The sequence below is a fragment of the Mustela nivalis genome (assembly GCF_964662115.1).
Source record: "Mustela nivalis genome assembly, chromosome: 6".
In the NCBI taxonomy this organism is placed as follows: Eukaryota; Metazoa; Chordata; class Mammalia; order Carnivora; family Mustelidae; genus Mustela; species Mustela nivalis.
This window is the reverse complement of record NC_139025.1, coordinates 43,859,089-44,003,267: the sequence shown is the minus strand read 5'-3', so window position 1 is coordinate 44,003,267 and position 144,179 is coordinate 43,859,089. Positions and strand designations below refer to the sequence as shown.

The following is a 144,179-nucleotide window of genomic DNA, read 5'->3' as shown; positions in this document are numbered from 1 at the left end:
GTGAACATAGGGACGCATATATCTTTTTGAATTCGTTTTCATATTCTTTGGATAAAACCTCATTAGTGGAATAGCTGGATCATACAGTTCTATTTGGAATTTTTTAGAGAATATCCACAGTTTTCCACAGTGACTACACCAGTTTACAATCCCACCAATGGTCTCCAAGTGTTTCTTTTTCTCTAAATCTTCTCCAACATTCGTTATTTCTTATCTTTTTGATAATACCCATTTGAATAGGTGAGAGGTGATAATTCATTATGGTTTTTAAAAAAAGATTTTATTTCTTTATTTGACACAGAAGAAAGTGAGCACAAGTGGGCAGAGAGGCAAGGCAGAGGCAGAGAGAGAAGCAGACTCCCTGATGAGCAAGGACCCCGATGTGGGACTCGATCCCAGAACCCTGGGATCATGACCTGAGCTGAAGGCAGACACTTAATGGACTAAGCCACCCAGGCACCCCCTTTGTTGCGGTTTTGATTTGCATTTCCCTAATCATCAGCGATGTTGAACATCTCTTCTCGAGCACGTTGGCCATCTGTAGGTCTTTTTTCCTTTTCTTTCTTGTTTTGTTTTGATTTGTGTTTGTCTTGTTTTGTTTTTCCCCATGCCCAAGTGCAGCTGACTCACCTCTCTTGTATATCTTCTTTGGAAAAATATCTATTCAGATCTTCTGTCCATTTTTTTAGTCAGTTATTTGGTTTTGGTTGCTGTATTGATTCATTTTGATAGTATTCCTCTACATTGAAAGTTACTCAGTAGTTTTAATTTCCTGAGAAGTTAATGATTCTAAGAATTTTGCCTATTAAGCGGTTAATTATTTCTAAATCATCACTAAAGCACATTTAGAGAGCTCCATAAAAATATAGCCAAGTAAGAGAGTGCATGAAATGATGCAACATTAACATTTCAACACACGAAAAAAATGCTCAGAAGAACAAGTTAAAACCATAAGGAAACACCACTAAATACTACTAGAATGACTAAAATCAGGAACACTGATAATACCAAGGGGTGACAGGGAGGTGGAGAAATTGGAGTTCATATACAAAGGCAATGTGAAATGGTATAGCCACTTTGGAAGCAGCTTGAGCATTTCTTCTTTTTTTCCCTTTCTTTTTATTTTCAGAGGCATGAGCCAGAGAGATAGAGAGGGAAAGAGAGTATCTTAGGCAGAGTTTAATCTCACAACCCAGAGATCATAACCTGAACCAAAATCAAGAGTCAGACACTTTTTTTTTAAGATTTTTATCTGTCTATCATCTGTCTGTCTATCTATCTATCTATCAGAATGAGAGAAAGAGAGAGAGAACACAGTGGGGGGTGGGGCGCAGGTGGCACATGGTGGGGGGCAGGCTCCTGCTGAGGAAGTGGGACGTGTTCACTGAACCCTGGAGTCATGACCTGAGCTGAAGGTAGATGCTTAACCAGTTATTAAGCCACCCAGGTGTTCCAAGAGTTGGACACTTAACCAACTAAGCCACCCAGGTGCCCTGCAGTTTGACCACTTCTAAACTTGAACATACACCACTATTTGACTCAGCAATCCCACTTTTATGTATTTACCCAAAAGAAATGAAAATCTATGTTCCCACAAAAACCTTTATGCAAATATTTATAGCAGCTTTATTCATGTCCCAAACTGGGCATGACCCAAATGTCCTCCAGTGTAACCAGATAAGTACTTTGTGGCATAGCCATATGTGGGAAGCTGAATAATGGCATGCCCGAGGATATCCATGTCCTAAAACCTGGAACCTCTGAATGTTCCCTCATATGGCAAAAAGAGAGCAGATATGATCAAGTATCTTGAGACGGGGGGAATCCACGTGCATCCTCGTAAGAGAAATGTGAAGGGAGGTTCGACTCCAGATTGACACAAGAGGGGTCACAGCAACCATAAAGCTGGAGATTGGAGTGATGTGGCCATAGAGAAAGTTTTCTGGCCACCACCTAGAGCCAGAAAAAGCCAGGAAGGACTACTTCCCTGAAGCGTCCAAAGGCCCTGCCACCCCCTTGATTCAGGCCCAGTGATACTGATTTCAGACTTCTGGCCTCCAGAGCTATGAGAGAGTACATTGTCTTAAGCCATCAAGTCTGTGGGAGTTTGTTACAGCAGCCATAAGAAACTAATACCCCATACAATGCATTACTACTTAGTGATAACAAGGAATGAGCTATTGATCACACAATGTATATTGTGTGTATATCACACAATGTGAATAAGTGTCAAATGCATTATGCTCAGTGAAAGAAACCATTCAGAAGGCTCTATGATGTATTTATATAACGTTCTTTTTTTTTTTTTTAAGATTTTATTTATTTATCAGAGAGAGAGAGGGGGAGAGAGCGAGCACAGGCAGACAGAATGGCAGGCAGAGGCAGAGGGAGAAGCAGGCTCCCCGCTGAGCAAGGAGCCCGATGTGGGACTCGATCCCAGGACACTGGGATCATGACCCGAGCCGAAGGCAGCTGCTCAACCAACTGAGCCACCCAGGCGTCCCATTTATATAACGTTCTTGAAAAGGCAAAACTAGAGGGACTGAGAAAAGCTCAGTAGTTGTCAGGGGTTGGGAGGGGTCGATTGTAAAGGAACCACATAAGGGAGTTTTTTGGGATTATGGAACTGCTCTGAATCTTGACTGTGGTGGTGGTTATGTACTCTATTTGTCAAAACTCATAGAACTGTATACTGAAGGGGGTAAAGTTTACTGTGCGTAAATTCTAAAATAAAATTTAAAAAAGAATTCAAGCTTCAGCAGCTGGGAAAAATGTCAAAGTGCTAATTTTAAAGATCACATAACACGAGTCCCTATCCTAAGAGGCATTGGTTTTCAGCTCAGACCTCAATCAGAAAACTTCCCTTTCCACTAAAGGAGAACTTAACCCTTTGGTAGTTGGCAGTATGGGAACACAAGATCGGAACTGAGAGCATATTCTTTAGGTGACTGACCAGAGAATGCAGGGAATTCATTCTAGCGGGAGAAGAAGCTTCTCAGCTGGGAGAATAGAGAGAAGTAGCATTCCTAGGTAATAGAGGTCTGCATCTGTATGGCATATTGTAGGGAATGAACTCCTTCAAGAAGGGTCCTTCAGGTGAATTTTAAATAACCACAGCAAAGAAAGACTGAGTTTTTCTGCAAAAGGCCCAAGATACAAGAAAGTGACAACCTACTGTTGATCTGAGTGGTTCAAGACAGAAGGGGCACAGTGATATGGAGCTGGGGCAACACAGGGGCGCCTGGGAACTTCTGTCGGATAAGAGAATCCCTTCAGCTCATGCCATGATCCCAGGGCCCTGGGATTGAGTCCCACATCAGTGTCCCTGCTCAGTGGGGAGTCTGCTTCTCACTCTGCCTGCTGCTCCCCCTGCTCATGCTCTCTCTCTTACTCTGTCAAATAAATAAGTAGAAGTTAAAAAAAAAAAAAAAAAAAGGAAAGAACTGGGGCAGTACAAAATGAAAAGTCAGACCGGAGCAGACTCTTCTCCGTGCTGTGATCCTTGCTAAGGGTTTCCATTCAGCGGGGAACTGGGTGTCTATAGTCAGTCTCCTCCTTGACACCCTGGTAAGGGGCAAGTGTGTTTATGCTGGAGGGCAGTGTGCTCCTTCCTGAGCTGGTTCCATCATCGTCAACCATTCTTCCCTTGCTCTCACAAAGGTTCAAGTTGAAGCTCCCTTGGGGCACCTGGGTGGCTTAGGCAGTGAAGCGTCTGCCTTTGACTCAGGTCATGATCCCAGAGTCCTGGGATCCAGTCCTGCATCCGGCCCCCTGCTCGGCAGGGAGTCTGCTTCTCCCTCCCCCTCTGCCTGCCTCTCTGCCTGCTTGTTTTCTCTCTCTCTCTCTGACAAATAAGTAAAATCTTAAAAAATGAATAAATTTGAAGCTCCCTTTTAGGTATGGTTGCCCATAAAGAGTTATTAATGAGAAGCAAGAAAATGGGGGAGTTTTGAAATATTGTAAATACTCCCTCTCTGGCCTCTGGGGTCCAAAAACTTAAGCTGTATAAAACACAGCATCTTGTTATTCAGTCAATGACATGACTGTGGACACGCAATGCAGACAGAATAGGGCAGCGGAGAGGTCTAGGGGGGCAACAGTGCCATTTCATTCTATCTTGGTCTCTGCTGAAGCTTGCTATCACCTGGTGGCAGTTTATTGACGTTGCCAGAAATAATTCTGGGGCCTGTGGCTGGCTGAGTCTTCCAGGACAGCAGGAAAGATTCCAGGAATCTCGGCTGGTTGGCAATTGTCTTGATGGCCTGCTCTGGAGGGACTGAGCCAAGAATATACTGTACCCCCAGGGAGTCACTTTCAACCTCTGTACTTCTTAAGGCTGGAACTGTCTGCCATTTCCCTGCCTGACCTAGCCTTCATTCCCATATTTCTCTGCAGAAGATAAGAATTTTAATTGGTCCCTGTTTGGGAAACAAGTTTCGAAGGATTATGGAAGCCAATTGGCAATTGCATTATGTTTGAATTCATCTCATTGCGGGATGTGTTATCATTGTTCTGTTTTATTTTACAGTAAACGGGATTAATTCATTATATTTGACAGCAACTAGAAAGCTGGCCAATTATCTGTTAAGCCAGTCCTAGTTGGTGAAGAAAAAAATGCTGTTATCTTAAAATGAGGTGAACCTAAGCCTGCTTGCTCTCAGATGCCTTCCTCAAACTTCTGCTCTGCCGGCCTATTTCTTAGGTCCTTGTATCAGTGAGATTCCAGCGGAGTTTGGCCAACGGGAAGCAGAATAATGATCCTCTAAAGATATCCACTCTTTAATTCCCAGAACCTGTGAAAGTGTTAAAATGTGACATGGCAAAAGGGGCTTTGTAGATGTGATTAGGATTATGGACCTGAAATAGGGAGATTGTCGTGAATTATCCAAGTGGACTCACTCTAACCATATGAGCCCGTAAAAAGAGAACCTTTTCTTACTGGGAACGAGAGAAATGAGTCAGAAGGGGAAGTCTGTGAGATCGAAGCATGAGAATGACTTGATCTGCCATTGCTGGCTTTGAAGACAGTGGAAGAGGGCCACGAAAAGGAATGTCGGCAGCCTCTAGAGATTAAGAATCACCCCTGTTTGACATCCAGCAAAGAAATAGGGACCTCAATCCTATACCCACATGGAGTTGAATTCTGCCAATAACATGACTGAGCATGGAATCAGATTCTTCTTCAGAACTTCCAGAATCAACTGCAGCCCTGCGTGCCCCTTTACTTCAGCCTTGTGAGATTAAACAGAAGACCCAGATTAAATAGAAGAACCACACTTCCTTGAACTTCCTTGGACCTACAGAACTGAGGCCCCTGGGTTCTGTAATATCAGTTCTTCCTATTGTCCCTCCGACCTGAAAGTCCTAAGACCTTTGTGCTGCTGCAAATATTGGGGGTAACTTATATTTCTTGCTGGTCTTCTCAGTTTCCTCCATCTCCTGGGTTACCAGTTCACCCGTAGTGAGTTCCATCTGCTTTAAATACTTCGAGTGGTTTCAGTGTCCTGATTTGACTCTGTATGACAAGTATAGGATAATTCAGCTTTTTGGTAGTGACTGGAAGGGAGGGTACAATCATGTATTCATTCATTCAACAAACATGCACTGAGAATCTATACTATGTATATCAGTGGTGAGCAGGGAAGACAAGGTCCTTGACTTCAGTGATTTTGACACTGCAGTCCAGCAGACAGAGTTTTAATTAGTAACAAAAGTAAAGCATTAGCGTTGTGACAAAAACAAGTATCTATAAGAACATAAAATGAGGAGTCCTTAAACTGACCTAGGAACTAGGGAAGGATTCTATAAAGAAGAGATATTTAATGAGAAGATTGCATAAGATTCTCCAGAAAGTATGAGCAATAAAGTTGGGAAAAGGGTTTGCTGAAGAACAGGAGTGAAATAGCTCCATGTTATTCTGCTGGAAATTTAATCAACAAAAAACTATTGGAAATAATAAGCAATTACAGCAAAGTGTCAGGGTACAAAGTTAATATACAAAAGTCAATTGTTTTCCTATATATGAACAAGAAACAATATCATCTGGAAAATAAAATATGTTATCATTTATGTAAGCACCCCCAAAAATGAAATACTCAGGTATAAATCTAACAAAATTTGTATAAAATATTTATGAGGAAAACTACAGAATTAATGAAAAATATCAAAGAAGAACTAAATAAATGGAAATATTTCATGTTCATGGGTAGGAAAACTCAATATTGTCAAGAGGTCAATTCTTCCCAACTTGATCCACAGATTCAGTGCAATTCCAATAAAAATCCCAGCAAGTTGTTCATGGATATAGACAAGCTAATCGTAAAGTTTATATGTAGAGACAAAAGAGCCAGAATAGACAACACAATATTGGAAGTGAACAAAAATGGAGGACTGAAACTGCCCAACTTCAAGATTTATGATAAAGCTATCATAGTAATTATGATAAAGCTATAGTAATCAAGATAGTATGTTGTTAAAAGAATAGACAAATAGATGAATGGAACAGGAGAGCCCAGTAACAGGACCACATAAATATAATCAACTGATCTTTGCCAAAGGAGCAAAGGCAATATAATGGAGCAAAGTTATTCTTTTCAACATGCTAGAACAGCTAGACACATACATGCAAAAAAAAAAAAAAAAGAATCTAGACACAGACCTTATATCCTTTACAAAATTAACACTAAATGTAAAATGCAAAGCACAAGAAAAGATGTCCACTGTATGCCATAAGAGAATTGGACACTGAAACGAATATGAATACATACTGATGACCATGGCCCAAATGCAAAACACTGGTGACACTAAATGCTGGTGAGGATGTGGAGCAGTGGGAATTCCTATTCATTACTGGTAGGGATGCAAAATAATAGAAACACTTTGGGAGACAGGTTGGCAGTTTTACAAAACTAAACATTCTTTTACGATCCAATGATCACACTCCTTGGTATTCACCCAAATGAATCAAACACTTCTGTCTACACAAAAACCTGCACATGGGTGTTTATAGCAGTTTTACTCATAATTGCCCAAACTTGGAAGCCATCAAGGTAGATAAATAAACTGGTACATATAGACAATGAGATATTATTCAGTGTTGAAAAGAAATGAGCTGTCGAGCCATGAAGAGTGATGGAGGAAAAGTAAATGTATATTACTAAGCGAAAGAAGACACTCGGAAAGACTACATAATGTATGATTCCAACTATATGACATTCTGGAAAATGCAAAACTATGGAGACAGTAATACGATTAGTGGTCACCAAGGATTAGTGGTGGGTGGGAGGGTTAAATAGGCCAAGCACAGAGGATTTTTAGGGCGGTGAAACTATTTTGTATGATATCACAATGGTAGATACATTTCATCATACATTTGTCAAAACCCATAAAATGCACAAAACCAAGAGTGAATGTAATGTAGACTCGTAGAAACCTAAACTATAAACTTTGAATTAAAATAACATGTCTGTGTAGATTCATCACTTGAAAAAATGTGTCACTGAGGAGAAGGTTGTTGAGAATGGGGCAGTTTGTGCATAGGTGGGGGGGGGGCAGGAGGTATATGGAAATTCTCTGTACTTTTGCTCAATTTTGTTGTGAACCTAAAGAAAACTACTCTAAAAAATAAAGTTTATTAATTTAAAAGATCCTCTTTTTATTTTATTTTATTTGCTATTTTAGTGAAGAGCCAGGGTTAAGTCCACTCTTTGACAGTTAGCTTTCTTGGCCAGTCTACCTGCTCTCAGAGCAATTCATTCTGGAACCACAGTGTTGTTTGACCTTATTTGACTGGATACCAGAGCAGGTGTCTTAAGCGGCATCTTTTTCACGCATTTTTGAGACGTGCATAAAGTGAAAAATGATTTTTTTTTGCTAAATCAAGTAGATAATATAGCCAACAGGTACCCTTATCAATTTAACACAGGATTGTGAATCCAACAATTCAACTTCTAATAACTTATTTTGAGAAAATAATCATTTAAAGAAATTCAACACAGGACAACCCTCTCGGGTTCCCTCCCTCCTCGGGAGCTTTGTACTATATCTATGCTATCGCTCAGTAAACCTTGTTTTGCTGCTCACCATTCTGTCTGGTCTACCTCTTCATTCTTTGAAGTGGTGTGACCAAGAACCACAGGCACCGACAGAGAGAAAATCCTGGAACACCCATGCTTTAATAAAACCATCATTTTGCACCTAAATAAATAAATTAATAAGGAAGTCCAACATAGCATTGTTTAGAATAGTAAAAATAAAATGCAATTTAAATATTTACCAGTGGAGAATCAGTTATAAAAACAAAGGTCATACGTGCTTTTTAATAGTGAAAAATGTTGATGCAGATCTATATTTATTGACAGGGAAAGATGCCCACAGCATTTATTGCAAGAAAGTAGCAGGTTATAAAACCATATGCATATCTGTGTGTGTTCCCACACAGTATCCCTAGATAGTAGGTTTTGGAACGTATGCCAGTTATCAATTTATTGCTTTTCTGCTTCACATTCATACTTCATTCCTCATTCTGCAAAAATGGCAATGAGCCCCTGTATATTTTCCTTTGCCAGCAGATACATATGTTAAACTTTACCGGTATAGGGAGCTTGCTTTGTGGACAGAAGGGAGTCTCCTCCCTTGTTCCAGTGTACTGCATTGGCAGGCTCCTGTCTGCAGAAAATTCCCCAACATACATACCCAATCTCTCCAGTGGTTTTGCAATTGAATGCTTCTGGACAGACTCCTCCCTCTGATTAGCTCTCCCCAGCACCCTAGAGAGTAGATTTTGAGCCAGTTTGGACCACACAGCAACACAGTAACTTCCCTGCTAACCCAGGTTGACCACAACCTGCCCAACAAATCCTCTCCTCTGCTCTTGGTGGAGAGGGTTCTTGGACCCTCTATCTCAGGTCTTGGGGTTGGGGCTGCCCCTCATATCTACCCTTCTTATATTCTTTAGAGCTCTGTTTCCTACTGGCTGACTCCTTATTACTCCAATCCCCTGCCATAATTAATAATTCTTTATATTAAACTTTCCCCATTCAAAAAAAAAAAAAAAGAAAGAAAGAAAAAGAAAAAGCCAGAACACAAAAAGCAAACCCTAGATAAAATTACCTGCAACTGTACTCTTTCTGTGATAACTACCATTTACACCTTGATGTATACACTCTAAACCTTTTCTCTGGTACGAATGTGTATGCATGTATTATATGTGTATGTATATACTTATAAAATACATATCTCTGTGTCCATATATAGTATTTAAAACAAAAGGTAAAGCACCATTGTACGGGTTATTTTATAAACTTTTCTTTTTTGTGTGACATTTTCTGTATCAATATTGACAATGGTTCCATTGGGATATCTATCTATCTATCTATATACCTTAAATTTGTTAAAATTTCCCCCTTGTCTGGGACATTTAAGCTCCTTTCCATATTATATTACAAATGATGCTCCAATGAACAACTTCGTTTCAGATATCTCTTGTTTATTCCACCAGATCCACTTTCTACTTTTTTCCATCCTTTTCTCAGCTCTGCTCTCCTTCAGGGAGTAAATTAACTGGTTCCTTTGCCCTCTGGTTTCCAGTGTGGTTCAGCCAACACAAGGTCCTGCAGGATATTGGAGACAAGGACAAGACTGAAATCAGGGTATTAGTCCCTGGCTCCCCCCTTCTGAGGTCTCCTAGAGCTGGCTTTGCTCCTCGACTGAAGGTCACTGTTCTCAACATGGCCAATCCTTTCTTCCCCTTTCTCAGAACCAATCCTTCCCTTGTCCTTTTTCCTCTGCACCTCCTCGGCCCTGGGTACCTGCACCATCCCCTGTGGTTTTCCTACAGCCCCTCCATTTCTTGGTAAATGAACCCCATGTGAATTACCCTGGTTTGAGTGTGCCAGGTGTTCTCTTCCTAATATAGCCTTTAAGCCTAAATCTTTGTGTATGTCTTTCATTATATTCTTCAAGTAAATTTCTAGATGGAGAATTTTCTAGGACATTGAGAATACCTGTTTGTTTTTTGTGTTTTTTTCCTGCAAAAAAGCTTTATTTCGATTTGGTGTGTGGTTTGGGAGAGGGCTCCAGGGTGGTTAAAAAGCTGCCTAGTGGCTGCAGGGAGAGACTGGGGCAGAAGCCCTGGCATCATGGGGTGGCCAGAGAGGCCCCTTAAAGGCTGCTGGGCTTCAGGGTTGTGCTTGAGGGTGAGTCTTTGGACGAGATCCTAACCTAGCTCAGCTGGGGGCAGCTAAGCTGCGGAGACGAGTCAGGTGGTCCCCATCTTCTTGATGCATTTCAATTCTTCACCCAGGAAGTGGTTCTCCAGAAAGTCAGAAAGATGGGGGTCTGCGCAGGCAGAACTCAGGGCATGAAGCTCCAGAAACCAGTTCTTCTCCAGGACCAAGGTGGCTTCCATGGCATCCAGGGCTTTATCCCCACTCCAATTGGGAAGGTTTCTGCATGTCTTGGACGAGGAGGGCATGGTCACTGCACTGGTTTGGCATCTTCCAGAGATGTTCAGCACCCTCCAGCTTCTCCTCAGCCAGCTTGAGGAAGAAGGGGCCCACGTCCTCCACAGTTACATCCTCATGGTTGAAATAGGAGCCCAGAGAAAGGTAGGTGTAGGAGGCTGGCAGAGGCATGTTGACCAGCCAGCTCATGGTGGTGGCCTCCATATGAATGGAATAATTCTAATGAATCTGGGAGCTCATAGTTGATCCATAATAAGGAGCTAAGCTCAAAATAGGGTGCTGGCTGGTCCCAGAGGCAGAGGTTGGCCAAGATGATGGCTCCCAAGGTTGTGACTGGAGGAAAGTTTGGAGGTTGGTTGAAGACTGGTAGAAGGGATGTCCCAGGGTTGTTCCAACCAAACATTGTTGAGGCAAAAGACAGATCCCTGGGACCTCCCAGAACACTGCCTGAGTAAATCTGTTTTTAAGCTGTGTGAAACATGTTTTGGTGTTCAGTTTAGTTAGAGTGTTTATAATCTTGGTGGTGTAAGAGGTCACCTTCTAAAAAATGTAATCTAACCTCTGGGTTCAACAAGATGGGAATATACCTAAAGATTTTATAAGGATAAAGAAATTGGCAAGGAATGCAGCCCACCATTTACCCTGGTCTCTGAGAAGTTCTAGAGATCCCTAAATATTTCTGAGCTTTTAAATAAGCCCATTTTGTGAAGGAGCTATTACTAGGATCCAACTAGAAAGTGAACTAAAGAATGAAATCTAATCAGTTGATGCTGGTTTACTGAGTAGAATAATAAGCCTTCCACATGTTAGCTATTATCTGGGCTTCTGAGAACTCATTCATCCAATTTCTAACACAGGTGACCAAAATTTGTCTTCATGTTTCAACGTGAGACCCAATTCTCATGATGATGATTTCTTATACCTGAGCCCTTCAAGATAATTTAAAACAGGTGTGGCAGATATGACTGTTTAAAAAACTCAAAGCCCAAGAAATACTCCATCTTTTACAGGGTGAACCCTATGAAACTGATGTTTTGTGAGTTAAAAATTGTCAAATATCAGCAAAGTCCTTTTCTCTAAATCAATTTAATTCTGTTTTGTGCCTTTGTCTTGCCAAACTGGATAGAAAGATAACCTTAGATGTTTGCAGGACTCCTCTCTACCAACTCTTCATCTACCCCTTCCTTTCTCCAACCTCCTCTCCTGCTTGAAAATATGTCATACTTTCTGGGTGAATAGGGAGTCGGGGGGAGGAGGAGGAGAGCAACTGTTCAAGTCAATGCTATATCTTCCATGGTCTCTGTCTGCCTCTGTTCTTCCTAGGCTATTCTGGGAGCATGGGAATCGAGAAGCTGCCTAGGGATCTGTCTGGCTGGGAAAACTGGTCAGCAGTTTCTTCTCTGAGGTCTTACTGTTCCCATAGTTGCAGAGCTGTAAGTAAAAAGGGGTTTCCAGATGATCATGCCGAGGCTTACCACAAAGGAAATGGATCACTGTCCACAGTCCCTGGAACATCATAGGTACTCAGTAAATATTGATTGAAAGAATAAATAAATGATCTGAAGTTGCCAACCTAAGCAGATGAAGCAGAGTGAGCAGAAAAAGAGCAACAGCAAATGCTTACAGGACTCTTCATGTGACCGGCATTGTTCCAGTCGCTTTGCATAAATTAACTCCGTTCTTTTTTTCTTTTTTTTTTTTTAAGATTTTTTTAAAAAAATCATTTATTTGACAGAGATCACAAGTAGGCAGAGAGGCAGGCACAGAGAGTAGGGGGAAAGCAGGCTCCCTACTGAGCAGAGAGCCTGATGCTGGGCTCCATCCCACGACCCTGGGATCATGACCTGAGCGGAAGGCAGAGGCTTAACCCACTGAGCTACCCAGGCGCCCCAAATTAACTCTGTTCTTGCAATGACCCCAAGACTAAGGTAACTGAGTAGAACTAAAGCATTTTCTCAAGTGTGTGGCCAAAAGCCCTATCTGCTTAAGTTCTAATCCACGCTGTCCCCCAAGCCTGGAATCACAGATGCATTCTAACTTTGGAGAGAAGGAGGTAGGCTTTCGATGTCCTTGGGTGTTTCATTGAGCTTCAACACAGTTTTTGCTAAGGGACATTTCTCTATGATATGATCACTAACAAAGCCCGTACAACCTCCGGCTTGCAGCAGCCGGCTGGCACTCCCCTCTGGCACACTTCGCAGGACCGGTCATGTGAGAGAGACCGCTAACAGCAACAATTGCTGGGTGATGAATGGCTAGAAGTAGGGCAGCTCAAAGCATGACGGAGACAAGGAATGCAATCGGGAAGTGCTGACCTGGGACTTGAAGTGGGGTAAGTTGAGCCGTGATGGATGGAGGGCGACAGCTGTGCGAACAGCATGCTGGCACACACCAGCCGAGAAGCGCTGCTTCATTTGAACTGAAACAGGCAGCTTGAGAGGCAAGCAGTGACCAAAGCCACAAACCAAAATACAAACCTTTCATTAATCTTTCCAGCCACACTCACACTTTTGGGTAGTGTTGTTCAGCATCATCCTTCAATATGATTAAAAAAACCACCACCACCAACAACAACAAAACCCCAAAACAACCATGATGCAGAACAATGGGCCTGGGGCCATGCACTATGGGACTTTTGAGGGAAGAACAGGCAGAAGGGGCTTCGAGCTGATATCTAATGAGCCGATCTCCAAACAAAGGCTTCTGTTTGATTTTTGGAATGACAGTTCTAGAATGCACTGAGCTGTTTGTGCATGAGAGCAGAGTATGGATGGTTCCCTTTTTTTCACACCTCAAAGTCAAGGGCTCCCTCTGTTATTTCTCCCCTTCCCCACTGTGGTCCTACCTCTTGGATCTCATCCCAGGTCAGAGATCTGGGTGTATGGGGTCACAGGGGACTCCACCAACAAGAACATGATGACCCTGAGCAGTTAGTGTAAGGTTGGGTCCATGATGTAGGCGCCATATTGTTCTGGATGCACTTGCACCACTTACAAGGAGAAGACCCTTCATGTGTCTGTTGTGACTTTTCAATAAGGCCTCAAATAAGACTTAAAATTGTTGTTTAAAAATTGATCCTCTCTTTTGGGGCATTGGGCACCCTGCTCGGTGGGAAGTCTGCTTTTCCCTTTCTCTCTACCCCTCCTCACTGCTTGTGCTCTCTCTCTCTCTTTCTTTCTCTCTCTCAAATAAATAAACTCTCTAGAAAAAAATTAACCTCCCTTCAGATACATGGTTTGCAAATATTTTCTCCCATTTTGTAGGTTGTCTTTTCAGTCTGTTGATTGCTTCCTTTGCTGTGCAGAAGCTTTTCAGTTTGATGTAGTCCTACTTGTCAATTTCTGCTCTTGCTGCCTGTGCTTTTGGTATGGTATCCAAGAAGTCATTACCAAGGCCAATGTCAAGGAGCTTTTCTCTTATACTTTTCCCTAGAAGTTTTACAGTTTCACATCTTAAATTTAAGTCTTTAACCCTCTTTGGGGGCAGGGAGAGTGGGGTTGGAAGAGGGATGGAGGAAAAAGGAGAGCAAATCTTAAGCAGGAACCATGCCCAGTGTGGAGCCTAACATGGAGCTTGATATCATGACATTAGCCAAAATCAAGAGCTGGGCACTTAATGGACTGAGCCACCCAGGCACCCCAAGTCTTTAACCTGTTTTGAGTTGATTTTAGTGTATGTTGTAAAGTAGGGACCCAATTTCATTTTTTTGCACATGAATGTCCAGTTTTCTCAGCACCATTTACTGAAAAGATTGTCTTTTTTCTCTTGTGTATTCTCAGCACTATTGTAAAAGATCAATTGATCATATATGTGTGGGTTTGTTTTAGGGCTTTCTATTCCATTCCATTGGTCTATATGTCTGTCTTTATGCCAGTATAATACTGTTTTAATTATTATAACCTTGTAATATGTTTTGAAATCAGGAAGGGTTTGTGTTTTTGTTTTTTTTTTTTTTAAAGATTTTATTTATCTGAGAGAAGGACAGAGCACAAGCAGGGGAAGGGGCAGAGAGAGATGGAGAAGCAGACTCCCTGCTGAGCATGGGGCTCAATCCCGGGACCTTTGAGATCATGATCTGAACTGAAGATAGCTGCTTACCTGACTGAGCCATCCAGGCACTCTGAAATTGAGAAGTATGAATATCTTCATTTTTGTTCTTCTTTCTCAAGATTACTTTGACTAATTTGTGTCTTTTGTGGTTCCCTATGAATTTTAGGATTATTTCCTCTATTTCAGTAAAGAAAAAGTCATTGAATTTTGATGGGGATAGCATTGACTCTGTAGATCTCTTTGGAAAATACAAACTTTTTTGGGTACAAATGTTTTTAGAATATTAAGACTTCTGAAAATAGAACTCAACAGTAAAAACAAAACAAAACAAAACCCCAAAACCATGAATAATCTACATTAAAATGCACAAAGGCCTTAAACAGACATTTCTCCAAAGAACATATACAAATGGCCAACAGGTATATAAAAAGGTACCCAGGGCTCCTGGCTGGCTCAGTGGGTAAAGTATGCAACTCTTGATCTCAGGGTCATGAGTTCAAACCCCATATTGGGTGTAGAGCTTAGTTAAAAAAAAAGATGATTAACATCAATAATTATTAGGGAATGCAAATCAAAACACAAAGAGATAACACTTCATATCCGTGAATAGCTATAATAAAATAGGATATCTGTCATCTTTTAGAGTTGTAGGAGTTCTTTACCTAAATATAAATACTTGGTTGGATACGTGTATTGCAAGTTTTTCCCCCAGCTTTACCCTGCATTTCCTTCTTTTAGTGGTGTTTTTTGTCTAAGAGAAAGTCCTAATTTTAATTAAATACAACTTTTTTTGTTTCATACTTATACTTTTTTTTCTTATTTTATATTTTATACCTTAAGATTATGAAGATATTCTCCTAGGTTTTCCTGAAAAACATTATTTTACTTTTCATATCTAGGGCTACAATCCATTTCAAATTAATTTTTGTGCATCTCATGTGAAAGAGGCTTCACCTTCCCCTTGTCCGATTGATCCACTGCTATTTACTGAAAGGCCAGAATGCATAAATTTAAACTATGAATATAATGTGAGGAATGGAAGGCAGCGGTGTCCCAACATTAGAGAACGGAAGGGAGTGCCACAAGGAGCAGTATGTTTAGGAATGAGTAAATAGGTCCGCTTGAGGTGGGTATCTAACTTTAACATCCATGGTATTACCTGGTAAAAACACTGATTCCCCCGCCCCCACCCCCCTTCAATCAGGTCTAATGTAGATCACAAGTAATTTGTGGACTGTACTTTTGAGAAATGTTGGTAAAAGCATGCAGGTGCTGTACATCTGTCTTTTTCAGATCATGCCGATATAATTACTTTTAAAACTTTATGGAGTTCCCGAGTGTCCATTTATAACCCATTCCGTGGTATAGAAGTCAGACTCACAAATCTCTTTGAAATAAGCTTTCCTCTATCTTGGACTCTGTAAAACCGCTGTGGGACCGACCATGACCTTAGATCCTTAGAAGCCTTGTTGCTGCAACAAAGAAAGTCTGTGAGACACATTCTTAAAATCCTTAGAAGCCTTTCTGTCTGTCTGCAGGATCTATGAGGCACTGCCTTAAGTCTCCCTGACTTCTAAATAAAGGATCTTACGGCTGTATCCTAGACTTGGTCTCTGCTCTGGAGCCCTTTGAGAATAGTTTGCCACTTACAGTACACTCCTACAGCTTGATGAGACCAGATTAACGACAGGATTTATGCGAAGAAATAGGGACAGAGTTGAGGGATCATTCAAACCAGAAGCTGTTGTATAATGCTTCAGCTCCTGACTTGAACTCCTTTTAAACCAAACATTTTTTCTTTTTTTTCCTTTTTTTAAGATTTATTTAAGTGAGAGAAAGTGAGAGTGTGTGCACACGTGCATGAGCAGGGGGAGGAGCAGAGGGAGAAGCAGAGGGAGAAGCTGACACCCCGCTAAGCAGGGAGGCCGAATTAGGATTTGATCCCAGGACCCTGTAATCATGATCTGAGCCCAAGGCAGATAGTCAACCGACTGAGCCACCCAAGTGCCCAAAACAATTTTTTTCTTTCAGAGATATCCATTATTTCTCTTTTCCCAATATTAAATAACTTTTCACAAAAGTATTTATAGATTGGGGGGGCATTATTCATGCTTGGATCTGGGTTTTTTACCAATCTTGACATTGTATCCTCTACTGTCCGACTAGGAGCTGAAAGGAGTTTGGTGCTGTTGACCCTCCTGCTCTTGTCATCTTGGTTTCTTTCAACCTCCTGCACCAGCGGGAATTCAGATCTCCCATAACAGTCTCAATGCACTCAAAGTGAGGAAATAAAGTAATAAAAGAATGAGTTTTAAAGTCAAAGAAGGAAAAACATGGTTTAAAAAAATCCCTTTCTGAGGCTTTTAGTTAACTGTAGGAATCTCCTTTCTTTCCTGGCAATTTCATAGCAAGTAGATTCTAATAAATCCTTGCATGAGCTTTTAAGAATGATGACTACATCTTGGTCAGTGTTTAAATTCAGTTCGTTGTTTCTGCATATTCTGCTCTTCTTTATTGTTGTCATTGAACTATTAGAACTGATTCGTAAGAACATAATACAGAACTAATGATCTATTTACCCATTATTTGGTGGAGAGTAGCACCAATGGAGGTTTTGTGGGAGGCTATTGTTTTACCTTAGTTTTTGCTGACCTGAAATGAATTACATCTTAAGATTGAGTTCTACTCTGTGATTGGTGCTGTAAGGCAAGTCCATTTGCAAACAGATCTTTTGACAATCACTGATGTCATTACTCAGGCACAATAGAAAATGAGACTGATGTGCAATACTTAGAAGACTAGGGTCCCTCATCAACAAACCCTCATTGAGTTGTGATTTTTGATGAGATGCTAAAAAACACTGAGCTTTTTCTAGGTTTTGAAAGTCAGAGCTCACAATCATTTTACATGCAAAAAATAGGTTACTCACTGGATTAAATGTATAAGTATAATTTTTGGTCGCTTAAGGAAATGAACGTTTTGTGAATGTGACAAATCACTAAAACAAAAATAAAGAAATTTAAATAACAGAAAATTGTAAATGAACACAAAAGTCTTGGGGGATGAGATGATTTCTGTGGTTTTTTCTAGATCTAACATAAATTTTCCATAGTCCTGAAAAATTAGATCAATGAGAATTCACAAAAAAAGATAAAGATCAAAGTATTACATCCATGCCCTAGAAAATATGGGAAAATATGAGTGAAGAGCATAACTGAGCTGAAGCACCTGACTTCCAAGACTTTCTCTTCAACTTGCCAAGAAAGCATAACTCTGTCCTCAGAAACATGTAAGCCACAGAAGATAATTCTGAGAAGTGAGCAAAAGGAAGGGTAAGCCAATATTCCTATCAAACATTTCTCCCTGGGAGGCAAAATAAGTTTTGGTGTCATCAAAGATATATTTTGGGGACACCAGGGTGGCTCAGTCAGTTAAATGTCCAACTATTGATCTCAGGTCAGAGCTTGATCTCAGGGTCGTGAGTTCAAGCCCCATGTTTGGCTCCATGCTGAGTACAGAGCCTACTTTAAAAAAATATATCAATAAAAGGATATAATTTGGGTGGGTAGTGATGGATTTAGTCTGATATAAACCAGATCCACTCTAAAGCAATTTTACTGAATGCCTTAAATGTATCAAGTTAGTTGGGTAAACATCTGCCCCAGTTTGCCTAGGACCATGGGGTTTTTCAGGATGGGAGGCTTTGAGTGATAAAACCGGGAAAACCTCAGGCTGTTTTGCACAAGTTGGTCACCATAGTTATGAGAACTAAGCAGAGGTCAGATACCCTTGGTACAGATCCATCACTAGAGTCAGTAGAGTATAGCCCTTCTCTTGTTCAGTGGCTTGAGAAAACACAAAATGGCCAGATGGAAGCCTCAATTTCCAGTTCAAACTGAGTCACGTTGGGTCTCCTGGGAGAAACCTTCCTCCTTTGGGAACTAAGACTTCTAAATCTGAAGAGAGCAGAAGCAAAACTTTGTAAGTAGATGCTACTCTCCTGTCTTCCCCGTCGTTTCTGCACCTATATAATCTATGGGGGAAAAAGCCATACATTTTGGTAGCTGACTCAGAGTATATATTACACTTCCAGAAAGAGCACGTTCATGTTGCGAGGTATCATCTTTGTCTCTCATTTGTCACCAAAACAGGGTCTTTGATAGCCATTCCAACCATTCGGTAATGTCAGCTATTTCTAGTAAATCCCTTGGGTCTTAGTCCATTGCTTTACTCTTTTTGTTGCGAAATGAGGTCTTTTGTCAGAACAATATTGTCTGGGATTCTGGGACAGTGAATAGGCATTCACTGAATACACAGATGGTGATAATGGCAGAAGTGTTGCCTGCAGGGAAGCAAATCCACATCTAGAATGAGTATCTATTCTAGTGAGGGCCAATCACTGCTTCCTTCATGATGGAAGGTGTTTAAGAAAAATCAGCCTGCTATCTGATGGCTGCTGTTCCACCCATGGTATGGTGCTGTGTACCAGGGTTCCATGTAGGTTTCTACTGGTTGGTAGGTTGGGCACTTAGCAGTGGTGGTAGCTAGATTAGTCTTGGCGAGAAGTCTCCATGCTTGAAACCTTGCATAATCTCCATCCCTGCTAACTGTGTCCATTTTATTTATGGGCTCATTTAACAAATTGCAGGTTGGGCAAGGAAAGAGTTGGTATACCTATAGTTATGGCTCCTCTTGCTCCTTTGATTATAAATAATAGCAATCTTATGCCCTTGATGAACATTGACATGGAAAAGAAATGTCCTTACATTTTATGTCGATTATTAAGTAGACATATCCACATGCCTCTCTCCCAAACCTTGTTATCAGTTCTTCAATCTTGCACCTTCTAGGTCACTAACCTTCACCCATGAATCTGTGTAGACCTAAATACATAAGCATCTCTCCTTCAGGCAAAGTGCACACCAAATGTATGGCTTGATTTCCTGTCCACTCGGAAGATTTATCTTTCCTATCATCCTTCAGGGCCACCCTTGAATGGGGTTATGATTCTGCAACAGTTGACTTTCAGCTGGTGCTCACATATCGTGTAGTTGCATCTCTAAGCCAGACTCAAATTTTTTGCTTCCTCGATCAAGTGGAATTTCATATGAGACTATAGGTGTGAATGAAGCAGAGGTGGCACTGGAGTAGACAGCACGTTTGTGTAACTCATTTGTGCTTTCAGAAACTGCTCAAGCTAGATCTTACATAAGCCATATGTAAGATCTAGCTTGATGATGAACATCCTTTCCCTCACCCAAAATGGGTTGATGGGTTGGATTACATCTAATTTATAATGGGCAGCTCAGGTTACCTGGTCACTTGGTGTCATTTCATGGTCGGGTACTTGAACTTGATTAGGGCACAGTGGCATTCAGTATGTCCCAAAACCTAGATGTCTGCACTCTGATTCTTCTGTTGAGACTTACCAGAGGCTATCTACAGTTTTCTCATCTTCTGCGGATGACAATGCCTCCAGCATTATTGAATCTGCTGAGTCATAAGGTTCAACTGATGATAGGGCACAAAAGCCCTGGATGGAGTTCTTTCTTGTCCTCAGCCCCACTTGAAGTTAGCAAACTAAATCATTCAGTAAATTAGAGTAGCAGACCCAGATGTGATATCTATCACCCTCAGAGTCCAAAGTTACTCAGGACGGCTATTTTTTAGGTATCAACTTGACTAAGCCACAGTATCCAAATATTTGGTCAAATATTATTCTAGGTGATTCTATGAAAATAGTTTTTAGATGGAATTAACATACAAATCAGCAGATTTGGGGTAAAGCTAATTGTCCTTCATAAAGTGGCTAGCCTCACCTAACCAGCTAAAGGTCTTACTGGAAAAAGCCTGACCTCCCTGGGAGAATAGGAGTCCTCCCAGTAGCCTACTTTGGAACTTGAACTGCAACATTGGCTCTTCTCTGAGTCCTCATCCTGCCTGCTCACCCATAATATTTTGGACTTGCCAGTTTCTAGAACTACAGAAGTTAAGGAATCATGAATTCCTTAAATCTCTCTCTCTCTTTCTCTTTCTCAATATATATTATAACCTATTGGTTCTATTTCTCTGGAGAATGTGAACTAATAGAGTTGCCTCTTCCATAGGGCAGGGGTTGCAAAAATGTACCAACTTGGTTCTCTCTCGGGAATACAGATTATACTGTAATCCAAGGGAGGAACTGCAAAATGAGAAAACAAAGGGACCAGGCTGGAACCCTGAGGGACAGCAAAAGGAAAGGGACAGAGAAGAGAAACTCAAAAGGAGACTGAGAAGGAGCTTCAGGCTACAGAGAAGAAGAGGCAAAAGAGCTATGTTGGTATGGTCCCTGAAGTCAAGTAAAGAGCATTTCCAGAAGTAATCAGTGGTGTCAAGTGACAAAGAGAGGTTAGCAGGGGAGGGATCATTGATGAGAAGTGTTTCAGAAACCAGTTGTGGTCACAGGTTGCTGTAGTATAAGGAGTAAGTGAATGAATAGTGAGAATAGAGTCAAGTAAGTTGTCTCTTAACCAAGCAATCAACCAACCAATAAAAAACCTGGCATTGGAAGAAATGGGGTAGTCTAGAGTTTGAAGGAATGTCTCTTCTCCCTCCATTTGAGTGGAGAGAGCCCTGAATGCATGAATGGCTGACAGAGAGGGAAAGAGTGAAGAAACAGACAGAAAGGGTATTGCTGATTAAGTAAGGTCTCTGAGGAGGCCAGGAGAGCTGACATTCAGAGTTCTGTGTATGAGTCAGCATCCAGAGGAATTATTCTACAGCCTTCACAGGATGATTATTTATAATGGAGTTTGAAATCTGTTTACCTTGTCTCATAAGTACAAAGTTTCCCAAAAAGGGGCACCTCAATGGCTCAGTTGGTTAAGTGTCTGCCTTTGGCTCAGGTCATGATCCTGGGGTCCTGCGATGGAGTCCTGCGTTGGTCTCCCTGTTCAGTGGGGAGTCTGCTTCCCCCACTCTCTCCCTGCCTCTTCCCTCTGAGCACGGGACACTTGGACACTTAAATGACTGTGCCACCCAGGTGCCCCTGGCAACAAAAATTTTTAGATGTACATTTTATATTTAAATACCTAACGTGATGCTATACATGTTGCAAATATTGCTTATTTTGTTTGATTTGATCTGGCCTCAACAGGTCACACTCTTAAGAATTATTTGAGTAGGAGTGGTGATGGTTTATGCTGAAATGTCCATGTTCTCTTGCCTGAGTCCTCAGGCCATGGTTCATCTTTGCAACATGGCTGGTTAGGATAACACTTGTAGACAATAGTGTGAAAGAGAGTTTTGTTTAGTTTTTGTCGTTGTTGTGTTGTGTTGTGTTTTGTTTTGTTTAATGTGACACTAAGCAGCCTGTGTGTTGACCACTTTTTTTCTTTAGGCCTTATTAAATAGCTAATACTAATGAACAGGTGAAACCTACCAAACAAGTGACCCTTGTCATGGGAAGACTCAAGAATGAAAAGTTAATCTTCTTTGACCTTGAGCATTATTTAGATCTCTGATTAGTAAAAGTGTAGCATTGGCTATTAGGGTGCCATGAAAATGTTAAGAGAGGACCCCAAAGATGAGGCGAGAACTGAAAAGTAAGACGGGTAGTAACTGGATTAGAGAAAGGAGAACACTGTGAGGGTCATTTTCCTAAAGTCTTCAAGTACTTACAAAGAAATGTATCAGAAGATACAAAAAAAGGTTTAAAACCACACTGACTTTGGTCCTTACATTTTTGTGTTTTCTGCAAATTTTCTATTAATAAACATATGTTTCTTTTGGATTTTTTTCTTCAGTGTTTTATTGTGGAAAAATTTCAAATGTACAGAAAAGTTGAAAAACAGTGTAATATACACCTGCATGCCTACCTCTTAGACTCAACAGTTGTTGACATTTCCCCATATTTCCTTTATCTATATATAATTTTGGGGAATCATTTGAAAGTATGTTATAGACATCATGATTTTTCATCTAAATACTTCAACAGGTGTTTCTGAAAAATAAAGGGATCAGATATGTTTATTTATTGCCATCACATATATTGCTACGCACCAGAAAATTAGCAGTCATCCTCTAGTATTATCCAATACTCATTCCATATTCAAATAACCCCAATTTGTACCCCAAATGTCTTTCATAACATTCTTTGCATGATGATCCAATCAAGGGTAACTTATCACATTTCTTTGTTCTGTCTCTTTAATATGTAGCAGTCCTGCCAGCTTCCTGAGTTAAAGTCAGAAAGAATAGATGATAAAAAACAGAACGTTATCTAAAATTTTTGCATATGTTACTTCATTTGGTATTTATAATCCTGCTTATGATAAAAATGTGCACAGATTTTTAAAAATGGCAAAAATTTTAAAATGTTACCTCTGGTAACTCTATGGCTGTATAGGTAATAAACTTATTTATTTATTTACTTATTTTGCTTCTTTCTATTTGTTTTTCTTTGCCAAGTGTATTTTAACAATGAATGTGTAATTAAAAAGGTGTCCAAGATGGAGGTTAGACGAACAGAAGGATTACATTGGGGAGGGGGGGTTTACTAAACATTTTAACTGTGAAGTCAATGTTTGAGGAAGAATGTTGAATTGTACATAACTTTTTTTTTTTTTTTTTTTTTTTTTTAGGGAAAAGAACCATTTCTGCCTAATGGGTAGAGGTAGGAGTGGTTTGGCCTGAGGTGAAAGGAGAGATGTCAGCTCTCTCTTTTTTAACACTGTTCAAGCAGTTTATCCACTAGCCTACTGGCATGTCAGGGTTAGAGTGGAAGAAGCTTGGATTTGGGAATTTCAGATTCAGCTCTGCCACTAATGAGCCATTTGACCTAAGCAGGTTACTTGACTTCTGGAGACTGCTTTCTCAACCGTAAAATGGGTATAATTATGTCTCACTCAACTGTTGTTAGAATTAGCAATTTTAAGCAGTATATAAAAAGTAGCTGATATCATATTTATACTTCAGATATAATTTAGTTTAAACAACACATGGTTTAATATTCATATTGAGTAAGAATCTGCCATAAGGTGGTTAGTCTATAATAACATTATTACCATCTTATTTCAGAATATTTAAAAATACATAATCTCAGGGCACCTGGCTGGCTCAATTAGTAGAGCATGTGACTCTTGATCTTGGAGATGTGAGTTCAAGCCCCATGTTGGGTGTAGAGATTACTTTAAACACACACACACACAATCTCATTTAATTCTCACACTAATGCTTAAAGCTAAGTACTCTTATCTGCTGTAATCATGGAGGAAAGTGAAACTCTGAGAAGTAAAGTGACTTGTCCAAAGTCACACAGCTAGGAAGGAGCACAACTAGGGGGCAAAACCAGGTTCTGTGATTACAAATTCAATTATTTAACAGAAGTCCTTATAAAATCATGGAGTCAGGTATCAAAGAGGCTTTAAATTTAAAGGTCGTTTCTTCCAGTTACTATGTATACTAAGACAAAGTGTATGTTTTCAATACTGAATTCATTTTTCTTTCTTTTTTTCAAAATTTAAATTCAATTAGCCAATATATAGTACATCACTGGTTTCAGAGATAGTGTTCAGCAACTGTGTTGCGTAGAACACCCAGTGCTCATCATATCATGTGTCCTTCTTAATGCATATCACCCAATTATCCCATTTCCCCACCCAATTCCTCTTTAACAACCCTCAGTTTGTTTCCCATAGCTAAAAGTCTCTCATAGTTTGTCTCCTACTCTGATTTCTTCCCACTCAGTTTTCCCTCCCTTTCCTTGTAGTCTTCTGCACTGTATCTTATATTCCACATGAGTGAAACCATATGATAACTGTCTTTCTCCAATTGACTTATTTCCCTTAGCAAAATACCCTCAAGTTCTATCCACACAGATGTAAATGGTAAGTATTCATCTTTTCTGATGGTTGAGTAATATTCCATTGTATACATATTTACACGACCTCTTCTTTATCCATTCATCTGTTGATGGACATCTTGTCCCCTTTCATAGTGTGGCTATTGTGAACATTGCTGCTATGAACATTGGGGTGCAGGTACCCCTTTGTTTCACTACATCTGTATCTTTGGGGTAAATACCCAGTAGTGCAATTGCTGGGTTGTAAGGGCGCTCTATTTTTAACTTCTTGAGGAACCTAAATACTCTTTTCCAGAATGGCTGTACCAGCTTGCATTCCCACCAACAGCATAAGAGGGTTCCCTTTCTCCACCAACTTTTGTTGTTTTCTATCTTGTTAATTTTAGCCATTCTGACTGATGTAAGATGGTACTTCATTGTGGTTTTGATTTGTATTTCACAGATGACAAGTGATGTTGAGCATTTTATCATGTGTCTGTTAACCATTTGTATGTTTTTTTTTTTTTTTTTCCCCCTTGGAGAAGTGTCTGTTCATGTCTTCTGCTCATTTCTTGACTGGATTATTTGATTTTTGGGTGTTGAGTTTGATAAGTTCTTTACAGATCTTGGATACTAGCCCTTTATCTGAGTTGTCATTTGCAAATATCTTCTCCCATTCTGTAGGTTGCCTTTTAGTCTTGTTGACTGCTTCCTTTGCTGTGCAGAAGATTTTATCTTGATGAAGTCCAAATAGTTCATTTTTGCTTTTGTTTCCTTTGCCTTTAGAGACATGTTTAGCAAGAAGTTGCTGTGGCTGAGGTCAAAGAGGTTGCTGCCTTTGTTCTCCTCTAAGATTTTGATGGATTCCTGTCACACATTTAAGTCTTTGATTCATTTTGAGTTTATCGTTGTGTTTGGTATAAGAGAATGGTCCAGTTTCATTCTTCTGCAAGTGGCTGGCCAATTTTCCCAGAAGGATTTATTGAAGAAACTGTTCTTTTCCCATTTCAATACTGAATTCTGTTAGAGTTTACAGGACAGTGGCTGATAGCCATTTTCGAATTGCTGATTTAGTTGAATGTTGTATGTGTGCTCCTTATTTATGCTAATGACAGAAAAGACATCTTGAGTAAGTGAAACCTACATATAAATGAAAACTTAGGTTTTAAATGTTTGTGTACCTAAAGGTTTATACTTTGGAAGTTAACATAGTACAGTGGCACACGCATGGAATTGGAGTCTGGGTTTAGATGCTGGTTTTTAAGTTCTGTGCCCTTAAGCTAGTTATCCAGTGTAAGCCTAGTACTATACTATAGGGTGGCTTTGGTAATTGTGTGAACTAGTGTACAATAAACACTTGCACTGTGCATAGATACAATCAGTACTGGTTTGTCTTTCCTCATTTAATCTACAAGTTTTCGATCCTTGGACAAGACTTTGAAGATGGGAGACATGAAGGTGGTTTCGATAATATGAAATTATGCTATCAAGTAGCTTTATATCACTACCCAATCCTGCCCATGTTTCCCTTGAAGACTTCCCCCAGTGAAGTCTTGGGGTTGTATGGGTAACGTTGGAAATCCTTTCTGCTTATATGAGACTCTCGTATTTCTTGAAGCTATTTAGAAGTGGAAGAAAGATTGTTCTGCTTATCTATTATTGATTAACAAACCACTTAAAAATCATAAAAATTACATGGGGGCAGAAATTCACTTGGGGCTTGGCTGGATGGATTATTCTCCTCCACGTGGTATTGAGGACCCCTTGGTGGTATTTAACTTATGGCCTGGGTGATCTGGGGTTCTAGAAGGCTTCGTTCATATATCTGGCACAGTGGTAGGTACAGTTAGAAGGCTAGGCCCAGGTGGGTCCTCCCCCCCACCCCCCACTCCCATGTAGTCTCAGAACCTCTCCACATGGTCTCTCCAGCAAGGTAGTTGGACTTCTCCCATAGTAGCTCAGGGTTCTAAGATCAATGGTTCCAAGGGACAGGAAGTGGAGCTGCCTGTCTCTTACAGTCTGGGCCCAGAACTTGGGATATTTACTTCTAACGTATCCTATTAGTCACAGCAGTCACAGAGCCCTCCCACATTCAAGAGTAGGGGACACAGACCCTACCTCTTTGTGCAAAGATTGGTAACAATTTGTCATGAAAGCACTTGAATACCATATGCTTGAAGCAACTACATGTCAAAGGGGGCACAGTTCAGATTCAAATAAGCACAGTTATGTGCCAGATACTTTGTTGGAATAGCTGATTACTTGTAGATCAGCTCCTGCAGATGTTCCCAAGTGCTTCCGCATTCCATTACTTGGGAAGAGAAGTATACCTGGAATCTGCCCTTTACTTTCAGTTCTGTGAATCGCTTCATTATACTTTAACCTCACATTCCTGATCTGGTGGAGATGTAATCCTTTACTCGCATATTACTCAGATCTCTACATAACTCACCACTTCTGGGAAATCTTCCCTGGATAAAACAGGAATAGCCAGCTCCTTCTCTCTCCACTGGAGAGATGTGTACTGTGTCTTTAAAACTTTTCCAAAATTCAGAACAAAGAGAATTATTATTGGGAGGCACGCTCCAGTAAATTGCACTTTGTTAAATTAAAAAAAGAGACACACACACACACACACACACACACACACACACAGAGTCCTCTTAGGTAACAGTGTTACACTTCAAAATTTTCAATTTAATTTATTTCTTAGTTGTTACAATTAGAGATACCTCAGATGCTAATAATCCTTTTTAGCAGGTTAGTTGCTCTCTCAGTAGCTTTGGAAGGTAGTAAGCAGCAACCAAAATTAATTATGTTTTAAGTTAATTATACGTGCTAATTATAGTTAATTGTACTATATTTCAAAACTTAGAGGATATGTCTTAGTTCTTAATAGAGTTTACCATGCATAACAGTTCTAGTTAGTGTTTTTGTTAAGATGAGAATAAATAGGAAGCTTATAAAAATGAAGCAACTAATCACTCTCCTTTTAAGTCAAAGTTCAATCACCCAGAAAAACCTAAATAGCTGACACATTTATGCTTCTTTGTTTCAGACTGCAGAGTACAAAAATAAGTGTACTTTGATTGTAAAACTTAGTGTATTTAGGGTAAACATGTCCCCAAACTCCTCTTATTGTCTTATGTATAAATGTACTTAAATATTACTGTCTCTAAAATGACACTGAGGTTTTACTCTAGTCAGGAAAATTATAGAAATTTTTATTCTAGCCTAGAACGTGCTTTAGTACTAACCTAAGGGAATTAGGTGGCTATTTGTAAGCTAATAAAGAGTCCTTAAACTCCATTATACAAATGATGCACTGCCCCCTTTGTATTGGGTCTAATGGCTTCCCTCTTCAATAGAGCTGGATCCTTAGGCACACACTCTGGAGACATCCAATGGTTTAGAGGTAGATTGCTTTGGGGGCACTGGAGCAGCTGAGGGACTGAATTACACTACTGAGAAAGGAAAAAGGAGGACAGTTCTGGAGTTAAAATAAGACAGAATTCATCTTTGGAGGACATAGTGGCTGCAGACTGGCAGAATTTTCAACATCTCAGGCTGTGAGATGAAAACACATAATTTTGTGAAATTATTTCACATTAAATTAATTAATTAAATTAATAAATTATTATTTTACATAATTATGTGAAGACACATAATTTTCAGTTTTCATTTGTATTTTGGGGGTGCTCTAGAAAGCTTAGACAAAAATAATTAAATTCAAATGTCAAGTGCATTTTTAGCCAGCCCATTTACAGGAGATTCTCTGTTGGTGTAGGAACTGTTCTGATGTTCATTCCTTGAAGACTGCTGCTATTCCCTCCAGGTCAGGATGTAGGGGGAGGAGTTAGTGAAGAGTCCCTAATTTTACTTATCTCAGTCCCCATCTTCAAATGATTGAAAGCGTTTCAATCATTTTGAGTTTCCATAACGTTTGAGGAGAGCTTGGGGTGTTTGTGTGTGTTCTGGGCAGTGCCTGGCATTTTGCAAGGGACTGATGAGCAATCAGTAATGATAATCAGCACCTCTCCTTTGCCAGTAGACCTGGAAGATCGCTGCTATCCTCTCAGCAAAGAGCGAACTAATAAGCAGGGATTCGGGCCAACCTCTTCTTTCCGTTGCAGCTTCTTGTTATTTACTCTGGCTTAATGAATGGCCACCAGCTGGCAGACACAACAGCTTCATAATATTTGCATACAATTTGTTTGGGTCGGTTTTTCATTTCTCTCTCCGCTTGAAGCTGGGGTTACCCAGAGGAGAATTCAGGCAAACTCTGGAGACGGAGGAGAAGAAGATTTCGTTTTCTAGTGATTTCTGGGAGGAAATTCAGGACGGGCAGGGTGAAATCGGGTACCATTTGGTTAAGGTTTAAAAAAAAAAAAAAAAATCATCCAGTGTGGGGGCCAGGTGGTTCTTCAGTGGGAGGGCCACGCAAGACGAAACCAGCTTTGGCGAAACGGGGGAGAGGGAAAGAGAACGAGAGCAGGGCTAATGAATGAAGGGGATTCCGCTGAGCCTCCAAACCCTGTGCTCCCACCCCCCACCTAGCTGCGGGACATTGCCTCGGGAGGAAAGCCCCGGAATCCCGAACCAGCCTCACGCAGAGGCTTACGGGAGCCCCCGGACGTGCGCGCGGAGGTCGAGGCGGCGGGCGCCTGTCCCTTTAAGGGGCCGGTCTCCGGGCACCGCCGGCCCAGACGCCGGGACGTGCCGGGGGCCGCCCCGCCCCGAAGCTGCCCGTTTCCTGCCGGGCGGCGCGACGGCACCTGAGCAACTGCGGTGGCGGCGGCGCCTCAGAGCGGGCGGCCCGGGCTGTAGTGCCCGTGCCGCCGCGTCTTCCCGGTCTCTTTTCCCGGCTGCGCAGAGTAAGGGTAAGCAGGCCGCGCCGGGCCTGGCGCCGGTCGCGGGGACCGCGGGGACCGCAGGGGGGGAGGGTTGTGCCAGCCGCGGTGTCCCAGGGCGGGCGGGAGGGCTGCGCCGGACGGGGGGCGCGGCCCCGGGGCCCGGACGCCGCCCGCTGCTTGCCTCTGCTCGCCGGTAGGCCTCGGGCGCCGGGTCGCCGCGGCGGGGCTCCCTCCAGAGCCGGGCCGCCGCGGCGGGAGAGTTCCGAGGGACCGCTTGGCCTCGCCGGGCCGCTAAGGGCCCGACCCCGGCTCCGCGGCAGCGCTGGCGGGCGCGGAGTCTCCTGGGGACGTCTCCCGGTGAGAGGTTGGCCAGAGAGGGCCCTGGGGTGACCGAGGCGCCTATTTTTAGCCGGGCCTGAGGGCCCCCAGGAGGAAGGCGGATTACCGCGTCCTCGGCCGGTGGACAGAGGGAGCCCGTCTCCGGCGGCGTCCCTGGGCCGGAGCTGGGCCATGCTTACGCCATGCTGGAATTTCAGTTCTCGCTGTCCCTCCGGATACTTAGGGAACCGGCGCTGGCCCCCTTCCCAGTGCTCCCTCCCACCGCCGTGTGCGTCTCCCCGGGTCGCGGTCGGGGGCGGTTGGGGCTAGGAGAGCGGCCTGAGGGGAGTTTGGAAAATGTGGACCGCCCTCCAGCCGGGGGAAGTTATCCCTTCCTCTCCCCAAGGGGTGTGTCTTCCTTAGCGATTCCCCCTCCCCCTTTCGGTTTCCAACAATGAGATTTTTGGCGTTGGGGAGCTCCGCCGAAAATCAAACCGGCCCCCTAGAAAAGGCGTTCGGTAATCAGACACCTGGTGTGGGATGTGCAGCCCCGCACACACGTTTGTCGTGAAGGAGTGTGTGTGCACCAGAGACGGGGAGCTCCCAGCACGGGGAGCGGCATCCTAACCTCGTCCAGCAGCAGCTTGATTAGGTTCAAGAGCGGGCTGTTTAATTTTAGACATTCCTTCTCCCGGGAGGAAGGAGGAATCGAAATTCGTATTTGGGCCTGTATCAGAGAAGGATTCCATAGCAGACATGTGCATATGCACTGTCTAAAGAGCTGACTGTTTAAAGTTGTGGGGTTTTTTTTTTGAGATGCTTTGTGGAAAGTCCTGAAGATTTTAGACACCCGTGCCTTGCTATAGATAAATACCTTGGGATGTACGAAACACTTTGAATTGAGTAGGAATTGATTTAAAGTTTGAGTTCTTGCTAAATTAGGTTGCACTGGTGCTACCTCACCTAGCCGGCATCTCCAGGTTGGCTAAAACGGTTGCTAACAAGATTGGGATGATCTTCCCAATAATAACAGAGTACTCTGGTAGACCTGCTTTGCTGTAGACTTTGGTATTTACTGTGTTCTCTCATAAACAAGCTCCCCCCTTCGCCCTTTGTCTTAGGATCTAACAAGAAGTAGCTGGGCTTATTGGTAGGTTCTAAGAAAAACATTAATTTCCCTCCGTAACATTGAATTAGAAATGAGTTTTCTAATTTTGCAGCATGAGCAGTCATAACAGTATCTGTCAGGTGTGCTTGGAGAATGAGGTGTTCTGTTTACCTTTCTGAGACTCCTACTGAAACTTAAAAGATAAGAAAGCATAATGAAAATTTTTCGTAAATGTGTTAAGCACTTTAAAATTATAAAGGATATCAAATATTATTTAACCTTTTCTTGATGACTCAGGGTCAGCAATATGGAGAACCATTTATGATTTTGTTCCCAATTTAGTTTTTTTTTGTATTTTTCCTTAACATCAGTGTCTCTTCTCCTTGATGATGTGTTTTCTTGGATCTTTCACTCCAAGTCTTCTTCCAGTTTGTAGGCCTTAATCTCCTTTGAGTAGGGAAAACATTTTAATAATTAGATGTTAAATAACAGTCAATATGGCTTTTTTAAAGGGCCTAATAAGTGAAGGCTTTTTTGAAGGACTGAAGGACTCATGTTAAAATTGTTACTGTTATTGAAGTAAAAATTGAATTTTACCTGAAAAGATACGGAAAGATGTATATTTAATTGAATGTTTATTCTAATTTTTGTATTGCAAAGAAAGTTTTAATCTAAAAGATCTCTAATGTTTCCAGGAAGGTTTTGGGTTTTTTAGGGATCTGATCTCTAATGTGTAATAAAGAAGTGAAGAGAAATCATGTTTTGCAGGAACATCAAAATATTTGAGGATGACAGCATCTTATAAGCTGCTTGTTCTTGTACTGTTTATGTTTTTAATTACATTGAAGGTAAATCCAGAGTATACTTAGAGGTTAGAAGCAAGTAACTGGTTTTTTATAAATGACATTGATTACTCTTATGCATAACTAGAGTTGGGTTTTACTGCTTTCTCTTCCAGTTTTTGTGAACATGACTTTGGATGTTCTGATCTTAAAAATGTAGTTCATGTGCAAATCAAAGGGAAAACATTGGTTTAGGTAAGAGTGTAAGCTACTTTTTCTATAAACAATTAAACGGGAAAAACTTAAGTACTGTGAATTAAGGAGTTTGATGAACTTAACTTGCTGTAGCTGAGCTGTAGAAAAAGAAATGATAATTTGTAATTGTTTGCATGCCAGGCTGTTCACTTGCTGTTTAAATATTTTTGGATCTTTGAGAGAGAGAGCAAACCATTTAGGCTTCCCCCTCACCCCATTGGCTTTAACGTTGGAAGGATAGGCAAAATGTACTTTTAGTACTAAACCTAGTTTTAGTAGAGACTCTGCTAGGAGATAGAGTATTCCTAGGCATTTTTTTAAGAAATGTTCCACTCCTTTCGAAAAAGTTGTGATGTAGTATTTTATGTATCATCTTTACCACAGGTGGATTAAGAACTTTTAGCTTAAATCTGGTTTCAGCAAAGTGATTTGTACACTAAGTAGAACCCAAGTTAATTTGTTTATACTCTCCCCTCCTTCCAGGACATTGCTTTTTGGGTTTCTCTCCTAGTAATTGCTTTGCTCTTTCTGCCTTATGATTCATCCTCTACTCTTGAAGTAGAAGTGCTCAGTCCTTGGTTCACTTTTCTTTTTATACTCCCTTGGTGATCTCATTCAATGTCATGGCTGATGGCTTCCATATTTATATCTCCAGCCCAGGCTTTCCTTTTGTACTCCAGACAACCTGTTCTGCTTTTCCACTTGTAGGTGAAGTAGTCAACTCAAAGCTAACTTCCATTATTCCCTTTAAAACTCCTATGGTGCAGTCTATGCCATCTCATTTGATGGCAGCTCTACCCAATATTCAGGCAAAAGAAAAGTTGCGAGTCATTCCTGACTAATCTCTTTTTTATCCTTTACACTTGGCATTCTTGACTTTGTGTTATCTTGGAAATATATCCAGAATCTGGTCACTTCTTACCACCTGTATTGCTTGCTAAGTTGGTCCCCGCCATCTTATCGTTAGCCTCGAGTTTGGCGATTAGCCTCCTGACTGGCGTTCCTGCTTCTTCCCTAGCTCCCTTAGTCTTTTTCAAGCAGATCCAATCACTTCTCAAAACACTGCAGTGACTTTTCATTTGCGGAATAAAGGCCAAAGTCCCTATAGCCCGCAGTGCCTTATAGAATCTCCTCTTCCATATCCTTTACCTCTCAAGTTAGCTACTGCTCTGGCCCCTACTTATTTCTTTCCAGCCCTGTTTGCTGTCTTAAGGCCTTTAAATTGACTGTTGTCCCTCCTTGGATCATTTTTTCCTAAGATTTCAGCATGGCCAACTCTCTCGTCTCCTTCAAATCTTTATTCTTCACATATTTTTCAAAAGGTCTATCTTACTGCTTTATTTAAAGCTGCACTCCCTTGGGATGCCTGGGTGACTCAGTCGGTTAAGCGCTCAGCTCTTGGTTTTGGCTCAGGTCCTCATTTCAGGGTGGTGATGCAGCCCCGTAGTGGGGCTCTGAGCTCAGTTGGGGAGTGTGCTGGAGATTCCCTCTCCCTTTCTTTCTCAAATAAATAAATAAATGAGTCTTAACAAAAAAATAAAGCTGCACTCCCCTACTTAATGAGTCTTGTATGCAGCTCTGTTTTCTCCATGGCACTTGCACCTTCCAACATACTATATAGTTTCGTTGTTAATCGTGTTCATTGTCTCTCCTCTCTGCCATACATACTGTATATACTGTAATGTAACCTTTATGAAGACAGGGTGTTTTGTCTGTTTTGTTTATTGATGGATCCTAAGGGTCTCGGATTTATTAAATAAGATATATTAAATATTTATTTAATAAATAAATATTTATTATTATTTGGATTTATTAAATCCAAAGTAAAGATTTATTAAATATCTGTTCATTGTAAGTGAATTAAATCCTTATCCTGCAGTTTCTTTCTGTGATGGATTCATTCTTGAACACATGGAGTTTTCAGTTTGCTCCTTACGCAGGAACAGAGAACAGAAGAAAAGTGGCAAGAGCCTTTGGGAACCCCTTGTTGGAGGTAGAGATGTTAGAGTGCTAAGATCTTCTGGACCTTCCCTGTGCGATTAGGACCATTGGTTAGGTGACTTAAAAAGTTGGTTGAAGCAAGAACTCATATCTATATGTACCTTAAGTGTTTTGTTTTAACTCAAAACATTTATTTTTGTCTTTTTATTTGGATCAGTCTCTGAGTAAGGGTTACTGATCTTTTTTCTGTAAATTATACCCTGGAAGCATTGCCTATGGTTTCTAGTATTGGTTTCTTTATTTTTTTTTAAAGATTTTATTTATTTATTTGACAGAGAGAGATCACAAGTAGACAGAGAGAGGAGGAAACAGGCTCCCTGCTGAGCAGAGAGCCCCATGCGGGACTCTGAGATCATGACCTGAGCCGAAGGCAGCGGCTTAACCCACTGAGCCATCCAGGCGCCCCTCTAGTATTGGTTTCTTTAAAATGGAGTGAAAATCTAGGCTCTGGGAAACATTCCAAGTTAAAAATCACTCTAGATTTTCCTTTCATTAAGGCCTTCCAAAGGATGTAACTTAGTTTTTATAGAAATAACAGCTTCTGTTTTTAATCTTCTATTTAATGAATTTATAGAAATAAATGAGTATATAGGAGAGTAGACTGCTCTCCAGAAACATTTAGCTTTCCGTAGATATTAGCTCTTGTGTTTTTACCAAGGGGAGAAATGTCATTTTCTGCAATGGAAGAGATCCTTGAAGATAGCTTCCATATTGAAAAGGTTTTGTTGTGGTATAGGATCCTAGCTGCCTACCATTACTTGAGGAAAATGTCCTTTATCCACATTTCTTTATTTTGACTGGTTAGTAATATTTATGATTAGTTATCAGAACTTATATGATTTTCAGTAATTGGCTATCAAGAGACCTGATATACTACATTCTTACTGGAAAATGTGGGGCAATTATTACTTATTTTTGCTCATGAGTCATTTAAGTTGCCAGGGAAACAGTCTGGCCTGGTGTAATAAGCTGGAAGTCAGTACTTAGGAGACCTACACGTCTTAAACTTTAATAACTCCTAGGTTTAATGCAATTTTCTTTTTTCTCAGTACTTTATATAATGTTTGGTGTAATGGAAAAAGCATGGTAGGGAGTCTGAAGAGCTTAAGTTTGGTCTTGCTAGTTAGTACCACTTACTGTATGTGTGAACTTACTATCTTTAACCTGCCTAAGGCTCATTTGCCTTGCTTGTATTATCTTACTAGTTGCTACATAAGAGATAGCTAATTATTAGAGTACTGTAAGTCTCTGTGAACACTTTCTGTACAGTACCATATTTAATCCTTCTGAACAGTTTTATGAGATTATTACTATTGGGTGGAAACTAGGGAGACAGGTTAAATAATTTGTCCAAAGAGCAGCAAGAGGAGGAACCTGAATGTGAACTGAGGTATTCTGACCCTAGAGTCTGTCCTCACTCATTGAGCTGTTTTGTAAGTATGCTTTCTAAAAATAGAAAGCAGGAAGGAAAAGGAAGGAAGGAAGTGCCTGGTTGCCTCAGTTGGTGGAGTGTGGTCCATCATCGGTGGAGTTCAAGTCCCACAATGGGTGTAGAGATGTCTTAAAAATAGGGGTGCCTCCATGGGGCTTCCTGCTCAGCTAAGCAGGGAGCCCACTTCTTTCTCTCCCTCTGCTGCTCCATTTGTGTTCTCTCTCTCTTACATTCTCTGTCAAGTGAATAAATAAAATCTTAAAAAAAAATAAAAATAAGGCACTGTCCATGTGCAATTATCTGTTAGGTGTTAGAAAACTACATTAATGTTACACAGATTTTTTTTCTCCCAGAGTTAGAGGATTGGCTCTTAATGTTAGTGACTTAAATTTGAGAACTTGAAATTTTTTAAGTGGAGGAAATAGAAAAAGCAACTTTAAACCAAATGCCTTAAAATGTTTTATGTAGAAAATACATAGACTATGATTGTTCTGGATCCTAAGAAATTTTTTTAGTTTTAATTCTTTTGACTGTGTATTATGAGTTACTGCCATGTGATCTTGTAGGCATCGCTGAGTGGCTATATCAGAAAGGCCCAACCCTTACCACCCTGCCTAAAATACTCTATTCCTTGTCCCAGCCTTATTTTTCTTCATTGATCAGTTACTACCAACCATTATAGTATATGCTTATTTATATTGCTTGATAGCTGTCTCACCTATAAGAATATAGCGCTACAAAGTGGGAACTTTGTCATTTACCATTGAACTCTATCTCTGGTGGGTGGTGGTCAGTTCAATGAGTGAATTGCTTGATTGAACGTGATGAGGACTCACTGAGCCTTCTGCTTATCATTTGTGCCATTCTTCTCTGCTAGCAAGGCTAGTTGATTGATATGAAATCCCATGTAAAATGAAACCTCCAGAATAAGGGTTTTAGGGTTACTCTTGGGAGCGGAATGGAAAGCTTTTAATACACGAATTTTAGCAAAAATGTATCTGTGCCTAGTACCAGTTAACTTTGTTGATCATTAATGTGTTTTGAGTAAAATGTGTACATAATTTAGTGATTACATGTGTTTAGATCTAGTTGTCTTTGAAATAAACTAGAACAAGCTAAACTGTACACTGAAAGCTCCCAAGTGTTCTGAGTGCTATGTTGCTGAACATTTAGGATGTTTCCTTACTTTCTAAATATCTACACACAGGTTGAATTCATTTATGTTGCTTCTGACCTGTACTTAGTTTATTGGAAAGTCATGTTTATTTGAAATGTGCTCTAATTCTTTTTATAGTTTTCTTAATCTGAATGAGGTTGACTGACAGTTACGATTTCTGTGATGTGAATTTCTCATATCATTTGGTACTCTTCATTTCTAGATACAGTTTTCATGTACTGTGGTATATAAAACGTGGCTGGTACACTGTTCTGATGGAAGTAATTTCTTTCAGTTTGACCTAGATGTTAACTGTAATTTAAGGTTGAATTGGATCCTTTGTAAAAGTGTCTTAGTTCTTTTGTTCCTTTGGTAGTTGCAGGTGGGGGAGAGTCCAAAAAATTACATTTAGTTTTAACCTGAACTGAGTCTTTCTGAATTGGAAATTTTTGGAGTACTTTTCAGGTAAAATACACACTTAAGATTAGCCTTGGAATTTTATGTAAAATATAACCCATGCATTTACCTTGTTTAATAGGGGTAAGGGAGAAAAAAAAAAAACCTTATAAATATAAAATAACTATAAAATGGGCAAGGCTGCATTCTTGTCTGCTTGTCTGGCATTATTTATCTGGCATGAATTGAATAATTATATTCCATATTCTTTCAGTTTTATTTAAGCAAAACATCCCAGCAGCATTTCAAATAACATACTTTTTTTTTTTTTTAAGATTTTATTTTTTTAAGTAATCTCTATACCCAACATGGGGCTTGAACTCGAAACCCTGAGATAGAATCAATCACTCCACTGACTGAGCCAGCGAGGTGCCCCTAAAATAACATTACTTTGGTATAAGGAGTTTTAGTTACTACTTTGGGTTGCTATATTTGATTTCTTAAGGTAGCTTTTTGGTAGGTCAAGAAAACCCTAGGTATTTTTGGTAAAGATTTTAGAAATTTCTTTATATTTTGAAGTATTTGCTTTTATTTTGGGGCATGGAGGATTTGTTTCAAAGTGTAACTTTCTAGAGGTATTTAGTGCTGTCGTAATTATATTGTATACATTTAAGAAGGGGGGAAGTATATACCTGTTTGTTAGTTTTAAACTTACGTTGACCTTTTTGTTCTTGTCATCTTTTTATTTTGTTGAAAGTTAAAACAAATATTGAGGGGTGCCTGGGTGGTTCAGTCAGTTGAGTGCCTGCCTCCGGCTCAGGTCATGATCCTAGGGTCCAGGATCAAGCCCCATATCAGGCTCTCTTCTCAGCGAGGAGTCCTTCTCTTCACCTCCCTTCCCTACCATTCCCCTGCTTGTGCGGGCTTGCTTGCTCTCAAATAAAACAAATACTGAATGATTCGGATGTACAAGAGAATATAGAATGTGTCTGTGCAATTTAAAGATAAAATACAAAAGAAGTGACCTTGTACCAAATACCTGTGTACCTTTCATTCAACTTTATTTAAAAAAATTTTTCTTTTATAAGATATATGTAAGATACAGAGTAAGGATACAGTGAACAGCCTTGTACCTAATACGCGGTTCAGGAACATTATCCTAACTTTTGATTCCTTTTGGTGCTTTTCTGCCCCAGAAGTAACCATTTATATTTGCTTTTTTTTCTTTTTGTAGTTTTGCCACATATATTTTTATACTTTTATACCTAAAATATTTTTTTCTGTTTTGTATTTGAACTTTTTGTTTTGTTTTTGAAATTTATGAAAGAGATCCTTCTGTATGGTGAGTTTATTTGCAATTTTCTTTTTACTCTCGGCTTTACGGTCCTGATATCCTTCCACTGTGTTATATAGCTCTAAATCATTCACTTCCACTGCTTGCATGGAATTTCATTGTGTGAATATTTTTCACTTAATTACCTGTTCATGGGCATTTCAATTGTTTCCACTTTTCTTTTGCTGTTTTAAAAAATGATGCTGTGAACACCCTGCATAGGTTTTTTGGTACACTTGCCTACATAAATGTCTCTAGGATAGTGTTTTATTTATTTCTTATTTTTTAAAATTTTTTTCCCAGGATAGTGTTTTGAAAAACCTTTTTGTTACTACTTACTGTAATAAATTTTACATCGTGAGACTCAGTACGCTATCAGATGTGCCACATCTGTAACGAAAAGTGTTCAAGAAAAAGTACCTATGTGATGCTAGTCCATTTCATTAAAAATAAGAATATTGATTAAGACCCACTAAGTTGATTTTTGCTACCCACTAATGAGCTGAAATTTGCAGTTTAAGCATATTGTTTTGGAGCACCTGTTTACACTAGGAATGAGATTGCTGAACTGTTGGAGGGGGTGCATTTTCAGCTTTATTAGGTACCACCAAAATGTTTTCCAGTGTCGTTGTACCAGTTTATTTTTTCCCCTCACTAATATATACATGTGTTGGCTCATGTTCTTGCCTATACTTGATAATTGGCAAATGCTAAAGTTAGAAACCCTAATGAAATGATAGCTTATAGTTTTTGCATTTCTGCTTCCTGAGAAGAAACCTTTTTTCTAATGTTTGCTGGCTATTTTTTCCCCCTTCTCTCGGTATGGCTGTTTATTTTTCTGTTGGGATGTTTTTGTTTTTGATAGGAGTTCTGTATATGTTCTGAATATTCATTCTTTGCTAATAAGTATCACAAATGCCTTCTCCTACTTCGTGTCTCATACTTTTTTTTTCTTTGCCTTATATATTATCTTAGTAAACGTTCAGAATTTTAATTTAGTTTAATTTATTAGTATTTTCCATTTACAATTTATACTTTGTGTCTTAAGAAATCCTTCTCTACTTCAAGGTTATAAAGATATTCTTACACATCCTTTTATGTTGCCTTTCACAATTCTTTGCTTGGAATTGAGTTTTGTTCTCTTTTAATGCTACTGTTTTCTTTTCTCTAAAATTTTATTGCTCAGCATTTGTTTGGTTTTTTTTAAGGCTAAAATGCGTGAATTTACTAGATACTTTGAAGTAAGTCTTTGAGGTACTAGTTTTTATGCAGTGTCCACAGCTTGCTTTCATAGGGTCGTAATTATGTAAGAATGTTCAAGTATGGATAGAGTTTAAAGTATAGGTAACTTTGAAGTCTACATTCCCATGCGACTTTATAAGAGATTTGAAAACATTTTAGTGATGCCAGTGTTTGCATGTGGTTTCCTTAAGTTACAGACATTGTTGTGAAGCAGTCTGGTTAATTATTTCCTTAAGTAGCAGCAATTTGTGCTTGATATTTTGCAGTTTCACCACAGTGCATTGTAAGTGTGGACAAACTTCTTTATATCCAACTAGTACTGAGAGTAATTACATATACTGTGAGGAATCTGATCTTCAAGTTAGGAAAATTCTCAGCTCTTTAAATATGGCTTCTGTTATTTTCATTTCTCTTTTGAAAGACCTAAGTTGGGGTCTTAATTGTTATTTCGTTTTTTTTTCCTTTATTTTTCTATGCCACATAATTTAGTACTTTGTAGCAATTACCAATACCTCTCTATTGAGTGTAGACTATCTTCTCTGTTGAGTCTCTATGCTAGTATCTACAGTTTTCTTGGATTTGGAGTTGTTTTTTCATACATACCTGTCTATTTGAGTTCCTTCTGGTTTTCTATAATCTTTTGGCTACTTTAAAGGAGTCTCTTATCTCTCTGACATCTTCAACATGTTCAAATTTAAAAATCTTTGTGAAGACTATTTTGTAAAGCTAGTACCATTTGGTGTTAATTTTTTTATTAGGCACCCCACCCGTCATTAAATTTCTTCTGTGGTTTGAAATTTTGGTTTGTTAGGCTTATTTTGAGTGGAGAGTTTTTAAAACTTTTTTTTTCCATCAGTGCTAACCCCCTTTACCCCTCTTTCCAAGTTATTTAGTTTCTACGAGGTCCACTGCCTCTAGATGCAGTTAAAAAAAATAGGCAAAGTGGATAGATGTTTTTAATATGCAATCATGTACTAAGAAGGAGATGGTTATATATATTGCTCTTACTAAAAGAATGAAGTCTAAAAAAAATGATGACTACTTACGGGGAAAGAAGCATAGTGTAGAAAAGCACAAGGGTATATTCTATGCTTTGAATTTTCCTTTTTCTGAAGACTTGACTTTGGAGCCGTTTAAATATTTTATATAATTATTAAACAAAAATCTAAAAATCTGTAAAAGTCAAAAGTAAAATGAAACCACTGAATCTTTCTTGTATTTGCTTGCTGGATGCCAGAGTGAACTATGCCACATGACTTTAAAACATGGTACTTGACTGTAAGTCCTAGTTAGAATATACTCTAGGAAGAGATTGGAGGAGGGATGACAAAAAAAAAAAAAAAAAAAGAAAAAAGAAAAACAAATCTTCAACTATTATAATCATAATTTTGGTAGTAATGTGTACATTGTTGTTCCAGTACTGAGTAATGTGTGCATTGTGGGCTAAATGAAATGAGCAATTACATTGATATTACTGAAAATGGATTTTTAACATTGTTGAAAACTGATGTAGTGTTAAGGTCAGTGAAATTAAGTAAAAAAATCCCATAGTACTATATTTGAATGAAAGGATCTGTATGAGTCATGCAATTATTTACCTTATTAAAGATGTGTACATTTTCTGGCCCCAAAGACCTAGAAACAAAGATCAAACCCAATAGCAAAAAACACTCCTGCTGCTTATATTGTGGTCTTCAAGTACCTCTCTCAATAAAAGTAAACTAGTGTTTAGAATGGGCATTTTTTTTTCTAAGGCAGGAATTGTATGAGATGAACCTACAAATTAATGATTAATTTCTGTTACAATATTACTACAAGTTTAGAAACAACACATTTATTATACAATACACATTCAAAACAAGACACATTATTATACTATGGTTTCTGTGGGTCAGAAGTTGCTTAACTGGGTCCTCTGCTTAATTGGGTCTACAGTGTTTCACAGAGCTGCTATTATTGTGTTCACCAAGGCTGGGACCCCACCTGAAGGTTAGCTGGGGGAAGATCTGCTTCCAAGTTCATGTGGTTGTTGACAGCTTTCAGATTCTTGAAGATTGCCCAAGTAAAAGCCTCACTTTGTTGCTGGTTGTTGTCTAGGGAGCTGTTGTTACCTCCTTGCCATATGGCCCTCTCCATAGGCAGCTTACAACATGGCAGCTTGCTTTTCAAAGCCATTAAGGGAGAGAACGCGTGTCCTAGTAACATGGGTTACAGTCTTAGGTAGTGTAATCATGTATATGTAAGGTGACTGAGATCATGTCACTTTTGCCCTACTTTATTAATCAGAAGCAAGACATAGGTCTCCTGCACACATAACAGGAGGAGATTGCACAAGGGTGAGAACACCATGAGGCAGGGGCCGTGGGGAACTCTAGAGTCTGTTTGCCACAGCCTAGAACCTATCCGAAGCAACAGAGAGGCCGCAAACTATGATGGTAGTATCAAAACAACCCAGGAGCCATCCTGAATAATATCTCATTGGCCAGAAAGGGTGGGAATTTGAACATCAATGATAGTAATTAGTGATTCGAGACCAATCAAATGTCTAACCTGTGAATTCAAGATACTAAAAAACATTTTAAAAAACCCCTTTAATTAGTTGCTATTGGGCCAGCTTATTATTTTGACAACTGGTACATAAAAAAATAAACATTTGTCCTACTCATATGATTTATGTCTCAGGGTAACCAAATAGAGCAGGAGAGAAATTTCTATGGATGTATTCTACCTAATCAAGAAAGAATAATGGAATACCACCATTTTGTATCTCTTAATAATGTCTAGGCAAAGATCATCAATGGCTGCTATTGTCACTACAAAGGGGGAGACATCTGGACATTAGATACATACTTTATGTATGTATGTATGTATGTATTTTTATGCCATAATCATACACTCAAGTCATAATCCTGAATCTGACATAGCCTTTATTATTATTATTTTTTTAAAGATTTATTTATTTGAGGCAGAGAAGAGAAGGAGCAGAGAGAGAAACTTAAACAGACTCATGCTGAGCACAGAACCAGATGTAGGGCTTGATCTTACAACCCTGAGATAGGGACTTGAGCCGAAATCAAGAGTTGTCTCTTAACCAGCTGTGCCACGGAAGTGCCCCCTGATATATATATATTTAAGTGTATATTAATATATATGTGTGTATACACACACACACACACTCTTAAATGTGTATTCTATCTAGATTTTATTGCCCTTCTAGAATTGGAAGGTTCTAATCTTTCAATAGTTTTTGAAAATTCTCAGTTATTATCTCATCAAATACTACCTTTCTTGATTCTTTTCTCTCCTTGAATTCCCGTTTGACCTTCTTGACCTTTTCACATTCTTTCCTTTGTGTCTATTAGTTTTTCTTTCATGTTTTCTCTAATGTATTCTTTTGTGTCACATTATTAGTTTTGATGAGATCTTTCTGTTTTATTATTCTTTAGTTATCATTATCAGTCTGTTTAGTTTTAAAAGTCTGTGTATCTGTATGTATACATATTTAAGGATGCTCATACACAATTTCTTCTGTTCTTTCTAATCTTTTTGGTCTTAAGAGTTTTCTTTCTTGTATGTGATTTCTTTTGTGCTTCTAACAAATGAAAGTTTTTGTTTTTTTTTTTAATACTCTCTCACATTATTCTGTTTGGAATTCTTGGAGGTATAATCCCTGTTTTGTAAGTTCACTTTCTGGAGGAATGTAAATACTGTACGGTGTAGGCTCGACAGGGTAGAAGAAATTTTTTCCCAGCGGATTTCAGGACGTTGGCACCATTTTTGTGTTATTTTTGATTGAAGGGGTGGGAGTGTTCTGGATTGGCAGAGACTGTGGATGCAAATCTCAGAATCCATGGTTATAAAAATCTTTATGAAAACTTTCTGTTAGCTTTTGAATGGTAGGAAAAGTGGGACAAACTTTCCTTTTTCTTGTGTAAATATGGGAATTTCTTCCTCTTAATTAGCCTTTGCTGACTGTGGAACCCTCGAAAGTCTCAATTTTAGTACCTAATTTCCACTTCCCCAAGTGCAGTTCATTGTCTTCTGTCTTTGCTGCAAATGGCCATTAACACTTTCATTTCCTATTTGATTTTCCCCCTTCCTTAGGAGTTCCCTTAAATACCAGAAGACGTGCCTGTTTTAGAGCAAAACAATTCTTGTTATATTTAATTGGAAGAGTGTTCAGTCATAGTGCTACACATGGATTCCTCAATTTGGTTTTTAAGTCATAAATAAACTCGTAATTTAAAAACAATTAAGTTTAGGGCTCCTGAGTGGCTCAGTGGGTTAAGCCGTTGCTTTCGGCTCAAGTCATGATCTCAGGGTCCTGGGATCGAGTACCGCATCGGGGCTCTCTGCTCAGCAGGGAGCCTGCTTCCTCTCTCTCTCTCTCTGCCTGCCTCTCCATCTACTTGTGATCTCTCTTTGTCAAATAGATAAATAAAATCTTTAAAAAAAAATTAAGTTAAAATTATGTTATAAAACTAATGTATGCATGATGGGAAAATATAAACATTCTGAAGGATAAAAAGTGAAAAGTTACCAAAAAAAGTATCCAGAAATCACCATAGAGTTAATGGTTTCTGATGTTTCCTAGGGGTTTTCTAAGCATGTATGAGCATGACTCTGTCACGTGAAAGGTAATTTTCTCTCTATACTGCTCTGCAACTTTTTATGTGTGTTTGACTTATGTGCAATATTTCTTTCAATGTCTTACCATATTACATGTGAAACTCTATTACAGGCTTATTTAGTCATTTCCCTAATGCTGGACATACAGTTCTTTTTGGTTTTCACAGAGTTACATTGCTAAGTGAGCACTGTTGGGTATGTCTTTGTACTTGTGTGATTAGATCTATATAATATGGATGTCTGGTGGCTTTTCTGGAGTAGGAATTTTTTTCTGTCAAAGAGTATGCACTATTTTTATACTTAATGATTTCCCCAAATTTCTCTCCAAGGAGATTACACTATTTATAATTAAAAGCTAAATGAGAATATTGGTTTTCATACTCCCTCTTTATGTCTGATATTTTAGGCAGCTTTATCAGGATATAACACACAATAAACTGCAAATATTTAAAGTGCACAATATGATAAATTTTGATGTGTAAAATTTGATGTGTACATAGAAACCACTACAGTCATGATAATGAACATATATGCATCACCTCCAAAATATTCCTTGTACCCCTTTGTACCTCATTTTCACATTCTCTTGCCCTGCCAGTTTAAGTAGAAATTTGCATTTCTTTAAATTGACTGAGGTTGCATTTAAAAAAAAAATACATTTATTGTATATATTTGTTTTCCCTTGAGAACCTTCTTAACATGTCCTTTGGGTTTATCTTTTTCTCACATTTTAAGTGATACTTGTAAGTTAGGGCAGTCAGACCTTGGTCATTTTTTTGTGATTAGTCACTTTTCTTTTGCCGTAAAAATCTTTAATTTTTCTAGTCAGCTTTCTCAGTCTTTTCCTTTATGGCGCTTGGTTTTACTTGAGACACAGAAAAGCCTTTTTCAAAACAGGATTATTTAAAATGCAAAGAAATACACTTCTGTCTTCTAGTTATGGTTTAATTTTTTATCCTTTAAAATTTTGATCCATATATTATTGAGGTGTGGGGGGCTTATTTTCCTATGAAAATGGCTGTCATTTGTGTTAGTACTGCTTATTAAATCTATTTTTTATGTATTGATTTGAAATGGCCTGTCAATTATATACTAAAGTTTTCATATGTATTTGGTCTATTTCTTCTGTGTTTATTTGGCTGTTCTTGGGCAAGTTTTAAAAATTCTTGTTTCCTACTAAGTGAAGCTTTTTCAGTAGCTCCCTCAGTCTTTTTGGATAGTATTTGACATTCTTGTCTCATCATTTGCATTTCATGTTTGGTTTGTGAAATGATGTTTTTTTTTAGTATTATGCCTTTCCTGGGAACAGGCAAGAATAAATATAACATTTTATCATTTTAGTATTTTCATTGTTGAGTGACCTAAAGTGATGAACAAAACAGGCTGATAAAATAACTCTTAGATGCAACTTTTTAACACTCTAATCAGGCTTTCCTAAGGGATGACAGGTTTTGAAGTAGATTTTCTGTTTGCTGGTAAATTGAATTAATACCAGACATTAGAACTACTTTTTGGTGGTGGATTGCACCTGTTTCGTGATGTTAGGCAGGAGTAGGACCTTGGGAGGAGGTTATAGGGAGATAAAATTTTGGATCAAAACCAAGAAAAATGTTCTAACAACTTTCTAAGGCTATAAAAGGGGCTTATGGGAAGTGCTCGTCCTAGGTTTTCAAGCAGAGACTCACTGACCATTCAGGTGGGTCCAATCTTTGAATGGCTAATTGGATTGGATGGCTCTCTCTAACCTAAAAGTCTAGTGAAAAGGTAAAGGTAGGGTTCCTAGGTGGCTCAGTTGGTTAAGCAACTGCCTTCAGCTCAGGTCATGATCTCGGAGGACATCAGGCTCCCAGCTCCATGGGGAGTTTGCTTCTCCCTCTGACCTTCTCCTCTCTCATGTTCTCTCTCAGTGACTCTTTCTCAAATAAATAAATAAAATTAAAAAAAAAAAAAAGAAAAGGTAAAGGTAAATCAAGATTATAGATGTTAAGGGAAGGAAGTCTTCTGTATATGGTATAGCTATTTTACAATTATATTACTGATGTGAATTTTATGTCCTAATGTTCATTTTTGAGCAGTTTTGATGATTTATGTTCATGTCTTTGGAAACTATGTATTGATTTGAAATACTGAGTATTTAGGGGTGTCTGGGTGGCTCAGGTAGTTGAATGTCTGATTCTCAATCTCAGCTCAAGTTTTGATCTTGGGGTTATGAGTTCAAGCCCTGCATTGAGTTCCATGCTGGACATGGAACCTATTTGAAATACTGTGTGTTTAAAGTGTGCTGTTGGTATTAAAGTTTTTGATTAGTTTTATTATCAGAAGTTAGATTTCTTTACAGAATAAACTTTTAACAAGATTACCACTTATGGAGGTTTTATGCAATGGTATTTCCTGAGAAAATGGACTAGTTTGGGCTTGATGGTTAAACAGAAGTCTGAAAGATACTGGTTTAACGTTCAGCACCTACCAGCTATGCAGATCCTTTTTAATTTCTTGAAGAAGCTGTTCAGACTGATTTATCTATTCTTGTATTTTTTTTTTTAAAGATTTTATTTATTTATTTGACAGAGAGAAGTCACAAGTAGACAGAGAGGCAGGCAGAGAGAGAGAGAGGAGGAAGCAGACTCCCTGCTGAGCAGAGAGCCCGATGTGGGACTCGATCCCAGGACCCTGAGATCATGACCGGAGCCGAAGGCAGCGGCTTAATCCACTGAGCCACCCAGGCGCCCCTATTCTTGTATTTTTTTAAAAAAAGTAAGCTTGGCTAAAAGAAAATATAGAAGCTTCATTATGTATTGTGACATAATATCAAATGGAGAAATTAAATTTTATTACTCATCTCTGGCATTAGTTGAATTTGTTTCAGATTGGAGTAGCAGTGCCTTAGAATGGGTATTGCTTCAAATAAGTTAAGAGGTGTGTTAATAAGGTATGAGTCACAGAAATAACTGTGTGTTACAGTTTAAAAGAAGAAATTACACCACAGCTTTGAGATTTCAGTGTAGTCTATAAAGTTAATTTTAGAAAAGCTGTTGTAAATGGAATTCCCATGTCAGGCAATTCAGTGTTTCATTTACTAGATTATATTTTAGTAACTTTGAAATCTTTTCATCTTATTTTAAAAGATGAATTTATAGTTTTATTGTGGATTCTGGGGCCATTATGCTTTTGGTGTAGCAACTGACTAGAGAATGGAAATTTAGATGAGTTTTTATATTTTGACAGCCAGTGGCTAATGGCTTCGGTTTTTCTCATTGGTGTCTTTTTCTTATTGATATGTAGAATCAAGTGGTTTTTTTTTTTTTTTTAAAGACTTATTTATTTATTTATTTATTTGACAGAGAAGTCACAAGTAGGCAGAGGCAGGCAGAGAGAGGGGGGGGAAGCAGGCTCCTTGCTGAGCAGGGAGCCGGATGTGAGGCTTGATCTCAGGACCCTGAGGTCATGACTGAGCCAAAGGCAGAGGCTTAACCCGCTGAGCCACCCAGGCACCCCTAGAATCAAGTTTTAAAAAATTATTACTGCAGGTACAATACAGTTGTGAACTTTTAACCATACACAACTGTACAGAATAAGGTGAGTCTTTTATTTCTTGTGTTTTTTTAGTACTTTATACATTTTCTTAATGTTTAAAAATTTAATCTGGTGTCTTCCTTTGATGTAAATGATGCAGCCTTTATTGACTTGGAATAACATACAGTAAACTAAATATTTATCTATTTGGTTCCATCTTAGATTTGGATTCTGTTATTGTCCTTTTATCTGTACCACACTGCAATAGCCTGTTGCCTCCCTTTGTTAGACTGTTTCCTATGTCATAGAATTCTGTTAATGTGTACATGGAAAGTACTCTAGGATTTTAGGAGAAGGGAGACTAGCTGTAGGAATGGTACTTGAGCTGTAGGAGTAGAACTACATGGAGGTTCGGGTTTGGTTTTTATGGTCTGATTTATTGTACTATATGCTTAACTTCCTCAGCAAGAGCACGAATTCATTTAAAGTCAGCAGATCAGTTTGTGAACACTGCTAAAGCATCCTGCATTTTCCATTCACATTTTTAAATTTAACTGGACAGTCAAATAATTTACCAAGAATAAAAAATTAACAATATAATTGTTAATTATAATTGTTAACTGAAAACAGTGTTTTCAGTGGGACTTCCAGTACCATCATTTTTATCCTTACTCTGGACTAATAACTGTTCCCCATTTCATTAAGAAAATGGCAGCATTGTGGAAGAGTGTTTCCACAAACTTCTGTACCATATCTATCGCCTTGCCTGTGTAGGTGCCTATGGACTCTTCATTCCTTCTGTTTTTACACAAGTTTATGCTTCCATCTAAGACCACTCTCTCTGCTTGTACACCAAACCCTATTCTTGCCCTTTGAAAACATTGCCCTTCATTCTCCTGCAAGACCAATCTTCGCTTTCTACTGGATCATCTTTGTCAGTATATTAACGTCCTGTAATTTCTTTCTTCTATTTTTAAAAATCAAACTCTCAAGCTCATATTTCCTTCTAGCTTCCATTCCATTTCTATAATCTCTTCATAGAAATTCTTCCGAAGAGTTGTGTCTACACCTGCTGGCATCCTCACTTTTGAATTCATTTCAGTCAGGTTTTCATCACAACTACTGCTTTAGCCAAAATCAACACTGAAGTCTCTGTTCCTAAATCCAATAGTCACTTTCTAGATTTCATTGTACTTTATTAAAGATGCCATTTGGTAAATTTAATCCATCTCTCCTTCTTCATACACCATTCATTTAGCCACCAGGGTAGCATGATCTTGATTTTTGTTAATTGACTTTAGGTATAATTCATGTGCTGATTACTCCTAAATTTGTATCTCCAGCTTGCATGTCTCACCTGTCACCCACTTTTGTTTAGCTGTCTCCTAGACATCTCCACCTGTTTAAAACCTATCTCCTGATCTTCAACCCCAATCTTGTCCTTTCCACATTTCCTTCATCTCAGTAAAGGGCAGTTCTGTTGTTTTGGTGTTGTCTAAAATCTTTGGAGTTGACTTTTTTTTTTTTTTTTTGCTGATTCTCTCATACCCCACAGTTTAGTCCTCAGCAAATCATCTTGTCTTTACCTTCAAAATGTATATAATTTAACAACTTCTTATTAATAGTCCCCATGCCACCAACTTGCCTAGCTAGACATGAAGAGTGTGTTAATCTCCTCCATCACTTTCACTATGTTCTAAGAGTTGCCTTTTCCCTGTTTGTTGTTCCACCTAAGTGTCCCTGTCTGCATTAACTTAATTTACTCTCATCAGATCTCTTTGGCCTAGCGAAATAGTAATTTTATTTTTTTAAAAGATTTTATTTATTTCTTTGACAGAGAGATCACAAGTAGGCAGAGGGGCAGGCAGAAGGAGAAGGAAAAGCAGGCTCCCTGCGGAGCAGAGAGCCCGATGCAGGGCTCAATCCCAGGACCTTGAGATCATGACCTGAGCTGAAGGTAGAGGCTTAACCCCCTGAGCCACCCAGGTGCCCCGAAATAGTAATTTTAATTGGCTTCCTTGTATCTATGTTTTATGTATCCATTGGATTTTAAATTTTATATTTTTATTTGTAAATGTTCTGATTGACTCATATCTACCCAGTTAACTTTTGGTAGTTTCAGTTCTTTTCTTATTTTCCCAATTCCCTCTTACTTGTGTATGTTGTAATCTATTGGTTCCAGTATCTTAAATTTTTAGGGATCTAATTCCTTACTTTGTTTTTGTTGCCTATTGCTCATGGTGGCTTATCTTGTGTTCTGTCATTTTGGATTGTGAACTCTTACTTGGATGACAGTCTTTGGGTATCTTGAGGAGCCTAGCTTGAGAGAGCATTCCACCAGAGAGGGTGTGTGCATTTATTTCTGGCCACAGGCACTGTGGGCACCACCATCTTGGGACCACTTAAATTTTTTGGCTTCATAGTCCAAGATATGTGGGTTTTTTGACCTTAAGAGCTTTGTAAGAAAAGACCCCTGGAGCCAGGGCAGAAGGGGACCGAAAGTCAAGACTCTCTTTCATTTTAATGCTTTATTCTACTGCTATTCATTGGTCTTAATTTATTTTGGCTTAGGATATATTTGGACTGTAACGTGCAGACTGTATTTGAAGGTTAGCAACAACACAATGCCTACTCTTAAATTTTAGCAAGAAGAGTTCGGAAAAATTATAGATACTTCTGTTGTGGAATGAAAATCTGATTAAATACTTACCCACCAATAATAGACTTTTTATCACTGTACTTTCCATAAACCATTTTTCATAAAAAAATTAACTTGTTCATTTAAAAAACGTAAGATGTTATTATGGGTTTAAAGGAAGGGAGACATGGTATGAGTAGTGGCATGTTTGGAATGCAGATGATTTAGATTCAGTGCAACCAGGTTACAGATCTCTTTTTTGCTTATGAACAGTATTTTTATAAAGAACCTGTAGTAAGAGCTTTTAGTTTAGGCTTCATAGTTACTTACAGAATTATAGCTATGTTATATACTGAATAAAGCTCCTATAAGCTACTTTGAGTGTCTGTATATATTTTAAAGGTATGTTCATTTAGTTGTCCAGATAGTATTGATTTATATAGGAATTTTAATGAAATTTAGTATTCCTAGATTGAGAACTATCTTTCCCTCAATTGATTGCTTTTTTACGAATGTGCCTGCTTACTACTATGTTTGGTGTATATCAATGGGAAAAAATGGACTTTGAATTTCTTTGGATTTTAGTCTAAATGTTGTTGTTGTTTTCCCAGTAATTCTTTGAGTCATCCCAGTTAACACAATTTTATCAACTTACGAGCAGAATTGATAAAAAAAAAATTTTTTTTGGATACCCTTTGTTTTAAATCTTTTTAGGTTAAAGAAAATGATGGCAGAAACAAGAGTAACTGAAATGCTATGGTGTTAAGAAAGTAGAATTTAAAATCTAATATTTACTTGAAATTCAGTAGTATACTGATCAAATTCTTTTCGTTTTCCCTCCTTATAACATGTAACCAATTCCTTTTTATTTGTGCTTACTTAAACCTTTAAGAGTATAATGTGCATTCAAGATGGTTACTTAAATTTCTGTTTTAATGTAGAAGGATTTAAAACTTGAACACTTATGCGGGGGTTAGAGGCAATCAAAAACCCACATTTAACTTGACTGCTTCAAAACTTAACTACTAATAGCCTATTGTTGACTGGGAGTCTTCCTAATGACAGTTAACATGTTTTATGTAATCTACGATTATATACTGTATTCCTACAGTTAAAGTAAGCTACAGAAAATAAAATATTAAGATAATCATAAGGAAGAGAAAATACATTTATAGCACTGTTGTATTTATCAATAATGAAAGTTTATGTATTGAAAAAAGCTCTCATAATCTGTGTAGTTCAAACCTGTGGTGTTCAAGCGTCATCTGTACATTAAATATATCTGTAATCTTACTCTAAAAAGTGATTCTCATTTTTCAGTATAATATCTGGTTATATCTATATAATTGTGCTCAACATAATTTTTAGCTTTTTTGTTAGTGTAATATATTTTGCTGCATTACACTGTCTTAATTATTTTTAAATGGTGTGATTTTTAAAGATTTATTTTAGAGATAGTGAAGGCAGGAACACTAGGGGAAGGGGCAGAGAGAGAGGGAGAATCTCAAGCTGATGCTTCACTGAGCTCTGAGCCAGGCTTGATCTTACCACCCTGAGGTCATGACCTGAGCAAAAACAAGAATCTATCTATGTTCAAGGGACTGTACCACCCAGGCATCCAAATGGTGTGATGTTTTAAATGCCTGATGTTTCTGTAGATGTCCTACACTTAGATAGTTTTGTTGCTTTACCATTATAAACAGTGAATCTTTTATTATGTATATAGTTTTATCCTTTTTGATTTTAAGTGATTTGGTTGAAATTATAATAATTTTTCCTCAATTTTATTTTTTTATAATTTAAAATGTTAGGTTTTACATTATTAATACAAAAAGAATGTTAAGTCTTCTGAAAAGTTTACAAGGTTTAACTGAGTAACGGAGTTCAATTTTTGTATGAACAAATTAAGTTATAAGGACTGGTAAATGGAATCTTAAAATTATTTGATTACCATTCATAATATATATTCAGATGAAACGGAATTTTAAATATTGTTTCTCTGTTCTGATGACCTAAAAAAATATTCTAAAATTCTAAGACCTTTATTGGTAGGGCAGGGATGAAAACTCTCATCTCTTATTTTAGAGCAGGATTTTAAGCGTGGGATTCCTGTATACTCTTTAAGGAGGCCAGAAACCTTTTGTACACCTTAGCATATTAGACTTTTTTTTTAAGACTTTATTTATTTTTCAGAGAGAGAGAGCAGTAGAGAGAGCAAGCACAAGCAGGGGGAGTAGTAGGCAGAGGGAGAAGCAAGCTCCTCATTGGGCAAGGAGCCTGATGTGGGACTTGATCCCAGGACCATGGGACCATGGGACCATGACCTGAGCCGAAGGCAGATGCTTAACGACTGACCAGGCATCTCTGCATTTTGAGGAAGTGGACTGGTCTTTCTTCAGTTTTTTTTTGGAGGATTTTAGTCTAAATAAAATATTAAGGCACTGGTATGGAATACCTTTTGAGAAGAGTTTGAGCTACATTTCTTATGATCCAATGGATATCTCATTCCTGTCTACCATTGACTGTTAATTACATTCAGGTTAGAATCTGTTAAGGCTTAAGGAATGATTAGGTTTGAAGTTCATTAATATTACAAAGGGAATAGTGAGGAGAAATTATTGACGCTGGTGAATTTTGCTGTCATCTCAAAACCCGAGTTGCCATTTGTCTCTGTGTTTTATGAACTCAACAAACATTACATTGAGTTGCATATTGTGGACTGAGAAAATTTTAGCAACTTGATTCCTGTCACCCTGAGCTAAATTAACTTTGTCTTAACTTCTCCTGCCCCTTCCTTTTATTTTTCCATTGTATTCCCCTGCCCCCACTTTTGCTCTTCTTTGTATTTCTCTGGATTTCATTCCCAGTTGCTTTTTGCCTCTTTTCTCTCCTTAAATTACTTTTTTTTTTTTTTAAAGATTTATTTATTTGAGAGCATGTGTGTGCTTGCACTTGAGGGGGGGATAGTGAGGGAGGGAATCTCATGCAAGTTCCTGCTGAGCTGCTTGATCTCATGACCCTGACTGAGCTGAATCCAAGAGTTAGATGCCCAACTGGCTGAGTCACCCAGGTGCCCCTCTCCTTATATTACTCTTCTACCTGTGTATGTAATGTGAAGTTTCTTATTTTGATTTTCATTTGTTTATTATGGATATTGTAGTACTTATTTGCCAGTTTTAAAATAGGGAAAGAATTAAACATTTTTATGGATTTCCTTTAAACAAAGTATAAAACTAAAATGTTAAGGCAGGTGAGACTACAGCCATGATTCTGGCACAACTCTTTAAAAAAAATCATCTTTTTATATCCTATTGTTCATGAAATGTCTTGATTGTACAAGTAAAATTACGGTTTTTGACACTTTAGCTTTATTAAATTGAATTTGACAAAACTTATTTTTAAGTATTTACAGTTTTTTTAAAAGGTTTTATTTATTTGACAGAGACTCTTTGAGAGAGGGAATACAAGCAAGGGTTATGGGAGAGAGAAGCAGGCTTCCTGCTAAGCAGGGATCCCTATGTGGGACTCAATCCCAGAACCCTGGGATCATGACCTGAGCCCAAGGCAAATGCTTTAACAACTGAGCCACCCAGGCTCCAAGTATTTACAGTTTTAATAGCAGTGTTTTATTGAGTTGATATTTGAACCCATTTTGATGTTGGATATTTTATATTTTTTTCAGTTTTTCATATTATGTGTAATTCTTGCTGTGAATATCTTTATCTGTGCTTTTCCTTACAAATGTCTTGGATTATCAGGATTATTGGATTAAAGAAACTCAAGCATTTTCTTGACTTTAAATTTGTCTCGGTGTTCTTGTTAGGCTCTTATAGATGTGGAAAGCAAGTTCAAGAGAAGGTGAATTGAAATTGGTAAAGGGAATCTCCTGAAAATCCAAAGATGGGAATCATGATTCTTCCAGGCTTATATGGGACTTGGAAAAGGAAATGAGAAAATCGTCAGAACATTTTGAGGAATGTGTGTTTCAGAGTTCTTGTGGTCTTATGGCTTCTCTTTTCCCTGAACATTTGCTTCTTACTTGGCTTGCTTTCCTAAGACCTTGGCTGCACATGGCTGCGGTTTGTTGTTCATCAAGATCTGACTTTGATCTGACCCCTTAGATCTGACCCCTTAGATCTGACCGTCTATGGCTGCTGCTAAGTGCCTTTGTGTCTTTTCTTCCCCAAGTTAAAAATCTGGGTATTGACTTGTTGTTTTGTCCATTTTCTTCCCCCAAATCCCCAGCTAAGTTGGATAGGCTATGGGTAGCCTATGGATGGTAAGGTTAAAACAAACAAAAAACCAGAAATAGAACGTGGTCTTTGCTCCTTGAAAGCATTTCTGGTTGACTAGTAACACTTAACAGACATAGTAAAATATGTCTAATCAATTAAAAATCTGGAGAGTTCATGAATTATCAAGGAAGAACAATTCTGTTTAGTTTCTTTTAGTATTTTGTTAGTGTGTGATTCCTGTTCCACTTCAACTTGTTAAAACCTTGTCTAAGTAAGTCTAGGGTTGTGTTAATACCATTAAAAATTGCTTATGGAAGTATGAAGTGTTAACAAATGCTATTTGATTAGATTTTATTTTAGATTTATTTATTTGACAGAACTTGCAAACAGAGGGAAAAGCAGGGTCCCCACTGAGCAAGGGGCCCGATTTGGGACTTAATCCCAGGACCCTGAGATCCTGACCTGAGCCAAAGGCAGGCTCAGGCTTAACCAGCTGAGCCACTCAGGTGTCCCTGCAAATGCTGTTTTAATCATAAAGATCAAGAGTGTGCCTAATAAACAACTCTGTTTTCAGGTTCCAACTCGAAAAAGTATACCCCACATTTTAAAATGAGATATAAGCAAGTTGAAAGACTTAAATAATTTGCTTAAGTTTATTGTTATCAATAAAAGATTTCTAGGTCTATCTTGGCAGTTAAGAGACCACTGTGAATAGCTTTATTTTATCTTGGAAAATTCAAGTCCTATTAAAATCATTCTGGTGGTCTTAAAATCATTAAACTCAGATTTATTCAGTTTGTAAAGCTGATGTTTTCAAAGGTCTAAAATAATTCTCAGAATGATTCCTCTGTTCAGGTAGAATTTTGTTTCTTTAACCTTTACCTCTTTTTGAGACTTCAGTGGATAATTTAAAAACTTAAATTCTCAGATTCATTTATACATTAAAAGCACAAAAGTTGAATTTAACCAGCTTTATCTTAAGCATGTCTTCAGGCTTAATTTTATCTGCATTCAATACCTTGCCTTTTTTCACAATAAGTTTGGTAAGAGTTACAAGATTACAAACCATATTTATGTGGCTTACACATATTTATAGGAATAAGGATATCTAGAGTCTAAACATCAGAATCAGTCTTACTTTGGGGTTTAATTTTAGCTGTAACCACCCTTCAGATGAGGGATTATAGTGCTTATATTCAAGGCAGATCTAGATAACCACAGCATTACCTTTATTTTCTGTAACTATTGGGTTAATCTAAAAGTAGGACTTACTCTGTTGATTAGGCAAGGCCTCTTTTATTTAGCATTTGGGAAAGTTTATGACGGCCAGCTTTTTTTTGCAGTATGTACTTTGTTTGTAGTAAGGAATATCATGAAAAAAAAAAAAGAGAAAACCATCTAATTTGTAATTTATTTTAATACCAAATGATAAAACCCAATATTTTGATTTTGTCTTTATTATAATTCCGTATTTGTGATGTATCCCATTATATCATGAGGCTGTTAGTCCCTGAAATTAAGGTGCTAGGAGTTTGTGAATGGGTTTAAATCTCTAAGTGAAGGAATGAACTGCCCCCCCCCCAACCTGGGATCGAGTCCCCTCCCTGCTCGGCAGGGAGCCTGCTTCCTCCTCTCTCTCTCTGCCTGCCTCTCTGCCTACTTGTGATCTCTCTCTGTCAAATAAATAAATAAAATCTTAAAAAAAAATCATTAAAAAAGTATGGTACTATTAATGAATACTCTGTTTCAGTAATAGTTGATGCCTCTATTTCCACATATAGTTGCATTAACTAATGTCTAATAAAAGGAAAAAAGGTAAATAGTAATAAAACATCAAAAGTTGATATTTGGGGGAAAAAAGTAATGAATGTCTAGGTTCTTTTCCTCCCATGAGGATCTTTTCACATGATTTAAAAATAGCAGGATGTGTTACACTCTTTAGTTATTGCCACACATTTTTTTTTTCATAGTGTATTTGAATTGTAGATGGCAAAACAAGAGTATGATTTAAGCGATTAACCTGTTTAGATTGTATATCAGATTAGATATGAAATACTATTTAAAAGAGCAGAAATTTTGCATGCTTAATTTTTACAATACTGACTCAAGGTTGTTTTTTTCTCCCCACATTTAGGTTTTACAGGATCACATTAACAAAAGCACCATGGAGTTTTATGAGTCAACATATTTTATTGTCCTTATTCCTTCAGTAGTTATTACAGTAATTTTCCTCTTCTTCTGGCTTTTCATGAAAGAAACATTATATGATGAAGTTCTTGCAAAGCAGAAAAGAGAACTAAAGCTTATTCCTACCAAAACAGATAAAAAGAAGGCGGAAAAGAAAAAGAATAAAAAGAAAGAAATTCAGAATGGGAACCTTCACGAATCTGATTCTGAGAGTGTACCCCGGGACTTTAAATTAGCTGATGCCTTGGCTGTAGAAGATGAGCAAGTTGTACCTGTTCCACTGAATGTAGTTGAAACTTCAAGTAGTGTCAGAGAAAGAAAGAAAAAAGAAAAGAAACACAAGCCTATAGCAGAAGAACAGGTCACCAAAGAAAGTGACGTGTCAAAGATTCCAGGCAAAAAAGTAGAACCTGTCCCAGTTACTAAACAGCCCACTCCCCCCTCTGAAGCAACTGCCTCAAAGAAGAAACCAGGACAGAAGAAGTCTAAAAATGGAAGCGGTATTATAATATATTCAACTATATTATAAATAATTGTATTTGTTTTAATAACTTTAGAACCTGAAATTTAGTTTGTTAGGTGTGTACACTATATTAGATACTGAGTTAGAAACCAAGAACATTGTCCTTTTACTGTGTGTTTGCTTTCATTAACATTAATTGCTGATAAAATAAATGATCATAAAACAGCATTTAAAACCACTAAGGACCTATAAATATCAGCAGTTAGAAACTTACATTTATTTCAACCAGTACTTTCTAATTAGTGTGATAGGAATTAAAGATGAAAAGATAAATTAGATACCATTTTTTGCCTTTGATTTTGCAAAGGTTTATGGTACAGCTTTTTTAAAACTAGGCAATACACTAGGTACTAGGACTCCAGAGATGAAAATAGTGCATTTTTAAGCTGTAGACATGAACACAAGTAATTATTATAAAATGTCTATTTAATTTTTTTTTGATTAAGTAGGCTCATGCCAATCATGAGTCTTAAACTCATGGCCCTGAGATCAAGAATCATAATTGAGCCACCAGGTGCCCCTCTTACAAACTGTTTAGAATAATGATCTTGGTTATGTCTAAACCAATGTAGTAGTTCTAAGGTGGATCACTTAGAGGATGTAATTCCTGAAATTTATCTTAGAGGATACATAAGTACTAGCTAGTTTGGATGGTAGGGGAGGGGTGGGATAGGGTATTCCAGGTAGAGGGGTTAACAGATGTAATGAAGGGACACCTGGGTGGCTCAGTTGGTTGAGGGTCTGACTCTTGATCTCAGCTCAGGTCTTGATCTTAGGGTTGTGAGTTTGACCCCCATCTTGGGCTCCACATTGGCTGTGGAGCCTACTTAAAAAACAAGACAAAACAAACATGTAATGGAAAGCACATAAGAAATGGTGTCATGATGTGTGAAACTGCAAACAGTTTATATGAAAGGATTTATGTTCATCATTAAGTTGTGTCTTTTTTGTTTGTTTGTTTAAAAGATTTTATTTATTTGAGAGAGAATGAGTGAGAGAAAGAGCAGGAGAGAGGAGAAGGTCAGAGGGAGAAGCAGACTCCCCAAGGAGCTGGGTGCTTATTGTGGGACTCGATCCCGGAAGTCCAGGATCATGATCTGAGCCGAAGGCAGTCACTCAACCAACTGAGCCACCCAGGCGCCCCTAAGTTGTTTGTGTCTTAATGGAGTGTTAAATTAGTTATATTGAATTTTAAATATTTGTTTGCCAGCTATGATCAAGGCATGGTACTTAGAGAAATAAGAGTAAGCTCCTCTATTTTAGCAGGGGAAAAGGACTTGTAATAAAAATGTGACTTCCATAAGAGATGTACAAAGTATAGAAGAAATGCAAGAAGCCTAAATGACTGCTGATGGGGGCCAGCAGGGAGGAACTTTACAAGGAGGCAGTGCTTGAGTTCTTCCAGAATGAATCACTTCACCCAAGCAGCTAGTGTATCTCATTCCATACTGGCAGAATGTCATGTAGAAAGGCATAAAGAAGAATATGGAGTATTGTTGAACCATGAAATGAGAGGTTGGGAGTGGAAGGACACAAAGATGAAAAGATATGCAGGGGATAGACCATAATGGTTTTCGTATAGTGTTAAGGAGATGGGTTGCTGTAGGTTGGCTGTTGTTGAAGATTTTCAAGCTGGTTACTTTACATGGTCACATTTATATTTTAGAACTGTATCTTTGGCAGAGCTTGAGGAGGACAAGTTTTATGGGGCAATGTTTAATGTTGATAGACTAGTTAAGTAGACTAGTTAAGAGGTTAAATAGTTAAGAGGTTTTCTGAAGTTAAATTGGAGGATTGAACTATTGTTATGAGAAGAAATAGGAAGTAGATGAAAAGGGTGCCTGGTTGGCTCAGTTAGTAGTGCATTCAACTCCGGAGTCCAAGCCCCACCTTGGTCATCGGACCTACTTTGGGGGGGAAAAAAAAAGAAGAAGAAAAGAAAGTGGATTAGAGAAGACTACAAAGTTAAAAAAAAAAAAAGATGACATGACTAATTGTATTAGATAAGGTATGATGGATTAGGAGAAGGCAGGATCAAAGCTAATTACCCAGTTCTAAGTTTCTCAGGGTTCACATACTAAAATCATTGAGCTAAATCTGGCCTTGCTTTCTGGTTTTTTTTTTTTTTTTTTTATGGCCCACGAGCCAAGAATAGTTTTTACATTTTAAATGATTTGAAAAAAATTCAAGGAAGAGTAATACTTTGCTAAATGTGGAAATTATATGTAATTCAAACCTCTTTGTCCATAAATAAAGTTTTTCTTGAATGCAGCCACACTCATTCATTAACATATCTATGGCTGGCTTTCATACTACAACAATAGATGAATAATTTTGACAGAGTCTGTGTGGTCTGTAGAACCTAACCTATGTAATGTTTGGCCCTTTACAGAAAAAGATTGCTGACCCCTGATTGGTAGATGGTTGGTAGCCCTAAGACTGGGAAGGAATACTGGAGAGAGAGGGGATGTATATGGAGAGGAGAATGCCTTCAGGTTGTTTCAGGTTCCTATGAGGGGCCCCTTACCTAAGGAGCAATTTAGGATGCAATAGGACATGTAAGTGCAGAGGCATAAAGCTAGAATATAAATTCAGAAGCCTTAAGCATGACAGTAGTCGTCGAAGTTATGGCTGTAGATAAGGGCATCCAAGGAAATTATTTAAATTAAAGACTCTACCCCGAAGAATACTCACCCATGAGGTCTTCTGTAGGAACAGCTCACATAGGGTCTGAAAAGGAATATTTCAAGTGTAAGAATTATAGGAGCTGATAGAGAATTTTAAATTTATTTTGTCGTAAAATAAACAATAACATACAGTTTACCATTTTAACCATTTTTAAGTGTATAGTTCTGTGGCATTAAGTACATTTACATTCTTATGCAACCATCACTACCAGCTATCTCAAGAACATTTTCATCTTTCCCAACAGAAGCTCTGTACCCATTAGCCAGTAATTCCTCTTTCCCGTCTCCCCCAGACCCTGGCAGCAGCCATTCTGCTTTCTATTTCTGTGAATTTGACTATACTAGGTACTTCATATCTATGAAATCATATGTTATTTGTCCTTTTGTGATTGTCTTATTTCAGTTATGGAGAGGAGAGAATTTTAGGAGGTAGAAAGCAGTAGTGTAGAATGCAAAATAGAAGTCAGAAGAATTAAAGGATATTGGTATAGCATAGCATTTGGGACACTAGGTGGCTGTGTAAACTCTTTCATGGATATAATGAAGGAGATAAAAATCAGGTCTCAGTCAAGAAATGATTGGTAGAAAAGGAAGTACAGATCATTCTTTTGTCAATATTAGAAGGAAATGGGTGTGGGAAGCTAGGAATTATAGTGGTGGAAGGGTTTTATTTTTTTAAGATGGTAGAGATTTGAGCATGCACATAGGTTGAGTAGATTAAGAGTGGCTCAGAATTGGGAGGTAAAAGAAGGAGCAAGTACTTAGAAATCTTGATAAAGTTAAAAACAGGTATAACCGTAAGAAAGCTAGAATGATGTTTACAGTAGAGAGTTTCAAAATTTGAAGGTAAAGCATTTAGGGAATTATTCATTAGTAATTGAATTTTCTGTGTTTGCTAATTATTCATTAGTAATTGAATCTACTGCATTGTTTGCTGTGATGACTTTTCATTTATTTTCAATAAAGATGATCAGGATAAAAAGGTGGAAACTCTTCTGGCACCTTCAAAAAAACAAGAATCATTACCCCTCCATCAAGAGACTAAACAAGAAAGTGGATCAGGAAAGAAGAAAGTTTCTTCAAAGAAGCAAAAGGCAGAAAATGGTGAGATGTGTAGATATATATTTTATAAATACTAATCCTAGAGAAGTAGACTAGGACAAGGACCCTAGAGACCTTGCGTGCTCTTTAATTCCCAGCTTAACGTGTACTATAACAACTGTTAATGCTAATACAAGTCCAGGGATCTCTTGAGCTTTGGGGTTTTGTAGTGCTTTGACAGATGGCCAGGGTCTAAGTTTGTGATGAGGAAGTTAATCTGAAATTTAAAAAGGACAAAGCATTTATTAAATATTCTCATTCTTAATAGAGTCTTAGAAATAATGTAAATAGCATACAAATTATAGAAGAACAGTATTCCTGAAACATTTGTACTTTTAAATATTACTTAAAGATTTTGCTGGGGGACATTGACTAGATCTGTCATTATCCTATAGTCCCAATTATTTCCTAAACATAGCTTGCATGTATATATAGGAAGCGTCCAAGTAAGAGTGGTGGGGCAATTTTTATGGGTTCAGAATTGTCTAGAGAAGGCAGTTAAGAAATGATTGTAGATTAAATCATGTTATTCAAATAATACTGGGCTGTGATATCAACTATTGCTAGAAGATAGTATAATTGGGAAGGGAAAAGATGAAATTCTATTATTTGTATTAAAATTATAATGTATCAAGCAACCAGATAGAAAATATACTACCCTCAATAGAAAAATACTACCCTCAAATATTTGATGATATTAAATATTTATTAAAATTTTAAATAAAAAAAATATGTGCCCCAATTTTTTTTTTTTTTTTTTTTTTTAAAGAAGTAGAGAGAGATTTCCATATGTGTGTGGAAGTTTATATCTCTGGTCACCAGACATCAGACTTTAATGTTGACACTCTTAAAGTTCTTCCCATTAAAATCAGGAACAAAGTATAAGGAGGGTTCCTACCTCCACTTTTAATGTTGTTTTGCAAATTTTAACCAGTTTAGTAAGATGTACCATGGAAATTATAGGCATAACTTATAGAGATGAGATGATATCTGCAAGGAACAATGACTGATTCTTGTACCTAGAAAGTGACTCAGTTAAAAACTGCAGTAAGAATTTAGTAAAGTACCAATATAAATACAGATTAATGGTTTTCCTTGGGCACCCATAAATGTGGATGGATTTTTGGTTAAAACAGGAAGAAAATGAGAACTAATTAAAATGTAAAGGATGTAGAAGAAGAAATCCTAAGATACAATTAAAAAGATATGCTAACTCACTTTTAGATAACTTAAATGATTTAATGTAAAATAATATTGAACGGGTACTGCTTTAGACTGTTTGACTTGTTAAATGATATAAGAGGAATTTAAAGCCAAGTTGGTGTAGGATATTTGAAAATAACTCCATTTATCATTAAACTTAAATGTGTGTGCATGTCATTAATTACTGTTACATAAAGCCGTGAATAATTGTAATTTTGTTGAATTCAAATTGCAGCCTTGGTAGATGAACCCCTTATTCATGCAACTACTTATATTCCTTTGATGGATAATGCTGATTCAAATCCTGTGCTTGATAAGAGAGAAGTTATTGATCTAATTAAACCTGACCAAGTAGAAGGAATCCAGAAAACGGGGGCTAAAAAATTGAAGACTGAAACCGACAAAGGTAACACATATCATGCAACAGTTTGTTGTATTGAAGAAACACATTTTTGAGTTCTGGTGGAGTCGAGGAAATTTTCTCATAGAAATAATGAATTGTAAAAGAATAATAGAATCTTTGTACTAAAAGGCTTATTGGTGGTTTCTAGTCCAGTCTGCTAAGTTTTGTAGAGCTGGACTCTTGAATTTGACTTCCCTAAGATTTCACAGTTGTTTTGCTTTGGCTGTTGTCTCTTGTGAGGTTTCTATGTTAATTCACAACCCATCTTTTACTACTATTTTCTTAACAGACTTTATTTTTATTTTTATTTTTAAGAGCAGTGATAACTTCACAGCATAATGGAGTGAAAAGTACAGAGAATTCCCATATACGTGTTGTCCTCACACATGCACACATCTGATTTTTTAAACTTACCATGTTACTGAACTATTATAACTCTGGGCTTCTTTTGGTCTAATGGGTTGCAGTTGCTTTTTACAAAGAGGAAGTTTGTACTTGATATTAAGAGCTTCCTGGGGAAATTGGGTGAATCAGGGGATGCTTGATGCATGGATTTTTTTTTTAATGTCAAGATTGTTTGTATTTATATAGTATTTATAAAATTAGATTTTTTTTATAATTATCTTTGTGCTTATTTTCTCCTGTAAAATTTGATTCATATGTCATGAATATTAAATGAGAATATTAATGAACATATCTGGTATAGATATCAGCATACTAGACATTTGAATGTTTTTAAAGTGAGGGCATATTGGCACTTTATTCCACAATTTGATCAAATTTTTAGTTAATGTAATTATTCCATAGTATATTAAAGATGATGAACTCTTTTTCTCTCTTGCCTGGTAAACATTTTTTGTTGTTTGACCTGAAATGTAAATCTGTTTTGGTTATTGACTTTCTGGGTCAAGAAATTTTGATGCTTAGCTTTGCTGAAGTTATTACTTGTGTTTCTTAAATGCCAACTTTTTATTTTTTTAAAGAAAATGCTGAAGTGAAATTTAAAGATTTTCTTCTGTCCTTGAAGACTATGATGTTTTCTGAAGATGAGGCCCTTTGTGTTGTAGACCTGCTAAAGGAGAAGTCCGGTGTGATACAGGATGCTTTAAAGAGGGTAAGCATATTTTTAATCATGGGCATATTTGGGAACAGAGATGAGAAGTTCATTGAACAAGGATTCCCTGAGTATCCGTTGGTTAGACGTCCAGCTCTTGGTTTCGGCTCAGGTCATGATCATGGGGTTGTGAGATTGAGCCCCATGTCAGGCTCTGTGCTGGGTGTAGAGCCTGCTTGAGAGTCTCTCTCTCCCTCTACCCCTCCTCCTCTGCTTGCACTCTCCAACAAAAACAAAAACAAACAAAAGTTCGCCAAATAAGATTTTTGCTTAGAGGAATAAATTCACATTCCTATCGTTCAGACTCCAAAGCACAGTCTTATTTAATTCCAGAATGGCTTCAGAAATTATTTCTTATGTCCATACTAATCATTATACTTATTTTGTCAGGTGTTGAGTCATCTGATATTTTGACAAAAATGAAGTGCTTATAATGAGTAAGATGATTTGATGATTTATAGGATTTTAAAGTCATTTGGCACTTAACCTTGCTTTGCACTGCTTGGAAGTATTGAAGGCAAGGTCAGGTGATTTCTGGGTAGACTATATGGAATGTTTCTGTGACTCCGTATAGCATACTTCAGAGAACCTGGGAGTGTGTGTGTGTATATGTATGTATATGCATATGATATCATACTTCTAAAATAAGTGATTTGGATGGTAGAATTACTACTATGACTGACTAAAATATGTTAAAAAACAAAAACAAAAACACCACCACCACCACCACAACAACAAAAAAACCAAAACAACCCCCCCCAACAAAAGACAATCCATCGAGTTAATATTTAATTTCTCATGAGTCATGCTCACTCTATTTTCATGTATACTGTGTCATACCGTGAAAGGTGATAAGTTTTCAAGTGTTACTTGTGTGAGATAAGATGACATGGTGTCTGATATTCAATATTAGATATTGGACTTAACAGTTCTTATTCTAAACACCCACATACTAACACACACACAGCTAGCCACTTACCTGCTTTAAAACCATGAGTGGCTTCCATTTTTTCTTCAGTCCAAGCCATCCCCCTCACCTGATTACTTTTTAGTAGTCCTAGTTGATGTGTCTGTATCATTTCCTCATAGAAGGCTAATGTGAATTTCCCTATCTAAATTGTTCTCTCTACTATTCTTTCTCCTAACTATATGGACTTTTTTGTCATAACATTTATCATAGCATTTAAGTGTGTCTATACTTCAGAGGATCTGTTGACAGTGTATTTTACAACTCTGGCATTTTATAATGCTTTTTGAAGGGTCTCCACACGGTGCCAGCAATGACCTAGAGTAAATAAGGAATTCCAGGGTTTATCAGGGTATGTGTGGTGACTATGTGTGACTTTGGCTACAAAATCGACTATTCAGTTCCCAGAAACTTTCTTGAAATTCTTATTTGAAGAATTTGCCCTTTCGTTTACTTTATTTTAATTGGGTAAGTGTATATCTTAAAAGGGTTCTTAGTTATTTGTGGGGATAAGGGAAAAGCCTCTAGCTGAAGTTACTATGCCAAATGTTTGAAATTACTCCTCTTTAAAATTGAAAATAATTGCTTTAATTGTTCTTTTCTGAGGATGTTGGTGGTGGCTTATGGGGGCAAGAATAATTATTTTATTGTCTGAGATTGCTTTGAACTTTAGAGACTGGGTGGTAAATGAGCCTCCCCTTGATAGCTGTTTTAGGCAGGCCAAAGAGGAAGTTGGGTACTCTTAATGATAGCCTTTTAAAATAGAGTATTTTGCAGCTTCACATTTTTCCCCATCTTTGGAACTATTTGTTTTTTTGTAAAATGTTCTGGAACCACTGGAGTGGTACTGTTCTCACTTGTAGGGATTCAGTATCTTTGTCCTCTGTAACTGCAAAAGTAAGTTTAGTTTCTCCCTTTCCTGTCATAACAACTGCCTTGATCAGACCTTTTAAGAGATGGCAGGGTTCTAGGTATAAATAAATCCCCACACCTAATAAAGATTGCTCCAGGTAAAGGGTGAAGGTAAGTGCAGGAGCACCAACACAGGATAGAGATATAGGAGTTAGAGGACTTGCTGACCAGTTGGATACGGTGACTAAAGAAAGGTCTAGAATGAATGCTTATTATTCCTTGAGTCACTGGATAGCTTGTGGTGATTGCGGTATTTATGAACGCTTTGCTGAGCAGGAGAGTGTAGAGGGTTATGAAAAATTTTAGGAAGTTGTTTTAGGCATCCTTTGGATCATTTAAGTGGGTATATTCATTTCACAGTTGAATATATATTTTCTGGAGTTGAAAAAATATTACTTAGGGTGTGACTTAGGAAAGTAATCTATCTCCAATGCACATGGTAAATGTGTGATGTGGGGAGTGCTAAGAAGGTTTAAGAATGAGCCCTGAGAAACATCAGCATGTAAAGATTAGGTAAAGCCACCACAAAGAATATGAAGAGGAGCAGCAACACCAGGAGACAGTGGAATCACAGATGCTTAAGGCGGATAGAGAGTTCACAGGTGAGGGGGAAAAGTCAGCAGTGACCTTCTTTAGAGAGATCAAGGAGGATTAGGATGGAAAAATTAGATGTGATATCCTCAGTAAAAGCAGTTTCATTGGAGTATTAGACTGTAAATAACTATTAAATAGAAAAGGTGATAATGTGTTCAGTTTGAATAATCTTAGATGGGAAGAGGAGAAAAAGCGCTAAAGGGGTTGCAGACTTGAAGAGGAGATTTTATGTTGTGTGCATGTGTGCTCGCATGTGTCTTTATCTTTAAAGTACAAGACACTTGTGTTTTATATTAGACCTAGGTTAATATATTGGGTTCTGGAGTCACATTTCCTGGTCATATCTGAGTTCTGCTAAATTGAGATTTATTTGGCTTTAGGTAAGTGACTTAACCTGAGTGCCTCAGTTTCCTTATTTCCCAAATGGGAATGATAATCAGGTTTTGAAATTAAATGAAATAATATATAGTAGGTGCTTAGAGTTCCTAGCATACAGTAAATGCTCAAAAATGTTAACTGTTAATGTAATGTAAGAAAATATTTGATTTGATAATTTGAGTTGATTATTAATTTCTTAGTGTTGGCCTTTAGATATACTTGCCTCCATTATGTGATTTACAACTTTAAATTTTAATTCTTTTGACTCTGTGCTATATAACAGGAAGAAGTCTGCCTACTTAAATTTTTTCCTATACTTTCTCCTTTTTGCCTCTAAACTTTTGTTAATTATAGCACTTGTTTGTCAGATACTTAGAATACTTAATGTTTGTTTTGTGACTGTAATTTTCATGTTTGTTTTCGTCATAGTTTCACAGATTAATGGTGGGTTTAAAGCTTATCTGATAACTGTTTTTGGACATAGTTTCTGTGTTCGTTTCTTGGTTGGCTGAAGTTCTTTTTCGTGAAATTTCTTCAAAAAGGGCTCATAGGAACTATATTTTCCAAATTCTGGCAGATGAAAATGACTTTTTTGGTCATTATATTTGAATGATAATTTGGTGGGGTATAATATATCTGGGTTTCACTTTCTTGAGAATTTTTCACTCTTGCTTTACTATTCTCTACTCATATAGCTGGATAGATGTCTGAAACCATGCTGAATTTTGTACTCTTCTCATGTAGTTTTGTCAGACTACACACTCAGAATAAAAACATCCTTTGGGCAATCTTTCCAAGTATTTATTATTTATTGGACTTTACCAGTGTCCACCTACTATACAAACATCAAGGGATTCAGCTTCTTTTAAGTTCAGCAGTAAATTTAATACTGTTTTGGCCTTGACACCTGTGTCCTCTTTCAATATTTCTTTGGGTAAAGCATGTATTTTCAGTCATGAGATTTGCCCCTTTAGCATAATTGAAATAATGGGTATCGATTAAGTATATGCCAAATCTTTACCTGTTGTTTTTATCTTTCACATTTTAATCCTTAAAAAAAATTTTTTTTTTGGTTTATTTTTCTTTCTTTTTTTACTTTTCTCCATGCTGGATGCTATGTCTTACCGTAGTTCAGCAGCGTGTCTTTTTCTGTTCTCTGCTTCTAGTTGGATTTTACTTCTCAGATGGTATAATTTTTACTTCCGGTTTGGGTTTTGCCAGCTCATATTTCATCTCATTCTCTGGTCTTTTCTTTGAGCTTATCTATTCTCATGAGCTCTGTTCTTTGCTCTTGTTTTTCCAAAAGTGACTGCTGTAAGATTTTTAATCCTGGCAATATTTTTTGACAAAATTTTGTCTGCTCTTTTACAATCCTTTTTTGGTGATTTTTCTTCGTTTGTTGCTTATTTTTGTTATTTTCCTTCCGTTTTTCATGTATGTTGCATAGACTTGATTTTCTTTTGAAGATTTTTTAAATTTATTTGAAGAGAGCACAGAGGGAGAGGGAAAAGCAGGCTCCCTGCCAAGCAGGAAGCCCAGTGTTGGGGCTGGATCCCTGGACCCTGGGATCATGACCTGAGCTAAAGTCAGATGCTTACCATACTGAGCCACCCAGGCGCCATGACCCGGTTTTCTTTTTAATCAGTACTCTCAGTGAGGGTGTTGCTCTTGGATCAGCTCTGTGCCTGGAGATTGATAATGGAAGGACCAAGGGTAGCTGCTGTTTTCCTCAGGCTGTGTGTGAAAATAAGTTCTTTTAGCCTTAACATCTTCTCAGATAAAAAACTTCACTACTATGGGGTACATGGGTGGCTCAGTTGGTTAAGTGTCTGCCTTCAGCTGAGGTCATGAGCCCAGGGTCCTAGGATCGATTTCTATATTGGGCTCTCTGCTTAGTGGGGACTCTGCTTCTCCCTCTGTCTGTCTCTTCCTCTGCTTGTGTGCTCTTTCTCTCTGTCAAATAAATCATAAGAAAAAAAAAAAGATTTCACTGTGGAGTCTCACTATAGAGAATTTCTCTCGACTCTTCCTCACTAGCTGCTCACTTTGTAAAGTTTGTCTGTCTGATTTCTTCTTTTCTTGCTTCTTGAGCTCTCCTTCCAAGAAGATTCTTACCTTCTGTCTTTGTTCCTGATGTCAAGTGGAAGATTGTTGGTTTTTCGTTTCAGGATATGCTGGTTAATTTCAGAGAACTAGGCACTGGGGCACTTCTATAGTCTTGTGTATTTTGACAGGGTTGTCAAGCACTTGTATTTGATCTGCACTAATTTTGGCAGTCTTTTCTGATGTACGTTTTGATATTACAGATGATTGTTTCATTTTGGTTGTTCTCATTTTGGTTTTATATTCCTCTTTTGATCTTTTAGGAAGAGAAGAAGGAGATTGCTATCTTGACTCTGGGTTTAAAACTGGAGACTTAAAATTCTTTGTAAAAAATTTATTTCTTGGTTGTTATATATCCTATTGTATGCATCAGAATATAGAATGATACAGTGACTTTCATGAAAGTTATTGAACATTATTCTGCTTTATATGTAATTGTGAACTCTGCATTGGCCTAAGAACACTTTATTAGATACTTCATTTTCATAATTTTCAGTAGCTCATGTTCACTCTTACTAATTCTGTATTGATTTCCTAATTGTAGTCAAGTAAAGGAGAATTGACTGCACTTGTACATCAGCTTCAAGAAAAAGACAAGTTACTTGCTGCTGTGAAGGAAGACGCGGCTGCTAGTAAGGATCGGTGTAAGCAGTTGACTCAGGTGAAATTCTTGAATTTAATGCTTATGTGTTCTGAATCAAAAGCAGTGAGGGATTTCAGACATTGTAATCACAGAAATTGCTTGTTATAGCAAATTTATACCCAGTAAGAGTCAATTTCTTACAGAATTGTGGTGATTTCTCACTTTTTCATATTGTAACCTACAGTTGAATTACAAATTTAAAATAACAGTATAATAACAGTATAATAAGTGTATTAATTTCAAATAACAGAAGCATTTGGGCATTGGGGGTATGTTTCAGTTGGGTCTGACCTATTATTAGTTTCTAAGGAAGCATAGAACTGGTTATTTAAATCTAGTAGGATAAATGTGGAACTCTTAATAGCTAATTTTATTTATAAAGGTTCTTGTGATAAATATTTATAATTTTTAATCAATGAAGTTCTTCAAACCCCAGAAATTTTACTCTAAGAGGTTAAAAAAAACCCAAAAAACCTTTAAAAATTATGTAAAGATCATGTGAAATGATAAAAATTTCTAATTAGAAAATAAGTCCTGGGGATGTAGTGTATAGCATGGTCACTATAGTTAGTAATACTGTGTTATGTATTTGAAAGTTGCTAAGAAAGCACATCTTAAAGGATCTCATCATGAGAAAAAAAAATTGTAACTAAAATGGTGATGTTAACTAGACTTATTGTGATCATTTTGCAATATTAATAAATATTGAACCATGTTGTATATCTGAAACTTCATAATGTTCTGTGTTAATTATATCTCCAAAAAAAATTAGGTAGACTTATTGAAATTCTATGGAAAAATGTGGTCTTATTCTTCCTGAAGTACTTGTTTCTCCTTTTAGGAGTTAAATACAGTAAATGAGGTTTTTTTTTTTAATCTTTCATAAAGCTACTTGATGACATTATGAGGATGGCCTCATTTGAATATAATACCTTTTATGTGAATTTGAAGTAAATAAAAATTAATGGAAAAACTTGGTCAGATTAAGATTAATCGAAGTTGTTACTCAATAAATGTTACTAAAATAGCATGTTTCCTTAAGATTACACACTTTAGTACAGTTTTATGTGGCTATAATTTTCAGACTATAATTTAAAGATTAAGAAGGTATCCACTTTGTAGAATTCATTGAGCTATATATACTTATGACATGTATACTTTCTTCCTAAGTGTATTATATACATCAGTTAACACTTTGCAGATATAAGTAAACTCTTATGGGAGGAAACCATCAGTCCATAAAAGTTTTAAGTTTTGGCGGTGCCTCAGTGGCTCTTTCAGTTAAGCATCCCACTCTTGATTTTGGCTCAGGTCATGTCTCAGAGTTGTGAGATTGAGTTGTGTCCCATGCTGGGCATGGAGCATACTTAAGATTCTCTTTCTCCCTCTTGCTCTGCCCTACCCCCATCCCCCACCCCTGCATGTGCACATATATTCACTTCAAAAAAAAGTTTAAAACTTTTCAGTTTCTTAGAGGAGGGAGTATAAACTGATGATGTCTGCAGGTTAAATTTAAAGTTGGTTGGCTCTTTTTTACTTTGGTATTATTTGTTCTAGGAGCTCATAATAGTTGGAATACAAAATGAAATCACCCTTTTAAGATTTGATTTGGGAAGATAATAAAACTTGGAATTCTGATATTTTACTTTTCCTTCTTCCAATCTTCCATTCTACTCTAAGCATCTTTTTATCTTTTCTCTTAGCAAAGGGACTTCTTTTTTTTCTCTGCTAGGTTATTTTTTTTAAGGTCTTTATCTAAACCCTAATTATTTTGCCTTAAAACTATTCTTTCTTATAATCAAGTTAGAATGTAGGAATTATTCTAGGTTTAGCTCTTTAACTCTTAGACCAGAAAGTAGATTTGGAATAAGAGTAGATGGAACAACAAAGTGTTTATGAAAGTAGCTGGTGTAAAGCTAGATGCAGGTAAGATGCAGAGACAATTTCTTTTTTAAACCTTTGACCTCAAGCATATACTTATTACAAAATTCATGATTGTCTTACTGACATCAGTTTTGCTGATGCTAAAAATGTTTTTAAAATTATAATCTTATGGTATTTATTTTTAAATAAGTGTTCATCATTTTTTTCTGGTTTATTCTTCTAGGAAATGATGTCAGAGAAAGAAAGAAGCAATGTGGTTATAGCAAGGATGAAAGATCGTATTGGAACATTAGAAAAGGAACATAATGTATTTCAAAACAAAATGCATGTTAGTTATCAAGAGACTCAGCAGATGCAGATGAAGGTATCTTTTTATTTTTTGAAAACAAAATGAAATTTTGCATTCATTAATTAGCAAACTTCAGGTGCCTAATATGTGCAAGGGTGTGTGCTGGGCAATGGTACAGTGACTAGTTAAACTGGCTCCCTGTCTGTAAGTAAGCACCTTTTTGAGGTAGATATGAGGCAGAGGCTCAAAACTGACAAGTAAATACTCCATTACAATGTAGTAGTCCTGCCTTATCCCTTTTCACTTTCTGTGGTTTCAGTTACCATGGTCAACTGTGGTCTGAAAGCAGATGATTCTTCTGACATACTGTCAGAGGGTCAGTAGTAGTCTAACACTGTGTCACAGTGCCTCCGTCATTACCTTCCATCTCATCATGTAGGCATTTATTATCTCACATCATCACAAGAAGGGTGAATTCAGTATAATATATTTGAGAGAGAGAAATCACCTTCATGTAACTTTTATTACAGTATATTGTTGCAGTTCTATTTTTAGTTACTAATCTCTTAACTGTGCCTAATTTATAAATTAAAGTTTGTGATATGTATGTATGTATGTATGTATGTATGTATAGGGAAAGGACATAGTATACCTATGGTTTAGTACTCTGCAGTTTCAGGCATCTACGTGGGGATCTTGGAAGGTACTACCTGTGGATGGTAGGGGATTACTGTAGAGGTAAGCAGTGGATGCTTTGGAACTATTGAGATGGGGAGTAGGGAAGAGGAGGATTATAGGGAAGACTTATTAGAAATGATCATGCAGACTATGTTGAATGTTTTAAAACAATTAGGCATTATCAGGTAAAGAGTGAAGAAATGGGCAGTGAGTTATTGGTGTGATTCCTTAGTCCCATTCCTAGAGGTGGTTGTTCAGTGAGTCTATTTTGGGGCCCAGGATGGAACTTTTTAAAATTTTTTATTAACATGTAATATATTATTAACCCCAGGGGTACAGATCTGTGAATCCCCAGTTTTACACACTTCACAGCACTCACTGTAGCACATACCTTCCCCAGTGTTCATAACCCAACCCCCTACCCCCCACCCCCGGCAACCCTCAGTTTATTTTGTGAGATTAAGAGTCTCTTACAGTTTGTCTCCCTCCCAATCCCATCTTGTTTCATTTTTTCCTTCCCTACCCCCCACAGCCCCCAGCCCTACCTCTCAAATTCCTCATATCAGGGAGATCATATGATAATTATCTTTCTCTGATTGACTTATTTCGTTCAGAATAATACCCTCTAGTTCCATCCATGTTGTTGCAAATGGCAAGATTTCATTTCTTGTGATGGCTGCATAGTATTCCATTGTGTGTGTGTATTTTTGAATTTATTTATTTGACAGGACAGAGAGAGAAGGAATAAAAGCAGAGGGAGTGGGAGAGGGAGAAGCAGTCTTAATGCTGAACAGGGAGCCTGATAGGGGGCTCGATCCCAGGATGCTGGGATCATGACCCGAGCAGAAGGCAGACGCTTAATGACTGAGCCACCCAGGCGCCCCTATACCACATCTTCTTTATGCATTCATCTGGGTTCTTTAGGATGGAGCTTTTTAATGAGTGCATCCCAAGTGTTTTTGATAGAGGTTGCCCAGTGATAACAGTTCATAAGAAATGCAGTAGAAGTTGTGTTTGGAAATCAAGGGTAGAGTGAGGAAGAGATCTAGAGATGCAAATAGAGGCCCTGTCTTAAAGGGCCTTATATACCTGAAGACTGGGGAGCTACTAAAAGAGTTTATGGAACTCAGTGGTGTGATTATATTAGTATTTTTAGTTATTACTCTGCTATTTAGTTATTTGAGATAATTGCAAGGCTTTTGCAGGAATCCAGGTCCAAGAACAAGGGCCTAAAATCAGATGTTGACAATGAAGGGTTGAGTTTGAGTGATACAGAAGAGTTAGTAGATTGGGCTTAGTGATGGAGTGTAGGAGAGAGCAAGAGAGAGCTGATAACGAAGGGTGATGACTCCTAAGGTTTTGGCCAAGTGACTTGTCTCTTGTCTTACTTCCACCTCTCTTCTTTCAGCATTTCAGAAGGTTCAGTTCTTACTCTCTTTTCTACATGTTACTTGTTTTCATGATTCCAGTTAAGTCTGGTTGGTTGGTTGGTTCTCTCTCTCTTTCTCTAAGATTGAAATACCATTTTTATCGTTGATGAAGAGGCTGTTGAAGAACATGGTTTGTGTTGGCTTATCTATTGGGTGTGTAATATTTAGCCTATATGATCTTTCTGGGCCAGTGATTTTTTTGAATTTTTTCCATTGCTAGCTGATGGTTCAATTTGGAAGCTCTCGTCATCACCTCAAATTTAACATATGTCTAAGATCAAACTCTTGCTTTTGATCATTCTTATTTTCCAACATCCGAGGCATTATTATCCTCATGCTTGAATCGTTTTGGTTTTTCTCTCTTGCCCAGTTTACAGTTTTTTTCTGAAATCTTTAAGATACTTTATTTCAAGGTACTCTTGCATTCATTCAGTTCTTAGATACTTCCTTAGTTTATTATTTCATACTGGAATAATTATAGTCGATTTTTAATCTCTCATTTCCATTCAAACACGTAAGTACTGTCAGATATTTATTTCTTAGATATTATTTTGATCACATTGCTAGTCTGTGAAAAAATTTATTCTTCACAACTTTCAAAGTCCCAATGTTTTCCACAGAAAAACACTAAAAAAGAAGAAGTGAATGAATCTGTTGTCAGATTCTTATAATATCCACTGCTTTGTGCTTTCACTTGACCTGATCCTCTGTCTTTTCAACCCCGAGTGGTGTGAGATATCCTTTCCCATTAATAAATGGGTTATTGAAGAATTGATTTTCCTAGTTTCAAATTATTTTTTTCTTTTTCTTCTTCTTAATTGCTACTTACTATTAAGTATTTGTAGTACTCTTATTGAGGATGGAAGTTGATTTATTTTTTTCTTTTTCTTTTTTAGAAGCCAGGATATAGGTTCTATGTGATATGTTCTCTGAAAAATAAATACATATACTTTAATTTCTCTCAATTAGGTTTTCTTAAAATTAAGATTATTTCACATTTTAAAATAAGACCTTTCCTTACGGGAATATGAGATTCATGTTCTTTATCTCTTGGTTCTGTAATTCTGAAATAAGAAATAAAGGCCAGAATTTTTTATTTTTTATTTTTTTAATTTCTTTTCAGTGTACCAGAATTCATTGTTTATGCACCACACCCAGTGCTCCATGCAATTCATGCCCTCCATAATACCCACTACCAGGCTCACCCAACTTCCCACCCCCAGCCCCTTCAGAATCCTTAGACTGTTTTTCAGAGTCCATACTCTCTCATGGTTCATCTCCCCCTCCAATTTCCCTCAACTCCCTTCTCTCCATCTTCCCATTTCTTCCATGTTATCTCTGATGCTCCATAAATAAGTGAAACTATGTGATAATTGGTTCTCTCTGCTTGACTTATTTCACTCAGCATAATCTCTTCCAGTCCTGTCCATGTTGATACAAAAGTTGGGTATTCATCCTGTCTGATGGAGGCATAATACTCCATAGTGTATATGGACCACATCTTCCTTATCCATTCATCCGTTGAAGGGCATCTTGGCTCTTTCCACAGTTTAGCGACTGTGGCCATTGCTGCTATGAACATTGGGGTACAGATGGCCCTTCTTTTCACTACATCTGTATCTTTGGGGTAAATACCCAGTAGTGCAGTTGCGTGGTCATAAGGAAGCTCTATTTTTAATTTCTTGAGGAATCTCCACACTGTTCTCCAAATTGGCTGCACCAACTTGCATTCCCACCAACAGTATAAGGCGGTTCCCTTTTCTCCACATCCTCTCCAACACACATTTCCTGTCTTGCTAATTTTGGCCATTCTAACTGGTGTAAGGTGGTATCTCAATGTGGTTTTAATTTGAATCTCCCTGATGGCTAGTGATGAAGAACATTTTTTCATGTGTCTTTTTAGCCATTTGTATGTCTTCACTGGGGAAGAGTCTGTTCATGTCTTCTGCCCATTTTTTGGCACGATTATCTGTTTTGTGTGTGTGGAGTTTGAGAAGTTCTTTATAGATCCTGGATATCAGCCTTTTGTCTGTGCTGTCATTTGCAAATATCTTCTCCCATTCTGTGGGTTGAAAGGCCAGAATTTTAGAGAATAGATTTTTGCGTGATGAATTTGCCATCTATTTGGTTATAGCTCAGTTTGTGATAATATGAATGTGTTAAGCATATTTTCAGTTTTTAAACTTTTGATTACTAAAATCTTTTCATTAAAAACTACAAACATAAAATTGATAAAGGATCAAGATAGGGTTATTCTGTGGGAGTCTGTTGGGTAGGAAAGAAATTCTAAGTCTTTTATTTCTAAAACAACATTTCTATTTGTATTTATTTTACATTTCCAGTATGATAGCAGCTCACATCCACTTGCATTCTTGAATGTTGTGGCAGCTTGTATTTACTTTGCATTCACCACAATCAAAATGTAATTTATCCTTGGGGTGCCTGGGTGGCTCAGTTGTTAAGGGGCTGCGTTTGGCTCAGTTCATGATCCTGAGGTTCTGGGATGGAGCCCCACATCTGGCTCCCTGCTCGGCGGAAGCCTGCTTCTCCCTCTCCCAGTCCCCCTGCTTTTGTTCCCTCTCTTGCTGTATCTCTCTCTGTCAAGTAAACAAATAAGTAATTATTAAAAAGAAACATAATTCATACTTTAAATTTGTTTATATTTATTTGAGAAAGATGGTCCAAACTTCATTCTATTAATGCCTTTTACATTCTCATTATAATGAAGTATGTTTTAAGTTAGCTTTGGCAGTCATTGTTTGTAAATCTTACGTTTGTAAAATACTTTTAGTTCCAGCAAGTTCGTGAGCAGATGGAGGCAGAGATCGCTCACTTGAAACAGGAGAATGGCATACTGAGAGATGCTGTCAGCAACACTACAAACCAGCTAGAAAGCAAGTATGTTCCCAAATGCTTTATTTTTAATTGAATTGCAGAATTTTTCATTGAATGGCAGAATATTTTCTTGAACCATCAAAATCGTGTTTGATAGTAATAGATTAGACTCTGTGTTTTACATTTGTTTCTAAAATGAATTAATTTTCCAAAACAATTTTCTTGCTATGTGAAGAACCTCTTCAGCTAAGCTATGTGATAAACACTTGTGCTAGCCGTGCAACATTGTCTACAAATATATGAAACTGAATATCTAAGTTTTAAAACACCTGTCCCCTTTAACAGCAGTCCTTAAGCTTTATTATTCAGAAAGGCTTCTGGCATGTTCATTAAAAAAGCATATTCTTGAGTCCTACCCCTAAAAGATTGATTTAGTGGCTCTGAGGTGGAGCCCAGGAATCTGCATATTAAGACATAGACCTTGTGAAAGTCATGAAATTGGCCCTGGTCTATGCTTTGGGAAACTGTGCCTTCGAGAAGAGTTAGTAGCATGGTTACAAAAATAATAAGCACTCTGACTGATTTCAGTCGATTTTCAGAACAGCCGTTTTGAGGGTGACGCTGTTGATTATGCTCATGAGTATGTGGTCATCCATTTTTCTTGATTATGGTGATTTTAGAATTTGTGTAATTGTTACCAGGATGATTCACAAATTATAGTCAGCCAAACTTCATTATTAGTAGACATAAAACATTTTATTTTCAATTGGCTATAAGTGGAATTACTCAGAAAAACAGGTATCAAATATGTTTTGTGTATTCTTTTTATGTGTTTGTAATAACAGAAGGTTCCTAATCCAGTTACTGTTTTCAGGCAGTCTGCTGAACTAAATAAACTACGCCAGGATTATGCTAGGTTGGTTAATGAGCTAACGGAGAAAACAGGAAAGCTACAGCAAGAGGAGGTCCAAAAGAAGAATGCTGAGCAAGCAGTTACTCAGCTGAAGGTGATCTAGTCCCACCCCTTTTGTTATCATTTCATAAATAATGTAGGTATTCAATTCAGGGACCTAAATGTGTATGTAGGTTTGAGAAATGCAGTTTGAGGTTTAAAGGAACCTGTAATTTAAGTACTCTGCATGTGTAGTAACAAGAGAATTGAATATGGGCTTGAGACTGAAGTTAAAGACTGAAGAAATGAAAAATTAAATTTGCTGATTGACATAATTTCTTTGGGTGGTTAGGGTTCACATGTGAGGCAAAAATCGAATAGTTAAAATTACCTTTAATTTATCATCCATAACTTGGATTTTTCAGTAAGTTCTTTAGAGCATATTTTTCTTCCAGTATTGGAATAGATGATTTTCTTTTGCATAAGACCAAGAACTGCTTTAGTAGCTTTCACTTGAGCCATAGTATTAAAAAAAAAGTCACAGATTTTTTTTTAGATACCAGAAGGATACTTGGTACCATTAGAAGCTCATGTTGAGAAGTCATGCATGGGGTTGCTTAGTCTACAGAGGAATAGATTTGTTTCTTTTGTACCTTATAGCATATGCATATTGAGTAGAGTTCTAAATAGAATTGTCCTTTCCTCCTTTTACTGGGGAGAGGATTTATTGAACACATACTTTAATTTGTGTAAGTATATTAGATTCCTACCTAGGTCATTGGTAAATCCTACCTTAATATCAGTTTCAGAGTGGTAGGGGTTAAAAGAACTTTGAGAATAAATGAAGGTGGAAGTTTGTTTTCTTGGCATTTTCATGGCTCCCTCTGGGAGATTAATATAATTATCCTTTCTTTTATGTAAAATTTATCTTGCTGGTCTGTTTACTGCTGGCACTTAGAAATAGGGCAGTTCTATATGGATATGGATAAGGAGATAAATGATAGTAAAGACTATAGTCATCATTGAAGTGTGCTGGACCTCAAAATTTGAATTTTAGGTACCTACTGAGATTTAGCAGTAAAGATAATATTCTGTCTTTTGAAAGCCTATCAGCTGAAGAAAATAAAAATGGAAAACAGATCTTAACTAAATAGATCAGATAAATACATAGTAGTAGCTATAATGATTTACCTGCACAAATATTTGGTTTTTGTAGCTTGGAGGGTAGAATGACTATGGCTGATATCTTTGTATGTTTTAAGTCTGGACATATCTGCCTATTTTATTAATGTGGGAGACTGATGGAATAAGCTGTTTTATGACAAGAGTAAAGAGGAGGATGCTTTTTTTTTTTTTTTTTTTTTAAATTTGAAATCCTGTGATTATGCTGACTTATTCTTTTTCCAGGTTCAACTACAAGAAGCTGAGAGAAGGTGGGAAGAAGTCCAAAGCTATATTAGGAAGAGAACAGCAGAGCATGAGGCAGCACAGCAAGGTAAGGGGAGAGGTATTCATGTAAATTTGGTATATAATCCTGGGTTAAATTTGCTCCCCTCTTGGTATTATGCTAAATGAAATAAGTCAATCAGAGAAAGACAATTATATGATCCCTCTGATAAGAGGAATTTGAGAGGCAGGGCAGGGGGTTGGGGGAGTAGGGAGGGAAAAAATGAAACAAGATGGGACCAGGAGGGAGACAAACCATAAGAGACTCTTAATCTCAGGAAACAAACTGAGGGCTGCTGGGGAAGAGGAGGATGGGAGGGATGGGATGGCTGAGTGATGGACATTGGAGAGGGTATGTGCTATGGTGAGTGCTGTGAATTGTGTAAGCCTGATGATTCACAGACCTGAACCCCTGGGGCCAATAATACATTATATGTTAGTTAAAAGAAAAATTTGCTCCCCTCTGTATATATGAAGAAAGTGTGATTTGACATTTTTTGTTTAGGCCATTGAAAGTAGCTTTTGCACTTTCAGAGTACTTTATTTTTTTAAGAGTTGTTGGAGTTCCTAAAATAAATTCTCTACTAGCTTTATCCTGAAGCATTAAATTGCAAAGAAAATTATAGTTTATAATGGAGTAATAGGAATCTAGTTGTGTGTGTTTCCTTTCTGTAGTTATTCCCTTTGGTTCCTTGATTACCTCTTTATTTTTTGTTTGTAAAGGAGGACTGACTCACTTTCTGTATTGTGAAGAGAAAGAGCATTACCATTTCAAATAGCTGACTTAAAACAGTCTACTTAAATGCTGACTTTCATTACTTACTCTTAATTTGATGAATCCATCTGGGGGATAATGGAGCTTGTATTATGTGTATTATTTGTCACCGTTACTCCTTTTCTCCTGTAAGAGTCAGTGTAGTAAAATATAGTTCGAAACAGTAGGATAGATCATACAGTTTTGGGTTTTTAGGCCTTCGGTTTCCTCTGATTCTCCATGCCTGCCATCCCTCCATTCCCATATTTCCCTTTGGTTCAATATTTTAATATACCCAACATACTTAAAGGCTTTTTTCTTTATATATGAAGTTTATGTCAATGTTCAGATATATTAGCGTATTTTTTAAATTTACATTTTACATTTCATCAATGAAGCACGTATGAATGTTGACAAAAGAATTGATCTGTAAACTGAATATATTTCTCTATAAACTATGTAACTGTAAACCGTAAAACCTCACTCTGACCAGAAGCAATCATTTTTGCTTCTAGTATTGTCTATCATATTTGTAAATACATGTATTATTTGTACATTTACTGCTTTCCCTTAATAGGCATCTGTTGATTTTTATTACAGGAAATGAGGTCTTAACTCCCACACCATTCCTCCCACCTTCCCCTCATTCTGCCAGCATGGTTACGCATACTTCTTGATCATGTCAGTATTCATTGTTGACATCATTATTACAGTGTAGCTTAGTCCTGAGCCAAGATAAATATTAAAACTGCAATTCTTCCCATGAACGATGTTTTCTTTCCTAGAGCTAATTACTGCTTTATGTTTTTAACTTGTTTTTTTATTTTATGATTTAAAATTTTACCTATGGTTAAACTATTACCCTCTCTCCTCTGCCTGTCTCTCAACATATGAGGTAGTGGAGAATCTTTTCAGATTTTCCTGGGGATATCCCTCTGGAGTCCTCTGTCTTCCTGTTTCAGGACTTGTTTGTTTTCTAGGTTGGCTCCATATCTGTCTTCCTGAGACTACCTGGATTCTGGATAGATACTATGTTACTGCCATCTTTCTTGCTTTCCTTCTTCATTTAATTGCATATCTTTGAGTCCCATGAGAGCATGCCTCTAAGTACATTTGTTAAGGTTTTGCATATCTGAAAACATTTTTATTTTTTCTGTCTTCATGCTTGATTTGTAGTTTGGATGGAGAGTTCTAGGTTATTGATAATTTTCCCCACAGAAGTTTGAAGGCATTAATTCAGTGTTTTGACTTTCACTATTGCTGGTAAAGAAATATTACGCTCTTCTGAGTTCCAATCCTGGATATGACCAGTATGTTTAATTATAAGTCCTTTTTTGAGTTCTGTTTCATTCTGTTATTGGTGTCTTGTTATGACAGGAACATCTTTTAAAATATACACACACTTGCATTTTCTTTTTTTCTCTGTATTTGCTTCTCTTCCGTAGTGGTTGTGGTGGTGGACTTGTTGTTTGTTTTGTGGGGCTAAGAGGTAGCTCTCATGATACCTAGTACCTCCATTTCCTGAGACTTCCCAGATTTTTCAGACACCTTCCCCTTCCATGTTAGTGATCATCTATCTCCCCATTCATTTTATCTTAATTTCTGGATTTGGAGTTAATTCATTTCTGATTGTATCAAAGATAGTTTGTGTTTGTTTCTCATTTTTTGTTGTTGTTGTTTTGGGGTCATTGCTAATAAGAGAAGCAGAAAAAAGTACAACAGGAAAGTTGTATTTCATTCTACACCAGAACATTTGTCAGCCCTCAACAACTTTCTCTCTTTTCCAGGTAGGATAGTACGGGGAATTTATAAGAAATTCATTAGATAACTTACTAAATTGTGTTTGGGGATATAAAGAATGCTTTCAAGAAATGATACAACACTTTTAAGCATCCATGTACCATTAACTTAACACATTTTTGAGAATGTATTGTGCACCAAGCCTTGGGCACTGCTCTGGATATAGAGAAAAGGTAATTCTGATCTCAGAAAGTGTACTTTGTAGGCGAGGAGAAGAATTAGTACAGTGTGGCAGGTTCTGTGATAAAGGTAAACCTGGACTACTCAGAGGAGCCATGTGCAGGCGGGGGAAAAGAGGAGAGATTCAAGGAGTTTTCTTCTAGAGGAGATAATGCCTGTGCTAAAGATGAATAGTAATAACCATGCAAAGGAAGAGAACTTTGTAAAATGCTGTTTGGTTACAGATTTACAGAGCAAATTTGTGGCCAAAGAAAATGAAGTACAGAGTCTGCATAGTAAGCTCACAGACACCTTGGTATCAAAGCAACAGTTGGAGCAGAGACTAATGCAGTTAATGGAATCGGAGCAAAAAAGGGTGACCAAAGAAGAGTCTTTACAAATGCAAGTTCAGGTATCTAATTCTCTTTTTGAGAAAATCTGTGTCTCTGTAGAAGAGAGAAGACCATCTACTTTATCCTAATTGTGGAGTGGTGATGAATAATTATAACTTAATCTTTGAGCAGTTGTTGCAATATGGTGTGTTTGAATATGTGCTTAAAGATGTCCTCACTCAGTCTTAAATTGTGTTAGATTAGGAACAACACAACCTATTCTTAATTTACCTTCTATATCAACTCTCAAAATATAGTGCCTAGTCATTGTTGTTAAAATTATGGCTTTTGGAATCTGAGAATGGCTTTTTAAAGATAAACATAAGTTTGTACCTCATTTAATTCATGTATATTGGTATATTTGTTAATAGCTTACTTCCTCCCCCCTCTTCTTTTTGGTCATTATTTATGTAAGGATATTTTGGAGCAGAACGAGGCTTTGAAAGCTCAAATTCAACAATTCCATTCCCAGATAGCTGCCCAGGTAAATGTGCTTTCATATTGTTTGTCGTTACTAATATATATTATAATAATGATAACATGTTATTACCAATATATAATATAAATACATATAATTTAATAATGATATAATAGAATATAATTCTTAGCCATTAAATTAATTGTCTGAATGCCTGTTGAGTGCTAGGCACTGGATTAGTAGTTGGGAAACTAGTCTGTGAATCAACACTGATAGTCCTGAGAGCCCAACACTCTGATAATTATATATAGAGTGTTGGGGGAAAATACCAAGAAAGAAGTCCAAATCCAACTAATGGAGAGTTTTTACCATAGGAGGAAGAAACGTTCATAATCTTGACTCAAACAGAAGAAATTGCCCAAATGGTGTTTAGAATAGTGGTTTATGTATTAAAAATGCTTACTAAATACTCACTGGCCATAAGGGAAAACTTTATATACCCTCAGGTGGTAGCAGTATGTTAATAATATAATACAGTATGTTAATACATAATCTCAGATTATGTGTGCAAAAAGATCACTTTAAAACTTCTGTTTAGCAAGTGGGGACACCTTCCGGAGTTTTGCAAGTTGTATTGTTAGACCTGTTATACTTTGGCAACATTGTTTTTTAACATAGATGTAGTCTAAAGTGTATATATCTATAATACAATATTAAAAAAGAAAAACTTCTAAGTACTTATTTCTGTAACATGTACTGTTCATTTCAATTCCTCAACTTCAAAATTCTAAAAATTGTAGAAAAAGTACTAGTTTTTTCTACCTTAAAAAGTAATTTTAACATTAAAAACTTGTTCTTGAATTTCAGGCAATTTCAAACCCCAAAATTTTGAGATTGCACATATTTGTTTCTAGTTGTTTTCTTTGTAGAAACTGTAATAAAAAATGAACTAAGAATTTTTTACTATAGAGGAGGCTGTTTGTACATATGTGAATGTACATGTATATATGAATTACCAATTCAAAGTGGATTGAAGTCTTAAGTTATTAGCTGTGAGGTAGCTCTAGAAAATTTATCAGGAATTAAATAGAGAATGCTATAAGTATGTATTTGAAAAAGAGGAGCATGGTTATTACTAAATTACTAAATTAAGGTAACTTAATTGTTACCTTAATCATGAACTGTATTATTTCTTTATTGGAAGTTGTTATTAAGATAAAGATGAAACATGACCTTTGTAGGTGTTTTTCTTGTATATTGTTACTTGTCAGTTATATAATTTCCAGGTCTGGCAATTTGTTTCATTTTAACTGCTTTATGCAGTGTAATTCTCTGATACTGGTTGTTGGTGATCAAGTTGCTTTCAGAATAATAGCTATTTATTGAACACTCATCATGGGCCAGATACTGCCTTAACAACTTGATATACATTAATTTCTTTAATTTTTAAAGCTGTTTGATTATTGTACAACTTTTAGACTTAAATGCTTTTATGTTGATACTGTTTTTCTTTCTTAGACCTCTGCTTCAGTCCTAGCAGAAGAGTTACATAAAGTGTAAGTCTGCCTTTCTACACTTCTCTTATAATTGCTTAGTCACCACTAAATGATACCTGTTCCATCAAAACATGATTTGCTTTATATTCTGACTTATTCAGAAAATACTCCTACCTAGATCTGGAGCAACTTTTGCTCTCCCCCTTACCTCAGTGAGTTGAGTTCCTAAACATTGCACATTGCACATTGCACGAACACATTTGTGTTTTTATGTCTTCATCGTAAAAAGAGTTGGGGAACCTTTTTTTTATGTGGGGTTTAGCAGTGAAAGAGAATTGTGATTTGAGATTAATGGAAGTAAATTAGTTTTTGTGCCTCATAAGTAGTTATTACCTACACTGTATTTTAACTATATGGAGATACCCAAAACAAGGTTCTGTTTTTAGTGTATTGTTTAATTTACATAGACATGGCTCACTTGAGTTCAGAAGATCTAAAATCTGGCTTTGGCATTACCAGGTTTGTGAACTTGAACAAATTACTTCTTTTACCTCAAGTTTTAGAACAGGGGTATGTATTTTAGGAAGTTGTAGAATGTATATGATAGATAGTACTAAACTGAAAGGAGCTACAGAAATGTAGGGTACAGATGCATGAGAAACTACTTAACTAAGCGTGAGCATATTTAAGGCTTTTAATCTTTTGATTTGTGACTTGACTTCGAAATGTTTATTGAATATAAAAATGTACTTCCTGTTAAAGGATTGCTGAAAAGGATAAGCAGATAAAACAGACTGAAGATTCTTTAGCAAATGAACATGATCACTTAACAAGTAAAGAGGAGGAACTTAAGGTACAGTAATTCTGATAAATGGCAAGTTATTTTGTAAGCATTGAATTATTCTGATAGGGTAAGCAGTATGACCATCTATGAAAAATGGAAAATACTCTAAAGTCATTTAAAATGTGTGTCTCTTAATTAAGCTACAAAATCCTCGTTAGCCTTCCAAGAAAAGAAGTTCAGAGGATTTTCTCATATGATGCAATTCATAATAATTTGGGAAGTTTGCTAAATAACAGGAATTGATGATTTCCTTTTCCTATTTAAGAAATTGTGATTTGAGGCCTTCACTTTGAGACCTTTACTTAGGTAGAAGAGATGCTTTACAAGCATATTTACATATTTTTTTTTCTTATTCTAGGACATACAGAATATGAATTTCTTATTAAAAGCTGAAGTGCAAAAGTTACAGGCCCTGGCAAATGAACAGGTAGATTTTTTATAGCTGTTGAGTGTTTACGTCAGAATTTGACCTTGTCTATACTTACTTCCATTGGAATTGCAAGCCCTAATTTCATTCATATACATAGTAAATATAATGGTTATTTGTGTTTGGTTACATGGCATATTGTTGAAAGCCTCTTCTATTTGACCATGACTGTCACAACCCACCTAGATAGTACTATTTTCATGTTGAAACTCATGTTTGATCAAATGAATTGATCACTTTTCGGATCTCCAAAGAATCCACTAAAACATTCTTTTTTTTTTTTTTTTTTTAAGATTTTATTTATTTATTTGACAGAGAGAAATCACAAGTAGATGGAGAGGCAGGCAGAGAGAGAGGGAAGCAGGCTCCCTGCTGAGCAGAGAGCCCGATGTGGGACTCGATCCCAGGACCCTGAGATCATGACCTGAGCCGAAGGCAGCGGCTTAACCCACTGAGCCACCCAGGCGCCCCTCCACTAAAACATTCTTAATGTGCTGATTTGTTTTAGCCTTCTGCTATTTAATCAAAAAGGATAGTTTCATTTGGATAAAATTTGATGAGTGAGAAGTACAAAATACTGGACAGCAAAAAGTATTGCAAAAATACGTAGATACTGCTTTAACATTTACTTCAAATATATGGAAATGCAGCTTTTCAGTACATAAAAATAAGGGAAAGAATGGTTTTGAGTGCTTCCTAAGAAATGATTTAATTCTCATCCCATTCCAAACACAGGCTGCTGCTGCACATGAACTGGAGAAGATGCAAAAAAGGTGATTAGAGTGTTGCTGTACATGGAGCCATTCATACATTTATGTTCAAGTATAGTTGCATAAATTATTGCTACTCATAACTGATAGTTGTGCACATGATTTATGTAAACCTTAGTGTGAATTATTGATTTTTTTTTCTCATAGTATTCATGTTAAGGATGATCAAATAAGATTGCTTGAAGAACAGCTACAGTGTGAAATTTCAAACAAAATGGAAGAATTTAAGGTGTGTGATTAAGCTTGTCAGCTGAGCTTAGAACAACCTACTAAAATTTTCAGTTGAAACGAGTCTAATTGTACTAGTTTTTATATGAAATCACCCTGAAGCAATGTTTCTGTAGTTTATTTGGGGATTATACGACAATGAATGTTACACTTTTTGCCTGGATTATCTGTTCTTATAATAGACTTTTGAAATTTGTTTTGCCTCAGTCTTTGCTCTACTGTGGTTTTCATTTGGTAGTGTGTGATAGTTTTAATTGCCTCCATTGTCAGTGCAGTGCTAGTTTCTGGTCATGGCCTCTCAGCTTGAGTTGAGCGCATTCGTACTGCTGGGGTACATCTCTTCATGTGTGTGAGATTTGTATTCTTCTTCTTCTTCCTCTTTTTTTTTTTTTTTTTTTTTTTGCTTTAATTTAATAGGAATCCTGTAAATATTCACTTAGGAAAGCAGGATTTCCCAGAATCCATTGGCATAGACTGTTTCAGTTCTTTGAAATACACATGATACAATTCTAAGCACAGTGTTAACACTGTTCTGTTTTGGAATAAACACATGACTGAAGTGGAAGGCTTAGTTGAAACTAGTTTTAGAGATCATTATACAGATTGTTTATACTAGTCCTGTATTTTTATATTTTGGAAGTACATTCATTGAAAATGAAAAATGGAAACCACATGAAATTTGCATTGTAGGTCAGTATATAATTCACCTGTCACTTTAAGTATATTTGAAGGGTTAATATGGGTTTGAATGGCGGGGGGGTTGGTTTTTTTTTTTTTTTAACCTATTCAAATGATTGCTTTATCTTTTCTTAATAGAAGAGTATATTGAGGTTTTTTTTTCCCTTCAGATTCTAAATGACCAAAACAAAGCATTACAGTTAGAAGTTCAGAAGCTACAGACTCTTGTTTCTGAACAGGTAAGGCTTTAATGAATTATAAGGCTGAAATATCTAATATTAACAAGATCTGATTCTTCTTAAATAATATCCAGCTCATTTTTGAGGAGTTTTGCTGAATTATGGGTATATCTTTCCATTGCATTTCAGTTCATCTTGTGCTTATCAAGTGTCTAAAAAAATTTTTTTTCTTCCTTGAGGGGAAGCTAATGCTAACTCCCTGTTATAAGCACTTAAAAAAAAAGTGCCATAGAATACAAAAAAAAGTATTTTACATTCGGTTCTTAGGATAAAATTCTTTACACTTTTGGAGCCTTTTATCTAAGGCAACATGGTTTCTTAAAAAGAAAGTGGGTTTGAAACCTGCTACCAGCACTTAAAAGTGGAGTGATGTTGATCAAATTGCTTAACCTTTTTGAGACCTTTTATTCCAAGTCTTTTACACTGAGATTTTATTTATATCATAAGCTTGTTAGATTTAAATGGGGACCTTTATGTATAGTGCTTCGCCTAGTGGTTGGCATTAAGCAGGCATTTTAAACCTCAGTTCCTTTCCGTTAGAATATTTATTTTTTCATCTCCTCTCTACCCTCTGCTGTCATCAGACTCTTCTGTATTTATAGCAACCTATCAAAACTGTAGCAGCCTTAGTATACATGGCTCCATAAACGAGCTCCAGGCAATGTCCATTCTATGGCTGTTCCTAAGAGTTGCCTTTGGACTTTTCTCCTACAGAACTCTTCAAATTCCAGGGTTTAAAAATACTCTAGAAACTCTTGGTATTAGATGACACATTAAAATAGCTTTGAATGTTTCTCTAATAGTGTTAAACGTGGGGACTTGTATTAGAAGCTGAAATGTAAGTTGCAGATGGTAGCACTTCCTTTCAAAGATATATGCTTTCATTTTTTATTTTAAAATTCACATTGTGGAGGTATTAAATTGATATAAGTAGCTCTTTTTCAGGTGAGCCACATGCTATGGAAGTATTTGTTAATATCTGTTCACTTTTCAAGAAATAATCTTATTCTCTTCCTCTTAAATATGATAATGCCTTGCATAATGTTTATTATTTTGTATATACTTTACCCTTGCAAACAAAAGGCAGTAGAGGAGGTAATGCTAAACTGATGATATTTAGTGCAGTGCGGGGACATGACTGTATGCCACTGTAATCCTAAAATAATATTTAAGTCTTACTGTTAAATCTTATTTCCCTTTGTTGTCATGTAGCTTATAAGAGATTCATTTCATCAGTTGTAAGAATTGTCCCCCCTCACTTTAGCATCTCTGAAGTCTGGATGTATCTTAGAATCTCTGGTTAGCTGGCAGCATTTAAAATTTTAGTAGCTACATAAAATACCAGTAGGAAATGTAACATTAATGACTTGGATGAGGTAAAATGTGATTGATAATTTTTGATTTGTGTTACCTCTTGCCCAGAAAAGCAGAATGTTAAGTTGTGAGTTGGTTATAGAGATTCTGAAAAACTTATTTCAGTGTATAAGCTTTTAAATACTTCCTAAAATTAACTTCATGGAAGGGAAAACAAATGCCTAGAAATGTATGACCCTGTTGTGGGATTTCAGTATTAATGGTGCTGGTAACTCTTACATTTAAATAGAAAACTGGAATCTTTACAAATCTTTTAACTTTTAGAATCTTTTAATTCTCTAGTTCTGCCTCATTAGACAGGAACAAAACCAATAGCTTTAAATTTTTGTTTTTCTTAAAGAGAATATGATGATGATTTAAGAATTGCCATTCTAATATCTTACATAAAATTCCCCAGTGTATGTATGGAAGTTAATATTAAAAAAGAAAATCCTCAGGACGCCTGGGTGGTTCAGTGGGTTAAAGCTTCTGCCTTTGGCTCAGGTCATGATCTCAGGGTCCTGTGATCAAGCCCCACGTTGCATCTGGCTTTCTGCTTAGCAGGGAGCCTGCTTCCTCCTCTCTCTCTGCCTATCTCTCTGCCTACTTGTGATCTCTGTCTGTGAAATAAATAAATAAAATCTTTTAAAAAATCCTCTAATTTCTACCTTAACCAAATCAGCTTTCTGATACTCCTAAGATTTCCATGTACCTGTAGATATTCTATTAGAATAACAGCTTTTTGCATGAGATAGGTTTTAATGAATGAAGAATAGTTTTAGGAAGTTTAATGAAGAGTCCACAGAACAAAATTTTATAGCTACATTTTTAAAAGAATTTGATAAGGAAAACTTACTTTGTGGTACTAATTTAAGATTTGCCATTTGGTAATTTAGAACTTTTCTTCTTAAAGCTCTCTCTTAAAAATAGTTTAGAAAGCATGTTAACTACAATGGTGTGTTTTGGTTGTAGTTGTGACTTAGCTTTCTCATCTTGGCAGACCAAAGAACCATCTCTTTGGCTTCTTTTCTAGTCATTTTTATTGCTATCACTAGTGAAAGAAGAGATAAAGATTAGTGTAATCTTAATTTCTTTGATTTCCACCTTTCTTTAACCCCTTCCTATCCAGCAGTCAGAATTCTAAGTGACAGTTGAGAGATGAACAGTTTAGTTATATATATATTAAAAAAAAAATTCCGTCTTTTTGCTCCATGGATTTTTATCTGGGAGGAAAAGATTGAGCTTATTGAAACAGAAACCAGTGATGGTGCCAAGTTGTTGTTTCTTCAGGTGTAGGAGACAGAAAGACAACAAATATCAGGTAAGGTAACCTGTTTATACACTAAAGAGGGCAAGGCTCCATGCTGATATAAGCCTATATGATAACCCTAATGAAGCAAATAAATCAGTTACTTACTAGGATCTCATTTATTCAAAATAAAACTTCTGGGGAAGCAAGGTTCTGACTTATCTTTTTTTTTTTTTTTTTTTTTTTTAAAGCATAGGGACAGCATATTTATTCTTATTCTAGGAGATTTTTATTAGTGAAAACTATAGGGGTAGGAAATCTTTTCCTCTTTGCCCTGTTGCCTGTTTATGTTTTATTGCAGAAGAATTTATTATTGTATTAAATGTAGTTTGGGAAATTGTCTAGGGAGAATGAAATTGGATTGGGTTAGGCCGGTAATGTTTAAAGTAAAAAGGCTGGATGGATGCTAAGCTGGTCACTTTTCTGCAATTGAATATTTGGTAAGCTGATGACTGAGAGTACATGTTAAAGTGTACCTCTGTTAAAGGAAATTAATTTCATTCAGGTTTATGAATTGAGTATGTGCTAGACACTATGCTCCAGGTTTATGAATTGAGTATGTGCTAGACACTATGCTCCATGCTGAGGCTACAGAGATGAATGAGACTTGGTTCCTACCCTCAGGAATATGGCTTTTAGTGTGGAGAATGATGTGTAACACAGAAAAGTATGATGAATAAAATTCTTTAACTGTGGTACAGGGTTGGAGGAAGAGATAATGAATTCTATCTGACGGACACTAAGGGTAAAGAGGCATCACAGAGAAGGCTTGATTTGGAAAAATAGCCATCAGTTTGCCCAACAGCTAAGGGGAAATCCAGCTGAGGGAATAAAGTGTTAATACTTACCTGGCAGGGGAGATACTATGGTCAGAAAGGTGTTTTTCCCAGGGCAAGGCTTATCCATTGTACTCCGGATGTGCTGACTCCTGCGATTTCCCCAAATGTGGGAAACTCGACTGCATAATTTGTGGTTGTGGGGGACTGTGTGTGTGCTTTCCCTTGTTTAAAAAAAAAAAAAAAAAGTCATGGGTCATGTCAGTGAGTGGCCAAACTGGTGTATTCATAGTTTATTGGCATGTTGTAGAAGTGCAAAGGATACAGTGTAAGGAGTAGAGAAAGGCTGGCTATAGCCCAATTATGAAGGACTTTGTATGCTGTGTATGGACCATGAACTTGAACTAGTATGTTGGTAAATCCCTGAAAGATAATTGCAAGGATGAATAAATGTTCTATCTAGCATTTTGGATCACTCTGGTAACAATGAGGTATTTGAATTTATGTGGGGGAGAAGTATGTAGGACTAAAGGTATAATGCAGTAAGTGATTAAGGTGCAGATAACTTGGACTTAATAGTGTTGTCTTTTTTTTAAATTGAGATATAATTGACATATAACATTAGTTTCAGAAGGACTAATGATTTATGTGTTGATAATGTGAAATGAGCACAGCAGAAGTCCAGTTAATAGTTAACATTCATCACCATACGGTTACAAATTTTTTGTTTAATCTTTTTTTTTTTTTAAAAGACTACACGTGTGTGAGCGCGCTCTGGCGGGGTGGGAGTTGGGGGAGGGGAGGTGGTAGGGGAGGGAGAGAGGGCGAGTGCCAAGCAGGGTCCACACCCAGCATGAAGCTGGGATGCGTGTCCTGATCTCATGACCGAGATCATGATCTGATCTGAAATCAGGAGTCCAGTGCTTAACTGACTGAGCCTCCCAAGTGCTCCTGTTAAACCTTACATGAGATGGCCATCAGCAAAAATAAAGATGGACAAAAACCCATCTTGATGAAAAATTTGTAAACTTATTGCATGATTTATATTTGTAGTTTATAAACCTGACTTACTATACTTTTGACAACTCCAGTCTCCTTTCTGGTAATAGGGAAATTTTTCCCATTGGGAAGTTTTTCCTGTACCCCTCACAAAATACTCCTTGTAGGCAACAGGCAGAGAGAAGTATAGTGTGGTATTGTGATATTTGAGATGGATGAAGCCAAGGGCCTAACCTAAGGCATTGAAGAAAAGGGGGTTAATTTTAGAATTATGTAAGAAGTGGAGTCTCAGGACTTGGATTTGGCAATGGAAAAATTAATAGTATTTGTGAAAAGGGTTATAATAGAATAGGGGGAAAAGAAGGAAACTAGAAAATTAGAAAAGTACAGATAAGGAATGGGATGGGCAGAAAAAATGTTCAAAGTCTGTTTTGGTAGGCTACTTAGCTGCCTGAAGGCTTAGGAATGCTAACGGGGAAGCCTCTCTTCTGGACACAAAATAAATTCTAGCAGTGGGGACTTTTTGTGTTTCTGGAGAGATGCTGGAAGGGAAGTAGTTAAAAGTGGGGGTCAGTTTACATATCCTGTTTTAATGCTTTACAGGGAGAATATATTCATGTGTTGCTCCTGCAACTTATAATCAGTTTTAAAACATTGTATATATTTGTCTAGGTGGTGGTCACATAATATCTACATGTTAAAAATTAATTGATTTGTATATCGGATTTTTGCACTTGCCCATATAAATGTTATACTTTAGTTTTTAATGTCAAAAATCAATTTATTAGAAGAAAGAACAAAGCCTCCTTTCTTGGTCTTCAAGGCTTTAGAGCCTTGGATTTTTTATATTCAAAGAACAGAATTGATACAGAATTAAGGCAGATTCTCTTTTTTATTCTTAAGATTTTCTTTTATGGCAATTAAAAATTATTTAGAAGGTACTGATTCATTTTACTGGCTCATACTTCATCCTTTTCTGTGTCTTTTGTGTAGCTGCTTCTCTTTTGTCTTGAGTTTTCTAAATTAAATAACACTTTAATTATTAGCAGTCTTCAAGTATGGCTCACCTTCCTAAATTTTGGTTCTAATTAAAACTAAACAATTTTCATAGAATCATATTTTTAAATTAGTTTTACATCATGCAAACGTAGTAAAATTAAACATTTTTCTTTTGGGGGGTGATTTTTATTTTAGCCTAATAAAGATGTTGTGGAACAAATGGAGAAATGGTAAGTTTAAGTTTTTCTTTTTATATTTTAATGGCTAATTTCTACCAAATTTGAGATAACAGAATTATTAACTATATTAATCTAGATTTTTAAAGTGCTCTTTGTACTTCATAATGGAAGTATGGTGGCATGCTGTTGATTGGTTTGATTTGGGATTACAGTAGGTTTGTGGTGTTAGGTGTGGGAATGATTTTATTTAGGCCATTATGTATTACTTGACACATTTTACTTATTGGTTAAGAAGTACTTTTAGACCATGATCAGAGATCTCAGAAACCTTTTTAGAAATTAAGTTTATAAGAAATGAGAGACACAGGAGTTGATTGATATAAAATATTTAGCAGTGATAGTATTTACCTTGAAAAATGGTTAATATATTTTAAATTTATGATTTCAGTATTCAAGAAAAGGATGAGAAGTTGAAGACTGTAGAAGAGTTACTTGAAACTGGACTTATTCAAGTGGCCACAAAAGAGGAGGAACTGAATGTAAAACATTTTGTACATTTGTTTTCCTTGTGAGTTTGTCTGTGAACATGAAGGGGATTACTGTAAATTAAGATTTTTTCCATAACCTTTAAAACTTAATATTAGTTATCCACATTTAATGAATATATTATTTTTTTCCGTTAAACTTAACATTGTATTAGGAATACAAAAGTGCATAGTTGATTGTAGCATTCACTGTCTTAATGAAATACTTTTTTTTTTTGGTTTGTAATTAATGCTTCCCCACCTCCACCATGCCCAGATGAAAACTAACAGATTTCATAAGTTCATGAAATAGTATTGGAGGCCAGGGAAAGGAGAGACTCCTGTTCTGTTCTGTGATTATCATTAGTTCTAACTAACATGATAAGGACAGGGTTGCTGGAAGAAATGTTAAAGATGTATTTGAGTTTTGGGGGAGAAATGACTTAAGTATACCACTTAAGTGGTATACTATGTGCTCTTGAGGTTGTGGAAACATAGGTAGAAATATTTGTGGGAATAAATGAATTAAAAATTCATTTGAGTATCTCCAGAAGTTACAGAATTGTAGACATGTGTGACAGACTTCTGGGTCTTCCAGAGAGGGAAAGAAGCAGCTAAAGAAAAATGAGAAATGAGGATATTTTGAAGATAGCTAATTTTTTAGAAAGTTAAGAGTGTGTTGTGCTTCTTTATCTTTGAAAAAGGCAATAAGAACAGAAAATTCATCTCTGACGAAAGAAGTTCAAGACTTAAAGGCTAAGCAAAATGATCAGGTAATGTATTCAGTAGATCCTGCAACTGTTCTCTTTTTAAACAGTGCACAAACCTGTTCTTTTCAAATAGAGCAAGTCTGTTTATTCCTCCTTTCATCAATGTGGAATTTGTCAGTCATAGTTTTAATCTGTGAATGATTAGTGACTTGATTAACAGTACTAGAAGCTGCAATTTTTTGAATGCTGACTATATACCAGACACTGGGTAGCATACTCTAGATAGGATGTCATTGCTGCTTACTGCAGTTATAAAAGTTCTGAGTGTACAAATGTGGAGAAAGACTCTAAATAATAGTAGAAGGACCTATCTGGAATTAGGCAATTTCCTAGTTCTGTTTTCTTTTTTTTTTTTTTTTTAAAGATTTTATTAATTTATTTGACAGAGAGAAAGATCACAAGTAGGCGGAGAGTCAGGCAGAGAGAGAGGAGGAAGCAGGCTCCCGCTGAGCAAAGAGCCCGATGCGGGGCTCGATCCCAGGACACTGAGATCACGACCCAAACCGAAGGCAGCGGCTTAATCCACTGAGCCACCCAGGCGCCCCCTAGTTCTGTTTTCTTATCTGGTTAGAATTATTCATTAATTGTAACATTGTATCTGTTGATTTTTCTTTTAGCCTACACTTTCCATAAGTAGCCTTAAAGCTACTTACTTTCAGAGTGCTTTTCATTTTCATAATTAGAACATTAAAAAAAACCTAGAAAGAATTCCTGGGTTTATTGTTCTCATTTAGATTTTGGTATAATAGAAAATTTAAGGATAATATACTCTCTGTTTCTGAATTCATTAATATTTTGAGCAAATTGCTAAGTAGGATACTTTCCTATTTCCAGGTTTCTTTTGCATCTCTAGTTGAAGAACTTAAGAAAGTGTAAGTGGTGATATTTTTAAACTGGTCTTTCTCTTTTGGTCCATTTTCTTAGTGCTCATAGATCTTGTTTTGTGCAATTTAGATAGCTGTATGTTAGTTTAACCTTCACTCTAGAATTTTTCACTGCTGAATTAAGGGAATTTCGTTGTACTTTTCTAGTGCAGTGTGATTGCTAAAACATTTCGTAATTCCAATTATTTTCTTGTGGCATCGAATTGTTAATTTTCTGTTTCTGCAGTAAGAATTGAACTACTAAAAAAACAAAACAGAACAGAACAGGATATACTGGATATAGAGAACATTTATCCTCTTCTTGACCTCTGTAAAGTTTGATGCCATAATTGTGTATACATTCTGCCACTGCTTTCAGAACTCTGGAAGCCAATATTGTTGAGAGAAACTTGATTCTTCCGGTGTTTTTCAGGGTATAAGTCATATCATTCTCTATGCACTTTTGAAGTATTGTGTGTATCTCCTTCTGTGTATCAGCTTTAGCCATCTGGTATTTACTGATTAATTCTCATTTAGGAATACTTCCCTGCCATCTCTTTCTTAGACAGGGTGGACAGAGGCAGAGAATCTTAAGCAGGCTCCACACTTAGTACTGAGCCCGATGCTGGGCTTGACTCAGTACCCTGAGATCATTACCTGAGCCAAAATCGAGAGTCATATGCTTAACTGACTGAGCGACGTAGGCGCCCCTCATTTAAGAAGACTTTTAAGTATCTTTTTCCCTTCTTATGTGCAGGCTACTTTGCTATTTTATTTAAAATGGGAAGAGTTAATTTGGATGACCCCTGTTGGTGCTATTTGTTTATGTCTTGATTTCTATTAAAGTTTAATACTGCATTTCTTCATCTAAGGATTTATGAAAAGGATGGAAAGATCAAGTCTGTGGAAGAGCTTCTGGAAGCAGAAGTTCTCAAAGTTGCTAATAAGGAGAAAACTATTCAGGTATTGGGAGAGAGTAAACTGTGTGCTGGGTTTTTTCTTCCTTTTTTTTTTCCCCCTTGTTTATCAGCTTTAGTGAATATCATTTAATTTCATGTGTTTGTCTGACATTGCATTTTATGTCAATTTCTGTGTTTCCATTGTCCAATTTTGTCTGTTTTGTCATTGTCAAGGATTTGAAACAGGAAATAGAGGCTCTAAAAGAAGAAATAGGAAATATCCAGCTTGAAAAGGCTCAACAGGTAAAAATCCCAGAGCCATAGCATGACAGATTTGTTAGTGTATGTGTTTATGAGCTGTTTGGTTTTTTTCTTGTTACTCAGAAAAAAACTTTTAGTAGTGTGCTGTAAGTATTTTGGGTTATGTGCATTTTTTAAAAATGTATTTTATTTATTTATGCTTGATTTGAGAAAGTGTTCTTGATATTTTATTCAATATATTTTTTAACTTTTAAAAATTGTTTTCTGTACTAATGTTTCATTTTAGTTTGCCAAGTTAAACAGAAAACAGTTTGGTAAATCTTTTTTTAACCTTTTTTTTAAATTGCATGGATTAAAATGTTTTGTTATAGAATATGTATTGCTTAACTTTTGCCTATAGAACAAAAGACATTGAGGGTATTTCAGAGGTAGCCAGAGATTACTGGACATAGATGGGGTTTGGTGAGTTTAATCTGATAAGGCTTCATTGAAAAAGTAAGATTGCATAAAAGTGAGGATTCATCCATTCATCCCACAGAGTTATTCAACAATATTTCCTGAGTTCCTTCTGCTTGTGAAAGCACTGTGTTAATGATTTAAGATCATGTGTTAAGAGAAACAGGGTATGATGAAAAGATCACAGTACTCTGATATAGATTGAAAGGTTAGGAAAATCTCTTGAGGAACTGACACCTAAGCCAAAATCTGAAGGAACTTGTGAGAAGACAGTGGAAGGTAAAAGTTGGTGTTGAATAACTGTATGATTTAAAAAAAAAAAAAAAAAAGGACAGTGTTGAGTACTGTTGAGTAGATGACATGGAAGACTGGAAAGAAGAGCTCTGATACAGTAGAGAGGTATATGTACAGTTACTACTCTAATTCTCACAACTTTAGATTTACCACATTATTTAGACTTATTATTCCAATTTTTATTTTGTTACTCTTACTGTCTTTGGAATCAAAAGAAGTCAAAATCCAAACACATCTCATTTTGGCATGAATAATTCAGCTAGGATCTTTGTAATTTGAAGTGTACACATTTTAAAGTTTATCATAAAGCATAAGGTCATTTGAATGGATTATAAATAGCCTTTTTTCTGCTTTTTCTTTTTCTCTTTCAGTTATCTATTACTTCTCAAATTCAGGAGCTTCAGAACTTGTAAGTACCATTTCTTTCATTGCCCTTTAATATCTTTTTCCACAGGTTAAATATAAGTATGTATAATTCAATACACTATGGTTATAATGAAAATCAGAGCTGCTTTTTATTTAATTTCATGTAGTATTTTTAGGAATATGAAATTATATCTCAAAATGTTATCATAGTTTTATGTTTTCATTAGGATTTAACTTAAGCTTTTTGATGGAAATGGGGGTAGAGTGGAACGTCTTATTTTTCATACTCTATAATCTGAATATGACCTTGGACTGAGATATTGCTCTTTGCCCATTTTAATAGCCACTGTGAAACTGACTGTGTATTTCATAGCCAAACCAGTGGTAATACGCTGATTTCCTGGTATTGGTTTAAAGAAGATGATATGGAGTGAGAGTAGAGCTACCCTGATTTATTCAGTATCTAGATCTGCAGTGATAGATGGAAGTTTTTTCTTTAATAATCCTATATTTACTTTCTTAAGATTTAATTTGAGAAAGAGCACACAGAGAAAGAGAAGACACAAGATGAGCAGGGGGAGGGGCAGAGGAAGAGAGAGAAGCAGACACCTCACGGAGCAGGAAGCCTGATATGAGGCTTAATCCCAGGATTCTAGGATCATGACCTGAGCTGAAGGCAGACTCTTATTTGACTGAGCCACCTAGGCACTCCAATCATCTTATACTTCTTAATTTATTATCTGCAAAATCTTGTATGGTTTTTTACTTAAAATATTTAGTTTATTTTATGTCTGTTTACAATCCAAAATCTACTTCTCTAGTCGTCAATAATTTTGGTTTGTATGGTTCTGTAATATTTTCACTGATAGTTCTTATTAACTTATTTTCAGATTACAAGGAAAGGAAGAACAGATGAATACCATGAAGACTGTTTTAGAAGAGAAGGAGAAAGACCTAGCCAGTCAAGGAAGATGGTTACAGGTAAGAAGTTAAAAACAAAAGTAAACACCTTTTTTATACTTGACTGTCAGTTCAATTCATACCAATTCTTTTTCAGGATCTTCAAGAAGAAAATGAATCTTTAAAAGCTCATGTTCAGGAGGTAGCACAATGTAACTTGAAAGAGGTATAGTATAAATAGATTACCAGCACATTACATAAAAAGTGAGGAGTCTGTTTTATATTCTGTTAGAAAATAAAGAAGTTAGTATACTCTCTTAGTTTACTTGGCATAAGAATTACTGTACTGTAGTTGTGGTGTTGTTGATGAAATAAGTTAAATTTTATCTTTTTCAAGTCTTTCTGCCTGATTTGTTGGCCTAAGCCTAATAGCATTTCCCATCCTTACTTTTTGAGATTGACTTTTAAACTTACCTAAGTATCCATGTTTAATTGGTATATTAATCTGTAATCCTTAAAGAAATGGATATACAAAATCCAGTTAAAGTTCATTCTATCTTTGTAGATAGCCTAATTTTAACATAAAATTATGTCTTTATTTTTATGTTTCTAGTTTATTGGTGCTTTATATATAGTACATATACTTTGTAGTTTGTAATACCTGATCTTCTTGATGTTAGAATTAAAAATGTGAATCTCTTCCTTAGGCATGTTCTGCATCACGATTTGAAGAACTTGAGACTGTGTAAGTATAATTTTATACAGCATTTCAAAGAGGAAGTTCTCATTATTTTGCAGAATGTACTTGAATACCATGAGTTTCTTCTCAGTCATTTCTTGTTAAATTAGGAATTAAAGTCCAGAGGCATATAAGCTAATAAGTCTCTTTTGGTGTAATAAAAGAGAGTGCTTTCAGATACGTGGGGTAATAAAAGAGAGTGCTTTCAGATACATGGGGATATTATCCTTTCCAAGCCCTTCAAACCCATGAACCAAAAAGATAATCTTAGTTATATCAAACCCATCAACCAGAAGATAATCTTAGTTATAACCTTGATGAAGATTATTTAATCTCTAAGAAATAACTTGCTTATTGAGAAGAATGGTTATCTGTTTTCATACCAGTTACTGTGCTAAAGAATAAAAATATTGAGTCTGATCAGCACAGAAGGTACTACTAGTCTTAATAGATGTTCATCCTAGAAAATTTTTGTATTAAAAAGTCTGTTCTCGGGGCGCCTGGGTGGCTCAGTGGGTTAAGCCTCTGCCTTCGGCTCAGGTCATGATCTCAGGGTCCTGGGATCGAGTCCCGCATCGGGATCTCTGCTCAGCAGGGAGCCTGCTTCCCTCTCTCTCTCTCTCTGCCTGCCTCTTCATCTGCTTGTGCTATCTCTCTGTCAAATAAATAAATAAAATCTTTAAAAAAAAAAAAAAGTCTGTTCTCTTAATTTTAGCTAACTAAATCAGTTTACAGTGGTGAGAGGGATATCTGGACTTCATTTTTTTTGGCATACTATAGAATTACTTTTAAGATATTTTTGCTTTGCTGTGATGCCATCAATCTTTTTGGATGTTTAAGAAGTGGCCCTTTGAAACTGTGTCTTTAAAAGTAAGATATTGAAGATATTAGGTCATTGTCTTTATGAGGACAAAGGAGATGTCTCTATTCTTGACACTAAAATTCTCATTTGTACAGCTAATTGTTTATCATAGGGGCATTGTATGGTTATCAAGGTACTTGTTTCATTTGCTAATAGAAAGCTTAGAGACACATTTCTGGCCTATTTGTAGTAGGTATATAAATCATTAAAATATGTGCTTTTTTAAATTTTTATTTTTATTTACTTATTATTATAAGATTTTATTTATTTGACAGAGATCGCAAGTAGGCAGAGAGGCAGGTAGAGAGAGAGGAAGGGAAGCAGGCTCCCTGCTGAGCAGACAGCCCAATGTGGGACTCGATCCTAGAATCCTGGGATCATGACCTGAGCCGAAGGCAGAGGCTTTAACCCACTGAGCCATGCAGGCGCCCCATTTTATTTATTTATTTTTTAAAGCGTTTACGTATTTATTTGACAGACAGAGATTACAAGTAGGCAGAGAGGCAGACAGAGAGAAAGAGAGAAGCAGGCTCCCTGCCGAGCAGAGAGCCCAATGCAGGGCTCCATCTTAGAACCCTGGGACCATGACCTGAGCTGAAGGCAGAAGCTTTAACCCACTGAGCCACCCAGCGCCCCAAAGTATGTGATTTTAGGTCTATTTCTGCATTAGTTTTCTTTTTAAAAACAAATTAATAGGGGCCCTTTGGTAGCGCAGTTGGTTAAGTGTCTGCCTTCAGCTCAGGTCATGATCTCCATCCTCCGGTCCTGGGATGGAGTCCTGTGGCAAGCTCCCTGCTCAGCAGGGAGTTGGCTTGAACCTCCCCGTCTGCTCCTTCCCCATGCTTGTGTGTTCTTTGTCTCAAATAAAGAAATAAAATCTTTGAAAAAATAAAAAAATAGAATTAGGTTTGTGGGGGGAGCAATTGTAGGGTTACAGAAAATTGAGAAAAAAGTACAGTTTCTATTTTCCCCCCACCTCCACCCTGTTTCTCTTGTTAAATCTTGTGTTAGTGTGTAGGTGTGTTACAATTGATGAACTAGTGTGGAAATACCATTAGTAACTGAAGTCTATAGTTTCCATTAGGGTTCTTCTGTCTTCTGTGGGTTTTGAGGAATGTATAATGACATGTATCCATCATTATAGTATCGTACAAAATAGTTGCACTGTCCTAAAAATCTCCTGGCTCTACCTGTTCATCCCTTCCTTCCTCCAAATACCACCCCCAACCACCCCCAATCTCTAGCTACCACTGCTCTCCATAATTACTGTCTCCATAACTTTGAGTTTTCCAGAATGTGATATAGTTGAAATCCTACGGAATATAGGTTTTCAGAATGGCTTGTTTCACCTAACAATATGTATTTAAGTTTTTCTGGGCTTCCCCCCAACTTTTTAATCCTATTCTACATGTGTTCTCCTTTGCCATTTTTCATGTAGACCTAGAAACATTTTGAAGTTCTTTCTACATTAAGGTGGGATAAAAATAACTTTCAGTTCAGCAAATATTTGAGAGCCGGTTTTGTGCCCTTTGGCACAGGAATCCTGAAATGGCTAAGATGGGTTCTTGCCCTGAGGAAATAGATAAACAGATGAATTTAATAGCGCTAGGTGTTACTGAGGCTTTTGCTTAGGTTGACAAGGGCAATTGGGATTCACATGAGCTAGATAGAGTAAGACTTAAATCTATGTTGGATAAGGGAGAACCAGATTAAATTATATGTAGCATAGCTTTACAAAGGCTTGGCCATATTTTAAGTTCCAGTATCAACTAATAATGGGTTTTTAAAAAAAAATTTTTTTGTTTTAGATTTTCTGCATTGATAAAACCATGCTTGCTTAAGAAATGTTAACTATGAAATAAACTGTAACAGTTTTATGATGTACTTTGAGTTGAGTGATTCTGGAATGTTTTTTAAAACAAATTTATAAATTGGTGTAATCTGGAGAGAAGATCTGTTAGACCTTGTTTCTGCTTTTATTCCTTATGGGTGGTATTGAAGTCTGGTTGTCCTTTTTTATCTGTATAACTAAATATAAGGTCTTTATAAAAATTCTAGGTTGAAAGAAAAGGAAAATGAAATGAAGAGAATAGAAACTGTACTAAAAGAGAGGGAGAGTGATCTTTCTAGCAAAACAAAGCTGTTACAGGTGAATATATTAGTTAAAACTAATTATTGTGTGAATTATTGTCTTTGCATATTTTAAACAATTTTAACTACCACAAAAGAAAATAGGATAGAGAGATTCTTTCCTCCCAGCCAGGTACTGGGTCTCATTCTTCAGAAAACTAGCACTTATTTTTATATCTTTTGAGAAAGTGTCCATTCATAAAATATGTGTATACTTGTTTTAAACACATGTATTCAACTATACACAAGTTTGTAGTTGGCTTTTCTCCCTCTATTATTAATGTTTTTGAGATCTTTCCACATAAGCACATTTCTGTCTTCAAGTTTTAATGGTTTTGTGGTATTCTGTTTTATCATCTGCTGTCATTTATATAGCCTGTCTTGGTTTATGGATACCTAGATTACAGCATATGGATGCCTTCCTATTACAAGAGTGAACATCCTTGTGTGTGCCTTGTCAGTACTTTTGCTAGTATATCTGTATTTAAAACCAGGAAACAAAATTTTGGGCCAAAGGTTATGTAGTTTCTTTTTGAAAAGAGGTAGTTAAAATTGAAAATCCTTATCTCCTCATCCCCATGTTGTTATATTGAAAGTATTGAAAGAACATTAATTTGAAATGAAAGCAAATTTTGGATGGCTGTATTGTTTCCAACCACTCTTGCTTACATTTCTTGCTCCAAGTGTTCTGTTGCGTTCTCTTTCTCCGCTAAGTGGATTCATTTTAAATATTGTTAGATAGTGCTAAATCACCCTCCAAAAGTTTTTTTTTTTTGCATCTATTTGCATCTGTTGCATCTACTGCAAAGACTGTCACACTGACAAAGATGAAAACATTTGATATTATGCTTGAAAGATGGTTGGATTGTTGTAATTTGCATTTGATTGTGAGAGAAGTACTTGATTTGTCTATTAATTGGCCTTTAATTTTTCCCATATTTTTTTCTGGGTTGACTTTTCCTCACCAAATTAAAACCTTTTTTTTTTTTCCATAATAAGAGGTGACCTTTTGTCACCTAAGAAGTGACTTGTTTTCTTAAATTTTTAAAAAAATTTCGTTTGTGTTTTTCTTCCTACTTTTGGAAGTTAAAACTTTTATATACTCAAATATAAGTAATTTCCTGAGAAGTCTTGGAATGAAAAGTATTTCTTACTCTATGATTATAAAAATATTTTCACGTTTCGATATGTTTATAATTTGCTTTTTTGTTTGATGTCTTACTCGTGTAATTTATTTGAGTAAGTTCTGAGAATAGTGTTTTAGCTTTGGGGGAAAAAAAGATTAACCACATTATTAAAGAATCCATTACTGCTTTACTGGAGTAGTTCTGCTTTCCAGGGGACAATGTCTGGAGACATTTTTGGTTGTCATAGCAGGTGGAGAGGTGCTAGTGCATATAGAGGATGGAGGCCATAGATACTGCTGAACATGCCAGAGTATACAGGATGGTCCTGTTAACAGAGAAACATCCAGCCCAAAATGTCACTTAGAACTTGACCTACTGATCCAAAATGTCACCCTATATACCTTAGAGGTATTTAGATCTGTTTCTGGATCCTGAACTCTTCCATTGAGACATACTCTCAGATTGTTACTGAGTAATTTATTCTAATTTTATACTGTGTTTTAATATAGGGCTTAGTTTTAAATGATCACTTAAAAAAACTATTTTAGAATTACCCTGGCTTATATATGTTTCAAAAATTTATATGGAAAATAATCTCTGTGCAGGTATTCATGTTTAATTTTTGTTTCAATAGGAAGTACAGGAAGAAAACAAATTGTTCAAGTCTGAAATCGAGCAGTTTAAGCAACTGAACTACCAACAGGTAGGTACTATTAGGTAGCTTGCCCTTCAGTTATGTGGTAAGAAGTTATATAACTCATAACTGTCTATAAGTATTCTTAACTATTTTGCCTTTTTATGGAGACTAAAGTACCTTGTTTTATTTATAAGTATTTAGAAGATGTCCTTAAAAAGAGTAATTTACTATGCCATATGCAAGGTAAAATAATCTATAATTTATAAGGTATATGCAAATAATACTGCTACTGTATTCTAGCTCTTTTATATATCTCTGTGTTTTCAGATCCTCCAGAATGTTTTTCTTAGCAAGTCAGTTAGAATCCTAGAGAGGTCAGTTTAACTCTAGGTGTATACCGCATTTCCCTCCTCCTTTCCATCCCCCCCACCCCGCCCTCCCTGCAATTTAGTAATTGGAGAGAAACTAGGAAATGTCTAATGTTATGAATAATAGTTGGCCTCTATTTAAAATACTTTTTCAAGGTATAATTCTGCTTAATAAAAATAAAATGGAAATATGTAATTTTTTTAAGGTGTTAACAAAATATGGTTTGATTTTTCTGAATATATGTAAGCTAGAGAGTATTATGAGGGGCCAAAGAATGTGTTCTTCTTAGCAAGAAGATTATAGAACAGTGGTTCATTTTGGGAGATTGTAGTCATTCAGTTTGGGATACTATAGTATAGTAGGTAAGTTTGGGAGATTGAATGTAAATACTGTATGTGAAGGTCTGTATACTTATACATATTATGTAGAATTTCTGTTTTTACATGGAAGCTAACTTTTCTTAGTTTTTCTTTTGACTTCATCTTAAGGTTTTTGTGTTTTGTTTTTTTTGGCTTTTGGAAGTTTAATATAGTCCAATAAGAATTATACAATAGGAAGAGTTAGGGCATTAGCTCAGTGCTTTACATATATTGGAAATTGATAAATACTTGTTAAATGAAGAGTTTATGTTGTGGCAACGAAGATTCGATTTAACACTCAGTACTTTTCCAAACTTATACATATTTTTATTAAAATTACTTGGTCACAGGTATACAGAATATATAGTGTTTTTACCTTTGTTAATTTATATCTGAGAAGAGCTTTTTTGTAGTCTTGTAGAAATAACTATTTTGAAATAACATTTAACTTTTTTTAATAGGCATCATCTTTTCCCCCACATGAAGAACTATTAAAAGTGTAAGTAATAATTTTGATTCACGGTTTGGATAGTGGTAATCGTTTTTATGTGTTAAACAGTTCTCAGATAAGAATTTAATGTACCTCAAATGGCACCTAATTTTTCCATTAATGTTTGGATTTCTTGAACTACAGGGTCACTAGCATTTAGCTATGCCCTTGGCTAAACTGATGTGCTTTTTTATGATATTTGGATTTTTGTTAAGGGAGATTTTAAGGTTTTTAGTATTTTAGAAAACATCTAATAAAGCTAAAATACATATATGTGTGTATATATATATATATTTTTTTTTTTTTCAAAGATTTTATTTATTTGACGGTGAGAGAGGGAACACAAGCAGGGGGAGTGAGAGAGAGAAGCAGGCTTCCCACTGAGCAGGACCCTGAGATCATGACCAGAACTGAAACCCAGAGTCAGATGCTTAACTGACTGGGCCACCCAGTCACCTTAAGGAGACTTTTTTTACTAAAGCATTTTTCTTTCATTGTTAGCTTGTATTTTTCTGTAAAAGGGTATATTTAAGGTCATTTCAGCTAAGTTGGTATGTTTGAATATTCTAGTTGTTATCCACATTATGTATATTAGGTGATAAAAGTAAAGATTCTTTTATCTTGATTCATTTACAAGGTTGTTAGTTTACTAGTTTAGAATTATTTACTGGTATATTGAGTCTGGAGTTTGTATAGAGCAAAGGTCAGCAAACTTTTTCTATAAATGGCCTGTAGTGAACATTTTAGGCTTTGTGGGCCACAGAGTTCTGTTTTGCACCCCCCCCCCTTTTTTTTTTTTTTTTGGTTTGTTTGATTTAACAATTCTTTAAAACCATAATCTCTGCTCTGGGCTTGAGGGCCAGACTAAAAAAGTCTGTTGTTTGGGCCTCGATCCCTAATTTGCCAGCCTTTTATATAGAACCTACTCTTAAGAAGGAGCTATTTGTAATTTAACTTTCTACCCAAGCTGCTCTCAACTGTAACAGAATTAAATTGTGAATCTTTGCCATTGTTTTCTGCATTTCTGGGAATTAACTAATGCATTAGAATTAGAAAAACCTGAATCTTGAAAATGTTATGAAAATGATGATACCTACCTCACATTAATATCATACTTCTATTGTGGGTTAGCCATTTAAAGAAAGTCATAACTAATTTCATTACCTTTTGGGAAAAATATCAAAGGGAATATGTCTATGTCAGTTTTCATTCTTCTGAAAACAGCTACTTCCCTGCCACAGATAAAAATAGAAACAATTATAACTACAGCAGTTCATATATTCATGAACTGTTTCTTAAGAGGATGATTTCTCTTGAGCACAAATATCATCATGCCATATTGTAAAAGCCATTTTTGAAAGTAAGAATGTATCACAAATAGGTTTTCTATGGTGACAATTAATAGCTAAGCTTAAAAGAGTTTGCTTGTTAAGTTAATAAGTTTTGCAAAGCATCATCTACTTGTTTTTATTTTGTAGTAATAAATACCTTCAGTGTTTACCTAAAATGTTGCTATGTGTATTTATGTTCTGGTTTAGAATTTCAGAAAGAGAGGAAGAAATAACTGGTCTTCAGAATGAGTTAGATTCTTTGAAGGAGGCTGTTGAACACCAGAGGAAGAAAAACAATGTAAGCAAATCTTTGTCAGAATAAAGTTTTTCTTTTTATTCACTGAAATACCGTGCATCACATTTTTAAAAAATTTACTTCTGTAGTTTTCTTCCTGATATTTGTAAGAAAGTACTGTTCTGTGTGTGCCTTTTTGGGGAGGATTATTAATCGTTTTACTGGAGAACAGATATTTTAATGAATAAATGAAAAGATGAATTCGTGTACTTCTAATTATCATTTTAGATATTGAACTATAATTACTACAGCTTCAGATTTCTTGTTTTTTTTTAAATACAGCTAACTTTCTGTTGAACTTTTATTTGAAAAAATTATTTTTTCATCTCAGTATTTTAAAATCAGTGGCATCGCCTTTTAATTTGACGGGGCTAGCCTTTTTGTAAACCAAAAGTAACCCAGTATTGAAACCTAGTATTTTCAGTACTTGTCTTTCAGAGCCTTGTGGAACCTCCTTTGGATCAGATTTTTGGTAATTAAGATTATTAGGGGCCTTAGAGCCTTAATACATTAATACTAGAATGGGAAGGGGTAGTACCCTAAGAAATTTAAGTCCTAATACTTTTACTGAATAGACAGTGAATTTGGGTGATTTTCTTAAATTCTTTTTGACCAGAAGGTGATACCTGTAAGTAGAATCCAAACATTCTTGCTAGAGAAGGGATTTTTGCACACAAAAGTATGATTGCTAAGACGCCAACAAGGTTAAACATGTTACTGAAATCTCTTATTGCGGATATTGGTAGGAAATTGATATGTGTTTTCTAATGAAAGCTTAGTTTTTCAAAATTTGCATAAATTTGTTTAACAAGTTGACATGCACTTGCACCCCTGAGTTTGTCAAAATTAGGTATGTGAATTGCCCTTTGTATTTTTGTGTAATATTACTAACAGTATTGCTTGGCCACAAAACCTGAGGTGAATTTGCCAATATACTGCTAACATCTTAACTGTGTTTTATTATCCGGATTCTGAGATGAGGTGGACATAGTAATAGCATTCTAATGCAGCAGCATTGCAGCAGGCACTGACGTGTGTGAAAAGAGCCAGAACATTGGGGAATGAGTCCATTTTAGTTCAGCCACCACCCTGGCTGTGTACATCTGGCCAAAATTGTTAACTTACCCTACCTGTGGTTTCCCCATCTATAAAATGGGAGTAAACACCTCTTAGCGTTGTTGTGAGAGTTAATGAGAATTTATGGGAAGCACCAAGTTCAGTGTTGGGCACATTAAGAATTCACGTAAATGGTGATTATTGGCTTTTTATTTTTTTTTAAATCTAATGTTTAGATTTCTAAATCTGAAGAAAGACTGAAATATAGCAGATTGTCCTTACTGGTATTTGCTAATGAAATGCTATTAAAATAGATAGTTCAGAACTCAGTTTCCAGTGACTTCTTTTTCTCTTCCAAAAGAATGTGGTTTTTAGCTTTCCAGCCTCCCTGTTTTCAGCCTTGATCAAGTAGCTCATACATTCATGTCAGGTTGCTTTATGGCATACACATTTGACTATGCCAAAAAAGATGGGCAAGCACAAGGAGTGACTCTGTTATTCCTAGGTGGACTCGAAATGCATTAATTCAATAAAACCTATTTAGAGGAAATGATGTTTTGCTGTAGTGGAAAGTCTGAGTGTTCATGGGCCTTGTTTAAGAATCACATGTAAAGCTTTTTGCAGTACTTGTGTATTTGCCCTGTCCTTAATCCCCTAATATTTGGTGTACCTGAAACCATAGTTTTATCTTGGTTTGTGTGTTTACTTTTGAATGCTTTCTTCTTTGTCACATGTACACAGTAATTACTCTATAGCTGGCATATCTGGTGTGTATACTAAAACATGGGAAGTGGGCATCTTTATTTTCTCATTCAGACTTCTAAACATTGCTTTTTATTTTTTTGCTAATATACATATTTCCCATTGAAATAATTTTGCAGTAACCAGCATTTAAATGCAGTGCAAAATACTGATGAAATAAAAAGCAAAAAATCTTTCAATTATGGATAAACTGAAATCATTCTTTCTAAAAATGATTAGGACCTTCGGGAGAAAAACTGGGAAGCAATGGAAGCATTGGCATCAACTGAAAAAATGCTGCAGGACAAAGTGAACAAGACTTCCAAGGTTGTAATGCTAACTCCTAGAAGCAATCCACTGAACAGAGAAAATCTGCAGCTTGTCTTAAAATCAGACTAAAGCATTTAATTTTACTGCAATTTAAATATAAAATCTCCTTATCATCCACATTTATCATCTCTGTCATCTCTGCTTTTTTCATCTACTCTTTGAAGCTTTAATTTTGAGCATGCAGTTGTGATTACCTGATTGTTTGAGCTTTGGTGATGACTGCTTTAAGCTGAAAAATCTAAAGAGATCTATGCTACCCATGTAAGCTCTTGTCACTGTACCCCTTGTGGGTTAGTTAAGGGCACTTTAGTAAAAACGTTGGCCCCCAAAATCTAACTGAATTAACGAACACAATTGAATACCTAGATGCACACTAACTCTCCTAAGTTCTTTGGGGCACACCAAGATGACTCACACAAGGTAGAAAATAATCGAAGTGTTAACTACAGGGAAGGGATCAATTCTGGTGGTTCCTTAGAAGAAATGAGTTAAACTTGAGGTTTTGAAGTGGCTGGACAGTAATGGGGCATGTGTTATGTTTAGTATGGAATATTAATAAAAGGGATAGTTCTTTTGACCTGAGTATATAAAGTACTCCTAAAATATATAGCTCCCTCTTTTTCAAAACAATAGAAGATATTCTCCATGAGTTCAGGTTGTTCCATGGGTTCAGAGATTCTGATGGCTTAATATTGAGAAGAGTTGTTTTTAAAGATGGAGACAAATGAATGTGCCAGTTCAGTCAAGCATTTTGACAGTTTCTATCAAGAATATATGTGGGGGGAAAAAAAAAGAATATATGTGGAACAGGGGTATTGAAATTTGTAGATGGGTTAATAAAGTCAATTATGTGATTTAGTTGAGCATTCTCTAAGTATTTTGTGGACCATGGTAATCTATTGAATTTTAAATGTAGGTCTTAATGACATTTGAAGGACTTTTTTTTTTTTTTTAAGTAGAATAGTTTCTGTAAAGTTTTTTTATAATCAAGTATGTTTGTCATTATTTTTCCTCTAGTGTAATAGACTTGTACTTCTGTACCTATTCACCTGCCTTAAATTTCACTAAGACCTAAATTTGGGACAGCTGGCAGACACTGGGACTAGAGAAATCTAGGCCAGGGAAAATAGAAAGCAGGGCCAGCTAGGTAGGACGTTATTTCATTGTGAGTGGTTGCAGTCAGTTCCATTAGCAATGGGGGTTCTGGTGTAATTTCTGGTTGTTTTTGTTACTTTGTATTTTACTCTTAACACCTGCGTTGTAGTTTTTATTTTGTTCATGAGACTGGGTTTCTGGGAAGTATGCATCCCTTACTTAATATCATGCCATTCCTGCAAGAAATTACAGGCCATCGTTTTCGGCATTCTTGCATATTATTTCCAAAAGAGAACTAGAATTTATCCATGTTTCATCATGTGCTTGGTATAGAAATTGACCCTTATTTCAAAACTCAACACCACGTGTATGGTGGCTTGCATAGCTAGTGATCTGCAGAGAATAGAATTTCCAGTCTTTCTCTAATTTAATGGAATTTACACTGTTGTCAGACAGCCTGAGTATAAAGTGATGTTGATTGAAGCAGAACCATAAGTTATGCTGGAAGGAGAAAGAACTCTGTAGAACTCCTTTAGTGCTTTTGATGATAGAAGTAAGTAACAATAACTTTATGTAAAATGTAAGAGAGGGTGATACACTGCTTTTTCACAGTTATCTTTAAAGTAGTAAATACTCTTGAGGAGCTACTATAAATGATAGGCTCATGTGGAAGATATTTCATAAATATTACACTTAGATAAAAATAGCAACTTTCCATATCCAGATCTTTTCCGGGTATTAAAGTGGAATAGAAAATGCTATCCACAACCAAAGTACTAAATTAGATGGAAACTTTTTAGCAAAATTAGTACAAATCAAAATTAACTTATTTTTCTCCCTCTTGTTATAAATAAGACACATTTCTTTTAGTTAGATTCTTTTTCCCTTGGAAAGTTTTCCATAAAATTTCGTTGCACAGTGTTCTTTTCCTATTTTTCTTTAGTGATTGTTCTGCCACTTCTGTCGTCAGATGATAAAAATGACCTCTTAATTGTGAATTAATTCTAAATTAGCATTTAATCATCTTCCTTGAATGAATGTATCTTCTGCAGTTAGGTGTATTTCTGAAAAATAGTGGACTTTATTGAATCACTGGAAGTAATCCATTAAAACATCTAGTAAAATACTGCCACTAATGTTGAAAAAAAGTTTTTTGTGTGTGTACAGAATGTGATGAATCTCTAGCTTTTTATTGTGTAATTTTAGATTTTCATGTTATTTAGACTTTTTTTTTTTTAAGATTTTATTTATTTATTTGACAGAAATCACAAGTAGGCAGAGAGGCAGGCAGAGAGAGAGGAGGAAGCAGGCACCCCGAAGAGCGGAGAGCCCAATGTGGGGCTTGATCTCAGGATCATGACCTGAGCTGAAGGCAGAGGCTTTAACCCACTGAGCCACACAGGCACCCCTTATTTACTTTCTGAATTGATGTGTATTCATCTTAAATCAGCGATGGATTTCAAAGGTTACATTTAAATGGTGTTTGAAAGATAAGGTTGAGATGTTGCTAGCTTGCTTTCCTTCTTGTCATCTGTTGAACTTCACAAGTGTTTTTTTTTTCTTGGCTTAGTTTAGATGTGCGTTTTTCGGGTGTCATTTTTAAAATTTTGTAGAGGTAGTTTGACCATTAGATTTTTATTTAACGTGTAATCAAGTCATTACCCTAATTTTGACAAACCATAGTTTTGAGTTAATAATTGATACCCATTGTAGTTTTAAAATCACCAAATTTAGACATGCATTTGTAATACCTTTAAATTTACAGCTGATAGTCCTGTGAGTGTCAGAATTAGTCTTCTTGATACTTGGTATTGGTGAATTAATCACCATCAGTTTTTCCTCTCTTTCTTTCCTGTTTTTCGTATATGTACCACCCATCAAATTTTGATGGCCTTTTTTTTTTCTTTGTAACTTCACTTGACCTTGAAACTGGAAATGTGGAAATGCCATTTTTAATCCCATGATGCTTTTTTTTTTTAATAGAAAGAGATTTGCCAGCCAGTAAGCCTCAGTTATATTGTCCAGGTAGATATTTTTTGCATGTAGTTTAAGTTTTAGCTGTAGGAAGTGTATTTTTAATTTTTTGTTCTTGTTTGTATTTTGCATTGATTCTAGAAGGGCAGATCACTTGATTTCTAAGAGCAAGGAAAGTGTCCATATTATCAGATACTGCCTTGGTTTGATTAACTTAAAACATCATTATTTAGGATGCTTTAGAAATTTTGCAGATTTTTTCTTATGGAAGCATTTTAACGTTTTAAAATAAGAAATAGTAGCTTTTGTCAGTATTAAGATGAATTTTTAAAATACTGTGACTTTTTCCTCCCTTAAAGCTTAAAAGGCTTTTTTAAAAAAATTCTAGAATCTTGTAAGTTTGACTTGGTTCCTCTTCTGCCTTAGGAAAGACAACAACATGTGGAAGCTATTGAATTAGAAGCTAAAGAAGTTCTCAAAAAATTATTCCCAAAAGTATCTGTTCCTTCTAGTTTGGTAAGATTGATTTATTATTTTTTAAATAAGTCCTCTTTACCATTATTTAAGGAAGTTGTGAATAAACAACATTTGCATTCTACACTTGGTTTAGAAGTACATCTATTCCTTAATCTTTTCTATTTTTAGCATAGGGTGCTTTTGAGTAGGTAAGATAAATAGCTTGGTTCAAAACTCATTTCTGTTTATTCAACTGATATTTTTGTTGTATGCTATGAAATTTACATAATATGTATTATTTAGAAGATCATAAAAATTTGGGAGAGAAATATTTCTTAATGTTTAATAAACCAGTTATGTTTTTAATAGCTTTATTCAAAACAGCATGATTTTATTATTGTAATTTAATTTTTTGTATTTATATATATATAAATATATATATGTGCATATATATATATACATATATATATGTATTTATTTTTAAGTGGGCTCCACAGTGCACATGGAGCCCAACATGGGGCTCGAACTCATGATGTTGAGATCAAGACCTGAGCCGAGGTCAAAGTTGGACACTTAACTGATTGAGCCATCCCGACACCTCAAAATAGATTTCTTCTAGTTTTAGGAACACCTTTTTTTTTTTTTTTTAAAGATTTTATTTATTTATTTGACAGAGATCACAAGTAGGCAGAGAGGCAGGTAGACAGAGAGACAGGGAAGGAGGCTCCCTGAGGGGCTGAATCCCAGGACCCTGGGATCATGACCTGAGCTGAAGACTGAGGCCTTAACCCACTGGCCACACAGGCGCCCCAGGAACGCCTTATTTTTTAATTAAATGTGTTAATAGTTTGAACCAGGCTCTTTTCATTTCAAAGCTCAAGATTTTGGTCACCTATTAACTTCTTTAAGGAAAGGCTTGAAGATAATACAGAAGATCTTGCTTTACTTCAGCTTAAGTGAGAGATAAAAGTTTCTCTGATTCAGAGAATTATTACAGTGAATATTTGAGGGCAGAGTGAGTGCATGTAGTTTCTTAAAATGATTAAAATTTTATTTTCATGGAAAATTATATAAACACTCAGAAGTAGAGAGAATAGCATAATGAGGCTGGTGTACCCCATTCATCAGTACACAGTCTTATATTACCTTGTTTCTTGTACTTCCTAGATTATTCTGAAGGAATTCAAACATCTGAGCATTTTGTCTATAATTATTTTAGTATATATTTCTAAAAGATAAGGATTGCTTTAAAAATAATATTAAAAATCCTTAATTTATACATTTGTCAATGCATTTCTCCCTTTTGCCATATAAATTTTCAGTTTTAATGAAATAACAACCACTTACTCTAGTTTGTTATAGTCAGGACCTAAGTAAGGTCAGTATGTGATTGGTTTAAGATGTCTCCTAGATCCTTTTGATTCTGCAGATCCCCTCCTATATGTTAGCAGCCCCCCCCCTTCTCTTCTATTTTCTTTTCAAGAGGAAGAGAGTGAATTTAAGCAGGCTACAGACCCACCGTGGAGCCTGATGTGATGCTTGATCTCATGAGCTGAAATTGAGTCAGATGCTTAACCAGTGGTGCCACCCAGTCCTCCTCCACCCCCCGCCTTTTTTTAGACCAGGTAGTTTCATAAGAAATTTCCCAGTCTGGATTTAACCAACTGCATCCCTGTAGTGTCAGTGTGTTCTCTGTTCTTTTTATGTCCCATAAATTGGTAGTCATTAGAGTCCTGATGAGATTCAGATTGTCCTTCAGTTGTAGGATGGAGTAAGGCAAGACTTCTTTTTTTTTTTCTTTTTTAAGATTTTATTTATTTATTTGACAGAGAGAGATCACAGTAGACAGAGAGGCAGGCAGAGAGAAAGAGAGGGAAGCAGGCTCCCCGCTGAGCAGAGAGCCCGATGTGGGACTTGATCCCAGGACCCTGAGATCATGACTCGAGCCGAAGGCAGCGGCTTAACCCACTGAGCCACCCAGGCGCCCCAAGGCAAGACTTCTTCATAGCAGTGTTGTGCACTTCTATCATGAGGTCTGTAAAAGGTCTGCTTGTTTTTCTTTGGCTGATGAGAACTTACTTAGGCTGGCTATCAAGTCTTTTTTTTTTATTTATTTGACAGACAGAGATCACAAGTAGGCAGAGAGGCAGGCAGAGAGAGGGGAGGAAGCAGGCTCCCCACTGAGCAGAGAGCCCGACGTGGGGCTCAATCCCAGGACGCTGAGATCATGACCTGAGCCAAAGGCAGAGGCTTTAACCCACTGAGCCACCCAGGCGCCCCAAGTCTTTTTTTTTTTGACACAGCACTGCTAAACTCTCACAGCTTCTTTGTTTTGTGATATGACAAGATGTTTCTGATTTATCGTTTACGTCTTCTACCCCAAACTTGGGAGTCAACTGTTTCTCCGAGGAGCTCTTGGCTCTTCTTTCTGTGGGTGCTAGGTGTGGTATAAGTAAATTTAATAGTCCATTTTATGTGTAGTCTGAGTTTAGCTGTTGCTCTCAGATTATATCTACATACTGTCTACATTTAACTTGTACAAGAAGCAGCAATTCTTTTGTTTCCTTGGTAACTGTTGTGGATACATTTGGGTTTGATCACTATAGTTAAATGTCTACCACTATGAGTTCAACTGATGAGACAACTTGTACTGGACAGACTTAAGGATACATTGTTAGTTCTAGTGCTAGTCTTACATGAAGCCTAGAAAAAGGGGTTGCTATTTGTTTATTTAATGTTTTTTCTTTTATGGCCATGACCTGTTTTTATTTCTACTTTACAATTTTATTACTTAGTGGAAATAAAATTGGGATTTATTATATTTGGCTATATTGAGCTGAGAGTTAGTGATTATGATATCTGTTCTTTAAAGATTGTATAAAATCACTGACATGAAAAATTCTTCTTAATGTAACAGACTTTTTTTTTTTTTTAAAGATTTTATTTATTTTTTTCAACAGAGAGAGAGATCACAAGTAGGCAGAGAGAGAGAGGAGGAAGCAGGCTCTCCGCCAAGGAGAGAGCCCGATGCAGGGCTTGATCCCAGGACCTTGGGATCATGACCTGAGCCAAAGGCAGAGGCTTTAATCCTCTGAGCCACCCAGGGGCCCTAACAGACTCTTTCTTAACCGCAGTATTACTCTCAACCGCCATATAGGTTTTGACACTACAAATATTTATAAATTACCATAAGATTTGGGTGATGATATTTCGCTTTTGTTCATCCGCTTGTTAAAAGTTGGCTATTTCTGTATGTAGTCTCTTATTTCTATTGATATATAGAAATATATCAACTCTGCTACTAAAAGTATAGCATTTTTAGGCTTTTGAAAATGTGAAGGATAGATTAATTTATGATAAAACAGTGTTAATTAAAGTTATTAAGTTAATATAGTCAGTAGATATAAAAGGAATTTTATACATGAAGTAAAATCTTTTTACTGTTTTCTTTTGCTTTTCTGCTAGCTAATCAATATAGGAGAGATCCAAACTATATGACCTAGAGGAATGTTTACAAACTTTAAGCAACTAAATCATCTTTTCAGCTGACTTTTAACTTTTATCGAATTCCAGTATTTGAAGCTAAGTAGGATTTTAATAGTATACGTTTAGTCTTGGATCAAATTTATGATGTAAGAATGTAATTTTGGGGGGCCCCTGGGTGGTGCAGTTGTTAGGTGTCTGACTCTTGGTCTTGGCTCAGGTCAGGGGCTCAGGGATGTGAGAACGAGCCCGGCGTTGGGGTCTGCATTGAGTGTGGAGTCTGCTTAAGACTTTCTCCCTCTTCTCCCCCACACCACATGTTCACTCGCTCACTGGCTCTCTCATTCCCTCAAAAATAAATAAATCTTTAAAAAAAATAGGCCTTTTTGACCAATTGGAACTATGAGTTACTGTACTGTGGGGTGATCACAGCATCCAGCTTTATTTGTTTTTTATTATTACTTGATAAAGTATAGAGAATCCTGATTCAGCCATATCCGTAAAGCTTTAAATTTGAGCAGTTGATAGAAATCTCATGTGTTCTTTTTCCTCGAAGTAAACTAAACCAAAGAGTTTAAATCAAATTTCCTCTTAGTCTCTTTTAAGTATCTAACAGATACTCTTTTTTTTTTTTTTTTTTTTTTAAGATTTTACTTATTTATTTGACAGACAGAGATCACAAGTAGGCAGAGAGGCAGGCAGAGAGCCCGACATGGGGCTCGATCCCAGGACGCTGGGATCATGACCTGAGCCGAAGGCAGAGGCTTTAACCCACTGAGCCACCCAGGTGCCCCTATAAGAGATACTCTTTATCAGAGTTTAAAATTTGGACAAGAAGCATCAAAAATGTAGGATAATTTATTCTAAAATCTAGAATGACTTAAACCAAGGTATATGCCTTGTTTTTGCATTAGCTAATCTATCAACACAAATAGAGCTTTTTTTTTTTATTTATTATAATTTTTCAAAGATTTTATTTATTTGAGAGAGATAGCAAGAGAGAGCACAAGCAGGGGTAGGGGTGGAGAGAGGGAGAAGCAGATTCCCTGCTGAGCAGAGAGCCTGATGTGGGGCTCAGCCCCAGGACCCCAGGATCATGACCTGAGCCGAAGACAGATGCTTAACTGACTGATCCACGAAAGTGCCCCCTTTTTGGTGTTTTTTGTTTGTTTGTTTGTTTTTTAAAGATTTTATTTATTTGAGAGAGAGAGAGAGCATGAAAGGGTCGAGGGGCAGAGGGAGAAGCCGGCTCCCTGCTGAGCAGAGGGCCCGATGTGGGACTCGATCCCGGGACTCCAGGATCATGACCTGAGCCAAAGGCAGTTGCTTAACCAACTGAGCCACCCAGGTGCTCCCCCTTTCTTGGTTTTAAACAAGTAAATGTTGGGGCACATGGGTGGCTCAGTGGGTTATGCCTCTGCCTTCGGCTCTGGTCATGATCTCAAGGGTCCTGGGATTGAACTCTACATTGGGCTCTCTGCTCAGCAGGGAGCCTGCTTCCACCTTCCCCTCTGCCTGCATCTCTGCCTGCTTGTGATCTCTCTCTCTGTCAAATAAATAAAATCTTAAAAAAAAAAAATTTAAACAAGTAAATGTTTATGCATTCTTACTGCTTCTCATTATGCTTTTAAAAATATTTCATTATATGTATGTATTTCTAAGTATTTTCAAAATCCCTGGAGCACCTTCATAGTGTTTGAAATCCTCTGAATAAAGTATTTTCAGTTCAACTTCATTAGTTCATGAACTCAGAACACTTCTTTTTTGAGAATCGGTTTACCCGAGAAAAGTTTTGAAATTTATTTATTTTCACTTTTCTCTGTTTTAAAGATTGAATCTATTAATCCTGGCACTAGTAAGTGGTAGAGGCTGGAATTAAGTGAACTCAGATCTCTATTTATCTCTATTATTTTCAAGACTGGGTTAGGTACAATTTATGCAGCAGTTATGTTCTTTGAAATTTCCAGAGGGGTGGTGTTTGTCTATAGGTTTATTTCATGGTCATCTAATTTAGTTGTTTCAAATGTTTTACCTGTTTCATTTAGATATTTTTGAAAATTGGTTATTTTGACTTCTCTTTTTTACAGAGTTACAGTGAATGGTTACGTGGATTTGAAAAGAAGGCAAAAGAATGTGTGGCTGAAACTTCAGGTTCAGAGGAGGTTAAGGTTAGTTCAAGAAATGAACTATCTATGTTGTAACCAGACATGGAAGAAAGAAGTAAATCAGACTTTGTCTTTATGAGCTTAGAAAGATAAAGTATATATTATGGGTAGAATAATGACCTTTTGAGAAAGTATAAGAAGGTGATTTCATTTTGTATAAATTTTGATAGAAATGCTGTAAGTCTTCATTGCGTTTGATAAGTATACAAAGCTAATGTTTGCTGTTTCTTTAACTCTGTATCTTAATCATTTCTGAAACTGTATATTTAACTATCTCTTACTCTCTTTTTAGCCTGGGTTTAAAAAGTAAAGATCAGTTGAGGTAGGTAGGTAGAAACTGACTGATTTGCTAAAGTATTCCCCAAATACATCATTAAAAGTGTTCAGAATCTAGATGTGTTTTTATCTTAGCTGAAATTTGGAAGATTTTTTTTGTATCTCAAGTGGCATGAATAAAATCCTCTTTTCCATGTGTGTGTAGCATAGGTGTTGTGACTTGACTTCACATGTGGTTCTGCTTTGATTTTTATCATCCTGCTAAAGAGTGATAAGCCTGTTATAAATTGTGTAATATATTTTATAGTAATCAGACTCAGAGTTTCTTTAGTAAAGACAGATGACCAAAAGGGTCATTGAACTTGATTGCTACTCAAGAAGGTTGAAATGTAGTGTCTCACTATAAAACAATTAGAAACCATTTGTCATTATATACCATTAAATACTGTAACAAATTTGAAGCACACAAAACTGGTAAAACTAGAGAAGTTTTCTTTATTTCATTCTTTTCTAGGTTCTAGAGCACAAGTTGAAAGAAGCTGATGAAATGCACACACTGTTACAGCTTGAGTGTGAAAAATACAAATCCGTCTTAGCAGAAACAGTAGGAAATGATTTTTAACCTACATTTTGGCTTTATTTTTAAATTAACTTATTCCTTAGTGGCTTAAATAGTTTATCTTGTCATTAGAACATGAATTTTTCAAAACAACTATGCTTTTGCCCATAGGAAGGAATTTTACAGAAACTACAGAGAAGTGTGGAGCAAGAAGAAAATAAATGGAAAGTTAAGGTTGATGAATCACAGAAGACTATTAAACAGGTACCTTAAAAAGCTTAGAGCAAGTAGTTCTCAAGAATGTGGGCCCTGGATCAGCAGTATCCATAAGCCAGAAACTTGTTAGAAATGCCCATTCTTGGGCCCCACCTGAGATTTTCTGAATCTGAAACTCTGTGGAGACAGCAGGCTGTACATTAAAGAGCTTCCACAACTGATTCTGATGCCCACCCAAGTTTGAGAATTATTGTTTTAGAGCATGGCTGAAAGGTAGTTATCTAGAATGTAAAGTGCTTTGGAAGTTATAGAACTACTATGTGATAAAATAAGGCAAAGAATTTGGGGTTCAGAACAAGCTTTGCGATGTTGATATGTGACCCATGATATCGTTTTCAAGAAAAAGTTAATGAGTCTTTCTCTTCATGTGATCTGAATATTCTTGTACAGCCCTAATTTTTCTCCCATTTACTTGGCTCTGGTAAAGAGTGTCATCTGTTGTAGTAGTCCTCTTCATATGGTGACAAATGGTAACTAGACTTATTGTGGGGAATATTTTGTAATGTATGAAAGTATCAAGTCACTATAATGTACACCTGAAACTAACAGGATATGGTATGCCAGTTATACTGTAATAAAAATCCATTACAATAAAGGGAAAGTAAAGAGTGTCCTCTGTTGCTCAGTTGTTTTCCTGGGCCAACCTGTACAGAATTTAGCATTGCCTGTGGTATTCTATGTTAATGCATTTGGGGATTAAATATAGCCAATTATTAAATGATTGTTAGAAAAAAAAATAAGCATTTCTAGCTAGGCCTTAATATAATATGCCAATAGGGTATGTTTTGGTGACAATATAAATCAAGTTAAATGTCATGCTCTCACTTTCAAGGTCTTTTAAAATTCAGTATGACTTTAGAATGAGACGCATTTCAAAATCTCTGAAGTGTCTGATTAAAATTCTCCCAGATAGCAGCTCTATATTCTTGATTTACTTGGTCATATAGTTGTTTCACATTTCAGATGCAGTTTTCAGTCACATCTTCAGAACAAGAGCTAGAGCGATTAAGAAGAGAAAATAAAGATATTGAAAATGTATGTTATTTCATCGCTTGACTTATAACCTGTGGACTCATTTTTAGCATTAAGCATTGTCTTAAGATCTGTTTTTTAAGATTTCTGTAATGATGCAGTTGTTACGCTTTTAAAGAATATCTTGGGTAGGGGCACCTGGGTGGCTCAGTGGGTTAAAGCCTCTGCCTTCAGCTCAGGTCATGATCCCCAGGATCCTGGGATCAAGCCCTGCATCAAGCTCTCTGCTTGGCGAGGAGCCTGCTTCCCTTCCTCTCTTTCTGCCTGCCTCTCTGCCTACTTGTGATCTGTGTCTGTCAAATAAATAAAATCTTTAAAAAAAAAAATCTTGGGTAGTGTTTGAGATGATATTATATTTGTAAGTTCCATAACTTTCCATTATGGGGGAGCATCATAGCATCGAAAGGAATTCTTAAATGTGTTAACATTTTCTTCTTTGTTGCATTGCTAGCTGAGAAGAGAACGAGAGCATTTGGAAATGGAACTAGAGAAGGCAGAAATTGAACGATCTACCTATGTTACAGAAGTCAGAGAGGTACTTAAAGAATTTTTTGACCTTGCTTCTCAATTTAAATTAAGTTTGTAATAATGATAAAATATTTCAGTGTAAGTTGTTTGTGGCAGAGCTTCCAAGTAGCGTACAAAACATGGGATATCATAAGGAGATCAATCTTAAACTCTAAACTTCATTGCAGCTGAAAGATCTGTTGACTGAATTGCAGAAAAAACTTGATGATTCATATTCTGAAGCAGTAAGACAGAATGAAGAGCTAAATTTGGTAAGAAGCTTGTTCTCCACTGGGTATCAAGTAGGCTCTGAAAACACTTGTGTTGACATGTGGAGAAACCATCCAAACTTTTTCTCCTTGCTAACATCTTTAGCTTGGCATTTTTATAAGTTTAAGATAATCTTCGTATTCTGATGACTCCTAAGTTGATCTTTCTTTTCTTGACTCCTAAAATGATCCTTCTTTCTTAGCTCCTAACAATGGCATGTTTGGCTTGCAACTCTTTTTTCCAGAAAAAAATTCATGTTTTGTAAAACTTAATTCTTTGGACAGCATTATTTTCAGTTAATAAAGAAGTGAAACAAATAGATAAAGATTGGCTGAATTGTGAAGATTCTCTTTTTAGAGTTAATGATTGATAGTTAACTGGTCTTGTTCTCTAATCTGAAGGAGATTATTGAAGGTTGAAGATACATATTCTTCATTCAAGGGCAATAATTAATTTCAGCTGCTTATTTTAACTGGTCTTCCTACAAATTATAGATAACAACAAGCTTGTGAAAGTCTTTATCATCAACATAATATTTAGAGTATAGCAATTCTAAAACTGTAGACTTAAAGTTAACTAAAGATAGCTAAATGCCTTATAATGACAGAGTACCCTGTATTCCCATTCTTAAATTTTCTGGAAATTTAATGGATTCTGGCAAATTTACAAATTTATACTTTAGCTGTTACATAAATATTACTGTCTCATTGTATGTTTCAAACAATCGTCGTCTTTCTGTGACTGAAAAATTAATACAACACGTGACTAAATTGGAAGTATCTGAATAAACTCTAGGAAGATTATAGTTAGTTTTCTCCTCACCTCAAGTCTTGCCCGGTTTGGAATTTTCTTAGTACTGCTGTGTGTATCAAATAAAACTTGTTAACTCACTCAGTTGTGGTTGGTCTTCTGTGTTATGGCAGTGATTTATGGAAATGAGTTTTCAAGGTAGGGCTCTTTGAAAAGTACACATAGAGTCCCCCTCTTTATTTTTGAAATAAAATTTTGGTTTTACTTTTCTTCTTCATTTTATTTAATTGAATCATTCCCACTGCAATGTGTGACTAGTTTTATACATATGCTTGTTATATATATTGTACAGATCAGGACAGTGATTATGCCATAGCTGAAAGCCTTAAGCCTTACCTTATAATGTGTTTTTTAAAAATCATTTTTAACTACAATTGTTGGAAAATTTACTTTTAACTTTGGTGCTTAGTAGCTAACCCCAACAGTAGCATCAAACCCATAGGATTATGGTTAAATTCAGCCTAATGTTCTTGTTGTATTTTTGCCTCTTTACTTCTGTTAAGGGGCCATTTTAAATGATACTTGTTTCTTATTTTTGCCTTGAATTCATAATTTTTATTTTAGTTCCGTTTGCTCAGGATGACTGTTGGCACATTTTAAGATAAAATAATTTTTTTGCTTATACATACATTGTATGTTTGGCGGCCAAGGGAGTAGTACTCTGATGTACTAAATAGAGTTAAGTGAAAGAGCAAAACCTGAAGCATTTGGGTCTTTAGATAGAGTTCCCCAAATAAAATTTCCAAATGGAATGTCCCTCATTAATCCTTTCTTCAGTTGGAAAGGTTAGTATCTTATATTTCTCCCTTTTGGGTCTCCAGAAACGAGTATTATGCCTATCAGTGTTAGGGAAAATTAATTAACTTGATGAGTTTAATAAGAAAGTTATTTGTTGTCAGTGTAGTCCATTTCCCTCATTCTTATTTAATCGGAGCATTTATCATGAGAAGAGGCATTACATATTGGCACTAGAGTTTATAGAACTTTATAACTGTTGGGACAAATTGGTTCTTGAGAAGTGTATCTTAAGACATTGTTTATTGTATAATTAGGCCCGTGTGGTCTTGCACTGATTTCTTTAGTGATGTTTTAAAGGATGATCAACATTTAAATTTTTGAAGTTTTCATTTTACTGGATTTGTAATCTTCCATTCAATGTTTTTTAAAATATTACACAATTGACTGTTAACTCTATAGGTCATAAGTCCTTAAAAAACCAATCAGTAAAATTTCTGGCCTATTTGCCTTTTACTTTAATTTAAATATGAATGAAGTACTTTTTGAATAGTGAATAGTAATACTTTTAAAAGGCACTTTACTGGAATGTGATGGTTTTATTTTTACATTTACAGTTTTCTACTCTGAACCCTACTTTGTTTCTCTAGCTTTTCTTATATTTAGCTTTCCAGATGGGAACCTCCACTGCTTAGCTTTTCTATACATCTGGTGCAGCATATTGGCTAATCCACTGTGCATAATAACTGTTAGCGATCCCATTCTTTCTCATTCATTCTTCTAGAGGTCTCAGCACAATCAAAGAAGGATGCAAATTAAGTTAATTGTGGTCCTTTATTTTTACAGTTAAAGACACAGTTAAATGAAACACTCACAAAGCTTAGAACTGAACAAAGTGAAAGACAGAAGGTAGCTGGTGACTTGCACAAGGTAAGACACTGCTTGTCTTAAAGATGCCATATCACCATGCTATGTTGTTGTGCCTTGAATCTTAAGTAAACATACTGCTAATTCTGGATTTTTGTTCATATTAATGTGTTTATAAATTTAAGCTGTTGCATTTTTGGAACTACTTTCTGACTTGTTTTTCGATTATTCTTAATTTGCTTCATTATTTCAACACATTTATATAAGTAATTACTTTATAAAGTACAGATTAAGTTTTAAGTGTAATTGAAGGTACTCTTTTTTAAAAATGGGGTTACATCCATATATTGTTTTGTTGGGATTTTCTTTGTAGTTGCTTACAGAGTATGTTTCTTTTGATTTTTATAGATCCAAAATGTGTAGACCTTGGATGTTTCAGAAATTTGTTCCTTTCATTTATTTCTTTGTGGAGATACACTTCTTTAATCTCATATATAAGTAGGGAGGGGTTTTTTTGTTTTTGTTTTTGTTTTTGGGGGGGGTAGTTTTTAAGATTACATTTCTTATTCTCTACATTAGGATGGCAAGTTATTTTTAATTCTGTTTTTAGGTATTTTTAATAGTGCAAGTCACATATGCTTGTATCAGAGCTGCTTTAGCTCTATGATTGTATTTGTGGGAGTCATTAGGAAAACAAATATGTCACTTTTTTACAGGTTGGAAGAAATATTTTTGTTTGTTTTGTATGATATAGCTTCTAATTGTTATGTAAAAGTCTAGGAATCCAAAGAGTACATTTAGCATGCTGAAAAAATAAGTGTAGGAATTCAGAATTGCTTCAGATTATTTTGGTGTTATTATTACCAGTAGATAAAATGTGAATTCAGGTTGCTCAAACCTAGGTTCATGATACATTGTCAAGGATGAGCAATCTGACTTAGTTTGATAGGTGATTTTAACTTTTGACCTCTTCTTTTTTTTTTTTTTTTAAGATTTTATTTATTTATTTGACAGACAGAGATCACAAGTAGGCAGAGAGGCAGGCAGAGAGAGAGGAGTAAGCAGGCCCCCTGCTGAGCAGAGAGCCCTCTATCCCAGGACCCTGGGATCATGACTTGAGCCAAAGGCAGAGGCTTTAACCCACTGAGCCACCCAGGCGCCCCAACTTTTTGACCTCTTGATCAAAATATAAAACATGCAGGTTTAGCCTAGCAGTTTAGTTTCTCAAGTATTAAGGATATTAAACAGGTGCTCAAAGATATGGATGGGCCATGTTATTTATGATCGCTAATGCAACCGTAGAAGACCGTGAACTGCCCCATATCTATAGGCCAGAAATACTGTGCAACACTTGATTAGAAATGCACATAAATATTTATTGATATAAAATATTAACAAAATACTTTGTAAAACAAGCGAGTATAAAATAGCAGGTATGTTAAAAGCCCATTTATATGAAATTTTCTGCCCAAGTTTTCTGTTAGCATGTATATGTATACAAGAGGGATCTGGAAAAGAGGGTCAGAACAAAGCCACTACTTAGAATTTGTGGGGCATGTATGGTTTCTCTCACATACCCTTCTTTGTGTGTTTAACACAACCCTTAAAAATGTAAAAAACAGTCTTACTTTGTGAGCTATACAGAAACAGGCTGTGGCCAGATTTGGCTGATGCTTGATTAGACTAATGTTATTTAGACTAATGTTAACCTAAATATCAACTGTGGTTATTTCTTCTTTTTAATGTCTTTTTACATATCCTCTATTGCTTGAACTTTTTAAAACAAGCATATGTTTTTATAATCTGGTCAGGGAGGGAACAGTTTTCATTTTGGAAGAAAAAAATGGAGTAGATTGGCTGTCCATTGTATTTTGAGATGAACTTTAGTCTTGTACAAAATACCTAAGAAAATCACTCCTTTTATCCCTCATAATACTCCACTGTAGTATTTAGAGGCTACCATATTGCTTTCCTTACAGGCTCAACAGTCGCTGGATCTCATTCAGTCAAAAATAGTAAAAGCTGCTGGAGACACTACTGTTATTGAGAATAGTGATGTTTCCCCAGAAATGGTATGCATTTTCTTTTACCCCAGATCTCTAGGCTAATTACCTTGTTGTAAATTACATGAAGAATAAAAATGTGTGAGATCTGTCTCTGACTAAAAAAAATGATATACTTCTGTCAGTTTTGTTGGATTCTTACCGAAGGTTGTCTTTTCTTCCAGATATTCCATCTCTGAAATGCACTTTTTTAATTAATGTTTTTATTAATGTCACTTTAGCTTAGTAAGATAGTACTTTAATCGTACTGTTTGTTTTGGAAGTATTATGGTATATTGCTGAAGAATGTGGGCTTTGTTAGACTGCCTGTGCTTGAATCCTGACCCTGCTACTTAGTAGCAGTGTGACTTTGGACAACTTTACTTAGCCTCTGTGTACTTTGGTTGCCCCATCTGTGAAAGGCCATATTAATAGCATCAAACCTGTAGGATTTTTGAAGGGAATAAATGAGTTACTATCTAAAACACGTAAGAATAGTACGTAGCACTTAAAACGGTGCTGCCTAGCACTTAGAGCTCAATATATGTGAACTTAGTTTTACTGTTAAGAATGTCCTCTCCTTTGGTGTCTGGCAGATTTTTTTTCTGAGACGAGAAATGGATTTACAACTACTAATCAGAGTCTGGATTTTCGCCTTTTTGGCCTAATGACTTAGCATAGCCTTTTTTTTTTCTTTTTTTTTTTTAAGATGTTATCTATTTAATATTTGACAGAGATCACAAGTAGGCTTGTGCTGAGCAGAAAGTCCTATGTGGGGCTCAGTCCCAGAACCCTGAGATCATGACCTGAGCTGAAGGCAGAGGCTTAACACACTGAGCCACCCAGGCACCCCATAACGTAGCTTTCTTTGGTGCAACCTAATTTGTGTCACTAGATAGCAAACACTGTTTCTATATGTGTTTTTTGTTAATTTTTGTCATTTTCAAGATTTCTCATGTTTGTATCTAAAACAATAAAATATTTTCTGTTTTAGGTTGCAAATACCTTTTCCTTATGTATGGAGTTTTTTCATCTCTTCCCTCTTCTCTTTAGGAGTCTTCTGAGAAGGAGACGATGTCTGTAAGTCTAAATCAGACTGTCACACAGTTACAGCAGTTGCTTCAGGCAGTAAACCAACAGCTCACAAAGGAGAAAGAACACTACCAGGTATTAGGTAAGAGTAACTGAAGTACTGTTGTCTCTTTAGGGCTAATTGACAGAATGTGTGTATTTGTAGTGAGGGTTTACCAGGACTACCAGAGCTCCTGTTGCCCTCATTGAAATATTCCCTTTCTCTCTTTCAGCCCCTGCAAATAACAGGTTTAGCTTTCTTAGAGTTTTATTTTCATCTCTTCCATGTTTTGGTCTCACAGCTTTGTGGGGGGGGGGGCTTTTTTTGACTCCTTTGACCTTCTTATAAAACAGGCTCTCTTACAACTTGTTTACCTAGGTTTTATTCATTGCATAATATGGGCAGCTGCTTCTGTAGTTTATCCTGATCTTAGTTTTGGTAAAGTATCTGTGATTTTTTTTTTTTTCTTTATAACTTGGTAAAATAAAGTTAAATGTTTTTACTGAGATTAAATACTGAATTGAAAATCAAGTCATCACAGTTTTTTTAAAATTGGAAACTGAGTTTTTATTTAAGTCTGCTTATAAAGTAATCAAAGAAATCTCACTTTTAAACCTATCATTAACTAAACCATATTATGAAATTTTATTGCCCTCCTGATAGGTTAGGTGTCCTGGAAAAGTTGGATGTATCACCATTTTGATTATAGAGGCATTCTGTCTCACTTTTATAGAATGATTGTCCTCTGGTCTGCCTTAGCATAAACTCTCCTTTAAAATGCTATTCAGGGGACGCCTGGGTGGCTCAGTTGGTTGAGCGGCTGCCTTCGGCTCAGGTCATGGGATCGAGTCCCACATAGGGCTCCTTGCTCGGCAGGGAGCCTGCTTCTCCCCCTGCCTCTGCCTGCCTCTCTGTCTGCCTGTGCTCGCTTGCTCTCTCTCCCTCTATCCCTGACAAATAAATAAATAAATAAAATCTTAAAAAAATAAAATAAAATAAAATAAATAAAAAATAAAATGCTATTAAGGGGGTGCCTGGGTGGCTCAGTGGGTTAAAACTTTCTGCCTTCGGCTCGGGTCGTGATCCTGGGATCCTGGGATCGAGCCCCGCATTGGGCTCTCTGCTCAGCAGGGAGCCTGCTTCCATCTCTCTCTCTCTGTCTGCCTCTCTGCCTTCTTGTGATCTCTGTCTGTCAAATAAATAAAATCTTAAAAAAAAAACCTGCTAATCAGGTCATTTACCTCCATAAGATTTTGTGGAAAAATGCAACTCATTCTTTTAACCTGTCAGCAAAAATAATTACACCTTAATCATTTATCCTTGGTAAGCTGACCTCTCCATCGCCTACAGTTAAACTTCTGCCACATTACCTCCCTTTTCCAAATTAGAAAGTAATCTGCTTCCTGCTTCGCTGGTAACTCTCTTTCCCATGTTTTCAGCCTTATTCTCTTCTCTGCACATGCTCATTCTGTTCAGTCTTGAAAACCTACTCTAATGTCTTATTTTAACCTTGTACTTCCTTCAGTTACCACCCTAATTTTTTTTTAACATTACTGTTTAACAGAGATTCTTAAAATAAGAAACTATTCTCACAGTATCTACTTCTTTACTTGCTTTAACAGCTCTGTGTACACTAGAATGCATTCTGATGAAAACTTTTTTGCTGAGGTCATTAGTGATTTCCTGATTGCTAGATCTGATACAGGCCTTTGTTTTGATACTGAAAGTATAAATTTCCAGTATAAGAGATTAAAAATAGTTATATGCTAAATAGGCTGAAGTCATCCCATAGGCCTTGGTGTGATAAGGAAAGGACTTCATTTCTGAGAGCCTCAAAAATTGTAAGATTACTTCCTACCCTGTGCCTTTCAACCTTATCAGTAGTATCTCTCTGGCACCTCAAAGGTGTTCTTTAGTGTTTCTTTTTCTTCCCAAACACGTGGTCTGCTCATACTAAGTCTTACGAACCTATTTCCACATTGGTCATTTTCATATTAAATTTGAGACTTCTACTGATTGTTGGTAGTATAACACTTTTATTTTTCAGAGTTTTTCTTTGATTTATGAAATTGTAGTAACTTGTTAAATATGTATATCCTGGCAACATAGCTAAAAACAAACTATAGTTTGGCTGCAGCTTTTCTAAGTGATAACTCTTCATCAGCTAATGAACCTCAGTCCAAATTTGGCAGGTGGAAAGGTGGTTGAGCATCAGCAGTGCAGTGTGAAGGATAGAATGGATTGTATGAAGAAAAGCGTCTGCTAGGCATTTGAGAACTCTTTCTTCTGTAAGTTCTACCTGGCATTGGCGGTGGTAGCCCCTCCCCACAGTTTCCTTGGTTCCACAGCCTTCTTTGTACCCTTTAAAACTTCAGCCATCATTTTTAGCTGGGTGTATTCTTCCTCTTGTGAACTATTTTTTTCCTTTTAAAAAGGGGGTGGTGGGAAGGGTCAGAGGGAGAGTGAGAATCTTAAGCAGGCTGGATGGCCAGTGTGGAACCTGATGCAGGGTTCCATCTCACAACCCTGAGATCACGACCTGAGCCGAAATCAGGAGTCTGACATTCAACCAACTGAGTCAGCCAGGCGCCCCTCTTGTGAACTCTTTTAAAACTAGTACATATATTGGATGAGAAAAACAAACCCACTATTACGTGATGATTAAATTGGAAATACAGCTTATTAATCATCAAAACTTAGCTAATAGGTTAATATCTGATGTCAGGAAACTTGCTTCTTTTTAAGATATACAGCAAGTATATATCATATTTGTTAAGGGAAAAACAGTTATTAAAAAGCAAAACTGGGGGGGCGCCTGGGTGGCTCAGTGGGTTAAAGCCTCCGCCTTCGGCTCAGGTCATGATCCCACGGTCATGGGATTGAGCCCCGCATTGGGCTCTCTGCTCAGCAGGGAGCCTACTTCCTCCTCTCTCTCTGCCTGCCTCTCTGCCTACTTGTGATCTATCAAATAAATAAACAAAATCTTTAAAAAAAGCAAAAATGGGATGACGATGTGCAGTTATTTAATTTTTTGAATTCTAATATACATTACTTAGCCTTTCTCTGAGCTGTAGGGGTATGTGTATTGACCTTATATCCTTAATTTATAAAACTTTAACCTTTCTTTTATTTTAGAAGTCTTCCTATCTCCTATCCCCCCACCCCAAAAATAGAAGATTGTCATCTTTTTCCTTCCTTTGTATGAATTAAGATACCTTTTTTTTTTAAGCTTTGGGCTAACAATACTAGTACTTTATAGTATGCTTTTTGTTGTTGTTGTTCCCAGATATCTATTTTTCCTTATGTTTCTTTCATATTTGCTTGTCTTCTAAGTGTTCAAACTATATGTCTGACCATATCAGAAGATTTCATTACTCCAGTGTCTTAGTCTGTTTGGGCTGCTATCACAAAAATTGCATAGACTGGGTGGCTTAAATAACATTTATTTCTGACAGTCCATGCGTGGCAGAAGGGTCAAGGGAGCTGTCTGGGATCCCTTTCAGAAGGACACTAATCCCATTCATGATGGTGGAGTCCTCCAAAGGCCCCACTTCCAAATGCCATTACACTGGAGGATTACAATTTCAATATATGAATTTTGGGGGTAGGCACAAACACTCAGACTGTAACACTCAGGTCCCGTTTATGGAATCCTGTGGAGGGAGGAGGTTGATTTTTAACAGCAGTCACTTTATGAGTATCACTCTAAGCTTGAGAGGCTTCTGACTTGTGGTCATTTGCTTATTCTTCACAGCAACCCAGGGCAGTGGGTAGGTAGGTGGTGGTGTTTATTTTTTTAATTGCCATTCTACAGCCGAACCTCAGAGGTTCAGTAATTTGCCCAAGGTCATGCAGTTAGTGGCTGGGTGAGCTGGGATTTAAATTGAGGTGATCTCTGCCCAGTGCCTGTGCTCTTAGTGAGTACTTTTCTTTTGTAATTCAGGCATTCTGTGCCCTGACCTCTTTTTCTTGATGCTTTTTTTTCCCTCCTCATTCTGTCTAATCCTTTGTTGCCAGCATCTTACAGTTTGGGTTGTCAATTCTGACTTTTTTCTAAAGTATTTTGTTGGCAATAGTGAGTTGGAGAGACTCTTAGTGTTACCCAGAAAAAATTGAGGTGATGTTTTGTGTATGTGTTTTATATATAGGTGCTCTCCCTGTTCTGTGTGACAAATAGATCTTATGATGTAGTTGTCTCTTGTTTCTGAAAGATATTCTTTTATAGTGGTATTGAAGTATAAGGATTAGTGTCCAGAGTAAAAAGTAGCTTTTATATCTACACTTTACACTTGGCTATCACTGATTTTCATTTTCTGTTGTGTGTTTACGTAGCACTTAAAGTGTCCTGTACCTGTGGGCTATGTAGACTTTCTGATCCAGTGTTAATCTTGTTTTTAATGGAGAACATAATAGCCAGTGATAACTTCACTTTTTCGCTTTCTCATTCTTTTTCCCTTTTTATTTTGAAAAAGTTCACACATAAAGAAAAGCTGAAAGAATAGTGCAACACTCATACATCCTTTACCTGCTTCATTTCTTTCCATGTATAAACGTATTTGGTTAATGTCAAACTGTTTGAAAGTACCTTTCAGATTTGACAGCTTATTCCTAGGCACTTGGGTATGCATCTTTGGAGAACAAAAGCATTCTGTTATAAATGCATTGTACCACTATCACATCCAAACAAAACCAGTAGTTACATAAAATTACCCATTATTAAACCCATATTCAAGTTCCCCATTTATACTGCAAGTATCTTTTTAGCTATTTTTCCCAAACCAGGATTTATATGTTGGATCTGGTTAAGTTTTTTTAGTCCTTCTAATGACTTTTGAGGTTTAATTTCTTACAGTCATTTTATCTGACTTGGAAAGCTTCACATGACCTCAGAAAATTTCTGTCTGAAACTTTTATTCATGGGGGAGAGTTGTAAATTTCAGTGCTACTCATCTCATTAGCTTTATATTTTCTTGAGTAGAACTAACAAAAATGTATTCCCAATGTTCTCTTAAATTTTCTAATGGTATTTTTAAATCCCCACATTACTCTGTTTGGTCTGAGGTTTTCACTCATATTTTTAAATCCACCTCAAAAACTTCTGATTCCTGTTATTTCTCCCTTGTTTTTGATTACCATTAGTATAATTGCTTTGATCCTAGTTGAAAGAGCCATGCTGGATCAAATAGAGTATGTATGTTTGGTGTTTGACAAATGTCTTCTGATTGCCTTTTATTTCTTCTTTTAAAATGAATTTGTTTCTTTCTGATCTTTTACAGAGTGAAGTAACTGGGAAACTGTTCATTCAAGGATAACAGAAGGCATTGTATTATATTTTGCCAAATTAAAGCCTTATTTATGTTTTCACCCTTTCTACTTTGTCGGAAACACTGAACAGAGTTTTGTCTTTTCTAATCCTTGTTAGACTACTGATTTAAAGAGAGAAAAAAAAAAGCCAACTCTGTAGACACCTTCAGAGTTTAGTTTTATAATAAAAAACTGTTTGAATAATTAGACCTTTACATTCCTGAAGATAAAATAAACATGTAATCTTTTATCTTATTTTGCTCAATAAAATTGTTCAGAAGATCAAAAGTGGTAAAGACAATATAAAATTTAACATTTTAATACTGATGTTGTACACTGTTTTACTTAACATTTGGGGGGGGACTGCCTCTGACTTCAAGAAGACACTTTTTTGTTGCTAATGTAATCCGTTTTTTGTAATGGCGTCAGCAAATAAAGGGATGCTTATTATTCAAACTTGCTCTAATTTTCATTGTGCTTTAGCAGATCTCATTAGCTATACCGATGAACATAATTTAGAACACAGTTATTAATTGCAGCTCTTGGACAAGGTAAGATAGGTATTGTTACTCATACAGCTTCTGTAAGGGGAGTTCTGGGTCTTCTGTGTGGCTCTGTGCACTGTGAACTGTGTCCTGTGTGCTGCAGAAAGGCCGAGGCGACAATTTAGCTTTCAGACCCACCACTCCAGCTTTTGGTGGAAGAGCTCTGCTTTTACACTTAACTGTTATTAACCAATAATAGGTAACTTTTTAGTGTCCTTCTTGTCAGGCACTATGTTATATAATTTGCATGTGTTATTTTTTGTTGAGGAAGTTCTAATTAATTAGATAATTTGATGCAAGCACTGAACCCTACAGATGCTAACTAACCACTGAATGCTGTCTTGTGCTACTGAATATGAAAGTGTCTGTTAGGCCATACTGTGGTCTCCTTTTTTTTTTTTTTTTTTTTTTTAAGATTTTATTTATTTGACAGAGAGAGATCACAAGTAGGCAGAGCAGCAGGCAGAGGGGCGGGGGGGGGGGGGGGAAGCAGGCTCCCTGCTGAACAGAGAGCCTGATTGGGGCTCAATCCCTGGACCCTGAGATCATGACCTAAGCCAAAGGCAGAGGCTTAACCCACTGAGCCACCAAGGTGCCCCATACTGTGGTCTCCTTGCTATTTCATTAATGCTTCTACTTAAAACTCTCTTCTCTTGGATGTCAGTTGTGGCTTGCTTTTTCACCATCTGGAAATCTGAATGTCACCTTTCTCACCAGGTCTTTCTGGATCATCCAGTATCCCCCCTGCCTCCCTATCCACCTACCTGTTTTTGTTATTACAATGTTTATAGCCTCCAGTATATACTTGGTCACACCTCTTCTTCCTGCTAGAAAGTTGCTGCATGAGGGCAGGAATCTTCTCTTCTGTTCTTTGCTTTTTCCTACCCTTGCTCAAGTGCCTAACACTTATTTGTGCTCAGGTATTGAAACAAATGAATGGATGAAATTCATTTCTATAGTTTGAGAATTATTTGAAGTGGTGCCTTTTCATATCATCCCGTGTACACCAGATAGTGTTTCTAAAGTTACATATGTAGAGATAAACTGAAGAGGCTGCTCATGGCCAGTGATGATTGGCCTGAGGATTTGGACTACCTCAGGGCTTACCTGGCTGCCTTCAGCAAACCACTGGAAAATTGATTGGAAGGCCAGATACCATATCATCTCTCAACCTTTTTCCTTGGCGATTGTCTATAAATATACCTATGTCTCTGCCATCTGAAAAAAGAAAACAGAAATCCTTCCTTTCTCTTGCCATTCTCCCTTCCCTTTACAGCGTAGTTCCTTGGAAAAAATGTGTAATTATTTTTCAACCTCTTCATATGTTTGAATTTTTAAAAGTTAAAACAATTTTTAAATTACTAAATTAAGGTTTCAGTCCAATCTCATTAATTTTGTGTCCTCTCCCTCAACATCCGAATCAATACACATTCACCTTTTTGCCTCTGAAGTGGCAAGAAGTTCATAACATGGTCTGTTCCAATTTGGGACAGTTTCATATTTCCCTCTTCCATCTTCAACTGTCCACCTTTTCCCAGTGTGTTATAAGCAGATCCCTGAGAGAGGAAAGGAACATCCAGAGAGAGAGTCCTGTGTTCTCTGTCTCTAGTGACTCCCCTTGCCACCACTGCAGCCAATTGAGGCAGGAAGCCCTAAGAAAATTACTCAGGTTGAGAAGAACCGACAGGGAGGGGAGAATGACCAACACACAGTGTTCACAAAATCATGCATGGTGATGAGATCCATTCTAATGGATTTCAGTGTAACAGTGCAAAAGCTCACTGATGGGGTTTCAGACTCCATGTTGTAATTAATCTGTGATTATAACATGTTGAGTTTTGCTCTTCTGTCTGAGAACATCCACAGTGGTCTGAAAGGCTGCTGGTCTGTTTTCCAATGACATGTTATTTGTGTCCAGAGGCCAGGTTTTCTTCATATACTTCAACCCAGACAGCACATCACAGCAGATTGCACACAGAAGTAGTTGGTTTCCATTAGGCCATGTAGTAAAGAAATTTGCAAACATGTAAAGTAATGCCAGTTTTCTCGCTACATCTTTTTGGTTGGTTTTATTTTGGAAAATGAAGTTACATTTAACAAAAACATATTCATTATGTTGTTATTTTAAAATAAGAAATGACATCTAGGGGCGCCTGGGTGGCTCAGTAGGTTAAAGCCTCTGCCTTCGGCTCAGGTCATGATCCCAGGGTCCTGGGATCGAGCCCCGCATCGGGCTCTCTGCTCAGCAGGGAGCCTGCTTCCTCCTCTCTCTCTGCTTGCCTCTCTGCCTACCTGTGATCTCTGTCTGTCAAATAAATAAATAAAATCTTTAAAAAAAAAAATAAGAAATGACATCTAAAATGTTTCTTGGTTTCAATTTCTAGTACATTGAATGTTATAGAAATAACAAAAAAGCTTTGTAAAGTATAAAGGATTTCCAAGACCAAAAATTTTAGAGCTGCTTGTCCTGGCATGTTTTTTTCCCCAACACTGGGCAACTATCAGCACTTTCTTACTTGTATTTTGTTTATATTTCATTCAATGATTAGTGAATTAGAAATGTTAAAAACATTTTATTTTTTTTGTTTGTTTATTTTGCTGCACTTTGCCAACTTCTTGTTCTTATAATTTATTTTCTTTTTTTTTTTTTTTTTTTTTTAGCAATCTTTGGTTTTTTTTTTTTTTTTTTTAAAGATTTATTTATTTATTTATTTGACAGAGAGAAATCACAAGTAGATGGAGAGGCAGGCAGAGAGAGAGAGAGGGAAGCAGGCTCCCTGCCGAGCAGAGAGCCCGATGCGGGACTCGATCCCAGGACCCTGAGATCATGACCTGAGCCGAAGGCAGCGGCTTAACCCACTGAGCCACCCAGGCGCCCCTTATAATTTATTTTCAATTCTTGTTTTCTAATTCATTTTAAGGCTAAGTTCTCTGTACTATTTTGCATCCCACAGATTTTGATATGGGAGGATTTTGTTGTCTTTCAGTTATTAATTTTTAAAAAATCAGAAGTATTTTAGACATACAGAAAATCATACAGAAAAAAAACCTATGAGTATCCTCTCAATAGCAAGTAACATTTTGTCCTGCATAAGGTTTTGTGGGTTTTTTTGTTTTTGTTTTTGTTTTTTTTTTTAAAGTAAGGTACAGTTTAAAAGGCGTGTATACCCCGCCCTGGTCCAGAGGTAGCCACTGCACCAAAGGTGATGTTTATCATTTAATTTCATGTTACACAATTAATATATATATGTGTAGCCAGAAATAGTATGTATTTCACATGTCTTTGAACTTTATATAAATCATTCTGCTATTTGCTTTATTTGCCTAATATTAGCTTTAAAATTTATACATGGAGCTTTTTTTTCTTTTCTTTTCTTCATTTTTAACTATGGATATACCACAGTTTATTTGGCATATTCCTCAAAGGGACATTTAAATATCACCAATTTGTGAAAATTTTATGTAACTTTATTTCCTTTAAGGTAAGAGATTATTTTTTTTTGGAGTGTGTATTTTTCACATCATGGATTTTTTCTTTTGAGAGCAAGAAAGTGAGAGGAGTGGAGGTAGAAGGAGAGAGAATCTGGAGCAGACTCCATGCAGAGCCCAACGTGGGGCTTGACCCCATGATCCTGAGATTATGACCTGATCAGAAACGAAGATTTGGATGTTTAACTGACTGAGCCATCCAGGCAGCCAAATCATGGATTTTTAAAGTATTATTTCCTAATATTGCATTTGGTCTGTGAATATGCCTTATATGACACCAATCTCCAGAGTTTGTGGAGACTTTAGGAGAAAGAAATTAAAAACAACAACAACAAAAATCATTTAGTTTTGGTTTAGAATAAAAGATTTATCAGCAAGAATGTGAAGTTGTGGCAGGAAATGAGTTCATTAAATGAAGTGATTTGAAATCTCAAATTACCAGGCTAGTTCTTATCCTCTTCAGTTAGAAAATGAGAAAGAATTGGGTAATATTTATTTTCTGGTGATCTCAGGAACACAGGAAACAGAGTCAAAGAGGTAGGTGAAGGTCTTATTTACATTTATGCATTCTCTTGCTATGAAGAATCAAGAAGTCATGAGTTTGAATTAAGAGCAGGTTCTTTCTGAGCTATTCGATACAGAGTTCTTGGGATTTCATTCATTGCCAAAATACTGAGCTTCTGTTTATCTGCTCAAAGCAGTATTCATTTCAAAATATCTAAAACATGGTATTGTAATCTATAGATGATAGTTGTAGAAAATGGAAATTTGTTCTTAGGTTGATGAATTGTGTTGATCACCATCTAAATTGTGCAGGCTTTTCAGCCCTGGGCATCTAGTTTTTCTCCTTGCTAGCTGTACAAGTAATAAAACAATGCAGCTCTAGTAAACTTGAACCCAAATACAACAATGAATTTTCTTCAATTCCTTGGTTGCCAGTAGTCAATATTTTTAAATATTCCAAGCAATTGAAGGGAATGGATATTTTCTGTTTGTTAAATTCAAATTGTTAATTGATATATTCCTACCATATTTCTGGTTTGTTAGGTCTGAGATGGGGCTCAAGAATTTGCAATTTGGAATGAGTTTCAAGTGATGCTGATGTGGGTTTGGTGACCACACTTTGAAAATCATGCATTGTGGTTTTTAACTTTCTTTCTTCTTTTGCATTTTCTTTGCAGTTTCTTGTCAACTGAGAGTTCTTATTTTCAAACATTGCCAAATATTTATTATTTTTATATCATTTCTATAATTTCTACAAATTCAGGGAGGTGGAGAGAGATTGCAGCATGTCAGCCTACTACCTTGAAAACGGAATTCTCCCAAAACTTAAAAAAGATGTAAAGTGCCAATTGGTGGTTTCCTTGGTGTTTTTTGATATTTCCAGGTTATGCCACACAAGGAATATATATATATTTTTTAAGATTTTATTTATTTGACAGAGGGGTCACAACTAGACAGAGATCACAACTAGACAGAGAGGCAGAGAGGAGGAAGCAGGCTCCCAGGACCCTGAAATCATGACCTGAGCCAAAGGCAGAGAGGCTTTAACCCACTGAGCCACCCAGGCGCCCCAGGAGTATTTTCTTGAAAACAAGTTCATCTTAAGTTTCCTTCCTCTTTGATGAATTTCTCTATCTCCACTACTCCAAACCTGAATGTGCATGAATGTTATTCTTCATATTGACTAATGTTGGGATTTTTCTCTCCAATCAGTTGGAATAAAGATTTAGACCTTGACTCCTATAGAGTTGATAATGGCTGTATAATAAATTACCATAAACTTAGCAGCTTCAATCATTACAAACTTAACTGTCTTACAGGAGGCTAGAAGCACCAGGTCAATTTCAGTAGACGAAAGGTGTCAGCAGGATTTGTTCCTTCTGGAGGCTCTCAAGGAGAATCTGTTCCCTATTCTGTCTTCTGGGGGCCCCTGCATTCCTTGGCTGGTGAGCAGCCCTTGCTTGTGTCATTCCAAACACATAACTTCTGTTGTCACATGTAATCCTTTGGTTTTCTTGCCTTCCTCTTACAGAGACCCTTGTGAGTATATTGAAGGCCCACCTGGATAATCCGGGATCATCTTCCCATCTCAAAATCCTTAATCACAGTCGCAGGTGGCCCTTGTCATATAACATAACATAGTCACAGGTTCTGGGGATTAGGATGTGGCTGGGGAGAGGGCCGTTATTTGAAAGACTCCAAAGACCTTCATCCCTTTCACACCTTTGACCACACCTTGAACCTTGTAATTATTCTCCAGTGTCCTATCCTCTGATACAGTCCTGCATCATTCTAGATCTCTTGGCCTCTAAATGCCACTGTTCCTGTCGTTTGCCCTTACGGAGGCCTTTGCCCCTTGACAACATTTGAAAAAAAAGTTACACTGCCTATTGATTTTATCCCTTTCTCAATGGTCCATCTTATCTCCAGTTCTTTGGTGATAAACTAAGTTCCATTACCCCTGTCCTTCACACATGCCGGGCAAAGAGCTCCATATCTGAATAAAAGTGGAAGCAAATGTGTCAAGTGGTGAGATTCTGAAATCTGCAGGACTGGAAGTGGAAGATGGGGGAAATGGTGCTGCTGCTTTTAATTCCATCCACTCTGATGTCATAAAGGGGTTCAGAGTTAGCAATGAGGTAAGAGGGTTTTTCAGAGATTGCTGTTCTTCTGCTGAGTCCCACCTTCACCAAAGGGGAGAAATAGGTGGATGGTGGGAATCCTTCATCTCCAGTCAAGAGGGAGGGCTTTCAATGGGACCATCTCTAGAGCTTGTAATGTATCCTCTCCATTTGGAAAAGAATGGACTGGGGAATGACTTCGGGAAAATCCGAAGGCCAAAAGGTGGTGGCTTCTTTGGCAGGTTAGGGGAGAAGTGGCTAAGCTGAATGGCTTGCATTACACAAACTTTTCAGAATGAAAGATATGTGGATGTCTGTGGTAGGCCAGACAGGAGGCACAGGAGGGAGAAAGCCAGTGGGATTGTCTTGGATTCTTTCCAGAAGGACCATCGGAAGGAGGAAAAGACGGCAGCAGATAAAAGCTAAAGGTACGTACATCAGCTGCCTATGCATTGAAGAAGAAGGAAGCAGCAAGTTGCAATAGAGCTGCTCTTGCCCTCAAGGCAAGTACAAGTGCAAGATCTCCATGGCTAGGAATGCAGGATCAGGTTGATGGAGTCACACCAGAGAGCTCTGTCAGATTCCAGATCCGTGTTTGGAGGAGATCTGTGCGGACACATACTGAGTGGGCAAGAAATAATCTGTTCAGCCACCGGGGCTTACTTGTTGTCACAGCATGTTCTAGCTGTGTAGCATTGTCCCACATACAGCACAGCCAATTACCCCCGGTTGTGGGGGAAGTGAGATGCGATGTGGCTGATGTTAATTTTCCTCCCTCCCATGACAAACTACATCAGCCTCCTATAGCAAATACTTGCAAGGGGCTGGCACGTGCACTGAGGTGTGTTTGAGGCAGGGGAATCGGGTCCTTGCTGCCAGGAAACTGGTTTAGATCCTTTGAGCACCATCTCTCAGCCTAATTTATTGGTTTGTCTTCTTCTAATTTCGATTCCTGTGTTAGGATTTTCTACAGATCTCCACAGGAAGTAGCTTCTTGGTATTGGATCATATCAAAGTTAAGCCCATTCCTTCTTGGCTTTACTTCTCAGGTGTTTTTTGCTTGTTTGTTTGCTTTCTGGCTAAGAATAAAGGCACTTCCTATAAATACAGGTATGCTACAACAAGGCAAGTACAAGTGCAAGATCTCCATGGCTAGGAATGCAGGATCAGGTTGATGGAGTCACACCAGAGAGCTCTGTCAGATTCCAGATCCGTGTTTGGAGGAGATCTGTGCGGACACATACTGAGTGGGCAAGAAATAATCTGTTCAGCCACCGGGGCTTACTTGTTGTCACAGCATGTTCTAGCTGTGTAGCATTGTCCCACATACAGCACAGCCAATTACCCCCGGTTGTGGGGGAAGTGAGATGCGATATGGCAGACGTATGACTTTTATTCATTCAAGTTTTTAAGTCTTTAGGAGATCTGGGTCTGGAACACAGCAGAGTCTCCACAGAGCTCAAGGGGCCGCATGGGGTTACAAATCATGGAAAGTCGTGTGGGAGGTCCACTGAGCCAAGTCAGGGATGGCTCAGGAGAACACAACATCTAAACTAAGGCCTGAAGTGGGAGATACAGGCAAAGAAGGGAATGTAGTAGGGTGGGGAGTGGCAGAGATACAGGAAATGGTGATGGATAATGTTAGGTGTGTTTCCATCTTCATCTAAATCTGTCCTGTTGTTGAGCGGGTACATGATAATGATGACAAGACAGTTCTGTCCCTAAAGTTTCACTCTTAAAGCATTTCTGAATGAGAATCAGCATATCCATCATGGCACTCATTTATGGAATGTGTGAATTAGGAATCAAGACTCGGTTTAGATATATCTTTGTCCTTTCAGGCTTCTATAACAAAATGCCTTGCACTGGGTAGCTTGAAAACAGAACTTTATTTCTTCCAGTTCTAGAGGTTGGAAGTTTGAGATCAGGGTGCCAGCATGGTGGAGTAAGGGCTGGCTTCCAGGTCACAGATTTCTCATTGTGCCTTCACGTGGTACAATTCAGGAGCAAGGGAACTCTCTTGGGCCTCTTTCACAAGAGCACCAATCCCATTCATGATGGCTCCTTCCTTATGACCTAGTTCCTCCCTACAGGTCCCACCACCTAATCCCATCATCTGGGGGTAAGATTTCAACATACAAATTTTGGGAGGTCACATTCAGACCATAGCAAGCATAGTCTTTGCCCTGAAACTTTTCTGATCATATGTGGCTTGTCCACTTAAACAGCCACACCCAACATCCTTCTCCTTTGCCGCCCCCCATTAGAGGCTGAAAAGCCAAATACTCACTTTTCCAGCTTCCCTTGCAGCAAAGGGTGGTGATATAGCTCAGATCTGGGCTGTGAACCCTAAGTTGAAGACTACAGAACGGACTTCTTAGAAAGCAAAATCTCACTTGATTCAAAAGGAAAAAAGAAAAGGAATACATGAGCTCATCTAGCCCTTTTGCCTTTTCTCTTTACCTGCCTTGAACACAGGCACAATGGTTGGAGATATAGCAGTCATCTTGTGGCATATAGGACAAACCAAAGAAATACCAGAAAAGAAACCCCCAAATCTTTGAAACTCTGACCTATCCCTGTAACTTCTCACCTCCAGACTCCTGAGTACATTTTTTGAAACAACAACAAAGCACCAACTCTGTTTAAACCACTATAGTGATTTACAGCAGAAATCAGTCTTAATTGTTACACAATGCTGGGCAGAACCTAGTAGTCCTCTGAGCTTCTGCACTACTTGTCATACAGTCTTTCTTTCCGTTATCCCCGAGTCTGACTTCTCCAATACCAAGAGCTCCTTGGGATCAGGGACTATCTTACCATTTGGATGAACCCAAAGCTATTACAGTGCTGGCCTGTGATAGCTGCTTTGTACTATTTTGTTAAATGACTGAAGAACCGAATGAATGATGCGGCCACGTGGAGAATGATGTGGGGAAGGAGACACACTAGTGGCAGTGAGGCCAGTGGAGAGGTGGCAGCAGTAAGAATCCAGGCAAGAGGCAGTGAGACCCTGAGCTAAAACAGGAAAATGCAGATGAGAGAGACTAAAGTCAGGGCTAACCGGGGAGGCAGACAGGACAGGCCCTGGTCAGGGGTTGGGGAAGACATGGGCATAGGAAGGCCTTGAAGATGGCTGAGAGCTCTTCAGTGCCTGGTGGGTTTGGGTGTCCACTGGTTCTGTGGTCCTGGGTTCCTCAGACATGTGGGTGCTTTAGTCATCTCGTGTGAAAAATGCACACATGGGTTTGTTGTAGAAGGCAAAGACATAGCACGTGTAAACTGCTTTTAACAATGCCTGGCACATTGTAAGTGTGCCATACATGTTATCAGATGTCACCGTCATCATCTGTGGATACTGGGGGCGCAGAGCAAGAAAGCGGGAAGGGTGTTGAAGGAGAGGAGGCTGAGGGTGAGCAGAAAGGGGGCGTTCAGGAGGAACGAGGAGGAGGACCTAAGTAACGAGCAGTGACTTTAAGATGTTCAGCAGCTTCTCAGGCTCAGCCGCTGGAGTGAAAGGCTTTATTTAAAGTGGGACTGTAAGTCACTTAATGAGCTCAAGAGGAATGGGATTAGGTGCAGCCTGCTTTTATTCAAGACTTGTGTCAACTGGTTATGCTGCTTTGATTATTGTTTTAAACATGTCCCAGAGGGCTTGGGGTAAGAAATGAAGAGTGCAGGATGCTCATTTTTAATGTGAAGAATTGTAAGCTATTCTGGGGCACAGTAGGAATCTCGGGAGGGTTGTGCCTAACGGATCTCTGAAACAATTAATGACGCCTAAGCACAAGAATAACACAAGAGGCACCGTGTAAGGGCCATTAGCCTCGAGGCACTGGAGGACCCTGTGTGATCACGTAGGGCAAAATGGCAGGGCTGTGATCACACTCTCGCTGATGGGACCAGGGGCCTTTGACTAGGTTACAAGGGAACAATGACAAAAGTTCCACTTACTGCCTGCCTAAGAGGATCCAGGATTTTACACGTTCCTCTACTCCTCTTGATTTCCTTGCAAGAAGGAGTTATTATTATGCCCATTTTAAGAATGAGAAAACTGAGGACCGGAGAGATTGAAGAACTTTCTCAGGATACACTAACCAGGGAGGGGTAGAACCAGGATTCAAAACAGGTCTGGCCAAGACTGACTGTTTCCTTTTCACTGTGGAGGAAGGCAGCATCGGGATAAAACCATTTCTGTAGTCCCTGCTTTCCCTTTTTCTTTCTCCCCAACTTGTCATCTCCTGAGACTGAAAAGAGACCTGGCAAGTCTTGACCTTGTCAGGGAGTGGAGACAGAAGTTAACCCTTGTTAACCTTATGCCTGGGTGACTCCTAGGGTGTCAAAAGTGCTCGGAAACAAACTGCTCTGCATCCTGACATCTGCTCATTCCAGGTGCTGGACCTATTTTTGGTAGCCAACTATAGGAGTTAATCCTCACCATCCCCAAATAGATCTCATGAGCCTATAACTGCTCTGAACCTCTGTGGGCTTCTATGTGTGCACATGTACTTCATGAGCTTGACCAAAGAACAAGTCTGATGTATGTTTGTTTGTTTGTTTGTTTGTTTGAATGAGAGAGAGCAGGGGAAGAGGGACAAGCATACTCCATGGTGAGCATGGAGCCCAACCTAGGGCTTGATCTTACAATCCTGAGATCAGGACCTGAGCCAAAAGCAAGAGTCAGTTGCTTAACTGACTGCTCCACACAGGCGCCCCTGATTTAGTCTTAAAGAGCTTCCTGTGTATTTTTCTCCCTTTCCTCATGATCACTGACTTCTCTTTATCCACCATGGTAGAAAGCCTTTGAGTAAGAGCATCTTTGCTGAACAAAGTCTGGTCTGAACACACTCTTCTGGTTGTGCTCAGGAACCTGGGTGCCTAGGGCATGGACAGAGAAATTCGCAGAAGCTGAGGGAGCAGCGGGAAAGAGTGTCCTGTGGGTTTGCGTGTCGCTCTAGGCTCGTGACCGAAGGTGAGGGACGGCAGAAGGGGACTCTTGTGAAATGCCAGCATTCTTCTTTAAAAGTAAAGTGTGTAACAGGTCATCAGCCAGGTCCCAAAGGGAGAAGTAACTGGAAGATGAGGATACTTAAACAAAAGAAAGTATATTTTAGTACTTTCTAGCTGCATGTTTTTCAGTTTCAAGGAAGAAATGCCTCTGAGGAGGTCCAGAAACCATGAATGGATTTCTAAGGAAGTAGAAACCCCTCCCCCAAGATGCCATTACCAATAGCGGCAGCAGCGACAACCATAAATTTTGCACGGGCCTTCGCTCACCTCAGGCACAACGCACAGGCCAGTACAGATCGGACTCACTGAGCCCTTCCCGCAGCTCTCCGACACCTGCCGTCTCGGCCCCATTCCGTGCATCCAGCAATGCAGGCACAGCACAGAAGGCACCGGCTGGAAATCACAAAGGGATGCGTGGCAGCACCAGGCTTCACAGGAGGGTGTGACTCTAAACTCTTAGTATGTTCTCCTTTCCCAGTTTTGGGGAACAGGCTCTGAAGCAATGTCAGCATGAGGCCATTTGGTGCCTATTTCACAGGACTGTGGTCAGGATATGGAGACTACATGTATGAGAGCATTTGGAGGACCGTGCAATGCCAGCCAAGTAGAAAGCACGATTATTGTGATCATTGGTCACTTAATTTTCCAACTCTGTCAATGGATTCTTAGTGCACATCACATACGCAATCACTAGGGGGAGGCAACAGACAATGCATATAAGCTGTATGTAGTCTTGGAAGGAAAGTGTATTTTTCCTGTAAATGATGCTCAGGGGTTTAAAATAGAAAAGCAAAGGTTTGTATTAGGGACTGGCAGGCATTCTCATAAAGGTTTGATGTTGTGTTTTTGTTGAGGTGTCTCCACAAAGGCATCCTAGACTCTGAATGCTTTTGAATAGTGGGCGTTGCCCCCCAAAATGAATGGATGATATTAAAGGGAGAGGAACTGACTTTTTCTTTGTTCTCTGACTTCTTACCTTCTGTCTCCTTTGTGATCTTTTTTGTTTTTGTTGAGGTTCAACTTCTCCTTTCTCTCCACTTCATTTCACCATAGTAAGGTACATTCTTGATCCTTCCCATCCCAATAATAGTGTTCTCCTGAGCTGGCCTCTTTGACTATTGTATGTAGATCATTTGATGGCTCCGTCTATGTCATTGTCATCTGCATTTTTCTCTTAGATATGTTCCCTTTCCCTTCTTCTAGAATTCTTCAACACCCCCTCTGCTAGGTGGAAAAAAGTATTGGGCTAAGAGTTCAAGCCCGGTGAATACCCCTCACTCGCTGGTTGACCTTGAGACATAGTGGAATCCCACTGAGCCTTTGATTCAGGGATAGTTATCATTTCTGTTTGCCATCCAGGTAAAGCACTATTTATTGTGTAACCCATATTAATCTGGCTCTTGTCTCTGCACAATTATCCAAACAGTCCCCTTTCTCTCCTACTCTGAAGTGTTTCTGGGGGTCGATCCTTGGTAC

General features: G+C 37.0%; 1 protein-coding gene and 1 long non-coding RNA gene across 12 annotated transcripts; one reads left to right on the top strand and one right to left on the bottom strand.

Annotated features, from left to right (window-relative positions):
* The first annotated feature begins 28,579 nt into the window (after positions 1–28,579).
* KTN1 (kinectin 1) lies at positions 28,580–131,491 on the top strand. Of its 11 annotated transcripts, none has more exons than XM_082735042.1 (44): positions 28,580–29,213; positions 56,359–56,911; positions 60,588–60,725; positions 62,161–62,331; positions 63,312–63,442; positions 68,941–69,057; positions 71,147–71,287; positions 76,112–76,218; positions 77,030–77,162; positions 78,455–78,542; positions 81,452–81,618; positions 82,014–82,082; positions 83,535–83,572; positions 84,275–84,365; positions 84,715–84,783; positions 85,519–85,556; positions 85,701–85,782; positions 86,630–86,698; positions 92,330–92,364; positions 92,762–92,852; positions 93,542–93,610; positions 94,442–94,479; positions 95,343–95,433; positions 95,604–95,672; positions 96,752–96,789; positions 97,637–97,727; positions 97,804–97,872; positions 98,354–98,391; positions 101,306–101,396; positions 103,139–103,207; positions 104,331–104,368; positions 105,898–105,988; positions 108,023–108,109; positions 111,608–111,697; positions 117,208–117,288; positions 118,076–118,165; positions 118,292–118,384; positions 119,360–119,431; positions 119,880–119,963; positions 120,124–120,207; positions 122,597–122,680; positions 124,597–124,689; positions 125,713–125,833; positions 131,008–131,491. In XM_082735042.1, the coding sequence occupies exons 2-44, from the start codon at positions 56,389–56,391 to the stop codon at positions 131,010–131,012; spliced, it is 4,074 nt and encodes a 1,357-aa protein (XP_082591168.1). In that variant the 5' UTR covers positions 28,580–29,213; positions 56,359–56,388; the 3' UTR covers positions 131,013–131,491. The 11 variants fall into 11 exon arrangements, with proteins under 11 accessions (XP_082591168.1, XP_082591173.1, XP_082591172.1 ...); XM_082735044.1 differs by lacking the exon at positions 28,580–29,213 and adding an exon at positions 29,381–29,543; XM_082735047.1 differs by lacking the exon at positions 108,023–108,109.
* On the bottom strand, positions 131,099–134,151 carry LOC309866955. The gene is made up of 2 exons (XR_014312896.1): positions 133,934–134,151; positions 131,099–133,723 (listed from the first exon to the last, which is right to left on the bottom strand). It is a non-coding gene; the product is annotated as an uncharacterized lncRNA (long non-coding RNA).
* Between the last annotated feature and the right edge of the window lie 10,028 nt (positions 134,152–144,179).

Excerpts from the sequence above, each read along its gene's own strand:
- KTN1 (XM_082735042.1), top strand. The coding sequence starts at position 56,389 with ATGGAGTTTTATGAGTCAACATATTTTATTGTCCTTATTCCTTCAGTA. Across the intron at positions 69,058-71,146 it reads GGTGTAAGCAGTTGACTCAG|GAAATGATGTCAGAGAAAGA; the intron begins GTGAAATTCTTG and ends TTATTCTTCTAG. Across the intron at positions 119,432-119,879 it reads AAAATAAAGATATTGAAAAT|CTGAGAAGAGAACGAGAGCA; the intron begins GTATGTTATTTC and ends TTGCATTGCTAG.